Here is a 121,896-nt window from a genome sequence, read left to right as displayed (position 1 = left end):
GGCAGCCAGTTGTTCTTTCACTTCGACTGACTCATGGGTTGATCATTAGCTCACCTGTGTCCAACTGAGGTCTGTTTAACCCATCCCCCTTGAGTGCAGTCAAAGTACGCTGCCAGAGATACAAGATACACCTGGGGGGCTGATTTTCTTGCAGACTCCACGTGCTGTTGCCCACTGGCTGCCAGTGGCAGGCAGACACATCCCAGAGCTGCTCGGCCAGAAATCTGAGCTCGCAGGAACACACCAGTGGCCGTCGCAGTGCTGCAGCCCCGCTGTCACCGTGCTGCACGTTCCTTGCGAGGAGGCTGGTAGGAACAACTGCTGGCTGGTAGTTGGGAGGTAGCGGCAGGAGGCTCATCCTTTGGAGATGCATGGGCTCTCTCCCCACCTGCGGGTAAGAGCAGGTTGCAGAGGCTGGGCTGGCTCCAGGTGGTCCATTAGCACAAATCAGACCTGGTCACAGCCGTTCGGCTCAGCTGATGCTGCACTGGCTCCCTCAGGTTAGAGCTCTGCTCACTTAATGTTTTGGGGTTTTCTTGGTGTGAGGAAACCTTAACCCTTTCCCTTTTCACCATGGAAAGCAGCATAAACCCTGCTCAGCAGGCTAGAAACAGGAGCGATGCTGAAGCTGCAGGATTTTGTTCTGTGCAGCTGGCAGGTGCAGGAAGAGTGCAGTTCTGTGCAGTGGGGCTTGGGGCTGTAGTCAGCCTCCTGTCCCTGGCTCAGCTGCTCTCACTCTGCTGTTCCCTGTGCTTCCCTCCCACGCAGGCTGGGTACAGGGGCAGCTGCTCATCATTATGTATTATTTGGAGGCTTAGAAGCTACCTATAAACCTAAGAAATATTTTGAAATAAGTAGGAGGTGAGAGGATGAAATAGGGACTAGTAAAGCACTGCGGTCTTCAGTGAAAGGCCTGAACTCACTGGGGAAATAGTCTGGTGCAGTCAGAGGGGCTCACGTAGGAGGTAATGGCTTTTTGCTTTAAATAGTCCATTGCGACTGTTATCCATGGGTTAGTCTTGTATCACTACTGACACAGATCTGGCTCTATTTTGGGGGGCAGGAATGAGTCCTTATCCTGAAACAAGAAGATGGAGGGGAAAAGGCCAGAATATACTGTTTACTACATACAGTGAGCAGGAAAGGAATTTGACAGAACAGTTACAAAACCAAAAGCAAACAAACAAAAGAAATCAATGTGTTCCTTCAGTAACTTTTATTTTTGAAGAGCTATTTCCCAGCAAGACAACCATTCTCTGCAGGTGTGCCCTGGCAGGGAAAGGGCAGCTTCCCAGAAGCAGCAGCCTGCAATCAAAACTCCCCTTGTAGTACCTTGCTTGGCAAAGCTCTGTATTGTTTCCCCCAAACTCCTTTTCCTGGATTAGAAAATTGAATTGTTAGTGAATCCTTGTAAGGCCACGAGCTCCAAATAGTTGCTGTCCCTTTGGCATTTCACAGAAAAAAATATCCTTAGGCTCCAATTCCCTGCCACAACTGAGCTGCTCTTGGGACTCTTCTTTCTCCTCGGTGCTGCAAATATTTGGACTTGCTCTTCTCTTCCTACCTGATGTTGAAGGGCCCTAAAAGCTCTCGGGGAGAGGCAGAAAACCCCCAAAATTTTACCGTCGCATTGGTGGGCAACAGGGAAAAGCAAAAAACGCCGGGGGAGCCGGCTGCTCCGGGGTGGAGAGGGAGCCTACAGCAGGCTGCCGGCTTTGCTTCTCACCTTGCGGCCCCAAACAGCTGCCCGCGTCTCCCCAAATGAATGCGCTAAGCAGCCGCTCGCCTTCGACTGAAATTCCGGGTATCGAGGCAAGCCTTCCTCCCGCTTAGCGCCAGGGGCTCGCCCAGGCAGGGCTGGGAGCCCCGAGAGCCCCTCGGCGGGGCCGGGCAGGGCAGGGGGGACCCCAGCCCTCCTCCCCGTGTGCGCCCCGTCCCTCGGCGCGGGCGCCTCCAGCAGCTCCGCGGCAGCTCCCCTGCTGCTCCTCCTTCTCCTCCTCCCCACACACCCACACGCTCTTCCCCGTCCCTCCTTCCCGGCACTCCGCAGCGGAGTGCTTTTGCAGCCTGTGCAGCTCCTGCGAGAGGAGGTGTTTCAGCTTTTTAAAAAGTAATTAGTAGTATTTTCTCCTTTTTTCCCTTCTTCTCTCCATCCCTCCGGAGCGGACCCTCCCGGAGCAGCTGCAGCCGCCGGGCCGAGCAGGGAGGATGGCCGGGGGGCGCCTCCCGGGGCTGCTCTTCATCTTGCGTGAGTACCGCGGCCACGGGTTGCGACACCCCCCGGGACCTCGCTGTCGCGACACGGAGCCCTGTCGCGATGTGGCCGGCACAGAGACAGACCCGGCGCTGCTCGAGCCCCGGGGCTGCTTCACCGCCGCGGGCTGCCCCATCGCTACTGCCCGCCCTGTCGCGACATGGGGTGCCCCGTCGCGACTGGGGGCCTTAGTGCCGGGGCCGGGCTGGGGGGTGCCGAGGGGTGCTGCCGCCGCTCAGCGCCCCTCTGCCCGCAGACGCCGCGGCTCGCCTGGCTGCCGAGCAAGAAGTTGAAAACCTGTCCGGGCTCTCCCCTAACCCCGAAAAGGACATTTTCGTTGTGCGGGAAAACAGGACGACGTGCCTCATGGCGGAATTCGCCGCCAAGTTCCTCGTCCCTTACGACGTGTGGGCCAGCAACTACGTGGATGTGAGTGGGGCCGGGGGACTGGGGGGTGCGCTTTGCCCACGCCGGCCGGGCTGTGGGGGGGCTGAGCAGGCAGTAGGGCGGCTAAGCGGGTTGTAGGGCGGCCGGCCGGGCTCGCCCCGCTCAGCCCCGCTCCCCGTTCATAGCTGATCACGGAGCAAGCCGACATCCCGCTGTCGCGGGGCGCCGAGATGAAGGGCAAGTGCGGCACCAACGAGTCGGAGCTGGAGATCTCCTGGCTGGAGCAAGCGTACACCCTCAAACTCTTCTTCCTGAAGGTACGGGGCTGGGCCCGGGGGCCGAGGTGTGCGGCCGTCCTGCCGGCTCCTGACCGCCGCTGTGTCCCCCCCGCAGGAGGGTCACAACACGTCCCGGGGCCAGGAGGCTTTCTGGAGGCTCGGCCGGATCCAGTTCGCCTACGACACCTCTGAGCGCACCTACTTCAAGGACGCCGTCAGCCGTAAGCGCCCCGGTCGCGATTTGAAAGCACAGCCCCGGGGGGATTCCCGGAGTCGCGATTTTGAAGCGCATCCTCGGGGGATGCCCAGCGTCGGGGCAGCCAAACGCAATTTAACGGGGAAAACCTCAACCCCACACCCGCCCGACAGACTGGGACCGGGTGCCGTTTTTAAACCCTATGTTCATTTTTTTCCTTCCCTTTTTATTCTTTATTCGTGTTTTTAATGACCGTAGCTGCCACGGGAGGGAGCGCCCAAGCTCTGCCCGGTGCTGCGCTGTCCCAGCCCTGCCGGGGGACCCGGGAGGCAGCGGGACGGGCTCTGCCTGCCCTGGGCACTTCTGGCTCCTGTCCTGCGGGACAGCGCTTTAACGGCATCTAAGGTTAATTATTTCCTCAGTCCTGACCGTGGCTGAATAAGTGGAAAAGCAGCGGGCTCCTGTGGAAACCATGAGACAGACATCAATATCCCTATGCGCCTCCACACCCAACAACTCCATTTCTCACTGGGTTTCCTTTCTTTTGGCTTCCATTTTCTTACCTTGTTTTTGGTTAGAAATGAGTTGCCTTGCGTTGAAATTTAAAATACTGTCATTTGCAATTTTTTCGTCAGCGAGATTTTCAAACTCCAGTGAATGGTGCATTACTAGCTTATGGCATAGGGCTCGCTGGATGTGGAGCTGTTTTTCTACCCCTACAGTTTGTGTCCCCAAAACGTGGTGGTGGCTGTGCCTCATCGCCCTCTGCAACCGCAAAACACTGATTGCCTTTCTGTGCTGCCGGATGGGAACAAAGGGCTGCAGATGAGCTGAGGGTGGAAGGCATCCCTCATTCCACCTTGCTGAGCTGCCTTCTGCCTTCATTTACAAAACAACTTGATATAACAAGAAAATATTTTTTTACAACCTATACTTGGGTGAAATGACCATGTTTTATTTCTGAGAAGGGTGCTAAGGCCTATTTCGCTCTGCAGTAAGGTCCCCAAATCGCAGTGCTCCTTCTGCCTCAATTCAGCACCAAAGCGCAGCCACAAGAATTGCTCTTTCCCAAACATAGGGAGTATGAGCACAGTCCGAGGCTGTATAGACAACAATAGACACCATTCCCCTGGCTTTGTGGGCTTCAAGTCCTGTGTCAGGAGTGTAGGTGGAAGCAGCAGAGCCAGCTCTCCCCTTTGTGCTGGCAGGACCGTGCACTGCAGCCATCCATCCCTGATTGCGGGCAGGTGACACCACTGCGGGTGCTGCCCTGGCTATGTGGGGGTGCCATGCAGAGAGCACGATGCCACCCTGGGAGAAACTGCTGCTTTGAGAGCACTGGAGTGTGTAGCCACTGTGCTGCATACCCCATGCCCAATTTATTAGTTCGGTTAATAAAGTCACATCAGTCCCCCTGAGACAGGGCTTGACCTTGGCTGTTTCTGCCCCTTGGCCAGCTGGGAAGCACACAGCCAACTCGCACCGGCTCTCTGCCCTGGTCACCCCAGCTGGGAAGTCCTACGAGTGCCAGGCACAGCAGACCATCTCCCTCATCTCCAGTGACCACCAGAAGTCTGTGCAGCTTTTGCTGTCTGAAGTCCGCATCCAGCCCTTCGACATCACTGCAGATTTTGTCTTCAGTGAAGGTAAGGCACCGGGCGAAGACATGTTCTGCATCCCCAACGTGCTGCCACTGCCGCAGCCTTTGGGGACGTCATTTGCTCAAGGAATTTGGGTCCCACCTTTATCACAGCACCATCTCCTCCCTCCAGTGAGTTGTGAGTGCTCCCTGAAGTCCCTCCAATCCCTTCCCTGTCTCCATGGTTTCCAAAGCCTTTATGAGCTTAGCCCAGCTGTTATTTGGTCGCAATGCATGTTGTCATTGCATGTAGGTTGGCTTCTGTAAGGCCTCATCTGGCTGGGTTGCCAGCAAGCAATGGTGCTGCCTGGTCTCCAGAGAGCCCTGCAGGTAGGAACATCTCCTTAGCATCACCAAAGGTGCTTTTGGGACAGCTCCAGGGGCTTTTTAGGGCCACTGCATGTTGAGGAAGGATTGGTGCTGTAGTGGAAGGAAATATTTGCGATGCACGTTGCTGGCTTCATCTCAATTAATGCTCTTTGCATGGGTGAAAGAAGTGTAAAAGAGATTTCATCAAGCGACCATTAGGTGCTCTTCTCTGTGTTCGTGATTTAGGCAAGACGTTTTGGGGAGGTTGGTAGTTGGGGATATCTGCATGGGGAGCTGCCCACGGCATAGTGAGGAGGAGGGTGGCAGGAACAAGATGAAGGCAGTGGCTCAGCAGCAGAAGGCCATGAAGGTTTAGTCCTTGACAGGATGAGCTGTCTGCCTTGTGGTTTACCTTTAGGTGTTGTGATGGTGTAGGGATGTCCCTGTAGCCAGACTGCAGGTCTGCTGCTGGGTGCAGAGAGGGGATGATTGAAACCCTGACCGTGTCTGAATTCCTGGGGTGCTGCTGTGATCAGCATTATGCTGAGGCTGACCAAGGGAGGAAAACAGCTTTTCTCGGTCAAGTCTGTAAATGTGAGCTGGAACCACAGAGGAAGCCAAGGGTGGAAAGAAAATGACCGGAAGCCTTGTCCGGGGCAGCTGGGTGTGTGGGGCACCTCGTATGCCAAACACGAGGGGCGCTGTCCCTCCTCTCAGGTTTCTTAAATGTTAATTGAGGGTAAAAGAAAAAAGTGAGTTAACACATGCTGTTTGAATCTCAGGGTCTCACTGGAGTCAGTGATATCACCAGGGGACAAATTCCTGCAGGTTCTGCTTTCCTTTGTCCTGAGGAAGGCACGGAGCTCCTCCTGCCCCACTGCCAGCTGCCTTTTCCATCAGGTTGAATGAGGGAGTGTAAGCACGTTCACCTCAGTTAGGGCTTTGACACTAGTTCCCTCTTTATACTGCTGCTTTAGCAAAGTGGTTAACTCCATTATTATAATAAGTTGCAAATAAAATATATAATAGCCAGATCTTTTAATAATCAGCTAGAAGGTGGTGGTGTTATTTTCAAGACCAGCATTAAAAACATGGGGCTTTATTATTTTGCATGTAGGAAATATTTTAGAACACAATAGAAACCCATCACTGACTACAGAGCCGAGCACTTACACTCATGACTCACATTCATCTCACTGGTGTAGTAAATACTTGCTATTGTGTACGCTGGCTCTGGCAGCACCCCGCACAGCTGAATTACTCATGGCGAGGCCAGCGTTGTACGGAGTCGGTTTTATCGTGGGCACAAATAAATCTGTTTTCTATAGAAGTAGTATCACATTTTGCATAGGCTGCAGGGAGAAAAAGGCAAAACTTCATAGTCTCCTACCATTTTTGGTGGCAAATCTTCGTCTTCTCCCTCTTCCTGGGGCTCCAGGCTCCCTGCATTCAGGGAGCCCTTGGAGGACATTTAAAATATGCAAGTCTGGACTCAGGTTTAGCTGCTGTGTCTGTGTGCTACCAGACTTGTGAGGTCTGATAGCTCCCACTTGAAACAACCAGGCTCAGGGTTAATTGCCAGTGGGGACTGCATCCATTTTTCATGATACCCTGTTTTGGCATCAGGCTGTAAATTATTTGTTTTTCTTTGTTGGAGTTTATTATTATTATTATTATTATTATTATTATTTTTAACCCAGGACATAAAGAAACCCTGGTTGGTTTAGCAATCTTTGAACGCGGGGGGGGGATTCCTTCTTCTGAGGAAAGCACGATTTCTGTCTTTGTCAAGCTTTCTGGTTTGTTGCTGTTGCTCTTGTTATTAAATTACTTCTTGTTATTTAATTCTGCTGGAAGTTAAATAGCAAAGAGCACCCACCTGGAGAGGATGGCTAGAAGTGCCTGAGAGTGGTCATTTAAAACAGCAAAGCTTCAAACACGGGCTCTGCTGCTTCTCCCAGTGGCACGTCCCCACCAGCCCCGCAGACCGGCATGTGCTCGGCACATGCATGGCAAAACATGATCCTTTGTGGGGTCTGAGAATCACTGCCAATCTTAAATTACAGTAATTAGCCTTCTCCTTTTTGGTTCATTAATTTCCCATTAGGTAAAATTCCTATTAATTATGAACAAGCTACAGAACATTTTAAAATATTTTAGAATAGAGAAAGAGACCTGCTAGAGCAGAAGAATTGCTGAGACACAGGAGAGTCAGGCTCTTTTGCCACAAAGAAATGGTGGGGAAAGGTTTCGTCATTAGACTTGACGCTGTCCTACCTCGAAAAGATTGAAGAACTTGGGGGGCAGCGATTAGACTGCTTTTGTTTTCTGAATGCTTAAATTCAAGTGTTAGAATATCTTTTCTTGAAGACAACCAACTGGCACACAGGCATATAAATATGCATATTTATTTACCCTTTTCACTACAAAAGCAGCAGAAATTTTTCATTCAGTTTGGGAGTTTTTTTTTTCTTAATGGAAAATGTGTACATTTATCAGTTAAAAGACCACTGAAAAGAGAGACAAATCAAGCAGATGAGAGGAGAATGTTTAAATTGGAGAAGGAATCCACAAAAATTGCCAGTTCTTTTGATTTTCATGAAAATTATACAAAATGCCTATACACGGGGATGCAAAAGCAGAGAATTAGGGGCTGGGATCCCAGGAGCTCTCACCTCCCTCTGAACCACCCCAAACAAGGGCTGCGTTTTCTCAGGGGTTCTCAGCACCAAGCAGCTCCTCTCTGCAAGGTGTGTGGCCACGTTTAAAAAGCAGCCCACCTTTTTATTTTTTCTTTTCTAAACCAATCACTTCTAAAAACCCATCTCAAAAATCCATCCTGTCATGCCAGACACTCCTGGGCTGTTTTTCCATCCATCTAACAGCCCTTGCACCAGTTCTCAGGCTTGCAGTCATGACTGCGGGAAACCACTGTCTCCTTTTTTTTTTTTTTTCCCTCCTTGCTGCTATTTGTTCTGCTGAAGGATGCTGAAACAAGAAAATGGGCCTGTTGGGTGGTTTCGTAGCCTAGTACTGAAATTGGACGAGCACTCACCATAGAAACCGTGGTGGTATGTGAAGCGCGGTGCCTCTTGGTGCCGGAGGAGGCACAGCACAAAGGGAGTGCACCTGAACGCCTCCTTTGTCATCCGCCTGCCGTCTCTGCAGTGGGGTCGTGCTGCGGGGTGGCTCATCCTGACTCTGCAGGGCTTGGGATGCAGTCAAACTGCCAGCCTCACCCCAGTTGCTCATGTAGAGAAAAGTCACCAGGGACCCTTTTCGCTTTGCTGAACCCAGGGTAGGTCCCAGCAGTTTGGGCAGATACTGAGATCTCTGTGATCTGAAGCAAAATCTCTGGGAAAGTTTGCTGGAGAGGGCTGTTTTCCTGCAGAAGCCATCGGTTTCACATATCTGTGTCCGTTCCCAGTGTGACTGTGTTTCATTTGCTGTGCATTGAGCAGCCTGCCTGTGGTTGAGCGGGTTGGATGTCTGAGTGGGGGTCTGTCTTAGACTTCATGTAACCCCCCCTCCCTTCCCACTCCCCCTTTCCGTTTTCCTTCCCTGATAGAGCAGGAATAATGCCCGCTACCTACCTGCCCACGGTGCTGTGGACCTCAGTGCCTACAATGCTTTAAATTCTTGGGATGAGCAATGCTATGTGGATCCTAAAGGATATTGCCATAAATGTGCAAATATTTTTATTTGCTGTGAAGTGAATGTAGCGTTCATACAATGTTAAAATACAAACCACATCCCCTGAGCCAGCAGCATCTGGACTGCCTTAGCTCCCCAACAGATGGGTTTGTGCTGAGCGCTTGCAGGCACCTCCCCACCAGGTCCCCCACAGCCCCAGCCCCGCTCCCCCAGCGCTCCCTGCAGAGCGGGGATGTTGGTGACCAGCTGAAAGCAGCAAAGGGCTGCGGCTGGGCAAGAAGGCGGAGGTTGTAAGGCCAGAGGCAGCTGCTGCTCACGGCTACCTTCGCTGCCAGGGCAGAGCACTTTCTGCCCAGGGAACGCAGCAGTGTCCGGCTGGGAGAGCAGCACGGTTTGGGGTATGCTGCTGGAGACTGCTACCTTAGCTTTGATATTTTTTTCCTATGGGCTTTTTTTTTTTTTTTTCCTTTTAATCCTCTTTAAAAAGTGGCAGAATAAAGAGCTATCTTCTGTGGTTGCTTGCAAGAATTGACACCTTTTTGAGTTGTGACTCAGACACTTAAATACAGCTGTGGCTTTCCATGGATGCTGGAGTTTTGGCCATGTCTTCTGTGTAATCTATTGCTCTGCAGTCTGTTTACTTTGGCAAAAGATGGGAATTCAAATACTGCAAGCAGGCGCTTTAGAGTTGTGTTAGTCCTCTGCATCACAGTGCTGGTGCTTTCAGCTTTGCCTTCTCTGGCTACAGACCTTCGCATGCACCCCATTCCCCTAAAAGTGCTGCATTGCTCATGTTTAAGTAAATGTGCATGGGCAACCCTGCCCTGTTTGAGCGCAGGTGAATGTCCTCAGCTGGATTTACACCAGACTTGTTTCAATACTCCATAGGATTTAAGCTAAGGTGCTTTCAAAGCTGCTGCTTTGTGCCCAGATGTGGTCAGAGGTCGGGGTGCTGGGGCACCCCTGGCCCCGCAGCGCTGCCCCACGCAGCTTTTCCTGCAGCCAGGACCAGGCACACCAGCCTGTGCTGTGCCTCTGCCTCACCGCTGCAACTCTGGTCAGGCCTTAGCATCCTAAACTGAGAAGAATTCCCTAAAGCTCTGGAAATCTGATTTGGGGAGCTAAATAATAATCAGGGTAGCTTTTTTTGTTCGTTTTTCTTGTTAATACAAACAAACAAAACCCCTGCATTGCAGCAACTGCTGAATCGCCTGTAACAGACCTGGTGATTAATCACTCCTCTGGTGAAACAGTGAGCAACTGGAACTGAAAAGGACATTTCTTTGTTAGACTGCGTTTCACTTTGGCTTTTTTGTTTCACTTCATTTGTGGCTGGAAACATTTCCTAACACATGGCTGCCAGCCTGCTGCTGGGAGGGGGGCGGCACAGCTCCCGGCGGTGCAGGCAGCACTGGCGATATGGATACGTCCCTGCTGTCACCTCCTGCCTGGGCGCAGGGGGTCTCGGGGTTTTTCCTGCCTTTTTCCACATTCTGCTAGATTTGCAGTGCGTTTATTTTCACAGCAATTCTGGGTCTCTGTGTTCTGCAGTCAGCTGCCTGGGGAACCCATCTGGATGGTCCTTACTGATGGGAGTAAGTAGTGATGCCCTTTGTTTGTGCTTGTCTAACGTGTTTTTTTTTTTTTTTTTTCTTCTGAAAATTACTGCTGTTTTCCTTGTTTTCAGTAGGATTCTGGCACTGTAAAGAAGACAGTCCAGGGGCCAGAGCACTCTACCTTCTGTACCCATAGGTTTATTTTTGAGTGTTGCCATTCTTCTTTTTGGTCTGCCTGTCCATCAACATGGATAAGCAAGGTTTCTGTGGAGAGAAAAAAAAAAAGTAAATTGAGATCTTGTCTATCACCTGTAAGACTGTGGCAGTGTAAGGGAGCTGAACAGGAATTACCAGGGTAGTGCATTTCCTACCTTTGGTGGCCGCGTATTTGCAAGCTAAATAGAAAAGTGTTTTCCCATTGCAGCTGTGGTTATTTTCTGACAGATTATTGGACTATGGTGAGGATTCACAGGCCAGAGAGAAAGCCACTGGGGACACTCCCAGTGCTTCTGCTCATCCTTTGCTATATTTGACAAACAAGAGGGGGTGCCAGGATGCTGTTTGCCCACAAACACAGGCGTGCTCTGCCAGAGCTGGCACGCTGCCCTTGGGCAGCTCGTAGGGAGGGGGAAATTCCTGTTGGATCTCCGTCAGCCTGCAAACAGAGGGGAAAAGCCCTTTTAATGATGAGGGTTGCTCTGATTAAATACTTACTGATGTTGCTGTTTCATGATATCACATTCATAGTCTCTAAATAAACAGAGCAGCTCTTCAGCCACAGTCAGGAGGCTTGTTCTTTCACTGCCCTGTTCTCAGTGTCAGTGCTATTGGTATGGCACAGAGGACTGAAGACGAACTTCTGGGCCTGAAAGTCTTTTTTTCCACCACGTCAGCTGGCTTGATGGAAGATGTTCACCCTCCCTCCAAGCCCTGCACAGTGACTGTGATTTGACTCTCCTCCAAAGCAATTGATTTTCTCCCCAGGACGCTGACGACTGTTGCTGTCTCTCTTGGTTGCTGCAGCTATTTGTGCTGTGCAGGGACGCTGGTGCACAGCTGACTTGTCTAGGACAGTTTCTCCAAGGATGTTGGTTTGGTGCAGCAGCAGGAGTTAATATTTACAGTGTCTCACTCATTTCTCCATCTCCTTTTCTCTTTTTTTTTTCCACCCAGAACACAAGTGCCCAGTGGACCAGAGGGAGCAGTTAGAAGAAACCCTGCCTCTGATTTTGGGCCTGGTACTGGGGTTGGTTATTGTGATAACCCTCTGCGTTTACCATATCCACCACAAGCTCACAGCCAACCAAGTGCAAATTCCTCGTGACAGATCTCAGTACAAACACATGGGATAGGTGACAGGACCAAGCAGCGCGAATATTTATCAGGTAGAAAAAGCAAAAGCACTTTTTTCTATGGGAGACAAAAGATTATAGGGGGAATGAGATGGTATTCACAACACCTAACCAAAGCTATTTTGGTATTTTGTGGAGACACGTGAGTTAAGATCAGGCTTTATTGCAGTCAGTGCAGACACACAGCTTTCTCCATAAGATGAAGGCACATCTGATACTAGGAGTCTGTCTGTGGCACTAGGTGCTCTGAATACCTTCTTAATCAGCCGGGACAATCACCTGGAAACAAATACTTCACATGTCAAAGTCTAACACAGGGGGCAAAATGAACTGTGGTTTTGTTTTTTTCTTTTTTCTTCCTTTTTCGTTCCTCAAGGGACTCTTACCTCCCTGATGCACTGCTCTTGGCACGTGTTCAGCCTCTGTGTTGGTGTGCCTCCAGCAAGCATGGCTGGGGGTTCAGGGCCATTGCACAGACTTCATTAAGGTCCTCTGAGAAAGGACACAAACCACATTCCTGGTATTTGCACTCATGTTAAGGAAAGCATGAAAGAGGTGTGTTTTGGAAAAAAGTTCAGGCCAGGTCCTCAAGCTGGTATAAACTGGAGTAACTCCAGCAGAGCAGATTGCAGCCAGCTGAGGAACTGACCCCACGCTTGAGGTGGAGTGAAGAAAGTTTGTTTTTGCTTCCTGAGCCACATCTGAGTTAAACTTATTAAAAAAAAAAAAAAAAAAAAGTATTGATATACAAATTATAAAGTGCCATGCTACTGCAAGTCAACTGAGAAATGCTTCTGGCTGGACATCCTGCACGTTTTGTGATTGTTGTTGAGATGTTACATTGCTACCTGCAACTGATATTTTCACAATGAAACAAAAAAAAAAGAAAACAAATGTTCAAGTTACTATGCAGATTATTCAGGTATAATCTAATGTAACACTAAAAATAAAAGGAAACCCTTGAAATTTATCCTTAAATGTAGACCATTTTTAAAATGAATTAAAACATGCACATATATGGTACTTGATCTGCCTTCTTATTTTGAAATGGTGTAACGCTTTTTGCTAACCGTGATATCTGGTGGGGCTGGTGTAACAGTACATAGTCTGAAGGGATGCTTTTAAGTGTAGCTTTTAATTCTAGCAGCATTTTTGATGCAGATGGTTTGGTGAAAATACTCCGTGTCGGCTTGGTATTCTGTGATTTGTTGGCAGTTTCTAATATTGTTCTAATCTCTCAGTCGTGTCTTTCTTCTCTGTTGTGGGCAATGGCCATTTTCACTCGGGTGTCATCCAGTTTCTGCTGAAATCTTTGACTTCCCTTGGCTTTAGTGTTACTGCAGCAAGAGTTAGCCCAGTCCTTGTCTTAGTTGAGGGTATGGAAAATACCTTGTTCTTCTTGAAGTGATTTGAGCCAAGCAGGGATTCATACGGCCTGTCCCCCTTCAGCTTAAAACAGGGTAATAAGCCAAGAAATTAGTGTTTTCGGAGTTTAAGCTGTTACCTGTGCTTATAGATACTTAGAGCAAACGTGTGTGTTTAGGGTTTGTTTTTCATCTACGCAGCAACAGTAAAATTAAAGCAGAATTAAATTACATTGAGGAACTGGCTCTACACTGAAGTGAAAGAGCAATGGTATACCTGTCTGCGCTGGTCTGCACCTGTATGTCAGTAGCAGCAGCCGTACGTGCAGAGATTTGGCTGGTAAGGCAAAAATCAATGTGGGAGTGGAGACTTGTCCTGTGCTCAGCCAGAGCTGTTGGCATTTCGGAGCGTGTGACACCAGGTTGGTAGACTTACGGTTTGACAGGGAAGATGGTTTGAAGGTTTACATGAAAAAAACACCAATACTTAAAATGTTGGAAGAAAAACCCTTCGAATCTTTCAATTCAAACTGTATTTTTGCTAATAGTTAATTGCTGATTTTGAATTTTCCATCAACTTAAGCTCACCAAACTTATATTTTTGAAACATTAATTATGAGGGGTTAAAAAAGCTGTCCAATTTCTCCTCCCACCCATCAAACTACAGCAATATCTGGAGGATGGCAGCACTTTGTGATTTCATTTATATATTTTTTTACAGTTAATTTCATATTTAGCTTTTATTCATAAATGGCTTATGGACTTGGTGTTTAGGGACATGGTTTAGTGGGTTACATTGGTAGTAGGGTGATGGTTGGACCAGATGATCTTGGAGGTCTTTTCCAACCCTAATGATTCTGTGATTCTATGATCATGAGCTAGCTGCAGGCTCGACCACACTTTGCTTTATGGATGTTTATGAACGCACTGGTACAACATGAGTAAATACAAGAAACTTATCAAGCTACTAAGCTCTATAAGGACCTGTAATAATTAAGCACTTACTAAAGCAGCTGTTAATGACTTGCAAAGGACTTATGAATAGAACTTTAATTACAATTTTCTGATGTATTGCTGAGGAAGGGAGTTACATTGCCAATAAATGCCCTGGCCTCTGCTACTGCAATTATGTAAGTATTTGCGAATTGTTTAAGAACTGTTGAACTGAAGAAAAAAACCATCATTTATTAGTGACAACAGGAGCCCAAGGTAAATGGATGCGGTTATGCCCTGATTGTTTGACTGGCTCTGGCTTTATTGGAGGGACTACGGGTGAAATGTCCAAAGTTAAGTACCTTTTTTTTTTTTTTTTTTTGAATGAATGATGCCTAATGTATTTTGAGACATTTACTGATGTCATTAACCAAAAGCATACGGCCTAATACTAAATCTCACTTGTAAGACTTAAAGAGAACAAATAAGAGCACAGATATTCATTAGCTGACTGATGCTGCTACTGAGGAGCATGAGTAGTGCTTTTAATAGGTAAGTGTGCTGAATGATTATGAGCCAAAAATTAAGGCCATGTAAGGAAAAAGGAAAGGATTATTTTAGGGGACAGGGAAAGGAAGGCAGAAATGTTTTGATGGGTATGGTCTTTCTGTAGTACTTCATATACAAAGCTGTGTGGGTGTGCTAATCACTTCTCATAATTTTTGGTACATTTCGGCTGACTGCAATGGGACACCTGGATGTTTCTGCCAGCTGCCAGCATGTGCTGAGCCATGAAAGGGCTTTTTTTGTGGGTGCACCGAAAAGTTGTCCATTTTTCTAAAGACTGTGAATACGCGTGTCTGTATGTGGTTTGGGGATGGGGGGGGCGTGTGCTGAGAGGCTAAATCATGATGCCTTGGGCTGAAAGAGCTTCATCTCTGGTATTTCTCTAACTACATCATTTGCATCAGGCTGACGAGCCACGCTGGCAATTTCTGCCACAGGGAAGGTTTGTTTTGTGTGAGGGGAAGCAGCGAGGCTGCCGTGTGAAATGGCTGCTCCAGGCCTGCTCAGGACTGTCCTCCTCGGGGACAGGAGGGGCTCTGAGGGAAACAAAATCAATCTCCCAGGTCAGGGGTTTTTGCAAAGGCTGCTGAGATGCATTTGCATAATTGACATAATTTTTTCTCTTTTTTTTTTTTTTAATAATTTATCTAGGGTATTTAGCTCATAGAACCGCATGGTTTTGCTGCACCCTGTTGCACTGCACACCCTAAGCCTTTGCACTTTCCTCCCTGAGGCAATTTAAAGATGATTTTTTTTCTTTCAGTCATGCAGAGGCTCTTTTTCAAGCATTATGCCTCTTCCAACTTGCTGTTCCTTGTTTGCTAAGATAAGTAAGTTAAATAAGATACATATATTTTATATACATATTGCACATGTATACAAGGAACCTCTTTTTTCTTGTTACTGTCTTGGCCAAATATTATGTGTTGGAACACAATTTAGAAAACAGAAACAAGGTACAGAGAACAACCACACTGAAAACAAAATTATTTATTCATTTATTTAACTTGCATGTGCATTTGTCTCACCAGTAGCTGGTGTTCACAAAGAAAAAAAGAAAAAACCTTTGAAACTGACAAAACTTTCAGTAAACTTGATGAACACTGTTTGAAGTATCTAATGATAAGAAAGTTGCAGAAAATTCTCCACTTGTACAGTCTAAAATGTGTTGATTATTAAAGAGAAAAACCCACCAACCCTGTTTTTATTCAAAGATGGTTAAAAAAGTTTAATTTTGTGTCTAGTATTACAGTTTCACTTGTATGCCATTGCCTTTACTGGTGCAGCCTTTTTTCCTGAGTTGTCAAGACTACAAAATACAAACACTTTTAAAACTCTGTAGGAGCCCTCGTTCTCTCTGCTGGGTTTCCGCGGGTCTGTACCGGCAGAGCGTGTTTGTGGCAGGGCAGAGGCTCAGCTAAACATGTTTTCTTTAGTAGGGTCTTGAAATGTGCAAACAGGGTTAAGAAGAGAATGCAGTGGGGGGTGAGACGCACACATATAAGAACATTTATTCAATGTTCAAGTTCGTGTTTCTCTCCCCTTCTCTGTTGTGTTTTTTTTTTGTTTTGTTTTGTTTTTTTAATTTACTCTCCCTTCACATGTCACTTTTTAAAGGACAGTACGAAAAGAGCTTCTTTACTATTGGCAAATCTTTTGTCTGGGAGGAAGATCTTTAAGAAACAGCTCTTGCCAGGTTTAGATGTTTGGTTATAATTTGCTACAATAAATAACAATTAATATATTCACTATGAAATTCTGTAATAAGAAATAAGCTGTGTCTTCACAAAACTGGCTTTGTGTTTCTTAATGGTATCATAAAATGAGGTCAGTAAAAAAAAATTGGAAAAACATGGCTTTCATACTATACATAATTAAAAAGAACTAATTAATAAATAAATTTAATTTATCATTGAAATAATTATGAAGCACTTCTAAAAATTTTAAAGGCAAATCTATTTAGGCCTACAGTTAACATGCAAATTCATCCAACAAGTAACACAAAAATGTACCGCAGTAGTCAACTGTTGTATCAACATTCAAAAAGGTCTAGACAGCAGCACAACTTCTATATGGCAAACACCTCATAACGTATTACAAAGGTCTCTTCCAAATCTGGAGAACACCTTTGTCAACTTCCAGAGCATGACATAACTAACAGGTATTTTTGCAATAACAAAACTGACGTTGCAGCAGCATAAAATGAAGGGAGCGCCACGTTTTTAGATGACCCTTGAGCAAAGGTACGTCTGATGCGTTAGTTCCCACCGATGGAGAGATGAGGGACGCCCTGATGACTTGCAGCATGCAGCAGAAGCTCTGAATGCAACCACGTAACCAGAAGAGGGCAAGCACCCAACGCAAGTGCTCTGACAGTATTGGTAGTGTCGGCTCCCGTTGCTCTTCAGGCTGCTGTGACGGTGGGATGAGTGCTGTCATCACCCCAATGGAAAAGCTGCCAAAATTTCTTCCTTCCTAAAGGGCTTTTTTTTTTCCATATTCAAAAGGGTTAAAAAAGTAGGAAACTTTATCTTCTCAAATTCTTGCTAAGTTACACTTATAACTTCAACTAGCACAACAGTTACATGACAAAGTACTGCAAATTATCAAAAGTATTGTACAGAAAATTACAAACTCATTTCAAAATACATTACGCTGCTATGACTGAGATTAAAAAGTGCTTTTTTTTGTCAGAAAAATGTTCGAAATAGAAGTGCCGTAGCCTTTCCTTCTGCTCTGAAATTCTGGTGTTTCACTCTGGTTGTGCTATCCACTATTAATTACCTTTTCCACCTTGTTTGCATTTGGTGCCTTCTGCCTGGATGGCCAAGATGAGAGTGCAGCCATGGTCTGTGGCAGAGCATGGCGATGCAGGTGGTGGCTAGGATCGTCCCCGAGTCCTTTGCAGCCCCAGGAAGCTCCCCCTTGTTTTTTTTAATGCACCACGTTACTGCCACAGGGTGGGTTTTCCTTCACAAGGTTTTGCTCGCCCTTTCCCGTGGCTCCCACGCAACCGCTGGGAATGCTGCACGGCCCTTACCTGGCCTCTGCACCAGCCTCCTCCCAAAATGTCACCAGGTTCAGCGGTGTCTGTGCTGCCGCATGAGGGGCACAATGCAAGAAGGGGGCCCAGCCAGTTTGAGGAACGGGTGTCTCAACAGTTCCTGTGCCGTGGCTCTCTGCGAGGGCTCCCGCACCAGCATCAAGTCCAAGAAGCCCCGGAGGACTGAGGAGACCTAAAACACCATGCTGGCGTTAGGGGCAGACAAAGAGAAGCGGTCCCAGCCTACACTGGGTCTTTGCATGCTATTTTCCTTGGGAAGACAAAGGACAGTGTGAGCTGTCCTATGATAAAGATGCACTGAATGGGAGGACCATGCATCTTTTATGTGCCATTCATGTTGAAAGCACTGGGGGTGCAGAACAGCACACAATACAGAGCTTTATATGCGGCATGTGAAAAGCAGTAACATGCCTGGTATTACTGCTGAGGGTGTGGGTCTGCTTTTACCCAGATCATAGAATCATAGAATATCCCGAGTTGGAAGGGACCCACAAGGATCATCGAGTCAAAGGGGAGATCCCCAAAGGCTTTGGCAGTGGGCACAGATGCACCAGCCCATACAGAGCTGGGCTCATGTGCTGCCTTGCTCTGGTCCTCAGGCAGGGTGGGAAGTGCCTGGATGGCGAAGCTCTGCCCAGACCCCCTGCTCCACCACTCACTGCTGAAGCAAAGTCAAGGTCATGCACAGAAGGGCTGGTGTGCTGCTGGCTTACACCTCCTGACCTCCCCCAGCCAGTCTTATATAGCACCCACTGCTCCATGTGGCACCCAAACACACACTATGCTTTGGGCAGGGCAATGCATGGCTGTGATTTTATTACACTGTTTGTATGTGCAAGACCCTCATCACCAGTGGAATGTCTGACCTTGTGCATGTCCTTCACCCGGGGCGGTAAGTTGTCCCGGATTCGGCGCATGGCTTGCAGCGGTGGCTCGTTGAAATAGGGCGGCTCGCCGTCTATCATCTCGATCACCATGATGCCCAGGGACCAGATGTCCACCTGCAACATGGGTGGTTTAGAAACACCACTGGTAGCACGGGGCGGGGGGGGGTGCGCGACAGGCTCAGCACTGGGGGTGCATGTAAACTTTACAGCACATGCACATGCACACAGGCTGTCTGCATCCATTGTAAGCCAGCAGTCTGGTGAACCATCACCTTTCTTTTTTTAACCAGCTGAAAACAATTTTTGTTTCTGAGTGCTAACATTAAAGAAATAAATTAGAAAGGCTGTTAAAAACTGTCTGCAGCTGGTTTAGGTGATGTCCACTGGAACCATGGCCAAGGCAGGCCTGTTGCAGAGGCTGACTGCACCCTGCGGTGCAGTGTTCCAGCTGCACCCACTGAGTACTTAGCCTGGGTTGGCCCCGCCATGCTACAGAAGTGTGCAGTGCATGGAGGAGCGATGTATAGCAGCTGCTGCACAGTCAGTTACGCTATTTCCCCTGGATCTTACCAACTATAGGAAATCCTGCTTACCCCCAAGGCAGATTCAAGCATTTACTACGCCCAGGCCCACTCCCAGCAGTCGCAGTTAGCACATTATATAATCCCTTTGGAAAATGATTCAGCGTCAGCTTTAAAAAAACAACACTATTTTTTGTCATGGTCTACTGCAGAACTTCTCCAGAACCCCACTCAGCTGATGACTGTAATTTCTGTCACTTGCCAGCCCAAATACAGGCAAGGGCAGTTCATACTTACACACTCATTTGCCAACACTCTCCTTTGGCTTCAATACTTTATTTTTTTCTTTGCCTACTAGTGGGAAACCTAATGCATCTTTAAGTTCAGGCACTTTATAATCCCTCCAGTGTTATTAACAGGATAATAATAGCTGCTGTTAGTGTCCCTGAAATGTCTCCTACAACACCACCGGGTGAATGCCAGTGCCTGCAGGGTGCTCACTCTCAGGTAGGAGGTCTCCCTGCCGGGGCCAGCCCAGGCATTTCTGCACGATGTGAAGGTGCCTCGACTGCTCTCAGGCCACAGCTACACAGCTCCTCTCCGCCTCCTATGTGTGCAGAGAGGGAAAGAGCAAGGGAGAGGGCGCAGGGCTGCTTTCTACAGCGGCTCCACCAGGCAGTATCAAGTAGAAGCTGACCATGCAGAGGAGTCCCTGTCTCTGTGGCGGGACAGCCAGGGGCTGACTGTCCCAGGCTGGCTGCACAAGTGCTGTGACTGGGAGCTTCGTAATGGGTGGGTTACGGCCCTGAAGAGCCACAGGGTCCCCTGGCAGGCCCATTCCACTTTTATCTGTGGAAGTGCAATACATTGTTTAGTGCTCTAACCAGTTGTTCTCTACCCACACATCAGAGAAAAATACATTCAAACAAAGCAGAGTGTAATACTCTGGGGCAAACACAATTGCTGCTCTTCAACACATTTGTGTAAAGGCATTTAAGCTGCTGGTGTCTCTCTGGGCTCGGTGGGTTTGATTAAGGCACCGTGCGGCCACCCTGGGAGCTACGCTGCGCTCACCTCAGTGCCGTAGGGCATACGGGAGATCACCTCCGGCGCCATCCAGTACGGCGTCCCGACCAGAGACTTCCTCCTCGGCACCTCCTTTGACACCTGGGCGCAGAAGCCAAAGTCGGACAATTTGATCTGGAAAGCAAAGAAAAAGAAAGATCCCCTCTTGAATAAGAAGGCACATCTTCGCCCCAGGCACAGGTGTCCCCAAGAGACCACCCCCCATCTCCAGCTGGAGCTGCTGGGGTTGGGAACGAGCTGCAGCGTTTGTGTGGGACAGGGTGGCTGCACAATTTTTGGAAGTGTGGTTGGAGACAACAACACAATCTAGGGAACAGGTGGCTAATTAAATGGGAAGGAAAAGAAGTAGGAGAGGCTGGCAGCGGTGCTCATTACTAAGATCAACTGTCATAGCTCCTTGTCTCTTAGCCAGCAAAAGCTACAGAGGTGATAGATGGCTTATAGTATTTTAAAAATATAACTCAGAAGGAAAGCAAAACATTCCAAACCAGCAGTACTTATAATTAATCTATTATTGCAAATATATAAACACCATGTTTACAGTGCACATATGTATACTAATATTCAATAATACGCATACTGCAAGTGGTACTTATCACTCCTATTATTTATATTGGGTTTATGATCTATGAGTTTGCCAAAAAACAGATTAAACAACTGGCCCCCTTTTTCCACACAGAGCATAATTTAATGCTCAGAGAAAGCCATATCCCAGCCAATGATTTTTCAAGATGAGGCCCTCACACTGCAGGCTATCACTAGAAACTGTCTTCTCCCTTTAGTAAGGGAGCTAATCTGCGGAAGGCAGGGCCAGGCAGAAGAGATGTTTCCAAAATGGCTGCAAGAGATGAGGGGACCTGCACCCAGTGCTGGGAACTCAGGAATTAAAGGCGGCACTGTCCTTGAGAAGCTGTGACAGTGACCTGAAATAGAAATAACGGGATATACGAGCACTCTGGAGAGCAGCTCTTCCTGCATCATGTGCCTGCTTTTACCTATATGCAGATTTTTTTTTTTCCCAATAAAAATGCTGGAAAATTATGACCTTCCCGCTCCCTGTTGCTGTACAACACCAAGGTGAAAACTCCTCCAAGCCTAAACAAAATAAGCTGGGCTGAGTTTCAGTGGCATCATCACCTTCCAGAAACTGCTCGTTTCTTAAGGCTGAATCACTGAATCACAGAATGGTTTGGGTTGGAAGGGACCTCAAAGCCCATCCAGTTCCAACCCCCCCGCCATGGGCAGGGCCCCCTCCCAGCAGCCCAGGCTGCCCCCAGCCCCATCCAGCCTGGCCTTGGGCACTGCCAGGGATGGGGCAGCCACAGCTCCTCTGGGCAGCCTGGGCCAGGGCCTCAACAGCCTCAGAGTGAAGAATTTCTTCCTAATATCTCAGCTAAACCTACCCTCTTTTAGTTTAAACCGTTACCCCTTGTCCTATCACTACACCCCCTGACAAAGAGTCCCTCCCCAGCTTTGCTGCAGCCCCCTTTAGGTACGGGAAGGCTGCTGTAAGGTCTCCCCGGAGCCTTGTCTGCTGTGTTTGTTTGTTTTCCAAGTATTTATTTGGAGGCCTAGAAGCTACCACTGAGGTTTTCTTGGAAGCTGTTCCACATTAAGGTAGCCCCAGAGCTACATCCCACCCAGTGCGATGATGGCCAGTGCCCAAGGTCCATTAGCCGTGTATCCAATTGTGTACTCATTACCTGGGGATGTGATGGGAGCCCAAAGCTCCAGGACAAGTCAAGTGGGAAGTTTCATAAACTGCAGTATTGTGTAGAGCAGCATTTTATTATAAGCACTGATTTGTTTTCTTTCGGATTCAGTACAGACCCTACTTTTTAAAAAACTAACGGTATTATTTTTAACAGAATTGCAAAATGATTGTTGGTATTTCTGAAACAAAGCCAATAATAGCCAAGTTCTCCATGCTAAATGCATTTTTCAGTTTACAGGATGAAGAATGGGAGAAATAATGCATATTTTGGAAGCAGAGCCCAATCTCCTTTGGTAGGAGTACAAGAGTTTTTGCATATCTATTGCTCATTCGAGTACATAAAAGAAGACGATTTTCTAAAAAAAGATAATTACACAACACAGCCATGAAGAAATCTGCAATGCAGATAATAAGTAGTGGAGTAATGAGTATAATGAGGCACTGTATGCGGAGCCTGAAAGCAGATCAGATGCTATTTCAGCAACATGGATCAAAATTGCAACTAAAAAACTCCTACACACGTAGAATTTTCTTCCCCGACAGGATTAACAGGAGCAGCCTGTGACCGCTGCAGGAAATCCCTCTCTTGGTGATATGGGAAGCGAATTATAAAGGTGAGCCTTTGATTAGGGAATCGGAGTGGGGCTGAGAAGCCAAAGGCTTTAGCTTCTGCACCAGAAGATCTAGGTTTGCTTCCAGAGCGCCTGGGTACTCCTGGGCTCAGTCCAACCGCTCCCTAAGCCTTGACTTAGACACGTGCGTAGCTCCACGGAAGCAACCCTGCGAACCCTGCCGACGGGACTCTCTGGCCATGACTGCTTTCGTTTTCACTTGAATTATTCTAGTGTGGCCACAAGGTGAGATATAAACTAGTGCAGAAATTAGGGTCTTACATGTTACGGTGATTTCACTTCCTTTCACACAAGACTTTGGGTGCCCCAGGTTTTAGATGCCTCAGGTTTTACTGCTGTGTGCCCACAAGTGCAATGGCCCAGACCCACCTTGCTGCTTGTAAGGAAACAGGAATTTCTTCGGGACTGAACAGTGATGAGGTATTTTAGCATTTTTTTGCATGCAAACCTTATTTTGCTGATTAAGCAGGTCACGTGCAGTGTTTTCTCTCCCTCCCTCCCCACTCGTTAACACCACAAAGATCAATTCCCTGATAGCAGCAGCCACCCAAGTAAATGAAAACACAGGACAGGTACTGTCATCAATCTCCTACATGAACCTATGGTACAAGCTGCTCTCCCGGGGGGGTGTTTCAGCAGTAATGTGTAACATTTGCTTATGGATTGAAGACAGACTCTTGAAATTAGGGTTACTCTGACAAGCCACACTCGCAGCCGTTTTATGACAGCCCCCATTAACCTGTTCCCCTTGTGTGCCAGCGAGAGACGGCAGGGGAACTGCTGGATGCTCACCCGTCCATCGCTTGTGAGAAGGATGGAGTCGCTTTTGATGTCACGGTGGATGACGCCTTGGTTGTGCAGGTAGGACAGGGCTCTCAGGACAGACAGACAGACGGTCGCAATCTGCTCCTCGTTCATCCTGAAACGCCAAGGTGGAAAAATGCACTGAGCGTTAATGAAGAGAGCAGGGAAGGGGACCTGGAGTGGCGAGGCACCAAGTTCCTGTTCACACCAGTACTGGACAGCCAGCAGCCCTTCTAGGCAACAGCTCTGGAGTGACCCTCCAGTCCCATTTCTGTTGAAGAAGGGAGACAATGGGTAAGGAACAGCTCTGCAACAAGGTCTGGGGAAGTCTCCCTCTAGCATTAAAAAAGCAGAGTATTTTATGTGATAGAGTGTGTTACAGTGAGCCTGTTTTCCTCTGGGAAATAATGGAAATGCCTTATTTACAGTAAACTTACTGCTACCAAGGAAGATAAATCACTACTGGGATTGAATCAGGCACAGAATAAATATGAGAAACAATGCTCTAATTGTGCAGACAAAACATCAGGCCCTGGGTGTAACTTTATGAGCATTTCCTTTGCCATTACAACTATTATAAAAAAATAAGGGTATTTCAGTAGAAAAATATACAGTGAGAGAATTATTGGGTCATTTCTCTGCACAGGTGCAAAGCCCCTTTCTAGAAAAGCCGACTGCTGCAGCATGGCAGCCATGGACAGGACAGGCCGCGCGCCGCAGCCCTGCTGCCCCATTGCTGGCAATTCCCAGCGGCTCTGCTACCCCAGCAGAAGCATTAAAGCATTTCTGCTTTAACTTGGTGATGCTATTTGCAGTATTTCAGCAACATCTTTAAGAGAAGGTCATGCAATGTAAAAAAGAAAAAAAAACAGAAGATTAAGGAATGACTATTTTGAGTCAAAAAATAGATGACAGCTCTTAAGAAGCAGTGTCCTGGGAACAGCTGTTTGCTGTTAAACTCCTGTCAGAAATATCTCAGATAGAGCTTTTAATGTTTTGGGGAGCAGTAGTTAACAACTGACTTGCAATATTGTGATTTTAGTATGTCAGCTAAGGCAACACGTAAAAATAAAATACCTAAATAAAACACAAATCTTTTTTTTTTTTTGGCTAAGAGTAACACTAAACTATGAGGGAAGCCATTTTCACGTCTAATTTAATACTCTTTGCTGCTACTCTTTGCTTTTCTTCTTGCTCGCTTAAATGTTCTCCCACTGGATTGGTGTAGAAATATTTATTTTCTTTATTCCAGAGGAAGAAATTAAACACAGTATTCCTCTTTCCAATCCCATTTTATTCTGCTTATCAGGAAAAAGATGAGTGAAGAGCAGATATAAGGTGGGTTGCAAAATCTAATGGCTCTACTCAGAAGAGGAACTGGAAGAGAGAAGAGGCACTGGTCAGTGCACTACAGCTTTTGGACTGATGAATTGCTTTACAACATTAACTGAAATATGGGGACCAGCTCTACAGTAAGCACAAATGCTGTGATATAAAAATAATTTTCCCATTATGTCTCAGGCTCAGCTTGCAGTTAACATTTCTGACAGTATAGTTATGTGGGTTATGAGTATCAAGAGAAATCACCCCTACAACTGACATAGTTATGACAGCAAAGACAACAATACAGATCACCATAAGGGGAAAAGAAGCGCTTTTTTTTGACATTTGGGGAGCTAACGGATAGAAGTCATCTCTGCTAAATGAACACTGAAAGCTCCAGCAAATCCCTTTCTACCAGCAAGCCGTTCCAGATATTTCTTTCCCTTCTGTTTAAAAAACACCTGTACTGACAGAAATTCATCTGCAGTGGCTTACTTATGCTGGTAAAGTGAGTGTGCTGCAGTGTGTGTGTATAGGTATGTATATATGTACCTGCACACGTGCATGTATAGCTATACATATCTCTCTCTCTATAGCTATACATCTATCTACACACACACATATATAGCCATATAAGCACATACATATATATATTTACATATATATACCTTTTGCATGCATCTGTATTTTATGCACGTTTTGCATGTTTGTATAGATGTGTTATGTATGTGCATCTATACGTACACAGACATATACAACCATAGGTATACAAAACTCCCTATAGGGAGCCGGGGGCACCCCGCTCTCCTCAGCATGAGGCGAGGGCCGGAGGCACGTGTGAGGCAAGCACCAACCCACCTGGTGTGAGTCACTATGTCTGTCAAAGCGCCGCCCTCCAGAAACTCCATCACAACCCACAGCTCATCGCCAACAAGGTAACTGTTGTACATGTCAACCACGTTTTCATGATGGTAATCTCTCATGATTACAACCTGTGAGGAAGAGAAAGATGGTGTGTGAATTGCTACAAGCACTATCTGACACTTGTTTTGACCTTCTTTTTCACTGTACTTTTCTCTCTGTGCTTAGTAAAGGTTCTGCTATGAATCACAGCCTCACTCATCCTTGTGCCAACGCATAAACAAAATCAATCTATTTACATAAAATAACAGTCATCGTAAATGCATTAGGAAAAAGGAAGAATCTTTAGTTGCTAAATTATAAGTGGTAGATAATTGTGTTTTTTGCCATACTGCAGGAACAGGACTGTTTACTTCACTGTCAGTCGCTTTCAGTACAACACAGATGATTTTTTTTGACCCAATCAATTGCTCAGCCCATCAAAGTCTTCTTCATCAGGAAGTAAACTCTACTTTGCACAGAATTTAACAGAATGCTGGTAATATAGGGGCTATTATAAGGCGTTAAAGGGCTCTGAGGCCCCTGGGCTGCTGACCACATCATGGGCAATGAAATGGGGAGAACAACACTGGGGCAGGGGTATCCTGGAGCTGTGGGGTTAGGGAGCAGATTGCTGACATGCAGTATAGCTTGAGCGACTGGAAGGGACCAAGCTTAGCTCTGCTCTGCTCCTGGGTGCTCCCAAACTGTGCCTTAATTCTGCATTTTGCTATTATACATGTAAAATTGAAGTACTATAAGGATATAGAATTTCTCATTCCTTACTTCAGTCTAGCTTGTCTGGAAATGGAATAACATCTTCACTTAAATCCGAACGATTTAGTAGTGTGGAGAAGATGATGGCTAATACGGGACGTGCAGTTATGCTTTCAAAACACTCTGTAGTTATAAATTGTAATGGCAAGTGTTAGAATAATTAATATCTTGAGTCCTGGTGTATAGGTGAATCTGCTACACAGGTGCCAACACAGCTCTGCATGCCTGCTCTCATACCAGCTGGGTGCAGGACCTCCCCCAGCTCAGGCTGAGTCGTGCAATGCCAGATTTCAGCACCTCCAGCCCTTAATTAGTGAAGACGCGGTCATACACAATCCCTTCAAGTCAGCAGGAATTTCTGTACCTGTGAAATCTGCTAGATTTGTTTGCCTCCATGGTCAATTGTACTTTTAATGTATTTACCATTTTGACGCCCAGTGCTTTGAACTACTGAAGTTTTAAAACAAAAAGTTGGAGGAGAGCTGGCAATCTGGGGCAAAGCCTCGTCCAGAGGTGCAGCCATGAGAAGTGCTGCATTCTTGAGCAAAGCACGGGACAAAACTAACAAAACTCAAGGAGAATAAGCTTAATTGAATGATCACAGTTTCATTTTAAAACTAACATGGAACAGATGCTGGGCCAAGTGTATGAATGCTTTACATGAGCTGTGGGCATGACAGGTAAGACCGGAGAACCAGGATGCCCCAGCAGATCCCTGTGAGCCCGAGCACCATGTCTAAAAGTGAACGTGCAGGACTGGGACTACAGGAACAGCAGCTTGGCCGAGGTGGTGACAACAGCCACACGATAGTGAGGGGTGTCAGAAAGAGAAAAGGGATAGAAAAGAACAGCAAGGCAAGGCTTTGATTACCCCTGTGTAGATGGAGGGAGGCATGCTGAAAAGAAATTTTCAGATGACACGAGTGAGCGGAGCGTGTCAGGGAAGCAGCTTGGTCCTGCACAGCATGTACGACCTGCTTCAAGATGTTACCACTCATGAGATGCTCTGTTAGAGCTACACAAAGCAATTCAGTGCAGTCTTCCAGCAGAGGCAAAATAACGCCAAAATACCCAGCACTGTCACGGACTGCAGAAAGGAGAACTGTGTTTTATTAAGCAAGTTTTATTAAAAAGCTTCTATAAAGCAACAATCGGGCCATGGCTTGGATGTCTGGCACCCCGTCCTCCATCAGGGAGCTGGAATATCCCCACTGAAGGGCAGTGTTTGATGCATCAGAGGGTCTGTCTCTGACCACATGGCAGTAGAGGAGGTTTCAGGAGGGACTGGTACAATGAACAATGTACCCAGGAAAACGGTACTCACCTGAAGTCCTAAAGGAAATCGAGCACAAAATGGCTGAGGCGTCACCACTGCGACTAACCTATTGCTTGGAACTTGGCACCCAAAGCGCAGGAAGTGGTAAGTGTCACCCCTGGGCTCAAGGGGGCTCCAGGGAGACCTAAACAACCACAGGTCAACCCAGCGTCTGCGCTCGGCAAGCTCCTGGAACTGGTAACTGCTATCACATGACTGTAATAATCACAGTATGATATAATAGGGAACAACATAGAAAAATTTGCCTCAAAAACCTCTTAGAGCTCTTTTACGGAGTGCAATCCTGATTAAGACCCATCTGCTGGGATTTCAAGGAGGTGCCAGATCTAAAGTCTTTAAAGAAAATCTTTCAGTATTTAAAAAATGTGATTTAAAAAAAAGATTTTAAGGAAACCAGACTTCCATGTGCTGAATGATGAGCCTGTTACAGTTAAAATTCAGGAAACAAGTGATAGGATCAAATGTTTCTCACAAGAGGTTTCCCCGGGGACCTGCAGTGTTTTTGGCATTGATCAGCATATCTGTAAGTAAGTGATCTCGAAAAGAGCGTAGTATACACAGCACTAATGTCTATGGGAGGGTAAGAATTGAAAAGGAGAAACTCTTCACATTGCAGAAGGAACCCACAGCACCAAACAAACTCATGAAAAAACGGCAAAGGAAAATCGGTGCTCTTAAATTTAAAATAATGAACATGGGGAAAACAATTCTACATAAACAGTAGTGGTCTCTGAACTGGCTATAATCTCTCAGGAGATGTGGGACAGTCAGCTCTTTGCTTATTAACCCACAAGAAAGCAAATGGTTAGGAGGGGAAGGAAGGAGTAAATAAGTATGTGTATGTCCGAGTACGGTGCATATGCTTCTTAGATAGTCGGGTTAGTCTGGATCCTCCACCTCAAAGAATAAACTCTACCAGAAAACGGTGTGAAAAAGGCAACTGGGCTATGTCTGTGCAGCTGATATGCTGTATGGATCAGCTGATAGATTTCTTAGTTGTTCTCTGTGACTTTCCACCATATTATAAGTTTAAAGCCAGGAGGAGATGTAGCTCATCTGAAACCGGTCTGGTTATTTTAGACACCACAGACGAGCACAGGACTCAGCACCTATTTTAGAAAGAAATTAGGGCCACAGTGGGCCCTCAGTCCACGTCTCACGCCACACTACCCGAAGCAACGCACCTCATTGAAGAGCAACTCCCTTCTCTGCTGCTTCCTGAGATCCATCTTCTTCACGGCCACTTGCTTGCCCGTGTGCTTCTCGGTGGCGATGCAGACAATCCCCGTGGAGCCCTCCCCGATCTTGATGAAGTTGTCCAGGTACTCCCGGGGGTCACCGGGGCTGACGACCAGCTGCAGGGCGGCTCGGAACTGTTCGTGGGACACCCTGGAGGGCTGCTGGTCCGAGGAGGAGCCCCAGCTGGGCGGAGGGTAAGCACTTGATGTGATACTCGGGGAGCTGGGGTAGGAGGCGGTGGAAATATAGGGAGAGCCGGGCTGGAGGGGTGGCTGGTGATAGTGGGACGCTTTGTGGTAGACCAGAGGGTACTGGTAGCTGCTGCTGGAGTAGCTGACTTTGCTTTGACTTTGAGGTAGCTTTACTGGGCCCCTTGGGTAGGTGTCCGACCCGGAGAGCGGCGGGCTGACTACCAGCTGCGCTCGGTCGTAATCCACCTGCAACACAAAAGCAGATGATGAACGTGGGTGCAGAGATGGGTTTGCAGCCAGCCCTCACCACTCAGCTCGTGCTCAGCACCCCAAACGTGCTCAGTGGGGTGCCAGCAAAGCATGCTCCTGCATGGACCCGTTCTTGTCCACAAACACTGCTGGTACCCATTTTTATGTCCAGGTACCCATTTGTAGATATCCTAATCTTTGTTTAGTGACAGCATAGGCTCCAAAAATGTATTTACTCTGTATTTGCAGTTCCTTGCAGGTTCTCTGGGCCAACTCCTCCAATAATCCATCCCAGTCACAACTAGAAGCCCATTCAAAAGCAAACTGAATAGAAGCAAATTCAAATTCACACCTTTCCTTTCAGATACCAGTTTCCAGGTTTCGACTCTCAGCTTTAGTCCTTCTGCTTTTCTCTGGTGACTCAAGAACAACCCCTTTCCACCCTCTTGTGGAGGCTGCTACTCTGGAATGCCCATCGCCCCTGCCCTGCCCCATTGCTGGCTGCTGGTGGAGCCACCACAGAGCAGATGCAGCCCTTATCCTGTTTCATTTTTTTCTTTCCTCTTTTGAGCCCTGTACAGCTTTAAATAGCAGGGTCTTCCCTGCTATCCCCACACGCAGGAGCCGGGCTGCAGGACACCGCGACCACAGCAATGCAGCAGCATGGGGAGAGCTGCAGACCACAAAGCAAACAGCAAAGCAGCACCAAATTCATGGTACAAGGTAAATCCCAGGGAGTTACCATTAGGCGAGCACGCGACCTGTTTGGGATGAGAGATGAGAGCCACTCGGTGGAGTTTACAGAGGGACTTCCTCTGAGCAAGTCGTGACAAGGAGACTAATTCAATTTACCTTTTCTTAAATCATTTTCCGGAGTGACATACTACTTAACTGCGGTGTCACGAAACTGCTAATTTTCATCTGAAATCAGAGACAATCGCAAGGAGATTATCCCGGTGGGAGGCCCTTGTCATTTGCAGGTTCCTTTCTTTTCTTTTATTCTCCCAAGCTTCTCTAAGCATCTCACACTGCAAGCAGATGAATACTGCACCTTCACAAACAAAACACTTGGTCTCCATCCAAACATAAAAAAGGATGTAAGACAAAAAATGCACCCAAAACAAGAATATGTTTTTCCTTTTCACCAGAAAACAGCATCTCCACATTGATATGTAACACATGTGACTCCTGATGACACGTGGAGCATCGAGGGGCGGGGGGGTGGTCAGACACAGGCTCACAGTGTAGCACAATTACAAATAATTACGGCAATGAATTCATTTAATCAATCAATTTCAGTGGCGGCGCGCAGGGGTGGACAGAGCAGCAGAGCCGACACAGCTCCCGGCTGCTACTACTGCTGCTGGCTGCTGGCCAGGAGCCCCTGATCCATGTTAGTTAAACGCACATTAATCTGAATTTGGCAGTGTAATCAAGGACCCAACTGAACTGTGAAATTGAATTCTGCGGTGGAACATCATTTGACCATTTTATGCTAAGACTGCAAAAAAAAAAAAAAGAAAAAGAAAAAAATCTGCCGCAGCATCCATTTATCACTGCGCCCCGCTGCGAAGCGAGGAGGAGTTTCCAGCCTGGGTGCGGGGAGAGAAGGCTCGGCGTGCAGCGCTGTATCGTGTGGGAGCTGGGCGTGCTCGTCTCTTCCTCGTGCGTGAGGCTTAGTGGGAAGGGGGAGCGCCTCGGCACAGGGGCTGTCCTCAGGGTTCCCTCCTGCTGCAGTGAGCGAGGCGCAGCCACAGCTCCCAGCCACAACGCACCTGCATCCAACGCGTCCCAGGAGTGGGCATCTGCCCCCCAGGAGGCTGTTTTGGTATAAATGGCATGTACAGGTGATTCGGGGCAGTAGCTGTAAACAGAAGGGGGTGAGAGGCATCACGAATTGCACACAGGACATTACAGCTGCCAAGCTGATTAACGCAGAGAAGTGCTCCGATGCTTCGGGGGAGGGAGGGGAGCTCAGTTACCCTGTCCTATAGATCTACGTACGCAGAGCCACGTAAATTAGTGATTAGACTATAAAAAAACTATTTTTTAAATTAAGATGTGAAAAGCCCAGTGTAGAAATTTAAGCTAGATAAATCCGTACCAATGAACTGAGCCCGGGCTTCACCCATGCCTGCTGTTTCTGAGCATGTCCTGCGCTGACATTTTAAAAAGAAAATTCTGGGGTCGAGCAGTCTTTCTCCAAATTATCGAAAGCTTTTCAAAGTTAGCATTTCGCAACCAACTTGCAGCACAATGTAAACCCAGGCACTACCTGAACGCCATGCAATCCTACAAAAACACAGGAGCCCAAGTGACCAAATCAGCCCCATCTCTCCTCCCAGGCTGTATCCACATGCAGTCCTTCACATCATGGCAAAATTGAACACACTTATTCCACTCATAATTCCACTTCTGCTACTGAATGCAATTACCTACTGAAAGGAAAGCCTTTAAATACTACAAAGGAGAGGAAAAAAGCAGCCCTGCTCTCCTACACCATCAGGTCAAGGGGGCAGATGAGGCTGTGACACGCCATCCATCACAGCTCCGCAGTGCCCTGCTGCTCTGCATGGGTCACTTGGCTGCCTCGCAGCACCACCCAGAGCCCTTCAGCAGACAATTTTTGCTGCTAAAGGTGGAAACAACGCCGTGTGCAAACTCACTGTAGTTCCCAGGCTGATGACAGCAGTACCCATCCTGTTGTGCATGTTCTGGGAACACCCCCGTGTTCATACGGGATATCTTGCCCCGTAGCATGGTCTGCTTGGGCAAATATGTTACCCTCGACTGTCACCGGGTGATCTGCAGTCGCCGAAAGCACAAATGCTGGCGAGACGGACTGCGGCGGTGATGGCAACCACAGCCCTCCAGCCAGAGCCGGCACCTTCCTCAGGGGCAGGCAGCCCCTGGTGAGGTGGGGTCGCCTCTCAGGAAATGTAAAATACATTTCAGTTGGATTAGGTTTCAGTTTGCTGAAATAAAAGGTGTGGAAGGGACGGGCTGTAAATAACACGGAGATTGCAAGGGACAAGGTTACTCTCCAGAGCTTTGCCAGTGAAAATCTCAGAAACTCCCTGTTCCATTCATGGCAGTGTCTGTGGAAAGCTCCTGGCACATGAATGGAAAAATAGGGAAAAAAGGAGAGGGCTCCTGATGGTAAAGGCCTGGTTCTGCCTTCACTGGGCTGTAAACTTCCTGCTGGTGCATAGTGCCTGCAAAATACAGCAGGGAAACAGCAGTGCTGAGCTGCGGCCAGGTGAGAGCGAGACCTCTGCCCTGGTGCAGCACTATGGGGCAAAGACGGGGAGAGCAGGAACCACGGCCCCTGGCAGGAAGGACAGGAAAGGGTCACGGGGAACCACTGCAAAAAAGTGATGGCAAAGGAGCTTCAAAATAACAGGCTGCAGTTCAAAAGGGCCTGGGTTGAAGAGGAGGGTAAAGGAAAAACTTGCACTACAGACTGCCCAGAAATAGGAGGAGACCTTCGTGCAGTACGTAGACTTGGTGGGATGGGTTTGGGATTGTGTGGCAGCACTGAGGTGACTCCCTCGAACAAAAAGGGACGGGGTTAACACCAGCACAGGCACCAGCGGCACCCAAATGATACAGGAGCGATTCTGCGGGGACAGGAAAGTGGCGAGGGACAGGGGGGGAGATCAGCGAGGGAAACGAATCTGAGCCTTCAGCTTCGTACGCCTGTGTTCCCACCGCACGGCTGCGCCCAGCCCAGCGCTGCTGAAGCCTCCTGATGAAAGACATCCGAAACCTGAGGGATCAGGGCACTTGTTTGATTTATCCTCCTTCTATCACCTGCACCTAACACTGAACTATGTCTGCTCTTCATTTACACGCCAAAACTTTTGGTAAATGCAATTTGAAGCCATACATTTGTGCCTGCAGACTTTTTCAGAGCTTACATTTTTTCCCCTTTTAAATATTCTTTAAAGCCAATCTCATTTGTACAATATCTGATCCAAGCCCCGATTCTCATTTAGTAAACCCATTTAATGAATCATTATCTTACTAATGCCCCCTTGAAAAGAAGCCTCCTCAACAATCAGCCAAGGCACGGAACTGTTGTTCGCTCCCAGGAGCTGTGGATGCGTTTGGGGACTGGAACTGCTGCATTTAGCAGTGAATCATCGAGTTTCAACGTACCGAGCCCGTAGGAGTGTTTTTGATGCTCTAAGGGGGAAACAGCTCACAATGAATCTTGCATGGAGGCATCTTTTTTTTATAAAAGTTGTTACTGCATTTTAATGGGGTATTTTTCAAGCTGTCTGGAGTGCTCAGAGCCCTGTAAAATATATCTCAGCCTTCAGCCCTCCTGAATGCTGTAGAACTGGCAGCAGCAGGCACAAGAGAATCTTTGAATTATCGGTGGATTTGTCCTTCTTCTTTCTGAACTCTGACAGAATGATTGCTTTAAAGGAAGGAAATGGCAGATAGCCCATCTCAGGCTTTCCTCACAACTTCCAGAACTCGTACTTTAACACCTCACTCCTGCACACAGGTAACTGCACACACGCAGCCCTCTCACCATAGCCCAAGCTCAGAAAAGGCACAGGAGGAGATGTGGTCACTTTTCTGCTCCCCCCATAATTTACCCTCAAACTCAAAAGCCCAAATTTGTGCTTTAATGCAATCCATATTTAAAAAAAAAAAAAAAAAAAAAAAAAAGTGTTGTTTCATTTTACCACAGGGCACTGATGAGAACTCTGCACCTCGGCATTACAAAGTAGACAAAGGCTAAGTGCACGCCTCTGGTATCAGGCTACGGGACGACTTCTGGGGCTGAAGCTGCCCAGGACCAGGTTCTCAGCGCTCACAGCTCGTACGAAAATGTGCTGTTCACATCACCACTGAACAGCAGAAGGGATGGTGGCGCTTGACGACTGCCAACCTCAGCACATCTGGCATGTCCCGGCACACCAGGGCCATTCCAGCCCTGGGAAATGTGCTCTCATCTTGGTGCCTGTTGCTAAGGGAACCCGGTAATGCTCAGCGCAATCTACACTGAAGGAAAACCCCCTCTTGCAGAATATTGGATGTCATCTAATAAGGCATCCGTCATCTAGTAAGGCTTTTCCATCTAATAACCGAGCGGGTCATCATCGGAGCGATGTGCCTGATGGGTGAGCGAGAGCTATTCCCTCAGCTGGACAAACCAGCGAGCTACGGGAAGTATGGCGAGGTGGCCTCATGGATGATATTCCTCGTGTGACTCAGAGGAGGCTGAGCAGGCCACAGCATCTATAGAAGAGCTGCTGGTAGGTATCACATCTGAGCTGCTCTTTTGCATCCTGAGCCTGTTTCTTTTTTAATTGTTGTTAACTACAGCTGTGTTGGGTGAGAGAAGAGACTGTAATTTTATTTCACTGCTTAAAAAATGAAGCAGAGAGGGGTAAGCCCCTGCCCTCATTAGCAGCAGAGTGTTAACAAACCCTGTAATGCACACAGAGCGTTACAGCCTTGTGGCTGTGTGGGCTGGCACTGCTGGGTGAGCTGCAGGCAGCTCCTCTGCCTCACACACATGCTGGGCTTGTGGCTGCGCTTCCCCAACAGAGCAGCAACGCTTTTCTAAGCAGCACAGAGATGTCAGCAGTAACGGTTCAAATGCAAAAAGAATCTGATTCTCAAACCAGACTGTTTTTTCAGCTCCTGCCAAGATCTGCATTGGCACATGAACTCCTGGTGCAACAAGAACTGCCACAGAACTTGGGGCTTTTGGAAATCCCAGGTAAAACCCATGAAAGTTAGGCACTTCTAAACTGCTCTTTGAGTAACTTTGGAAGAGCAGTATCTTAAACCACTGGTCCATGATGTCTGTTTTCAGATACCCAAGAAAAGTGGGTGGGTTTTCACACCCACCACAACCATCTCATGGCTGCATAGCTCCTGGGGATGCCACCAGCCGCATTTGGTACTTTGTGCCCTTAATATTCTGCACATGCCCAATTTTTTGCATTCCTGTTTTGGAATTTCCCTGTCCTGGTAGCACCATCACCAGGGCCCTTAACGTTACCTTGGGGATGCCTGCTGCAGTTTCGGACAAGCGGGGGTAGGTGTAGGAGCTGTAGGAGTGTCCTTGCTGGTGTGCTTTAAACGCGCTTGCCCCATAGGGCATGGCTGGCTCTTGCAGACCAGAGCCCGACCTGGACCTCTGCCTCATCGCTGGCTGAGGGCTCGCCGGGTCCACGTAGGACGACTTTGGTCTCTTGTCGTAGTCGTCCTTGCCTGGGCTGTGTCCCCAGTCGCTGTCGCTGTACTCCAGCCTCTCCTTGGGGCACTCGCTCTGCACTGACGCTCGGGACAGGGCGTAAGGAAAGGGGTCTCTGTAGTCCAGCGAGGATCCACTGGGAATCCTCTGGTACTCCAGCTTTAGGCCTCCATATTCGAGCGGTTTGGGCTTTGCCTCCACTTGTGCCTGGTAATCTGGGAGGAACCTGGAGAGGTCTGACTTCAGGGGCGTCACTTCTGAATAATAGATGTCCCTGGAAGTCACCTTCATCATGTGCCCGTTCTGCTTGGCGGCATAGCCCCCTTTGTAGTACCTGTCAAACTCTTCCCCGTATAGAGTCTTGTCTCTGTACTTTTCCATGCCATAGTCTGTTGTCGTGTCTGACTCGCTGGAGTACTGGGAATACGTGATGTAACCGTTCTCCTCCTGGTGCCTCGGCACATGGTTGGCATTGCCCTGGTGGTGGGTGGGAGGGCTTTCCTTCCGCAGGGAGTTGGATCGTGTCACGGAGATGTTGTCGAACTCTTCCAGCAGGCCGTTGATTGAAGTATCCTTTCGGGGCTTATTTCCTCTAACGATAGTCTGGGAATAAAAAAATTACTTTGATTAAATGACTTTCATTTAGTATCTGACCAACAAAACAACAGAAAATAAGTCTGTGATTCACCCAGAAATACACGTAGTGATGTGTCACATTCTTCAGTCACATACTTCACAATAAACCATTGCCAGAAAATACTTACAACAGGACATGCAGAAATGAAGAAACAAAAGGGTCAAATTCAGTGGCCACCACAAGCTGAGATTCAGCATACAAGCCCAAGACACTACTAAAAAGCTCAATTTAAGAGGTGGGTGTTCAGCACTGAATAGCAGAGACATTTAAAAGCACTACTTGTGTTTTAAAAAGTTGCTGTGACTAAATTTGCTGTTATTCAGTTGTCTGCATCAAGGCAAGCTAGAAGGCAGAGTCTGATTTGCCGAGTATGGATAAGCTAAAAAATCTCATTCAGTGTTAACTTCTACATATTTAGCAAACTGCTGGAGTGGAAAGTTGCATAATGAACAGGTCTTTTTTTTTTTTTTTTTTTTTTTTTAACACAACAGTACGTTCCTGTGTGCCAGAATTACCACCAGGGATTGCTTCTTCATTGACTTCGCATTAGAGACGTGGGGAGGATGGAAAAATAATACTTACCTATTCACAATACACATGGTAAATCCCTGTGCATGAGCATGGCTTTGGGACATCCACATGATGGATGCCATGAGGTGGTAGCCCTGGTTGTGTCCTGATACTGCAAACTGCCCCCTGCCCAGCACTTCTCAACCTGGACTGAAGCAGCTGTTGGGATGGGAAGCAAGCAGTGCTTGGTTACAGCTGTCCCTCAAGAAAGCCCAACTATTTTTAGCTAGTACCATCTGAAGACTGTAACAAGCGATTGCATCCATTTTTCAGCAGCTGACTCCCATTGAGCACTGCGTCATGTTTATAAACACTCTGCAAGAATAAGATGTACAGATTAATGGCCGGGGCCATAAATCAGTGTGGTTCTAGTGAAAACAAATTTGCTTTTCTGATTCGCTTTAGCTAAGTACTGAAGGTTGTACCTTCCTTAACTCGCCTAGTTTTTAAGCAAAGTCCCTGTGGCCGTTCATCCCCAGGAGATGTCCCTCCGTGAGCTGCAGCCTGCCCATGCTGCCCGTGCCATGGTGCCCAGCCTGGCCACTGCCCTTCCTGCACTGCGACACTGGCAGAGACAGCGTTAGCAGAAATACATCCCTGTAAAACCTGACCCAAAGCTGGGGGAGCAGCACCGAAGGGATAAAACAAAGAAACGTCTGTGAAAGAGGGCTGTGCAGGACCGGGGTCTAAAAGGAAATGTTTCCATGCAAAGCAGGCTGATGACATGTGATGACCAGGGACAGGGATGGGAGGCCGTGGGGAAGGGCTCTGCTGTAAAAACCAAGGTGGTAATTGCTTTAATCGGGTCACAGCTCACAGTGAGCTCCTCTGGAGAGGTGGCTGCATTGATGGCGAGAAAGGCAAACACAGTCCGAGTCATACCTTTTAATCACACTGCATTTAGCTTACATGGAAGGCTTTGTGTTTCAGCCAGCTGACTTACCACTACAGCAGTGACTTGTTTTTTAGAGCCCTGACTATCCCCAGCAGAGGCAGGGGAGCATGAATGGTCCTTCAAAAAGGGCATGTGCGGGACTAGCAATACCTCCCTCTTTGAGCAGCATCCTACTCTTCGCTCATTTTCTACCCAGGAGAGGTTCGCAATGCAATCAGAAGATGTGACGGGGCAAATTTTGTCTTTTGTGGTGTCTGCCTTTCTTCCCCACCCCTCTTTAAGCCCTGCTTTGCCATCTCCACGAAATTAACAGCATACATACTTCTACATACATACATACATAACAGCAATATACTTCTGTTGTTCAGAAAAAGACAGCTGAGAAAAGCCAGGCTATGAGCAAAGCAGTGCTGACCTCCCATTGATCCCTCCTCTGATTTATGCCCGTAATTACTTGCCTGGTTTGCTATTTTGAAGCTAGCGATACTGAAACAATAGGACAGAAAAAATCAGGAGCAGCAAATAGATCACTCCTTTCACCTCTGAAGTCATTCAGTGAGACAAGAGGAATTGGTTTTGTCAGGCTACAGCCGCTTTGGCAGGATGAATGTGCGATCATTCATATTTAATTATCACGTAATAAAACAGCACACTCAACAATGAAATGCTTATAATTGAAAACAAGATTGAAATACCCAACTGCCACCTTGCTTCCCCGGTGTAAATCCATGCCAAGGAGTAAAAATGCCAATGTAATGATCTCCATGGGACTAGCCTTCAGAAAGGAGAGCTTTCCCAGAGCAACCTGCATTGTGCCTGCACAAAAGGACCTTGGAGCCAGAGGGAGCCCCTGGGAGCAGAACAGCCCCTGCGGTTATTGGAAAGGGGAGTTTTCCCTCCGCTCCTCCAAACAGATGCTCTGCTGAAGCAGTTTTTAAAAATACAGATGTGTATGGGATGTGGGGGCTGGAAGAATCACAAACAGCTATCTGAGCCCATGTCAGAAGGAATTTTAGAAGAACGAAGTTGAAGGTTTAGGTGTTAGGGAATTCATTGATGACAAAACCCTGCAGTTTAGGGATTTGCTGCAAATGGGAGCCTCCACTTTGGTAAGATACAAAAAAAGAAGTGTTTATTTATTTTTTGTTTGTTTTTTTTTAGTAATAGTGAAATAGTCTTGTAGGAATTTTGGTTTTCCAAAAAGAGCATCTGCCACAAAATCTCCAGTCTATGAAGAAGTCTTTGCTATCGCTGTGACCTCAGTGCTACCTAATCCTGACTGGTGAAGTTAAGGAGATGAAGATTTAAAACCCCTTGTTTTCTCCCAGCGCTTTGAGAACAGCCACTGGAGAACAATGACTTCCCAGAATGACAGCTGAAGTTTCTATTTGCTTCGGGCTCCTCTCTACTAGGAAATTAGAGGTGGTGGGACCAATCCCCATGGCTGACCTGGTTTGCGGGCACTGGCCTGGGTCCGTGATGCTGAACGCTCTCAGTCTCTGAAGCAACATCAGTGGCTTGGGGAAAAGTCTCTGCCTGGTGCTGACTGTGCCCAGGACTGGTTTAGGAGGATGCTACCTGGCCCAGGTGAGGGGCTCAAGCAGCTGAATAGCACAGAGTATTTAATTTCAGTGTCTGATGATAATCCTTGGCACTGCTTCATTGTATAAGCACAGTCCTTCGGTGCAAACAGAGGATAAAACGTACCTGCCCCTGAAGAATGCTGCAAATCTAGATCAAAATGCCTCGGCAGTTCTGCCTGAAATCTGCAACCACCCCAGTGAAGCACAGACACTGCTGGTGTTAAAAACGCACCACTGACGTTATTACTGTAAACTAGGATGTAAAAGTCATTTGTTGAAAAATAAGAAAGGAAGCATGATCTTAAAGTGATGGATGTTTTCTACAGAACAGTCAGTGCTCTATTATTACTATTGCTATTATTATTATTATTATTATTATCTTCACTACATTATTATTATTGTCACCAACATCATCATCTTCAATATGTTTATTTGCTTTAGCTTGTTTTTAAATTTAGCACTTCCCTTATATGAAAGGAAATACATCATGATGAGATTCCCCTATTGCTAAATCAGACAGCCTATTCAAGCTTGATTTTTTTTATTTTTTATTAAGAAAACACCTAACGCTATTGTTATCAAAAGAACTATTGTGTCCATAGAGCAGATAATTACAGACATGTTTCACAGAGACCCTGCGAAGTACTCTATATTGTCCAGTGTTTTTCTGAGTAGAAGTTAGGATGTTTATACACAGATGTGATACACGGTGCCTCCCTGGTGGGCAGAGTTAATTCTTCACAATTTACTAGGCCTAAAAAACAAATTAAAATCCCAAGGCAGGTATTATTCTATAAGAGTAATAAAGGTAATTACTCTGTAAGAAAGCTCACAGAGCATCAAAAATTGGAAATAAAGGCAAAGGAGCTGTTTCTACAGAACGACACTTACACTGGGCCTTGTTAACCCTCCTGAAGTCATTTGCTCCAGAGAAGGTGTTCTGGGGGCTCACAGCACCCTGCAGCTTTCCTCTGAAGAAACAAGCCAGAGATTGACAAACTGCCATAATTATGGCCTAAATTTCCAAACCTGAAAGCCTAATGTTAGCCAGAAGTACCCAGGTTTGAAGGTGTGACTTCAGTGGAAGGACAAGGGACAGCCCAAATTGCTGACATTGCTCCCTTAGGGACTTGGGAGTATCATCACTGCTCTGCCAGGCTCTGTGCTGCACTAGTGAGCAGGGGGAAAAGCTCCTGGGACGGAAACACAACAGCAGAAATTACAGAAGATGTAAAATTCGAGCTCTAGCCTGAAAAGCAAAACAAAAAGCTTGAAAGAAAACCTAACAGAAAAAGCAGGCTCTATCAAAAGGGATGTAAACATAGATTTTCCTGGTATTAATACCTTAGGAACTGGTGACTAGTTTTTGCAATTTTAAAGGCTTTATAAACTGAAAGAGACAGCGCGTGTTTCCACATCAACAGGGAACTCATTTTTCCTCATCTCAATTTAGATAGAAAATGGTTGTTTTGTGTTTTTTTTTTTGTTCTTTTTACCCCTCACTGTTCTTCAGATTTTTAAACTTGGAAAATTTTTGAAGCTGTGGCAGGTAATTAGATGGTTAAAAGCAAGGCATCGTGTGCAAAGGTTGATCCACTGAGATTTATGAGGTCTTTGTTTGTGACTACCGAGATCATGTAATGGAAACCTGTACAGTGCCCAGGCATGCATGACAAACAGAAATCAAATCCTACAGCAGGCGCAGCTTTAGCTGGGTTCCACCCTGGGAAGATGGGATCCGTTACAGTCAATACCCCATGGTCATTAAAAGACATTTTCAAGGCGTTGTGCAATTGGGGTGGATCAATGCTACACCAGACAAAGGAGTGCTGGTGAGTTTTATGCTGCCATTACCGTCACCCACTAAAATCAATGGGACGCAATCTCTGTGAATTAAAGCCGGTACTGTGAGGCTGCAGCTCTCAGTTCTTTTCCAGTGCTCTCCGGACAGGTTTGGCGTTTGCTCTGGGTGCTGGTGACAGCAGACATCCTTCACGGCGTTGCCGTAGCGCTCTGTCCTGCAGTGATAAGCCATAATGGATCTGTCTGCAAGAACCGCTGCCTTGCCTCGTTTCCAAGAGCAGATGAAAAACAGCTTCTGCGCTCAAATACTGTATTAACCTTGACAATAATGAAGTGGGTAATTAACTGTTTTGCCCTAATATGACCTTGCATTTATTGTCTTTAAAACTACTATACTTCACACAGTTGCTAAGAATATATCAGCCTTTGTCCTTCAGGAGCTGTGGTTTCAGAAGTCGACAAGGATTTAAAATCTCTGTAACGCACAGGGTGGGAGAAGGAAAGTTGTTTTAGGAAATGTCACCTTATAAAGAGCCAATCTAAATTCTGGTTTTGCTTCTAGCTAGCTTATCCCCTCATTTTCATTGTATGTAAAATAAAAGCACATCCTATGCATATCTGAAAATCAATTTTTGCTAAAGGAAAGAGGCACATTGCACAGCTGGTAAAAGTAATGTATGTGATGGAAGCGTTGGTAATTTATCTTCTTGTGTTGCAAGAATATAAATTCTTGCAACTTCACAAGCCTTTGAAGTATTTGAAGTTGTGTTCATGATACCACATTTTACTCCTTGGCATAAGCAAATGTGAACAGCACTACCTTGGGGAGAAAACCAATCCCCTCATCATGTCAGACAGAAAACTCCATCTTTCCTGGGAAGTAACAGCTTTATAGCTGCAGCCAAGGGTGCAAGTGTCAAGGGTCTGCCTTTGATCTGCACTTGTGAGAGCTCAGACTGAGCAACAGCCTTGGCAGAGCTCACAACAGCTGGAGACCCTCCTAACTCCTGGAGACAGTTGTGAGCATGCAGCAAAAACCTCCTTTTGCCAGCTGCTGACACGAAGTGGACAGCTAAATTTGGACCCTGAGCTGCCGTCTTGAGGGGTGACAAAAGGACAAGGGTTAGGAAACTGATGTCTTGTCCGCGACGTCCTGGCATGGTGGCCTCAGCTTTGCATGACCTCTCCATGCATCTGGCAGACCCCCCCTCACCAGAGGCTGCCCCAAGGCTCTCCCTTTTGCTGTCAGCTGCTCTCACCACCACTGCAGGAGCCTCCTGTAGCCACAGAACTATGTTGTACTGTGAAGGAGACTATTGGGTATATTTGCTGCTTTGGATCCTGAGACGTGGCTCGGTGCCATAAGCCAACTGCTGGCTGTAGGACCGCCAAACTTCATCCCAAGTCAGAAGCAGTGATGCCACGAGCTGTGCAAGTGAAACACCAGTGCTGCATTTGGGCAGCTGTCTCCTGACCTCGACAGGCAACAAGCAGATACAGCCAGCAGCACCCATGTGCACTAACCGAACACCTCGCTTCCCCATGGTAATGAAACCCACTAAACTAAGAATGAATTTTAGCGTGCCTGTGCTGCACAGCGTTACCCTGGGAAGACGCCTTTTGCCAGCGAAACTCATCAGGTGTGTGGCTAGAAGCAGTGCTGGATGGGAAGAGACGTCGTTCATCACTCTGCACCCTCCAGGACTGTCCTACGGGATCTGTTCCAGTCTTGATCTACAGCCTGTCCATAAAGCAGCTATTACTCAGAGTTCGGCACAAGAATACATAAGAGACAGGGAAGTATGGCAGGATGCTTCTTCCTGAAGCCTGCAATTTAAAGGTTGGTTTACACCCGGAAGCCTCAAAATTTATATAATTTCTGTTATTAATTCCTTCCCAATGCTATATATTCTCACCCTCTGTACAAAAAAGAAAATAATAAGAAAAACAAAACAAAACAAAACACTACTCATTTCTTGTATCCCAATGATTCCTCCCGGGGGAGTTTTGCAGACAACACCTGCACTGGATGCAGAGCAGAAGTGATACAGCTTTCACATGGCTGGGATTTGCTGCCTCTAGTCTAACTTGATCCTCTCTGGTAACTGCAAAACTATAGCTCCAGTGGCTAGAGCTCAGCTCAGGCCTCTGCTCCCTGGCCCATACATGCGATTTACACCACAGAGTCACTTGAGAAAACAGGGAGCATGAGACTGTGTCACTGGCCCCTTGCAGGTCCGTGCCTAAGCACACGAGCCGTGCCCTGACCCTGGAATCGCTCTAACCCTGTTTTGGACCTGCTGATACTGCTTGACGCTGCAGCCCCCTGTGGCAACACACTGCTGAATTTCACTACACACCAGTACAGCACTGCCGTGTCTGCCTGAAGCCCCTTTCCTCCCGACTGTGTACTCCCACTGCAGCAGGATGAGGCGGGTGGTGGTTCACCCTTCACCTTACCCACCGCATTCAGGATTGTGCGAGCCCTGCTCACAGCCCTGCCCTCTCTGCTCTGAAGGGCCCCAGGCTTTTCAGCCACCCCACATCCGCTTGTCCAAGTCCCACAGTGTGGGATCATGGCAGCAAGACAGCTTTAAAACAGTCAGCCTGTAGAGCTGGAGCCCATGGACCTCTCCACACCGTCACAACCTGCTGGTGGTGCCACCTCACCGGCTGGTCTTCCCTCCTGGTGACACGAGACAGGCAACACTTCACTAGCTGTGAGGGCAGGTGCCATGTCCTTGACGTGCTGGTTTCCAGAGCTGACTCAATGCCACCACTATGAAAAAGCAGCCTTTGCTGGTCACCCACCAGCTCAGCAGCGCGTTGTGCGGGAGCTTCCCAACAGGGGCTGGCTTGAACGGGCTGGGACCCCAGCCACGCTGGGACCCACAAGACAATCCCACGGACACCACAGTCATGTTCCTAAGTAAGCACTGGCATCGCCGAAATTTTTTTGCTGCTGCCCAACAAAGACTGCACAGTAGCGAGCTGAGCTTGTTACAACACACTGCGTACATGCAACACCATCACCTCCATTACCCTGCTGCTGCCAACAGCATGGGAGAGGTACGATGCTGGGAAAATGTTGGCACGGCCACACGCTAATTATTGGAAGGGTTGATAACGTAGAAGTGAAATTTATTCAGCCTGGAAAATATACATTACTCAGTGGATCAAAATAAAGGTATAGCTAAAGGTTTGAGACAAGTATAATGATCTCAACAACACCACTCGTGCCAGCTGTTTGAAAATCTTCAAAAGTAAAATGATGGAAAACTATAGAAATGCCTAACCAAAACCACGCTGTGCAATTTGTCAGCCTTCACAGCGGTTTTAAAAGTTAGTTGCCATAACAACAGGAGCAACATTTCATTATAATCACATTCACTGGTAATTCGTTTGACATGTTAAAATATGGCAACTTTAACAAAACATTTAGTTTTAAAATTCCACTGAAATATCTATGTTCTAGTAAGTTTTCCTTTTTTTTTTTTTTTAAAGAATATACAAACACGGTCATTATATGTCATTTGGATTGTTATTAAAGAATACTGAACATCAAAAATAACTACTTGGGTCTACTTATAACACATCAAGTATGTGAGATTTTCTATCTAATACGGGTACAAAGATCCATCAGACATAGAAGAAATGAGAGTGAAACGTGATTTTAAGGTTTTAGTTTGAGTGATAAACTTAGTGTATCTATTACTTGTATATCTCATAAGTGGTTCACAGGGAGAGGAGAAATTTCAGATTCTGAAAATCTCAGAATTTCTATTTCATATGACTTCTTCTGAGGATTCAAAATTTTCTTTTATCCCAACACAGAATGAAAAAACAACACATCCCAGAAGATGAAATTCCTCAGAAACATTAACTGTAGGAATTTCAAGTGCCCTCTTAAGAGCATTGCATTTTCCTAAAGCTGATGGAAATCATTTCAGCCTGATACTGTACGCAGTGGATCTACGAAGCCAAAAAGCCATATCAAAGACTGTAGATTTTTGATCGTGTTTTGGATAAAATCTTTTAATCGGTGTAAAACTTTCCTACTTTGTCAAATCAATGGTTTCTAGCAGGAAAAGAAAAAGACTGCTCACTTGGAAAGCCTCTGGCCAGCCCGACTGATGAGCACCAGCAGGACTTGGTATTTTAGTTCTCCCTCCTTCAAAGCCACGTCATCTGCCAGGGCATCTGTGCCAGTTATTATTATTTTTTTCAGAGGAAGGTGTAAGTCTAATTGAGTAAGATTTCCCAAGCTGTAGTTGTGGTCTGGCATCCCACAGCTTCCCACTCGGGCTGACTTCAGAGGCAGCTAGAGGCTGTGAAACTCAGAGCAAATCTGGGAGCATTATGGCAGGAAAAGGGCGATGTTCTAGGTTAGAGAAACCCTGCCCTCCAAGAAACACAGCTCTACTTTTGTCTTGTTACACTAAGATAGACAAATGCTAGAAGGTCGTGACATGAACCAGGACCAAAGTTTGCCTCACGCAGAGCTGTGCATTCCCTGAATAGGTTTCTGTCCAAGGAGAAATGACACAATTAAGGGCAGTCAATAGAAAGCAATGAAGCTCCAGTGCCTCTAACTAGTACCTCAAAAATCCGGACTTGCAAACTGATTTGTGCCTGGATTACTGAAGAGCTACAGACGAGACATGGGAAGGATGCTCTGTGTGCCACAGCTCCCATGCCTCAGCCAGGCTGCAGGTGCAGGGGGCAGGAGACGAGGTGCGGGGCAGCAATCCTGACCCCTCCTCACTTCTTGCTCTGTTCCGAGTCCGAGCCAACTTCCTTTGGTAGATTCCCATTTTCTTCATTTTTTTTTGGTATCTCGTCAGATGCACACATTAAAGCACAAAGTGAGGATTTTGACAGCCTGACAATTTCTAAGAAGCAATTTTAACTACCTTTCTATTTCTAGTCTACCTACTGGCCACACTGGTGGGGAAGGAGCCACCAAGGCACGGGGCGGGTGTGGGAAATTGCCCTGCACCCGGTGCTGTGCAGCCATCTGTAAAAAGTCTCTGTCCCATGGCTTTAAAAGGGTGAGGAAGTTTCAAAGTACTTCATGGAAATTGGGCATTCCTGGCCCCACACACATAAAGTGTGGTTTTTTAACCTGATTGATGCCTCTGAGTACCATGGCCTCCTTCATCTTCTCCTGAAACCTCACTCTTTGATTTAAGTAGGAATTTGCATTAGCAAAATAAAAACACGTAATAATTTCAAGCACATAGCAAAGTGCAGAGTTTTTATTTCCAAGGAAATACTCGTTTCCCTTCCCAGGGACGGCTATTACTAAATGGGAAGTGTAGCAGTAGGAATGCCCCAAGTGGGACTAGCCCTCATGGCATGACTTTTACCTGGAAACCACAGTTATGCAGCACAGTGTTCTTCTGCACCTGCGTTAGGTCAAATTTACAAAGCAAGTGAGAGGCAAGACTCCAAGAGCTTCCTGAGCTGATGTTTTATTTATTCACTCTTGTTAATGAGAAGTGCAAACCAAACACCTTCTCCACGGAAACAAACCAAGAGATTTCAGCGGATTGTCCGCAGCAGCGGAAGGTGCAGGGACGATGCCCAGGACAACCCCACAGTCTCATTTGCAAGGAGCTGCTGAAACATTGCTCAGGGAATCTTGATTTGATTCTACTTGATGTGCCGGCCTGCGTGCTCTGTCCCCTGCGGCAGATCGGCCCTGCTATGCTCAGTGAGTTCACCTGCTGCTCCCTCCCCGTCCTGCAGCACTCTGGCCGGCAGGAAAAGCCAGGAAGGAGAGCCAGGTGGTGTGCCCCATGTCCCTGCACATAGCTAACACAGTACAACCCACCATACAGCACCGGAAAAGGGCTGCGGGATGGGAGAGAGGCAGCCTCCTGCCCCTAAGCTTCTTCCCAGGATGGTTCGTAGAAGCCGCCGTGTTCTTACCAGGTTTCTGTGCCTATATATCCTGCTACTAAAAAGTGCTACTGCACATGGAGGCATCTTCTCTGGAAGTTTGTACTGTGCTCTGGGAATTATTAAATGCAAATTAGGACACAGATAGCAATTACTGTTTTGTTCAGACTACAAAACTGTAAAATTCACTAAAATTCATAATCTCTTGCTATTCTTTTAACTGTGTGTTCCTGAGAGCTAATTAGAGCCTGCTGGATCTGATCTTTGCAATTAAAAAGTACAAGACCTCACCCTAAATACATCTCTTTTGTTCACTTTTCTCTCCCCAAAGATCTGTATCTGAAATGCTTTACTTTTTCTAGCCTGCAAAGCTCATCCTGTGGCAGTGACACTTGAGCAGAAAAGGTGTGTAAAGGTCTCTGTGGGTAAGTCAGTGTTCCTCTCCCCTAATAACAGAGCTTGTCGGCCGTAACTGGGTCCAGCCTGACGGGGAAGACAAGACAGAAAGAGCAGCAGAGCAGCTTCAAATTCCTAGAGAGCCACAAAGCCCAAATCTAATCACTGCGGAGCAGGAGATAGATAAAAACACATTTACACTTGCAGCTTTGGCTTCACAGGTAAGCGAGCTGCTTGGCAACATTATCTGTCTCCTGATCCTCCTACTCCTGAGGATACTCCTTAGAATATATTTAGTGGGAGTTTGACCAGCATGGTTTCTGCTCTGGACTACGATGAACCAAAATAAATTTATCAATAGATCTAGGAACACAGATGTGCAGAATGTGTAGTTACTGTGTGATTACTGTCATGGCACGCTTACACAGAAACTGAAGTAGCAAACCCTGTGCTAGGGCCGATGTGAACTGCAAGTGGTGCCTGGCAATTTGGTACGGAAATCCCTTCCACAGCCTGTTACAACACAGGACACAACACATGCCTTGAACAAACGCCATCAGATGCCCGAGCAGATTTCTCACTGCTTCTGTCTGAGCTCGCTGACATGAAGGGAGGCCAATTTCCAGAGATTCCTTGCTGCCACCTAGTGTTTCCCACTGATGGACACCAAGAGAAGAGTGACATCTTCGTGTCACCACAACTCTACATCTAAGCCATGTCAGCAGCACCACGAGAGGTTCAGCCAGTCCAAAGAAATCCCATGGGGTATTTACTCCATCAGCTCTCTTGGCTGAGTTGAGCAGGGGCTTGCTGGACTATTTCACTGATGCTTGGTAAAACACATTCATCCTTTCCACGTGTTCACTGGGGAAAACACTGTTTACACGTTACCGTTTATTCTTTTGCACCTTGCTCTGGGGGATCGGTGTGGTACAGCAGCCGGAAGGACCCTGCCAGCACAGCAGCCACCCCAAAGCACCCCTTTACCTGCCTGACCCTTCCTAGGCCTGAGCCCCGCTTCTGTCCCCAGAGATCTTGTGGGTCAGTGCACACAAAGTTTTGGAGGCCAAAAGCGTGGCTGAATGAACTGAAAGAAAACAGCAGCCACGTGAGCAGTGAGTGACGGAGGCAGAGCCCTCCGGCTCCAGGAGGTACGCTGGGAGCACGGCTCCCTTCTCAGGGCAGGCAAGCAAGAGGAGGTACTGGAACAGTCTCCTAAAAGTTGTCTTCAGGGACTAATTTCCACGTTAAAAAATGAATGTGATTACTGTCCTTGCTCAGGATCTAATTCCTGCCTCTTTTCAGGTTACCCAGCGCTACCTGCAGAGCATTCCCAGACTGGTACCCCCAGGGGAGACCAGATTCAATTTCTGAAATGCTAATACTGAGAGTTTGCCACAGGTTACTGTGTTTCTTGAGCACTGAAGCAGGCTCTAAAGCCTCAGCAGATGTAGACTGTGACCTCCAGATTTACTTTCAATCTTCATTTAGCATACTGCAAAGTCCTGCTCACCCAGGTAAACTCTTATCAGTATAACTCAAGCCTGAACACTGTTGCCCTTGCAAGATTTCTCCAACACTAGTATTACTTAAAATCACAATGCTGATGTAAACAGCATTTAAAAATATTATTTTATGAATTTTATTGGAAAAAAAAAACAACTCACTTGTTGAGTTGTTAACTCAAGTTGTTAACTCAAGTTGTTAACTCATTAAGCACAGAATGCTGTAAACCATATTGTTGTCTATCACTGCTATGGGACCAGTAAATCCTTTCTCATGCGAGGAGACCAATTCAAGCTCCTTTGGGGCTGTTGGGGACCTTTCAAACAAGGGATGTGATCAGCAGGTAACTGACCATCACCCCTCCAAGGCAGAGAGGCAAAATCATCCACTTACAGTCTCTGTGCAGTGTTAAATATGTCTACGTGGTCTAATGAGGACCAAAGCATCGCCCCCTACCCTTGCACTGCCTGCATTAGCTACAGGGACCACATCTGAAAACCACATTTCTGCCAGCAAAATCTAGGAGTCATCTGAGCATATTTCAAAGACACAAATAAGAAGATGGAATGTGAAAAAACTATTTTTTGCCACTTAAAATATTTACTCTGAATGGTGGCAGAGTTTTTCATACTAGCAACCTCAGTGTTTCTCTAGGATGGCCAGGTCCTGCTTATGAACCCTGATGCTGGTGTCTACAACTCAGCTGCAAACAGACCCTTCAAACACACGTGGCTGAAACTAGGCATTTGTTATGAGGGACAAGTATCTCGGTCAGAAAAATTATGTGAACAGTTCGTTTTCTGGTTCATTAAAAACTGAGGAACATTTTATGTTTCAGCCAAACTGAAATGATAACGAGTCTGATGGTTTCTTCTCATCCGAAGGAGGTTCTGGAAAAATGCAGTGGTATGAAAACAAACAAGCTGCTGCTGCAAATCTGATTGGGAACTTCACTGTTCAGAAAGCTAGAAACTCAAAACTATGAAGAATAACTGAGAATACATCAGTTGAAAGTGTTGTGGAAAAGAAGAGCCTCCCTAATTCTAGTATGGCTGTGGGTTGCCAGTGTGACTCTGTAGTAAAAAAAGTCTGTGCATTGGCTAGTGTATTTTTGACAGAGATGAAGACATCTTAACGCCACTGAATGCATGTGGGTATGGGGATGGAGAAGACTTAAGGTCTGCTTCAGTCTTTGAAACCACAGTATTCAAATATTTTCACAGAAATAAATGAAAGACAGTTTCTCATCTCTAAGATGTGTCTTCTTCCAGCTGAAACTCTTTACATTGAAACTGCATTTTCCATAAAATGAACGACTCATCTGGAAAAAAAATATTCCTCTTCTTTTATTCAGGCATTCTTTCTCTTGAACTAAACTTTGCATGAAGCAGCAATATTCTTCTAAAGGATTTATGCAAAAACCTACAGTTTTCTGAAATCAAACAATCAGAAATAAAAACAAAAGTTTCTGCTGTACAGTGTAGTACGTATGAAAACATATTAACCTAGTGATATATGTTATAAAAAAAAAGCTGTGAATTTCTCCCATTTATTCATACTGTGGCTGATTTTTATTTGTACAGAGACAGACTTCCTCCAAGATTACACAAAATCAGTGACTTGGCTCTTCTCATACCAAGTCAACATCACAGTAAGACAGGTTCTTGGACACTAGGTGGCATATTTGTATTACATCTGTACAGGGAGGTACAGAAGTAGCATTGTCACTTAGAAATGTGGGAAATCGAACAGCCCTCAAGAGAGGAGCATTATCCTTTTGAAAGAAAGAGCATCTACTTAAATATGCTGCAATAATTTCTTCTGGCACCATGTAGCATCAAAAGCATTCCTGTTTAGTCATCAAAATAGATTGAAAGTGGGACTGCCTTACAGGACAATTGCAAATCTGACCGTAATTACTTGTAGATGAAGATGAGCAAGGAAAGCTGCAAGGGAACTGGCTAGAAAGGCTGGCAGGGACCTCTGCAGGCCATCCAGTCCCACCTTCAGCTCAGAGCACAGACAGCATCGAAGCCTGGTCAGGTGGCTCAAGGCATCGTCCATCAAAGTTTGCCCTCTGCAAGGGTTGAGTCTCTCTGTCCCACAGTGCCTGCTGGCAAAACATTTTCTTTCCACCCCAAATTTCCTGTGCTGCAAGGTGTTAGCTCTTTCCCCGTTTTGGAGATGTCCCCTTCACCTTATCTCCTCCCAGAGGAGCCCACGCCAGGCCCAATATGTGACTGAGAAGTGTGCAATTGGAACCCGGAGTTCTTAAGCACAAATTAGCACGATGCAGTTACAAGGAAGGCCCACGAGATGTCAGCAGCCCTTTGGGTCCTGTGCTGGCAAGAGCAGTGCTGTGGATCTGAGGTTTCCTGGTGGATGGGAGCCAACCATCTTCAAGCAAGAGCTTCAAACTGTCCCATCCACAGGGGTATCATGGGGGGAATAAATAAAAACACATAGCTATGAAGGAGAGAGAAAAATTGTGGCTATTAAAAGAGCCACAGAAAATATCTCATTTTCTGCTTATTTTTTCTCTGTGTAAAACAGAGGCTGACACGTAGTAGTAGAAACTTAAAAAGGTTTTAAAGATTACAGTTAATTCACCAGTATCCAGGTCAATTTTGACAGGCAGCAGTGAGGAAAACTAAAACTACAGACAACACAAACCATGCGGATTACACCACTGAAACATGAGGATGAAGGAGAGGAAAGTCAGTGACCCTGCAGCCTGCCCCATCCAAAATTCTCTGACCTGTGAAGCCCAGCAGCAGGTAAACGAGCTGCCACAGGTGAATGACACAGTTACCATGCATCTCAGGAACAAGTGGCATCTTCTCCTCCAGTAACTCACAGCTTGGCTGTTTGCTGCACTGGGAAAAATGAGGAGGGATTTTAATTTTAACAAGTCCTCAGTGCTGTCCTGCTCCCGCTGATGGCCATGGACGTTCAAGCATTGTAATGGAGCATGTCCATGAAACCAATGCTAGGCTCTTTTGACAAGAAGCCCCCACATAAGGGTCCTGGTAGTTCACGAGGTCTATTTTAAGTACAGGAAGACACAAAGAGTTCACATTTTTCACACAGAGATGTTTTCAGTGAAGAACCAGCCTTTTATCAAACCCCCCTCTCTCCACGCCCCAAATCTATCATGATCGTTGTAGCTTTCTGTTTTGCATGAAATCTTGTGCCGCGTTTTACCGATCCTCGCTAGCATCTCAAACACACAGCGCTTTGCTTGTATCTGGGTCACCCGCGCTGAGGAGGGGAATCCTATTATTGTTTCTGCTTGTACTGGGAATGAATGAATTTGTACAGCCAGCTCAAGGCTGGATTCAAGCTCTGACATTACCACGATAAGCCAGTGCCAGCCATGTGCGACAGGACCACAAGCCTTTATCCCAGCCCACGCAGATCTGTGGAACAAGCCCCTGGGTGGAGGGGGTCTCCCAGGAGATTTGGGAGCCTGGGGTGCTGCCGCTTCTTCAGCGCTGCTGCTTTCAGTATAGGTGGGGCACTGAGAATATTTATCATTTACTTTTACCCGAAGGGATACACTACAGGCCATCACGTCCTATCTGCTTGGCAGATTGAGAAACAAGCAAACAGGGCAAATGGGGAAGACAGCAAAACCCACAGAAGCCAAGAAAAGTCTTTCCCTTCCTCTGCTTTGGCTTTGCGTGAAGCCCAAAGCAAACAAACCCAACTCTGTCTCAAAACCCAGCAAACATTCTCTTCAACTCTACCCCTATAATGTGCGCTGCCACGCAGCTGTGAAGGCATACCTATTAGCAGCAATGCCTCTGCCTCGCTCTGTGTGTGTAGTCAATACAGAAGTAATTGAAAAGAGAAGAAATAAATAAATGCAGAAGAGCAAAGCTACCGAGGTGCCACGTCACCTGCAACCACTGCTCGACCGACTCTGGCCAAGTGCCTCAGCCCGACGTAACCCCAGGACTCAGGACGTGCCCAAGTATCAATCTGCTGCTACACCTCAGTGCATTTACAAGGTGCTAATTAAACTATATCAACTGCTGTATGGACAGAAGAAAACCAGTAAACAATATTATGACCTTGGAGCCTTTGGCTCCCAACTTCCCAAATTGCAAAGGCATTGCAGATCTTCAGTTCTCACCAAAGTCATGAAATCCTTGGTGCCTAAATCACTTTTTAACAGAAATAAAGGTGCTAGTGCATGTTGCACACACACAAAAAAAATCTTCATTAAATGTTCATGCTGAACTACTTTAGCAACATGAAATATGTTCAAAGTTTCTCTCCGTAAGCTACGTCAAAGTAAGGCGTAATTCTTAATATACAGTAACATGATTTCTTTCAGTATTCTTGCATTAAATGAAAAATCCCATCTTCCCTCTGCTACAGCCCCTCCTGTGGGTCCCTCTGCAGATGGGCATGTTTGTGCCCAGCCCCACAGCGAGTGCTGAGACAGAGACTGGGTTACAGACAGCCCGGCCCCAGGAAATGTGCCATGGGAAGGTGTTGTGGGACATGTGGATGCAGGATGGACCCTGGTCACCCAAGGTCCACCTGGCCCAAGGACTCCTGATACACACACATACGTAAAGGCCCCCTGTATATAGACATACGTAGTCCTCTGAAAAACAGACAGAAAAGCAAACCAGACAATTTCTTGGAAACGACTGCCAGTGATTTTCTCCACTTTGAAGTGCTGCAGATACTCATTCAGGGCTTGAACCTTCCCAGCCCGCAGTGTGTATTGCATCACCAGGGCTTTGCGCACAAATAAAACTATGCAGATGTCTGTTTGCAGGCCTAGACCTGGATCCACATTGCCTGTAAGCTGTTGAGGAGCTAATACATTTTAAAACATTTTAAACTTATGGATTTACAGCTCCAGAACTACAGAAAAGAGATGGCACTACTGTAAGATAAGAAATGGATTTGTTCATTTTAAAACATCTTTATGCATTCGTGTCAAAATACCCAGAGATATTTTGGTGTTTAAAAGGACTGTGAAACAAGCTTGCTCCTCTGCCCTAGCTGGCAAAGGTTTGCCTGCTTTTTTTCCCACATTATTCAGGGCCTCTATTATATAGCAAGATATTTTATCACAGCAAAAAATCCAAGACTTTGCTTTTATCCCCCTTGTCCCGTAGCAGCACCCAGAAATCCTGATCAGCAAGTGATGAGTGTCCTTCAGGAGCAGGCAGTAAATGCAAATTTAGCAAAGAGCACTTATGAAATATAAATATAGAGTCTGCGCTCCCAGGATTATCCGATTTTCGCTTGCCGCAGAAAAATCCACACAAAGATGAAATCCTAAATTTATCTTTCAGCTGCGTGACAGTGAAGGGTATATGTTCTGCCACCATACAGGTGTCATCTACTGGGAGGTAGGATGTGCAATTCTCATCAAAACTGCTAAGTGAGGGCACGTTTGCCCATCTGTATCTTGAACCTCTAAGGATGGGGATCCCAGAGCTGCACTGGTGCCTGCCCAGTGCTGCCCTACCCTCTGAACCAAGGCTTCTCCTCACCTGTCCGGGCCGAATCCCATGAGCCACAACCTGGGGCTGTTTCCCCTCATTTTACCACCCAGAAAAAGCTTTGCTCCACCACCTGCATAAACCCACAGGCAGCAGTGGGTGGCGATGAGATCTCTCCCTGAGCTCCTTGCTGGGCTGAACAAGCAATTTCATTTTTTTAACTTACATGTACTTTTCCCTCTCTCCCTTGCTCCAAATCGCCTTTGCCTAAAGCACCTTTCTTAAATTAATTATCAAGGAGCTTTAAGCTGCAGAGGAGCAACATTTGGGGCCTCCACTGGGACTTGGGGCTTTTTCTTCTGCAGCCCAGGAACACAAAGGAATGGCCCAAGTTAGACCCATGATATACACTCTCATGGGACAGTTGTACAAGTTTTATAAATATAATTTTTCCTTGCAGCTCTAGTAATTAAATATTTGGATTTGCAGCTCTCTCTGTACTTGCACACTCCCCGGCCCTGCCGGGACAGCTGCTCGGGGTGATGCAGATAAATACTTTCTGTCTGTTGGTGCTTGGTGGCCAAGCCCGACACGTCACCTCCTTCTCACTTCCTTTCTATTTCTAGCAATGTGGGCAGAGTAAGTATACTTGAGTGGTTAGAGCAGAGTAATCAGATAATCTTTCACTAAGACATAGTTGCATCCAGAAATTGGGATAACAGGCTCCCAACAATAGCCCCCACCCTGCAGCGGGTACCTTCTGAGAGCACACGGAGGCACTTTGGGGCTGAGACCAAGCCCCACTTCAACTTCGAAGCAGTATGGCTTCATTGAGGCTACATGCAATTAAAGACAGGCTAGGAAATACAAAGGAGATGAGAAAAAAAGACTTTGCACAATACCTTCATAGGCGCGAGCTGGATGGGAGTGATGCATGAGGGGTCCACCATAGGCTTGGGCCTGTTGGCCGTGTCCGCCAGCAAGCTGTGCCACTGCTGAGGTAGTCCTGTGAACTTCTGCTCCCGGTGGTCAAAGCCCGTGTGAACCCGATGCTCGAAGTTAGAGGGCCCAGAAATCTCCAGCCTTTTCTTCTTCTTTCCAAACATGGTGGAAAAATCTGGAGAAGTAACAAGGAAACAGGAAAAGGAGAAAAAAAATACATGTTTTGTTGCAGCCTGTAGCCATTCTCTCTCCTGCATGGAGAATTTCAGATGTTATTAGCTAAATACCTGCATAGGTTTTAATTTTACTCCACACTTACCACCTTTGAGGTCTATGCCTGGAAAGCACTTACCTGCCCTCTGCTCACAGGATCTGAGATCGCAGGAAATTACCTCGGTCTCTGACCTGCAGGTGTCTGTAATACCCTGTGAAATAAGGAGCTGCCCCGATCCCCAGCAGAGAAAGCCCCAGGTCTTACTTTCTGCTCCTCTCCCTGCTGCTCTGTTCGAGCTGCAGGGTGCATCCCAGGAGAGCTGGCAGCCCAGAGCTTTACGGCTGCAGCGCTGTACGGCTCTGCTCAGAGGCCAGCACTCAGTGTGAGCAGCAATTTATTCCTACGCCATTGCAGCGCTGCAAATAGATGGAGAGCACAGAGCTAATTCTAACCCTGCATAAGTGCCTTCATCTGCATTTGTAAAGGGTCCCGCTCACCAGTGGTATCGGCTGCTGTGATGCATTCACATCGTGTGAGCTGTCCTTCAGAGGGAGACAAGTCACTGCAAGAGACCCACACCCCCCAAGTACCTGGGTTGGTGCATGGCTGGGTGCAGCTCACTGGCTTGTGGCCAGCACCCTCAGGTGGCACCAATTACAGCGAGGGCCCTACTTATTTAGAGGTGCAGGAGCAGGGGCAGCTCCTTTGATCCCTGTGCACATGGTGCAGGGAGGAGAGAGGGTCCCTCTACCACCAGTGCAATGCCTGTGCAAGGAGCTGGAGGCTGTCAGAAGAAATGTGACCTGCCCTGTTTGTACGTCGTTGGACAGAGCTGGCTGCCCGGTAAAGCTAGGTGTTACAGCATTTACTCAGCAGAAAGAGAGACTTTGTTTAACTCCATTACTTGTTATTCCCTGACGTGAACAGAGACTTGTTAATCTGAAGCCCTCTGTTATTCTCAAGGTGCTGTTAGCATCCTGGGAGGGTTTAACCACACAGATCTCTAATGATGGAAATCCCCCAAAACTTATTTTTTTTTGTGCTGGGATTTCAGATATTTTTTGCAATCTCTGTCACAGCCTCATGTTACTCCTAAAAGGAGGAGTTTGGATGAACTTCAGTGTGTGTTTCAGGGACTGGGACCTCCTTCCTTTGGAGAAAGGAGGAGTACAACTATTTATTTAGCATCCCTGTTCCTGATCAGAGGTACTCAGCTTGAATTCTTTTGCTTGAAACTATTTGTTCAGAAAAGCTTACAAGTAGGTGTCAGCTTGTTCCAAGCTTGATTCTGATTTTGTGACTATTTTGGATATTTTTCCACTGTTTTCTGGTGTGGTTTCACTTTTTTTGCCCTTTGATGTGTGGGTTTGCTGTCCTCCTGAGGCAGCTGGGGAAGGCAGTAGGAGAGGCTGCAGGGGAACATGGGTAGGTTGCTGGGGCAAGAAAGGTTTTGGGGAGAAACAGAAAAAGGAATTAACTGCAAGTCAAAACGAAAGAAGGTATTTGCTCACTGTGTCAGAATAGGAAACAGCCAAAACAGTCAACATTTGGATTAGTCCTTGGATTTGGTCGGTCCTACCTTAAACAAAGCAGAGCTCAATGGTAATACTGAGGCAAGTTCAGAACTGGCTTTTACAAGGGACTACAGAAAACTGCTGCCTAAGGGACAAAGAAATCCCTGGCTCCAGGGAACTGAAACATGGTCGTGTTGCTTTTCAGTGAAATACTGTCCTGTAAAAATTCTTTGCTTGCTCTTTATTGTCTTAAGAATAACCCTCCACCTTGATCTCATGGCCATTTCAAGCAGGGCTCAGTAAGCCCTCAAGCCGCGGGAACAGAAGCACCTGCCTCAAATAGAAGAGCTGCCTGGTGAGGAGGCCACCAGCTTTCTAAAACCTCTCCCATCACAGGAGAGACTCAGCTGTGAAGCTGCTGCCCCAGTTTTATGATTCAGGCAGAGCAGCTGTCTGAGAGAAGTTCAGGGAAGAAAATACAGTTGCATTACTGCTACTAAAAAAGATGGGATGATAAATCAAGTATGTATTCTGTCCTCATTCCCTCTTACTATTTCACTAAAAGATCAGGCCCATTGTTTAAAAATTGACTGCCGGGTGCTCTACACATCCCCTCTGTGCATGTGCAGGTGATGTCTCCCTTGGGTGTACTTTATTTAGATGGAGCAGACTTGCTCGCCTTCCTTGGTCTTTCCCTGAAGGTCTCATCTTCCACACCTCCCTCTGGCTTTTGTTCCCCTTTTTTGAACTCCCTCTGAATCTTCTGCCCTGTTTGACAGTCTCTTTCTCCACATCTGTTAACTTCAGTATCTTCCTCTCCTTTGCCTCCTGAAACCTGTTATAATCACTTGGAACATCACGAACCTTTTATTTTTCTTGTTGATGGCATGCCTGACACCTTGTGGTACTTGCAGAAATGTTTCCAGCATAGCCCGAAGTCTTAATGATTGGTCTCTGCTCAATGTTATTTACTTTTGAGGCTTAAACAGAAGTACCAGCAGCTCAGGTAGGAGCTTGTACTCACTGATCATTTCCAGGGCTCCACAAGCTGCAGCTGGTGTCAGATCAATGGATCTGGATTGATTTCATTCATGCTCTGGGATTTGAATCTATAAGGCCTATTGGAGGCACATTTTAAACCTTTAAAGCTCTAGAAATGTGCTTCTTCATCTAATCAGTGCCAGTACTTGCATGGCTTCTATGCTGGACTTGCTCCCTAATGCAACTGCTGGATGCTTCAAGTCCTCCAGACACCTGTGGGTAAAAGGCCATCAGCTGGCAATGGTGCACATTGCCTTTTTAAAGAAGTAATTCATTACTTCTTTAATTCAATACATTATTCTTGTTTTTTAAATTGCTTTTTGTTACACTGCTCTCTTCCATGTTTTAAGTACTATTACAGCTGGATGTAAATGTGAAACTTGGCCCAGCTGCACCTCTGCTTTCTCAGGAGAGTATTTAAGTCTTACGTCTGATGCCAAGGCCATGCTTTCACATAGGGGCAGCATTTGAAGCCTGGGCAATGGGACTCGCTCTCCCGACTGCACCTCATGCTTACATCAGCTTAAATTGACCGTGAAGCTACAGCAGGAGAGACAGGGATACCAGCACCTCGTACAAGAAGAGACAGATTCAGCCATGCGGGCAAAAGCACAAATGCTATGTGTCTCTGTGGCTGGAGAGCATCTCCCGGGGGGCTGTGCCCATGACAGGCGGCCAGGAAACCTGGCTGACAGCAGCTCTGACCCCACAGGAGGGGGGCAGGAGTCCCCCAGGTGATGCAGCCTCTCCCCTGGCTCTGCAAACAGAAATGTGGTGCTACCAAGGGAGCAGAGAGCCCCAACTGACTCCTAATGGCATCAGTAATAGATGCTGAGTGCTGCCTTTTTGCTTCATTAGCCTGCAAGGTCTCCCTGTCTCATTGCAAAGTAAAGCCAACCTCTCCTTACTGTGGTCGCTCTGAATAACTGGAATTAATACATGCAGTAATCCACAGAAACTTCATCTCCTCTGATTTCTCCCCCAAGAATACAGCCCTTTGTGTAATTGCAGGCATGGACACAACCTTATATACACCACACATACGTATCTGTATTGTGGAGAGGAAATGTTTTGGTGGATTTGCACTAACTTCAAATGGCACTTGTGAACAGGAGGCTATGTGGCAGCTGTAGGTCAGGCTGCAGCTGCCTGGGCTGTGTACCCAAACTGACCCCCATTCACCCTGCTTTCTCAAAATGATGACTTCAATTATTCCCTCCTTTTTCAGGCCATCACACTGAAATGCTGCTGCATGTGAATGATGTTACTTGTTTTCCTTGACTGTCTGAGGACACAGGTTTGGGGCAGCTGAGCCAGTGAAAACTCCTGCTCCTGGCTCATAAGAACCCTGGTTTGGTCTCCAGCATGTCCCAAACAAGGTGCCTCGTCCTCAGATCTCAAAAAGAGAAGACTTAATCTTTTAGTCATAGCTTTATTGATCTGATACAAAAAATAAAGCATTTAATCATGGGGAGAAGTAGAAAACAGCCTGGACAAGTGAATAAATGAAAATGCTCTCCAAGACTTACCAAATTGTTTTGGGAATAAGACGTGCCTAGGTGCTCTAAGAGAAATGATTGACCTCTCCAATTTCCCAGGATGCTGGATGGCAGGTGTGCAACAGAAATGCTATGAAACTTCTATTGAGAGCAGAGAAGGCATCCTATTAAAGAAAAAGTTCATTCAGGCACCTACCTGTTCTCTGTCATGGAGAACAGCAACTGTCTCACAGTTGTTAGGAAACCCTAATTTCCTAATGGAATTAGTTAAGAAAAATCCCCCTGGCAATGGGGCAGTAGCCTGCATTTAGTGGAAGCAGAGGGAGGGAGGGGGCTGCCTTCAGGGCATCCTCACCCATTCCTCCCCATGCCAGAGCACCCATCCTTAAATTAATCCCTTCTGACAGCCTCCAAGGTACTCCTGACCATGCCAGGTCTCTTGGCAAATGCCATCCCTCTGGTCCAGCTCCTCCCACGCTCACCCCCTACTGACCATGAGGAAATGAGAGCTGTCACACTCCTAAGTTGTTGCTATTTTTGTGAGGATGAGCACCACCAGGATGCCTGTGCGTGCTTTGCTAACAGTCTGGCTGCTTACAGCGTGGTGCAGGGCGATGCTCAGCGCAAGGCAGGGGCTGTCTCAACAGCTACTGCTGATGGCAGTGGTCTTGAGCTAGCCCTTGTGGGGGAAAGGAAAAACAAGACTCATTAAGTGGCTTCAGCAGGGTACTTCTACAGAAAGGCTTCACCAATCTTTATGCAGTAATGTAGTTGTGAGTAGCACATGTGTTTTGTGTTTGTAAATGGGAGTTTTGAAGAAGGCTACCATGAGCAAATAATAAGTCTGATAGTTTAAGAACAAAACTAAGCCTGTTCTCCTTAGGAAAAGAAGTCTGTGGTCAGTTTAGGGCTGCTGTGCTGAGGGGCTCCTCCAGCCCCTGGTCCCCCATGGCACAAGATACAGATGAGGGACTTGGTTTCTTTACCAAAGGCATGCTGGAAAGAACACGGACATGATGTCTGCTGGAGCTGGATGCTGGCAGGGACAATTAGACAATGGCACTGCTTCCCCTTCCAACGATGGGTGAGTTACCTGCAGCGGTGCTGGCCCCAGCTGTGCTGATGGGGAGAGGGGAAGGAGCAGGGAACAGCAGTGTGTGAGGGGTACTGTTCAGACACAGCCGCCCAAACCCATTTGTAAGGTGGCAGTTTAAAAAAAAAAAATCCAATAAGATCACCACCTTTGTTATGTGTATCTCCTCTCAGGAAGGGAGTACTGCCCGCTCTGCTGGTGCGTGCCGAATGGTGGTAACAAAGCTCCATCCTGCTGCCGCAGGAACACAGCAATCCTGACAATGTGCTACAGGAGCAATCACGGCACTGTTCCCTTAATGCTGTTTACTGCAGTGCCTAACAAATCGAATTAGATGCAATCAGCACAGCCTGCCTGTTAGATCTAAGCCAGACCTGGAACAAAGTTCCAAGGGGCTCCTCTTTATCTTACTCCTTTCCGTGCACAGAAATACTTCACTGAGCACCACAGTGCCATGAACTCCTGCACTGGCCCAAATGTCACGCATGACCTCCAATGGTGGATTGGGTCCTGACATACACAAAAAATTCCCTCTGGCTGAGATACCTGCCCGTGCGAGGTACAGACCAGTAGAGTAAATCCCCTCCATCAGCTACTGTCCCACCACTGTGCTGCTTCCCGGTCACAGGTCAAGGTATCTTCCTGGTAAGTAGCGTGCTACAGCCCTGCCCTGGGGCACGAGGTTAGCAGTATTATTCTGGGTGCCATGGGAGCCCATTCAGGTCCTTGCAGGGGGGTGTCCGAGCTCAGGACACCTCTGGGGATTCACAGCAATAGCCTCCCTAAGAAAAGTTAAAGCCTTGCCCAGCTTGTGTCCCTGAGTTTCTCCTGATGATTCCCATTCAGAGATGACAGGTCGCTGTTTATTCACTCTCATACACCTGGGCTCCATCCTAACGTTTTGGCAGGTTGCCTCTTCCCGTACTTGAGATCAGGGTATACTCAGACAAGCTGATGAACTGAAAAGCTGAAAGTCCAGATCTATGTAAATAACCCCAGAGAGCAGAGTTTTCCACTTACAGCACGTAAAACCTGAGGCAGTTGGAATAAAATGAAAAAAGGACACCTTAAGTTCAAAGGTTAACAGTGTTCTGTATCTTTTATCCTAAATATGTGCAATCCGATCAAACCACTAAATGAGCAAACAGAAGTCTGCTCAGTTCTGACTTACATAGTGACCGAAGGCCAGTGAAAAAGTGACAGATGCTTTTTCTTCCCCCCTCAGTAAGTAGCTCTTCTTTTAGATTGAAAACTATGGAGGTAGGAAAAGTTTGTTTTGTCCTGTACCTTGAAAAGTTCCAAGGCGTCCCAAGTACATCTGCAAAGCAACACCAACTGCACTTGCCATCCCAGGTGATCCCACAGACTGAAGGTGTGTAATTTTGTCATAATTAAAAGCTTACAATAGCCTTACAATTAATATAAATAATAAAGCGAGATGGGTATTTTTACTTAAAAATGGAGCTTTCAACAATTGTGTACCATAGCTACCCAAGTTTCTTTTGCTCATGACAGCCTTCCAGCAGCCAGGTGCTGTGTTCCACCAAACCAAGGGCATCTTCTGTGCTCAGCAGCAGCACCTGCTCATAACCCTGGGAAGCTGCCCTGGGGAAGAAGCATTTCTTACCCAAACCTTTCACTGGTTCAGCTCAGCATGTGACTGGGTTGCAAATACTCCCTCAGGAGGAGCTTGTTTTTCATCGTCCGCCTCAGCCCAGCAACACGTTTGCTTTTTAACAGCCAGCAGTTAGTTCATTCTCAATGAGGAAGCGCACGCTGCAGTCAGTCCAGCAGTCTGTAGTTCTTATGCAGGGGCTCCTGCCGGTTCCCCTGCTGTGCAGCCTTGCTACTTGGGGCCGGGCAGGCTATTAGGGTTTGGAAATCGGCTTCGCATGCACTGAATGCTCATCTGCTGCAAGCCCTACTGCCCCCAGCCCTGCAAAAAAAGGCACATTTTCCCCCAAGGCAGTCATGTGGCCAAAACGACTGGTTACAGTCAAAAGTGTTAATAAATTGCTTCATTTTCAAGAACTTTTAGAAAGAAATACAGATTGTAAAATGGGAGATGGGTGCGAGTTGTTGTTCTTTAATAATTTTTAGTTACTAATAATAGTTTTATGCACATCCCCCAGTTGTTCTCCTACAAAGCAAACGAAATGTAATAATACATCATTAGCTTTGCCAGCCTCCACACCCACTTTCTGATTAATTGTAACCTTTTCCGATACATGATCATAAATGAACAGAGTATGAACTGCGAAGCACAAACTAAATTAACGTGTCAAGCCAGCGCTCGAGATAAATGTGAGCGGGCTGGTGTTCATCCCGAGGAGCTCGCTCCTGTCTGCCTGCTGACTGATGGCAGAGCTTCCTCTGGTTTTCCTGCGGCTGACATGGGCGCAACTGCTGCTGAGACACATGGGGGAGACCGAGCCAGGCCAGGAATAAAGGCACAAACCCCAGAAAATTCAAAACTCAAGAATAGCTGGGAATTCAAAGCACTTGCTGTGCTTTCAAGCTAGGGGGTTTACAACGGCTGTTCGGTGCGACTCTGGAGTTGGGTTGGCTCCTGTTAAACCTAACCTCAAACTTAAACTCACTGTCCAGCAGCCCTTGCTGAGCTCCTTAATGATTTCTTCACTCTTTTCTGTCATTCTTTCCTTTCAAGGACTGAAAAAGTCTATGGGTCATCATACAGATGGGGGAAACCTACAGAAAACACTGATTCGGGTCCACATACAGTATTCTGCCTCGCTGCGAGGTTTTGCATACAGCAGCAGACATATCTGTGCATATATATAGCTACAAAAACAAGGAAAATGTTTATTTAAAAAAAAAATAAGGAATAGCAGCAACAATAGTTTTGTATTTCTTCTTTGTTTGCTTTAAGGGTGGTTCTAAGCTGCTTGGCGGGGCTCTTTGCTGGCTGCAATCACAGCATGAATTACCTCTGCAAAAAAGTGTGCCTCAGACGTATACTTTTTAAAAATAAGTCACCTCCACTGTGTTATTTTTAAACTGAAAACACAAAGAATACTATTGTATTTGTCAGGAGATGAAATAAAAAGCAATACCTGGAAAAGCAGAGAGGGTTGAATGAGAAGCCAACACAGCTACTGGAAAGGCTCTTAAAAACTTCACGGGTTTGACCAGGCTTGATGCATCACTGGGACAGAGGAGAAATCCCAACTGGCTTCCCTGATGAGATAATCCTAAATACTTCCCTAACAACGACAGGATAGTTCTGGATGTACAGGCTATCTTTTGTTTGGTCACTGATCTTATCTAGAGGGAGATCTCATTACCTCTACATACACAGCAGTTTCAGCCCATGAAAGGAATAACACCCAATGCAGGAGAGAACCAAGTTGGTTCATCCGTTTAATTGGAGACCCAATGTCCCCATGATCCCGGCTTAATCCTTTGCTCTTCTTGATCATGACTTTAGTGTTTCAATTTAGAAACAATAAAAGAAACCTTTAGAAAATGTTCCGGTGCACCTTACCAACGAATCGCAATGACCATTTTAACTGTGCCTCTCCGGAGGCAACAGAGAGGCCCTACAAACCCTGAGCAGACCAAGCCAGCCAGCGCTGCCCCACCTCAAGAGTCCTCTGCCCACACTGCAGACTAAGCTCTTCTGCATGTAGATAGTGTCGCTGATGAAAATTGAATCACTTGTGACCATAAAATTTTCCCAGCCTTACTTTTACCTATTTTGGTTCAAAAAAGCATGGAAATACCATTTTCAAAGCACAACCACATGAATTTAGGCACAAAAAAGCTTAACGGTCAATGGGATTCAACTTACTTGTGTAAATCCCATGGATTTTCAAGGTATGTGATATTTTTTTGAGATGGGACAGATTCCTAAGCCATTTAAACACTGAAAATACATGTTTTAATCATAGCAAAATAAATCCTGACTGACGTCTAGATCACACCAAACTAGCAGTAAAGTGCCATCCTTTCTAAAAACGCTCCTTTACCCTACAGCATTGTGCTCATTTCAACCTGAGGTCAAACTGGCCAATTTTTCAGAGTTATTGTGTCACTGCACAATATAATAAGTATACATTTAAACAATTACAAGCTGTCCAGCACTTGTCATTGTCCATGTTTCTTTTAAACCCCACAATACCTTGTTTGTGGTTGAAAATTCGTCACACCACAGCCCAGCAGGGTGTCTCTTGATAGCTGGCCCACCAGACATATCTAATAGAAATGCACAATGGAACAAAATACAGGAAAAAATAATAACAAAAGGCAATGCATGCTTCTAGAAAAATAGTAAAAGCTGCTACGGAGTGGCCAAACCAGGATTTATGTCCTCTAGGGAACAATACTCATTCTTCTTATTGAAAGCTGCTCTTGTACGAGGGCTCATTTCCACACACTGACTGACATGTGCTTTCCTAATTTAGAAGTCGTGTGACTCCCAGTGGATTTTAATGCTCAGTAATTTTCAGCTGAGCAGCTTAAATGCACATATTGTAGTCAGTCACTCCCTATTACCTTACACACATGCGCACACAGCAACGTGCAGACGGAGTTCCCTGCAGTGAATTGGTCTGCAGCAGCTCAGGGCACATTAAAAAGGGGAAAAAATAAACAAAAACAAACGCCACTAACCCCTGGAGGTAACTAAAACCATTTCTAGCACTAACAAATGAAAAGATTCCAGATTTTCAGAAGCAATTAGTTCTTTGGGTGCTCAGCCTGAGATAACTAATGGTATTCATTTTGCTGGAAATGTTGGACACCCACAGGGAGAGGGTATTAAATAAGGCACCCATTAAGTGAGACACCCCAAATCTCAAGCTACTTCTGAAACTTAAAAGCAGATGAAATATTTTCCTGAGGTTTTGTTATGATGACTATATTATTACATTTAATATTTTTAAAATATAATCTAATTATGAAGAATGTAGCTAACGATCCAGAAACAGCTACTCTCTTTTAATGTTTTGAACGAGCAAAAAAATATTCAGGAAAAGGAAATGCTGCCAAGAACCAACGCAATGATCTATCAGGAAAGCAGGGAGAGCAGGAAACCCTGCAGAAAATACCAAAACCAGAGTGGTGAAACAATATGACTTAATTCTGAACATCAGCGTTTCTATGGGGAGGGCTGACTGTACAGTAAGAACTGCAGGGAAAGGACTCAGAAAGTGGCTAGAAAATGCTCAGAAACTTGCTCTGATCGATCACGCCCCAGGTTATACCACCTCTGCCTTTTGGGCTACATCCTCAGTGGGTCAACCAGCAAAGCCTCAGCAAAATAAATGGATTGCCACCAACTTGCAACACACTGAATGGCACACTTAGGCATTCAAATCATCTTTTTTTTTTCATATAAAACTTTAGTTTTAACCTTCTGAAACTGAGTTTCTTCCCCTACACCCGATGCTGGTCATAAAGCCAGCATCACAGATGCAACAAATGGGCTGCTGGGAGCCTGCAGCAGCACAGGTCGTTTTCCAGCAGACAGCCAGTGACAAGCATGAGTGGGACTCGAGGGGGACGTACACCTGTGGCAGCAGTTCTTCCCATTCACATTTTCATTTGTAATACAGATTGCTTTGCAATAAATGATAAACAGAAATGAATGCTACCTCATGCATTATTAACGGAGAGTCTGATAATAAGAATGTACTTTAGGATGAAACACATCTGACCTGAAAGTGTTTGCCAATAAGTGGATCAAACTCGGATTACTTGATCTGTCAAAATGTCTTTACAATGCAAACAAACGTGTCTGCCAATTATCATACCCACAGAAAGTGCCTGGAAGAATAAAATCATGCTTCTTGTTATTAGTGTGTTTCCTACCTTCGTAATAAGTTTTTTTCTATATCACTCTAACATGAAGGAAAAATATTTCCACGATCCACAATAAACTGCAAATGCACAGATTCTGCTTTAACTTTTTATTTCTTACATTATTTTCTTTTTTCTCACTGCATAGTGTGGAAAAACTAGTAGAAAGTCAATTCTTATCCTGTTATCTACTGGATTGCTGTCGTGCAATACTCAGTTTTTGAATTAAAAATGAGAATTGATCTCTTCAAGGGTTTGCTAGAGCTTACTGTTTATTATCTCTTTCAGAAAGTTTATTCTAAGTTTTTTATACCAAACATCAAATGTTTATACAGCGGTGGATCACCCACCACAATCAACAAGGGCATTTGAACAATTCCTCAACACTGAGTGTTTCAGAGCTGAGGGACCTTGCCGTGTAGACTTTGTGTTTTCTTATCTCTGAACATCAATTAGGAAGTGATGGGTTTCACCCATTCTCAATTCAACTGGAAGATAAAGGGTTCAGGGAGGAATGGAAACCCTTTATGCTGTATCTGTGAAACCGATGTGGAAGTTCTGAGACCAGCCCCATAAAAGCAAACAAAAACCATAATATAAAACTTAGATACAACTGAAAAAAAATATTAAATACTTACCTCTGGGTAAGCAATGCAAATCCAGAAACATGAATGCTAGTGTGAGTTTTTTATTGTTTTCCAGCTTTTAAAAGAGTAAAATAGAAATGATTTCTGACTGCATGTAGCTTTTGAACAACTGGGGAGGCTGCTACATCCTGGTCACCACTGCCACCTCCTACCCAAGGAAACTGTGGTGGTGGCTGCCAGGCCCTGAGCCTTCTTTTTATATTGCTGGAAAACACAAATTTAGTGTATATACATCTGGGATTAAAGATTCTTCTTAAAGTCTAAGCAGCAAAAATACACACCCAATTAAGGGTGTGAAAAAAAAAAAAAAAAAGGAAATCCCTGCATGCTGACTGTGGTTGTGCTCACCGCTGTTTCCAGGGGCAGGGAGGCTCATTAGCTTATTCATTCCCAACTTCATTACGGAATGACTCCTACAAAGCTGCTGATACAACTGGGAAATCACAGGACAAGCAGGGAAAGTGGCTGCAAAAAGCCGCACTAAGGAAACACAGTTTCCTGCAGTTACCTGGGAGGTGGGGGCCGGGGTTAACGTGCAGTGACAAAAGGGACTGCAAAGTTTTCTGGCTGAGATAAGAAATAAGTGTGCAGAAGGAGTTCAGATCCAAATGGCAATAATATTTTTACTGGAACAGACTTACTGTTCAGGGTCAAGTGAAATATTTTGTCTTACCAAGACTTTTATTTCATTTTCACTGTTTTCCTTTTGTTCTTAAATGAAGAGAAACATCAAACTCAAACACTAATAATAATAAAAAAAAGAAAAATCCAAAAATCTCAGCATAGTTTTTTCCTCAAGTTTTTGAACATATGATTCAATAAATTGCCTGATTATTTTTTATTTTATCTTATCTGAAAATTGTCTGTGCTCTACATGGGCATCAGAGAAGATGACTTACTGTGTGCTTCATGGGGCAATATAAAGGTTTTAGAAAGATGATTTTAAGATGGTCACGATACTCAAATTATTCAAGACGTTGTAAATGAGTAACAATAAAATCTTTACACTATACACCTGTTAAGTCTCTGCACTCGATGCATACTACTGAAAACTTATTTTATTCTTTTTACCACATTTCAGAACTCCTTCCTGCAGCAATTTGTCATAACTATCCTCCCAGAAATCCAAATGATTAAATTATCACATCCGCTGAAAAGTGCTAAGTAGATGCCTCCAAAGAACTGGTAACAATTTTTTCCACCCCAAACCTGCCGTGCTTTAGGGAACAGGATTACACAGACTGTGAAAGAAAATAAGCCAAGAGTCTCCCATGTCCATTAACATCAAGTACATCTTCAGTTCCTCTGGGTTGCAAATACTGTGTCCTGTGAACCCATGTCTCAAATAACAGGGTCAAAATAGGGTATGGACTTCAGAGAGCTGCTCCTTAAAGATGAGTATGACGTGGGATGTGTACGAGGAAAACAATTCAGACCCCTCGGTCAACGTACATGGAGGCTGTTCAATTCTCAATAGTTACACTGTTCACAAACCAAAGCTGAATTTGTGAGGAACTGAAAACTTTATTTTGTATCAGGGAAAAACCAGGATTTTCCCTGTGCAACCAACACAGGCTGCAACCCGCGATGACATTTCATAGATCACCACAGCAGGAGGCCCTGCCTTGAGCTAGGCCGCTGCTGGCGCAGGCCACTAGCGGGTGGCCACACGATCTTGTTCAGATTATTACCTAACGGTGGAAAGAAGAGGCTGTCCTTTCATGAGATGCTTTCCACCTGTTTGCTGTACCTGATTGCCAAGTTCATTTTCCATCCCTGTGACCGAGGACCCCTAGAATCCCTAAAAATATGCAGTAATGCGACAATTACACCATCTGCCAAGTGCTAGCAAACTGAATGACAAAACTGGTGCAAGAGCAGCCATTTCTTCTGCTACAACAAACTCCTAGGTATTATATAAACTCTTGCAAAATATTACAGCATACCTTATACTCTATTCAGCTGGCTTCCTGAGAGAAAAGCTGTAGAAGAATCAACTCCCAAGGCCTTTCACTGCTTAGCAAAAAGCTTCAAGCTCCACAACTAGTAAATTAACAGTATATCAGTGAATACACTCAGAAGTTACAAATAATCAATACAATTTCCATTTCCTGCAGGAACCGAAAACCTTCGGTCTGCTCCCGTAAAGCCAAGGCTACAGAAGGATGTGGGATTATATGCGAGGGGAAGGACTGCAAATGGGTTTTGTGAAGATCAGGCTCTGCACATCACTTTTGCACATAAAGTCATGGCACGTGGAAAGCCTTCATAGAAGTTCAGCTCCAAAATCATCATTATCAGCCCTCTTAAAAACCAGCGTGGATATTCTCATGTTACTTTAAACCTGAGCACAACACTCAGAAAGGACACAACAGCTCCTGCCAAACCAGTGAGCGCGCTGCCAGCTGCAGGAACACATCCACGCACTTTGCTGGCTGACAGCCTCTGAGCAATGTCTGTGGCCAAAACTTAAGATACGTACTTCTGTGTGTCAGAATATTACAGAAAATAAAAAGACTGAAGGCTACTTACGTACATGCATTTACACACACAAGCACAAAAAGCTCACAAGACCCAAGCACCTCCTCCCAGTTAGGTTTAACTGGAAGGAAGTTTTTTCTCCTCTTGTTACAGCAGACCAGGAGAGGGGCAGAGTACTGCACAGCAGCAGCCGCTGTCGTTACTGGCACTAAGAGCCCTAAGGAGAGCTGAGAGGGACCTTCAGAGCTTTGTTCCTGCTCCACGGCAGGCTTATTCCCAGCAGCTGCATGTTTGCCTGGTATCACAAAGCAGACCTCTCCCTATGGAAGAGGTCGAGGCATGCCTCTGCCACACTCCTAAAACATTATTAAAAAAAACAAAGCCTGACAACAAACTGGAGCCTGCACTGGGGAAGGCAGCCCCTCTCTGTGCCCCTGGGTGGCCGGCACAGAAGGGTGGCAGAGGACTTTTCCTGATGGCACCACCACGCACCACAGACACAGCACAGCCCTGCCGCTGGCTCTGCTACGTGTCTGTTGCTCTGAGCTTGTCAGCTTCCATCCATGTACAACATCGCAGTACAAGGGGGCCCAACACAGCCTTCAGTTGCTCTCAGTGCGCCCACCCTGACTTGTGTAATCACCGGCAGCACACAGCCTTGAGTTCAATGCCACTGACAGCGCCTTTTTCTAAATTATTCCCAGCTTCTTCAGGATAAATGCAGGAGGAAGTCGTGGACGGCTTTTAAAATGATTATGTAAAACATAGTGGGCTGTACAATACCTCTTCCAGTAGCTCCCCCGTAGTACTCTGAAGGTTCATTACCTTCAGAGTACAGGTAATGAATCTGTTATTATAACCACTATTTCTCCTTATTATGTATAGGCTGGATGGTTTAAATGGAAATAAGATAATCTCATCTCCCCGTGTTCCTTACTTGTGGCATGTCCTTGAAAGTAACCAATGCTCAGGACGCCAAAAGCTGAAGGCTCAGCTCGCCCACGTATGAGATGTGATATGAATAAATCAGTGCAAAGTCCATGTGAGCTTCTCCTCTCTTGCTTGTGGGGGCTCAGCTCAGGCTGCAAAAGCTGTATCTGCAGCGGAGCTGCCAAGCAGACCTACACTACCCTTGGTGCCATTTAAAAATCAGTTGATTCAGTATATTGATTCTTTTTTTTTTTTTTTCAAATGCCAAATATGCAGCAAAGTATTTTATGGAGAAATGAAAAAAAAAAGTGTATTTATGATGGATGTTACCCGATGAGAGCAGAGCTGGGTACCTGCTGCTGTGTGTTTTGTACCTCCCTGAAAGTCATCTTCGCATCCCATTATCTGTGCCTCGGTGCAGAGCTGTCTCGTTGCAGCCTTTTGCTTCCTGGCTCATCACTTGGGTCCCAATCCAATCACTGGTGGCTTCAACAGGAGAGGGCCCTGACCCTAGAAAGAGTCACCTTCTTCTCTATTTCCCTCCATTGATAGCAGGATGTGAAAAATAACCCTAAATAGTGACAGCAATGCAAAGGCTGGGGTGAGAGGGCAGGTGGTTGACTTTGTTTCAGAAACAAAGTTCCCTTTCTTTGTAACACAAGCTAGAAGAGATCTTGCACAGAAACCCAAAGTGACTACTCTTTTTAAAGAATAAAGGCTAAATGAAAAGAAGAAAGATTAAGATAGTGATACACTGCTTTCTGTAACACTGCAGCTTTGCACCCAACCCTTTAAACAGAAGCTCTCCGTGTTGTTTTTCAGTGATAACGATGTGCAACTTGAACATTAATCATCCGTTTGCCAACCAACTTGCCCAACGCCCTTCTCCTTGCATCGGATCTGTTCTGGAGCCAGCTCCACCGCGCTATCACACTGTGCTTCAGCAGATGCTGAGTCCTCACTCACATTGAAATTTGTTGGAGAAGTGAGCTGGAAATAAACAGTGGTAAAAACAGCCCCAGCCATTCAGCACACCAGTCCCTGCTTCCCTCCCATTTGTGGCTGCTCTCTCCCACATCTCAATGGAAACGAAAGCCTCAGAAACTTAAACCCTGTTCCTTCATCAAGATCTTGTGAACCCGCTGTGTTGTAAAGAAGCACAAAGGCAGGGCTGCACATTATCTGCTCTGAATCCAGCAGAGCTCATGTTCATCAGAAAGGGAAGAGAATGATGGAAATTTCTGACTTGGAAATCTCTGACTTGGAAATCTCAGAGCCAATATTAGTAAATAAAGTCTGATTTAATTACCAACATGTGCATTTTTTTCTGCTTTCTAGCACTGAAGGAGTACACTCCCGTGGGGATGGATCAATGCCACTAACATGCAAAGCCACAACTCACCTTTCAGCCTAATAATAGATAGCTTTCTAATTCAGAGGAAAAGGCAAGTTACAGGCAGAGCAGAACAGCAATAATCTGAAAGCGAGCATCTGAAATGCTCCACTGAACTCTGCTCCAGGAAACAAAGAGATTTTTTTCTCCTTTTCCCCCCAATGACAGCTTTCCAGTGCTGCTGGCATCCATCACATGTGCAGAGGCAAATGCTTCCACACTTGGTAATAATCAGAGCAAGGAAGTTACAGATGGGGGGAGGAGGAACTAGACTTTTTATTTTTATTTTTTTCTCTTGGCTAAAAGCATACTTAAAATCTGAAGAGTGTGTAAGGAGAACTTTATAGCATCTACCTGCTCCATTTTCACTTTATGGGCAGAGCTAGGCATCCCTGCAGCTCTTCCACACTGCCTGTTTTCCAGGGCTCTCAGTTTTGCAGTGCCTCTGCTCCCTGAGCCCATGTTGCACTGGGGCTGGTTCCCAAAGGGCCACTTCCATCAGCTTCTACCTATCTTCCCTGCACTGCTCCTCGCCTACCTATTTCTGCAAAACAACCTTCCATACGCTCTCCGAACTTCATCTCAAACCCACCTACACCTCCAACCCTGTCACCTCCGCTTACCAACAGCTAAGTTACCCCCCTCCACATTTTTGACCCCTGATGTTTGCTGCAAAATAACAAAAGTTCACGGAACTGACCCCAGGAGAAGAGCTTTTCATGGTAACATAGAAAGGATTTTACTAGATGTCACCATATGCTTAAAGGAATAAATATAGAACAAAGCAATACAGATCCAAAGAGGCACTGCAGGGGATGGGTAGGAAACGTACACAAATTATGTTATGAGAACACAGAATAAAAACAAAAACAAGTGTAAAAGAAACCACTAGATGTCTAAAATCAGGACTAAATATTAATAAATTATTAACCTGTCAGGTTTCAGGACAGGTGCTGTACCTTTTCTACCTAGGGAATCAGCTTTCTGAAGTCTAAGACATTGACGCTTTATCAATCAGTGTATTTTGATGGGATCTCATCTGTAAAACGATCAATTAAATTGCAGAAATAAAAGGGGGGGTTAATTCAAGCTTCTCCAGGGAAGAGTTTTTGTTTTGTTTTGTTTTTGTTTTGTTTTGTTTTTTTGAAAGATGTCAGTACAGCCTTCCCTTCCAGCTAATCCCTTCTGTTTAAAAAAATCTTCAATGAGAGAAAAATAACGATGGGGCAGCACAGATAAAATTTTCCTACGGATGCAATAAAGAAAAAACTTGCAGGTCAGCTTCCTTTCAGCTGGGAGAAACACAGACAAAAATTGCAATCAGTCTGCAATTCATATGGATGAATCACATGGCAATGATTCAGATGGAATTATTGACTGAATTAGCTTAACAAAAAACCCTGCTTGGAGGAAGGCAGCAGTCCTTGACTTGTTTTTAGCAGAAGGCAAAATATAAACTTACAAGTCTGGTTTGCCAAGGGTCTCTGTGGTCAGAGCAGAAGGTGGAGTCTCAGAGAAACTATTTCCATTGTTTTGCGTTTTGCTCCAAAAGCCAGTAGCTTCCCATTTCCTCCTTCACAGCCCCATTTTGTCCACGCACCTTCATGCTGTTAACGCCCAGTTGTGACTTGAACACTGCCTTTAAGCTTCTGAGTCACCAATGGTCATTTAGGTCAATACATTTGTTTCTTCTGCTCTTCTGAATATTTATGGGTTTCAGTGTTTTTCCTCTTCCTTTGGTCCCACTGTAGCTCCTTTCTGAGCTTCCTATTGCAAGACAACAAATGCCAGGCAAACCACACACTGTGCTGCCCATCTGCTTCCCGCTGACGCCTTTCCTCTTCGCCCCGTGCTTCAGCTGCTCACTGCTTTACGTGATCTCCGTGGCAAGGTTTTCTCATTATTAAGTCCACCTATCCTGCTGAACCAGAAAATAGGAAGAGCAGCACCATCCACTAGCAGAGCCATCGATACATAGCTTTCTCCAGTGCTAATCAGCACCAAGCTTTTTCACCCCGACACATAGCACTGGAGAAAACTGCAGGAAAGCTCCAGTGTGTAAGCGCAGGTGGGGAACTGCCACGGCGCTGTGACACCACACAACCAGCAGAGTCACCGAGTCACCTTTATTTGCTGTGACGTCAAGTACATTAAAGGAAGCTCCCAGTATTTAACAAAATGCCCTGATGTAAGAGCCTGCAGCAAGAATGCAAGGAAGAGAAAATACCTGTAGGGAAACCATGAACAGATTCTCAGGGAGCGATGAGGGCAGAGCGATAGGCACAAATGCAGAAATTGTGCTGGGTTTGCAGGAAGAAAAGACAACAGGAGCAGCACAGAGATACCGGTGTGAGTGGAGGTGGAGGCTGAGGGGACAGGTGTGTAACAGAAAATTGGGTAAGGGAGGACAGGCCAGAAGAGAAGGTGCTAAATTGATCAAGTAGCTTTGACTCGATCCAGTACTGAAGTGGAAAGCCAAGGGAGCAGCTCTTACCAGGCAAGGAGGAGGATTTGTCCAGCCCCATTTTACAGGGGATGAAGCGAAAGTAACGGAATTAACTCCACATCACGTGGTGGCTGCTGCAGGTCTGCTTTGCTGGATCTGCCCTGAGTATTTCTCCCAGCACCCTGATCGCTCAGAATTGAATTTATTAGAGACAGGCAAAGCCTCAGCAGCTCCCTTCCCCCAGCGGGAGGGCTTCATAAATCCATAAAACCCCTTCAAGCTTAGCGTTTCCTCCCATCTCTCTCTCGTTGCTGGAAGTAAGGCTTGCTGAGATCAGTAAGGCCCCATATCTATCTGCGACCCCGGGATGCCAGAAGCCACCCACACCACATGGGTGATCCGGGTCTCTACAAAAATGAGCCTGCAATTGGCTTCTAAGAAACCCATTGATAGAAGTGAAGCCAAAGGGGGCTCACTTTCTGCCAGGGTTTGGTGAAGAACTTCCACCTGTTTGGAGTGCCTGTGCTCTGTCCCGTGCTTTTCCTCTCTTTGAAGGAAAAATCTGCTTTCACAGCTGCCTCCATGGAAACAGCAACTGCGTGGTGTTGGCAATGCTCCAGACTCGACGTGCTTGGTTCAGATATGGGAATCTGCATTTCTTAACCACAGAGCACTGAAAACTTGAGCTGGGATTGGAGAGCCTGGCCTGGTATCTTCGGGTTTGTTTGTCACCACCAGCAAAGACCCTGTGGCTCAACTCTTACCCCTGCAACACCTGTGCAAGCTGACTGTTGACGAATGGGCCACTTTGGGCCTCAGATACGCTTGAGAAAGTGGAGGGACTAGACAAAACTTTTAATTTGCACACTTCATTAACTTGGGCAGCATTAATGCAGTTCCTGGACTATCAAAGTGGTTAATGGAGGTGAAACCAAGTGCTCAGTTTCTTTCCTGAAATGAGCTTCGAGACCAAACATTCAGTAAATTTAAATGAAATTAAAGAAATTTTCTCCAGTTTTCATTCTAAAGAGGAAAAAAAACACTTTTGCCATTACTCTGCTTCAGCTGTTTTGTGTGATTAACCCATTATTTCCCCAGCTGAACTGCAGGTACACTTCCCCTCCAGGGAAGCTGGGTGACAACAGACCCAAAGGCTCAGTTCTGAGAGGTATCTTCCTTTCATGGCACTGACGCTAATTCACATTACACCGTACTGAGTCCACTCAGATTTAAGAGAGACAATAAAAAACTATTTTAACAAGACAACCACTATATTCTAATGTTAGAGAACTGTTCTGCTCATGGGTGCCCTGAATTTTTTTATTTTATGTGAAATATGGGATCAAACTTGCTTCACATGCCCTGTTGGATTTGGTCCCAGTACCCTGCTTCATCCTCCACGCAGCCAGTGGGAAAATGCAGCAACACTTACACCGCTCCTGAGCTCAACTTCCAGAAGAGGGTAAGTGACTCCTTAGGCCCCTTGAAACATCTGTGCCTTTCAGACTACTGAAGAGGATGCAGGGCAGCTGCACAAAGTGAGCACAGGTAAAGAAGCAGGGATTTGCCCTCTGGCTTGGGAAAATTGGTCAAGTGTAATGAAGTGCATAGCTTTCCTACAATCATTTGTTCAGCTCCATAAATTGCAGGGCGTAAATCAGGCTGTCAGGGAGAGCAGCTGTGTAGGGATCTCCACAGGAGCAGAAAAGACACTGCGACCACCTAGAGCATCACAGCGCTCTGCTGGGAGCTGCGCCAGGTGCCAGACCTAACGCTCCTCTGGTTTTTACATCGCTTTCCTGCCACTGATTTAAAAGGAGTCGCCCAGTCATAATGCTGTAAGTATCAGCAGAATGAGGCTCTGTGGCAGCTTGTGGTGAATATTAGGAAAACATAAAAGTGAACCCTCTCTAATTGTCCTTCACTCAACAGTACCTATTTAAATTACTGTTATTATGGCGAAGATTTTGAAATTGCTGCCAGAAACACAACCAGGGATTGCAGATGCTGCAGCTTTCCACCAGTAAATGTTTTACTGGCTGACAAATACTTCCCTTCTGAAAACAGAAACACCACCTACGGTGGTACGCAGCCGGCAGCCAGGGGCTGCTCTGGATTTGCAGGAGCGTGCGCTGCGAGCAAGGACAGAGCTGGCAAGCAAGGAGAAATACATGACGAACGCCCCAGGGAGTTCACGGAGGACAGGCTGAGCATGGACCCACCTTGAGGCTGAGCTGACCGGGAGGTCTCATCCCACAGCGCTGAGAATCACAGGACCAGTGTGTTGGAGCTCACAGCGACTGCGGGCTGAAGAATCGTCTCCTGCGAGGGCAACCGCTCAGCCCAGCTGGAAAGCACTCGTCCTGTTGGGAACAATTAAAAACAGTTACGGAAATGAAGTCAGGAGAGACCAACAGAAAGATCAGCCATGTGTCTAATGAAAACTGAAATAGAGGTTTTCTGTTTCTTCCTTTTTTTTTTTTTTTCCAAATGGGCATAGCATATTTGTCAAAATACAGTTGGAGGATCTGAAGGTACTTATGGACTTTGGCTGCTTCCCTAGAAATGAAGGTGTTATTCATGAAATCACCGAGGAGGGGGAAAGGGTGATGACTGCTCCCATGGCAAGAGGCTGCATGGCTTAGCTGCGGTGGGAGAAGCAGGTCCAGATCTCTTCAAGGTCTTACTCAAAGCAGGGATTTTAACAGAGGATCTCCAGAAGGAGTCTCCTTACAGGGAATACAAAGGTACTGGTGTGTCTGTCTCCTCCAAACACCAAAAAGTTCAGAGACTGAGGCTGGGACCGGGTCAGCCACCTGTCAGCAGCACAACTCAAGCCTTTCTTCCCACCTCCGCCAAGAAAGAGGTCCGTCCCTTGCAGCGTTGCTGCTCAGGATCCCAGGAGCAGCAAAGCACGCTTCACACCAGCCAAAGCCAACAGAAGGGGCAGGTGTCTCTGGCAGGACCAAACCCTATGGGCCCTACACCGTTGGCCATGCCGAGCTTTAAGACTCAACCTCCAGCACCAAACCGCTGCCGTGTGCTGGGAGCCCTACAGGATGAGGCCCCGCTGCTCCCACCTCAGCCCCCCAGCAGCTGCCAGCAGAGTTACACAGATGATTCCATCACTGAGCAGCAACAATCTCCTCAACGAGCTGTGGTATTTCTACACACAGGGAAAAACTCTAAACACTTGGTAAAAACACCGCCTGTGGAGCCAGGGAAAAGATCTCAAGTAGACATGAGGCTCTGCACATCACTGTTCAAGTAACTGCAAAATCTGGCCTAGAATACCTTTTATTTGGTTGCAAGATAGCATCCCAGGATTCTTTTTTAATACATTTATAAACGAGACCTCTTGCACCACCGCCCCCCACTCCAACACGGAATTATGCTGAACCAGCTCTTCCGAGGGGCTCTGTCTGAACGCAGTTTCATTGATACACAAGAGCCGAGCTCAGCCCTGTTATTGCCAACTCTGCTCAGGTAACGCCACCAGGCGAGAGCTGCACCTGCTGCACACATGATGCAGTCCCTGCCCTGGGGGCGCCGACAAAGCAGTGGGGAAAAAAAGAGCAGGGCCAATGGCGTTTGATGGCACGGTGAGGTGACTTGTCCCAGTCACCCTCGGAGCCGGGATTTGACTTCAGAGCTTTGAGTCCACCTCTTCTCATATGAGTGTTGCTCTGTGAAGTCACCAATTCAGAGGTACAGAGCAGGCTGAGGGGATTTACACCCTGATCCTACACATATGTGTGCATACACAAAACTTTATTCCTGCTGTCCAGTCTTACAAGGGTTAATGGGACTTACCCTACACTTAAAGTAAGGCAGCTATCAAAGCTCACAGGACCAAGGTCTGACTTTCTCCAAGGCAAGAAGTGGCTTAATTTGCCAACAGCTTTCATAGGAAGGTAACTTCTCTGGGAAGCAGCTCTTTGCCATAGGTTCTGACTATTTAAAATAATTTCAGAATGCCACTGCCACAGTCACTTTAACAAGCACCAATCAAATTAATATTAAAAATGACTTCGTGCATAATTCATGTCCTCTAGAAACCATCTCTTACTCAACAGGCAAGCCAACCAGCCATGCATTTTACATCGCCTTCTCATTTTTTGAGAAGCACGTGCTACTTCAGGAGAGATTTCCACGTATTTGTGTTTCACTTCTAACTTGGACAATGCACAGCTCTCTGCCAGGGTCCCCGTGCCAATATAAGTCCAGGAGGATCATCTGGGATGGGAAGCAGCAGATTGCCAGCTCGCACAGGAGGGAGTTAGGCCAGGTTTATAACCAGGTGGAAGCAGATCAAGGCAGGATCTCTGTAATATATGCATGAGTATAAAATGCTCTACTTAATTTTTGTACGAGTCTCCTTTGGATGCTTTAGCCCAGGAATTTATGGCAGCAATGTTTGGAAAGCAGTCAATTTTATGCATGTATTAGAGAAAGTACTTGGGAAATATCTACCCCAATAAACATCAGAACTGGTACTGGAGACACAGCTGGGAAAGCTTGTGGCACCTGCAGCTGTGGAGGAACCTGCCTCAAAGCACCCTAGAAATGCACAGCCCCACAGCGCTCAGCTCCTTCCCCGGGTAACCTGTATTTTCCAGCACCGGGAGGATGGGCAGTGTGAGAGCCCCACCAGAGCCACCTTCAAAACCTTCCTTCAGCCCCCTCGTACCCGAGCTGAGGACCCTGATCCCCCAGAGGCCTGTAGCTGTATTCACAGGTTCATTTTTCCTTTCATCAAGGCAGAGCAATAGTCCCATGCTCCACCTGGTAAAGGCGGACGTTCGCTTCAAGTACTTAAATTACATCACTGAAGAGTTGCAGTATCTCATCAGGACAATGTGCCACGCAGGAAGGTACAGGAATTAACAAAAACCATGAAAATCTGGGTATCGTACCACTGAATTCTTTAAAAATAAATCCAGGACTGCGGTATTTTTTACACTTAATTAAATGTCTGAGTTGATGTTTATTAACAGTCAGCTCTGAGGCCCCTGGATAAAATAAGATGGACTGTAAATTAAAAACATTGGTTTAGACAGCCTGTACTACCTAGTCTGAAAGTCACGCCACGCTCAAGGAAAAGGTCCCACATACTTGATGTGAGATGATTTGAGTGAGATAACAAGCAGACCCTAAAATTCATAATTGGGAAGGCTGTTTTTCAAGAGCAGAAATACATAAATAAAACCCTATTTGCAGGCTTTTATCATGGCAAAGCACTGCCCGGTGGTTAGAATGGGGCAGGGCTGCCCATGCACTCAGCCATGCGTCCAACTCAGGAGGTGTCAGAGCAGACAGAATACCTGCAGCGATCCTCCTGTGACACTTCCACCACGTCAAACCCCGCCGTCAGGCCTTAATAACCTTCATTTCAGGAAAGCAATGAGACATCCCTCTCTTCTTTGGTTTTAAAAGGTTAGCCGACACTCTAAATGTAGGTTATATCAGGAAGGGAATACTGTAATACTTTCTCAAGTGGTTTGAGGAATGGAGACCCAGAGTGGCTTAATTAAGGTTAAACAATCAAGTTCAACTTCGCATAATTAAAATTAACACCCGTCAGAATTAATAGGCCAAAAATAATAAACTGCATGAGAAAAATAAGAATGCCAGTCCGGAAAGTTCTACAGGCAGGAACTCAGTTATTCAAGTACCAAAGCCTGGCACACACGCTAGCAGGAAAATGGACTCTTGGAAGACTCATATCCAGAAGCACAAGGCACCAGGAAAACAGCAGGAAAATGAAGGCAGTGGAAATTGAAGCTTCAAAGATTTTCCAAGCAGAAAAACATCCAGCTTCAGAAGTCTTTTTGTTGTAGTTATTTAAATTAGTTTCATGAAGATTGAAGAGTAAAGGCTGAAAATAAGATTGATGCAGCAAGGAGGAAAATATTTAGGAATCAAAGGATACAATACAGTGTTCACATGTGGAAAAAAAAAATAAAGACTTTGCTGGAGAATCTTTTCAGAGGCCTTCATCCTAAGTGGTATTTGGACAAGTCATGCAACATGTCCCTGACGACTATTGCACAGACAGGTCATCACAGACAAATCAATCAAAATACACTGGAGAACTGCACAGAAGCAACAGCAACTCCTACCTCAAAGATCCCAAAAGGTACAAGAGACTGAAAAAGAGGAGAATGTTAAGAAGAGTTGAGGCATCTGATAGTTTTGCTCGCTGCCTTTTTGATGATGTTATATGCCTTTTCTTTTAGGATATTTTAATTCTTCTTGAGAAAACAGTGGTTTTAATTGCTAGAAAACACTGCATGTCCAGTGGGCTCAGAGCTGTGTCCTAGAAATTAGGAACAAAAACTTTTAGCTCTATCTATATAAACACTAATTGGCATTCTTTTCTGCTGTATCTTGAAAATTACTGTGACCAAGAGACGACCTGTTATTGTTACAAACCCCTGCAGAGAAGCAGCTACATCTCTTGTGCAAAAAGCAACCCAAATCTGCTGGCTTAGTTCGCAAGATATTCTGTAAGTAGATCTGTTTAACCACCAGCGGAAGGTGATTGCCTTCATGTAACCATACAGATGATGCCAAGATGAACAGTCTTATTGATCAAGGTATTTCAAGAGTTAGCATGTGCAAGGCAGAAATGCAACCACTTGGGTTCAGGGCAGCGAGACCATTTCTGATTGCGTGAGCAGGAAAATAGTGCCAGAATCTGCCAAACCAGTGGTGCTGGGGCTGCTAACGGCATCCAAACGTTCACAGCGAATCTTACCTCCAGTGCCTCAGGAGGTATGTGATCAGATATCCTCAAATATACCGATCCCTCTGCGTTTCCCTTGAACAAGTTTGTATCAGGGTGCACCTTTCACCTGCCGTCCTCCCCACCTGCACTGGTCCTGATGCACAGGCACAGAAGCGTCCCAAGCGCTCCCCAGCAAAATTCACTGAGCTCAAAGAATAATCACAGGTAAGCAGAATTTTTCAAAATCTATGCTACTGTGCCACTGGCTAAGACTGTGCATGTGCTTGGCAGGCATGGAATAACTGCTTGCCATCCTCTGCCTGTATCCCAAATCCAAGCTGCAAAACTCAGCCGGGCATCTCAGAAGGCTCTTTGAGGTCTGAGTGCTGAAGTCAGAAGCAGTTGTTTTTTCCTCCCCCTTTAACACAATGACAAACCCCCTCAATTTAACCAGAGGAGAGCCTGCACCAGGCACCCAGAGACATCACCGCTTAATCCCTTTTTCCTTCTCATCCATGCACATCTGGGGCAACTGCACTGAAGTCAACAGGCTCGCAACAGCTGCTGTGACTGACCGCACCCCTAAAGTCTCCCATTTCTTCCTCATTAATGTGAAATAGCCAAACGAGAGCTGCTTCTTGCTGCGGCCGTGATGGGGAGGTGCATCGCCTCCTCTAAACAAGAGGGAGAGCTTCTGCAGATACAATAGTGCCATCTCCATGAGCTCCTCAAGGAGCTGCCGACCCACCAGGAGATGAGGAGGCACCAGCACGGGCAAGAAGGGCACACAAGATGGAAAGAAAGCTCCTTGGCAGCCTCTGGTCCCGCTGCATTTCCCACACCTCGATGCAAAGCAGCAGCGAGCAGGGCCACCAGCACGGCCAGCCCCGATTCCCCTAGGGATTTAATCCCCCACCCATCTGGTCCCCTTCCCTCTGCACAGCAGCCTTGCTTTTCTCAGCGGGCGGCTGACTGCCAGATGCACAGCGGGGGACGTCGGGCCTCTTCACACGATTATCGCTTTCTCCCCGGGAAGGATTTAGTTTATTGAGGTTGTTGCTGAGAGACTTCAGTTTACACAAGCGAAGTGCTTTGCTCGTGAGATACAACCCCGGGGCTGTGGTTTTGGTTTTCTCGGGTCAGGCGAGACCGCGGGGAATCCCTTCTGTGCTCATGGGAAAAAGGCACAGAGCCTGGACAGGCTCACAGGTTCAGGATCTCCGTGTCTCAGCAAGGTGTAGGGTACCCCAAAGGTACCTGCCCAGGTTTTCTCCTATCACTGTGCTCTCAAGCTAAAGGATAAAAATAATGAGTCTCCCCTGCCTGAACCTGTGGGTTCAGCTTCATTCAACATTTTCTCTAGCGTCAAATGTGCCAGAAAGTTTTTGTAAAAACCAGAACTTAGAGATTCTCCATCCCTCTTCCCCAAGACGTGGAGCTTTGGATTACAATACTGGCTACTGCCACCCTCCCAATCTCCCTGTGTGCTTTGGACACACGCCACGCAGAAATTCAGAATGCACATTTTGTTCTGTTTCTTCCAAATTTTGCCAGTTTCCATAACATTGCAGAAAGCTTTTCCATTTGCTTCTGCGACGTCCCCTCTGCTACAGCTTGCTGTTCGCAGCCGAGCTGCCTCCTGCATGACTGAGGAAAGCAGCACCTGGAGAACCCTGCAGCCTCTGCGGCAGGACCTGCATGTCGAAGGTCCACAAAAAAAAGAAAAAAGCAACTCCCACCGCTGGTTTGTGTCTGGGTGTATACAAACCTCTCCTGCAAAGTTCCTGTCTGATCACCCATGAGCTGACACAGATACACGTTCCTTCAGTGTCACCACCAGGAGAAACTGCCTTACCTAGCTCCAACAAACCCTGCAGCCTTCCTACCATCAACACCTTCTGCTGATAAATTTGGCTGATCTCGGCCTGTGGGTTCAAAAGTTCTCCAAGGGAGGGATGAAGATATAAACAGAGCCTGATCACATAAGCCTCCTTAGGAAGTCGGGCTAAAAAGAGATTTGACTTTCTACAGTGCCATGATACGGTACGTTAAGCTGGTTACAGGCGCACACAGGGCGGTACGGGAATCGCTGCCTCTGCCTGGGCAACAGCAAGTGAACTCGTTGGGGTACGTGCCCTGTGGGCAGCTTTCACGGGAACACAGAGATGTGCAGTGGGGAAAGGTGTCAGCCTGGGTGGGGAATCTTGAAAACCAACCCCAAAGGTACTCCGGGCAAACAAGAAGTCTTAAAAACGCGCTGGAGATGCTGAGGTGCCCATTTCCTGCAGGGAAGGCAGGCGCTCCGTTGCCTGCTAGCCCTGTGCATCCCTATGGCAGGTACAGGTACTGATCTCGTAACTCCTGCCGGCCACCAAACCGGAGACCAAAGGCCCCCCCTGCCCTGAAACACAGCAGCACTGATAAAGCAATTAGCTCCCCCAGATGTCTGCCGGGAGGACAGGGATCTCCGCACTCGACGACACCAGCTCCCCTGGGTGCAAACCAACCCACACCATACCCACCACGAGCCGCGGCAGCCGTCCAGACCAGCCCTGGGACCCAGCAGTGTCAACACCCCTCCAGCCCCCTCCGCTCCCACTTTGTCTATAAAATCAAGTTTGTGCTCCCTGCTGCTATTTTTATACCCTGCTATTTTCTGGCTCCTTCCCAGCCAGTTATTCACATAATTGCAGCCACCACAAGATTACACTAATGGCTTAAGTGCCACGTTCAGCCCCAGAGCTAACAAACCCTCCCTGCGAGCCGCATGCTGAGCGTTGTCTGTTGTCCTCAAATCAGGGAACGACTCTCTGCAATTACGACGTCACTATCCCTTCTGTAATTAATGCGGTGCAGTCAGAGCCAATTAATAAGAATGGTGCTAAAAAGGTCTAATTTGTCTGAACAGGGCAGTCTACCAGCGAACAAGTGATATATTGCCCCCGGGACACGACAACGTGACCCCGCATAACAGAGAAGGTGACTGTAAGCACCAGCTGGAGACTTCAACCCAACCACATCCAGCACTGGTCCCCCAAGGAGATGGGGGATGGGCTTCGATGCCCACAAACAACATCCCACCCTTGCTCAGCCTTAGATCTCAGCTGCTGCCCAGAAGCAGAGGGCTTCAGAAAGCCAGCATTTTCACCAGTTTCCACTCCAGGGGAAAGCTGGACTCAAAGCAGGCCCCTCTTCCTTCGGGGTACACACTTGAAGCAGGGATAAGGCTTCCAGCACCTCTCCTGCAGGAGAGCACAGGACCGTCTTGCTGGAATTGATTTTTTATTTGCCAAGTCAGTAGAGTGATAATTATTATAGGCCCCCGGGGCTGACAGCTACCAGCCCTTTACAGGGCAGCAGGGAGATAAATACAGCATTTACACGTACATATAATCATTTTATTTCTGCATTAAATATTCATTTCCAAAGGGTTTCCCAGCACGCAGGGGATTTCCAGAAGCACTGTGCAGAAGCCAGCTTTGCTGCTCTCTCGGGTGTCCCCCTTGCTGCATTTTTGCCCAACAGGCTGCCTGCTAACTTTTTTTTGCTAAGAGGCTGCTTTGGCTCCAGCCAGCTTCATGTGGTTGAGGCAGGACCAGCCTGGCACGTGGGGGAGCTGCGGGCAGCACAGAAATTTCTAGGGCTGCCCCACTACACCAAGTTTCATCTCTTCCCATCTGCTCTTTATGCCGAATTTCGGGCAGCAGCATGTGAAAGGGCTGCGAGTGCTGCCAGAGGAGCTACTGCAGCATGTGGCAGCCCACAAGCTGTCTCCACCTGCTGCTGCCTTGCTTAACTTTCAAAGTAATTTGTATTATCCTCTTGGTTTTATCCTTCTACCTGCACAGCGAACCTTTGGTGCCACTGGTCTCAATTTCTCGGTCCCAAACATCAAAGTTTTCAAGTGATGCTGTTGCACAGCTTGTAGCACCTTTGTCGCCATCTTTTTTTTTTGGCTGTTGCCTTTCTGAGATCTCTCAGGACCAGTGCCAGATGCCCAAAGTTTGGAGAACTGCTGTTCACTTTGGTGCACACACCTGTGCTTTATGGGGAACCCAGGGCAGGCACTGCTTCTGTACCAGCAGGGACATCTAATTCCTCAAATGCCAATGGATGTCACCAGATGTCCTACACTAAGATATCAGCTTGGAAACCATGTTTCACCCCCAAATTGCTCTGATCATTTTTTCCTTCTTCAGAGGAACCAAACCGGACTTGCAGCTGCACCTGACACAATTCCCTTGGCCTAAATCAAACCTCAAGAACAAGTACCAGTTTGGAGAACGCCGCTGAGCCAACCAGAGGGGCGTTACTCTCGTAATAACGAGCCTCTCCGAAGCACAGGAGTCCAAGCAACCCTCGCCCCAGCGTTTTGCAGCAGCTGCTTTTGCAGGGATAAATATGGCCTCGTGGGCAGTTCCATCTGCTGGCCCACCAGAAACGGTAACATTGGGGAAAAAAAACAACTGAACAAAAAAACGCCAACACGAAAACTCCCCATATCTATGTTTTGCTCCAGTGATGACACATTCATCCTCCCAGTTGCCTTCTCAGTCACTCAGAGCCTCCAAGAGTTTTGTGAAATGGTACTGAAAAATACTTTTTATCATTAGGAGAGGGAAGAGGGATGACATAGCAGGGAAAGAAAGAGCGTCTGGTCTGAGACTCTCGCAAAGTGCCAAGTTTACTGCAAAGGGCACGAAAGAAACCTAACAATGTCATCTATCGGAAAATCCCGACGCCTTGAGAACAGTATTTTACCAGCAAGTCTCCTCGTGCAAGGGCCATGGGATTAGAGCACCCCACCATCTAATTGCACTTGCTGCAAAACCACCGAGAGCCTGAAAACACTCACCAGACCCTGGAACAGCTCACGTTGTTGGGTCTTCTGCAGCCACTGCCCTTTCCCAATGAAACTATAAACTCTCCCTTAATTGAATTTGACAATTGAAAAGTAAAGAGATTTAAAATAACAAATGGTCCCCCAGCTTCCCCTGCAGCAAGGTCAGAGACACTTACTGAACTTCAGCTTAGCTGCCAAACCAGAATACCAGCAAGTAAGGAAAAGTGTTAGGAATACCTGAGCTAAGTTAACAACCAATCTTTCTCCAGGAACAGCTCTGCACTGTCAAACTTCTGCCTTTTTTTTTAATCGCTGAAAAAGCAGTGAAAAGAGAAAACTATCATGCACCACAAGGACTGCAGGGGTACCTACAGAACCTGCCACAGCAGCTGCTAACAAAACGCCCCGTGGGAATATTCGGGAGACCAGAGCACAACTGCTCTACGTTATGGGGGATGTTCTGCCTAAACCACGTCCTGTAAATGGAAATGCAACATGCACAAGCTGGGAGACAACTTCACCCCCATGTGTCACAGTTCTTGAAGTGGATCCCGGAACAGCACAAATGCCTTTGTGGTCAGCCTTCACAAAAGGATGCTGATAAAACGAGAAGGATACAGGAGAAGGCTGTAAAAATGACTGGATGGAAAGAAAATGTCTTAGGATGAGAAATCTGAAGCTCAATCTGTTCAGCTTGGTTAATGCAAGACTGAGAGGTAACGTGATTACTGCATAAAACCCCCTTCACAAAGAAAATATCATGTAAAAATGGCTTTGTTATCGCTAATAAGGAATAAAAGGAAGCACTGGCTGACAGCTGAAGGTAAGGAAGAGCCGATAAAGCAAGCATTTCCATACAACGAACCACTGATTTCCAGACAAGGCTCTCAAAGCAAGCAGCGGATGCTGCAGAAGAAAGCGCAGTCGGATGCAGTGTGCCCTGTGCCAGGGCAAGCAGGAGGAAACAGCAGCCCGAGAAATGCTGGAGAAAGGACAAAGCGATTCCGGGGGCTCTTCGGGACTGACCTTCTGAATCTAGGCAAAAGTGATCAGTTCGGACACCTTGCGTGGACAGGGAGCAGCATTACATGTACCCGAACGTGCTTAGCCATACAAAACTTGAATAGCTCTGCCTTGCAAAAGTCAGGTTCTAAGAAAGTCTGCAAATACAAGTGCCATCGTTACGCTCTGATTTCATTCAGGGATTTCAATGTATTTGAAAACGTGATAGGTAATTGAGGAACAAAAAGCCCTGCTCTTAATTGCCATTTCCTTTCTTTGCTTTCCCACTCACTAAGTAATTATGAGGGATATTAAACACACGAGGTAAAAACACTTGCTGCTACCTTTCCTCTCCTCCAAGAATCATTCAATGTTTGCCCACACAGCATCAAAAAGAGCATCTCTTATGCTACTTATTAAAGTTTAACCATGTTTATTTCACATGGTAGCGGTGCTCTTTGATAAGTAATGATCCAGGTAACACAAAAATAGCTAACAAAGAAGAGCAACCAAACAAGCTTGGCTTTGTGTCACAGCCTTCGCAGTAGCCCAACAGTTAGAGGGGGCATATCCATGCCAGAAAAAAATGGTGAAGAGCAAGAAGGAACAGTTTTGAGCCAGCAGCATAATGTTGGAGAAGTATTTCAGCATCCTCTTGTACTGGGGTCTGCTTCAGTTTCTAAGTCTAGGGAACGCTCTACCCTGCAGAGGCAATGGGTTTTGTGGGAACTCCAGCAACACAGACAGCACGAACTGCTGCTGGCAGCTGGTAGGGAGGCAAAAAAAAATAATAATTAAGGTGGAGGTTTCTAGGAAGTCTTACGGGAGCCAGACCAACCCCTTGGTCTTCTCCCCTGGCTAAACAGGGAACCCATGTCCTAAATAGCCCCTCTGACACATGTTTAAGCTCAGTACCTGAAGCAGGCAGTGTTAGCCCTACCCATCTACTGCAGAGGTGTCTGCTTTGCATAAGGCTCATGTAAAACCCATCAAAGTCCTCAAACGAGGCTCGAAATGCTGCCGCAGTGCATAGGATTAATGCTGGTCCTTCTACAGAGGGGTGAATGTCATTTACAGAACTGTGTTAATTCCTGATTTGAATTTAGATGATGTTTTTAAATAAGAAACAAGCTCAGAACATCCGCTGGGAATCTGTGACTTGGATAAGCCTTAATAAGTCACTAAATACAAGGGAGAAGTGCACTCAGACCGCAGTGTTGTACAAAAATAATAACAACAAAAAGGAAGATCACTTCTAGAGAATAGAGAATAATGGCTTCAGATTGCATATTATCGACACAGCTGATGTGTTTAGAATGATGTGACAGCATTAATGAGCTCAAAATCAGTGAGCTCAAACTATAAAATATGCTCTTGTGAAGAAAGGAGTAGGACAAGTAGGAGGTTCTGCCTAGGGTTTTCCTACAAAAGGCACTTTTCTCAAAGGAAGGCAGCCAGAACTGGGAGAAAGAAGGCTCTGGAGCAGACCAGATCAAGATGAAGGGGATGAGGATGCAACAAAGCCTCACCTTTATTCCAGCCAGGCTCTCCAAGTGCTGGCAGTTGATGCTCCATGCCCTCAGGAATCCCTCCTGGGGTGGATGGGTGATAACAAAGCTCAGGTACCACTGGACTCCCCAGAAGTTCATCATACCTAATGTACCAGCATCTTCAGTTTTTTATTTTTTTGCAGGATGATTTGCCAGCTCAAAGCAAGCAGCATTTGCAGGAGCAGTAAGTACAAGTACCCACCAGGGACGTGCAGCCAACAGAAGCATCCCAGCACCGCTCCTGGCTGCCCCATCCCCAGCCCAGTGCCATAAGTCTTCTTCACACATACCAGTTTGTTTTGGCTTAATTAGAAATGCTGGTGCTACTATGCTACCCAACAGCTCTCCCCAGACTGGTAGCGTGTTGAAAGAAAAGACAGTCGTACACTTATCTAGGAGGTGGTGGTGGGGAAACTTCCCATGGGTGGAAAGGCAGCTTGGCACCTCCAGCTGGATTAGCATGCAGCCCACATCTTTACATCGCTCCTCGGCACGGGGAAGGCTTTCTGCGGAGAGACGTGGAAGAGGCAGCTGCACTGAAGAATTAAATTTAAAATGCATTTACTTCCAAAGTGGGTGAAAAAATGTCTCTTAACTCCTAATCTTTCGTATCGTGGACTCAAGTAAAACGGATGTTCTTTTCTTTTAAAGTCATGCAATTTAATGTGATGCTTCCCAGCAGGCTGCATTTGCTTTAAATGTTTGCGTTCAAAATGTGGAACCACTCCCTCCTCCCCCTAATATTATCTATAATTATGAATACTTCATTTGCCTAAATATAATCAGAACAGATGAGCCTCAGAAAACCACAGCCTCAGTCTGGGACAATCTTCTGCACCCTTCAGGACACAGCACACTTGGGAAATGCTGCAGAGGGACTCGGTAGCTGCTGTCCATCAGGAGGGAGAGGAGCCTGCAGGCAGAACTCGGGGCTGATGTACAACATCCCCTAAAAGGCTCAGAACACCAGTGAACTGTTATGGAAGAGGCTGCGAATGATGAGGACTCGAGCTGACGCTGGGAGCAGGTCCAGCCCTGGGGAGGAAAGGCAGCATGCCCTCAACAAACCAGGGCAAGGGCCTGGCTTGGAAAAGTCAGGAAAGAAATCTTGGAACCTTTACGAATAGTTCCTATAAGCATCAACCTAATGCTCAGCAATAATTGAGCTGAAAATAGATAGACAAGAATTCTTAAGAGATGGAGAGAGGAAACAACGCCAGCAAATACCCTGATGAGACAGCACATGTTGAGGCACTGGCTTTGCCGAGAGCTAGGCTCTGCCTGTGCCTGCCTGGGGCTTTGCTGCAGCTTATTTAGCTGTACCAGCAATTCTTCTATTGACCAGGTGGCTTATCTCTGTACATAACCATAATGCTTGTTCCAAGAGTACTAACAGGAGGATATTTTGTGGGGAATGAAACAGCGATGATCCGGTGCGAGCAGGCAGCGCAGAGGAACAGCGTGGCACCACGTGGCTGGGCACTCCCAGGCAGGGGCACAGGATGCCATGCAGCGGGGTGCAGGCATGAGAAGATAAGAAAGGGGGCATGGGACAATGCTGGACCCCCCCATGGGCAACAAAGCAAAAGCCCCACAAATATCTCACTATGAAGTGCAGAAATCCAGACCTTGGCAAAATCAATTTTAGGTGCAGCAGAGAGAATAAGGAACAAGCATCTGACATGTTTAAGGTGCTCTACAAGCATTAAACACAGATACAAGAGGGACATGCAGACCTGAGGAAAGAAGATGGTGCTAAAGCATGCTGGAAAACAAACACAGCCCCAAGCAGATCCCAGAGCCAAGAGGAAGAAAACCATCAACCTCAACCTCCTGTTTCTCCCAGCAGGGAAGAATAAATGCCACCGGCAGCAAGATGTCCCTCCCGGAGGCAGCGCAGGACGCCGATGACTCACTGCATTTTTAATATTAGGAGCAATCAGGACTAGCAGCAGAAATGCCTGGCTGCAGGAGAGGCTTCTGACCTTACAAGACGGTTACGAAGGCTCAGTGGGTAAAAGCCCCCAGCAAGCGCTACTAGAGAGTAATTTCCACCTGCAAAATCAGCCTCTCTGCCTGCATTTCAGCTGAGCCTCTGGGAAAGTCTCTGCATCTGCTGGTTGCACCCCCATTTGGGGGCAGGCTTTGATGGACTGTACAGAATGCCAGGCACACCTGCAGGGGAGCCAAGAAGGAAGAAAAAACATCCAAAAACCAACCCTTACCCTGACCCCAACCCCCCTTTTCCCAGGAGGGTAGTGGAGAGGTGAGCAAAGAAAGGCACTGATAATAGGTAGAAGCATACAGCAACTTTTAAGTTATTACTGAGTCTGCTTCTGTAGCAGCATTTTTTATTTCCTTTTCCTATAATAACTTGATCTGGACTAAAAATAACCATCATTTCACTAGAGGGGTGCTGTTTCACAATTCACTAGCCGTAAGTTCTCAGCTTTGCCATAAGGCACGTTTCCTTTTGTTCCCAACAAGATCTCAAGTGCAGCACTGCACTAGTTACACCAAGTTACCAAACTTAAAATGAAAAATTAAAAGCTGAGAATTTTTATGTATTTATTTACTTAGAAAGAGCCTATATTTTGGTACATTTCCTCCCCCTTTTCTCAGTTTTTGAACCAGGATATATCACCAAACACCTCCATGCCAATATATCAAGATACCTGCAAATGAACCTCCCTCTCTAGCAACACCACCCACCGATTGTTATTGTCCTGCAAAAATCTCAAACTTGATTGCCTTGGGGGCAATGGTCAGGGTAGCAAAAGAGCCTGAAGATTTCCTTAGCTTTCTAAGCTGGACACAAATCCCATTCCCTGCACTCCTCTTTCATCATTCCGATGAAACAGAGAACAGAAAAATCGTTAAATGCCGGAAGAACCAGAGAAACAAAAGACAAACTAATTTCTGAACCCCCAAACCATCACTGTGACAATGCAGAGAACAACCAGGGACGAGAAGCAGACCGCCACTGCACCGAGAGTAAAGTTATCTTTCAGGAGAACATTTGCAATAGCACTCGGGGACTCAAACAGGGACATTAGTTAGCTATTTTATGCAAGAAAGATTGCTTGAATAATCAGTTTTTCTGATGTTGCCATGTCTTTTCATTTGTTAGCATGGAGCGTAATTGCTCCTTGAAAAGCTGAATGATTTTAAATTAGATGGAAAGATGGTCACTGCAAGCGAAGATAATTTTGAACGTTCCCATCCAAAGTTGAAGGTTTATAAATATGAGTTGAAAAGAGACGGAATAATTAATCTGGCAGCATTCACTTAATTTGTCCCCTTTCTTTTGTTTCTTCCTTACTATCCAAGTACGCACAACCCTGGGTAATGAAGAGCAGGAAAATAAATCAATTTACCTAGACCAACTCCCTTGCCAGACCTGGAAGCCATCAGTACAGTCAGCAGCATTGATTAAGCCCAGATTACCTTAAAACAAATTTGCCATGTCACTCATAAGACTTCCATTTGGCATTGGCCCGAGTATTTTTGTTAGTCTTTATCTTCTCTCCAAACACCGACCAGTGCCACGGACTCACCCTGGCCGAGGGACCCTGTTCGCAGCAGGACCAGGGCAGGATGCTTGGGGCTTGGTCTGCCTGCGGCTTGAAAACCCCCAAGGATAGAGATGGGATCAGTTGATCCCTCATCTGCAAGCTTTCTGCTTGCGGGAGCTACTTCCAGGCACTGAAAATCATAACTCAATTGCTCCAGCAACCGAACTGACTCCTTCTCACCAGCTGATTCAGCTGAGCTCTGCCATCGTGCCTTGTTTTGGTTTGCTTTACGTATCCTTCCCAAATTCCTCGCTCTCTTATTTCTTCTCCCCCCCATCAAAGCACCATATTCCTGAAGGCAGCTGTCACCCTTACCAGAGGATTTTGCAGTTGCTATTTGTATATGGGTGAACTCCACGGTGCCTTTTCTCTGCAAATGCAAAGCTGCTCTTGCTCCACCGCGGGGTGAGCCCAGCCAGCGAGGAGCAGGGAAGGCGCTGCCGGAGGAAGGAAGGAGAAGCAGAGGGCAGCAGAGCCTCCACGTGCTGCCCTGGAGAGGCTCGCAACTTGCAGCCACTTGAAAACTTAAGGGAGATTCGGGGTCATTTCTTCTCCCGCGAGCGTGCTCTGCCTTCAGTCCGCGGGTGATGGGAGCTCTGCTGCTGAAGATGACGCATCGGGGAGAGGAGATTTTAGTAACTGGGGCAGAGGAGGAGAGGCAGCGAGTGGTGAGAGGAGGAGGGAAAAGAGCCTACATAAAGCAGCAAAACTCAGAAAGAGGCAAGGCTTTCTTAGAGAAATGTAAGAGGGAAAGAGCAAAGTCTGGGGAGTTTTGGTGCAGAGGGGCGCATTTTCTAAGTGAGCTCCCATCCAGCCACATCTCCCAACACTTGGAACAGCTGGCTTCATCCCGCGGCTCCAACTCAACACCGAGTGACATCCATCCTGCCACCTTGTGCAAACACACGAGGAGATTTTCAGGCCGACTCTATGCCACCACAAAAAGCAGGAGTCCAGAGGCCTGCTGAGGTCTGAAATTCAAGGAAAGTGTTTGCAGAATTACTGCTCTGAAACCAAAGCTTCACTGGGCCTCTGCACTGGGGCCATAAAGCTGGGTAATGCACATCCCCGTGTGCCTGTACAGCAAAGTGACAAGCCCTAATACTACCAAATAAATTAAAGCATCCCCAGCCCTTCCAGCAGAGCCTCCTGAAACCCGACATGGAGGAGAGGCTGAACTGGAGGAGCAGAGGGACCAGGGAGCCCAGCTGGCTGCATATCTCAGCCCACGACCGCAGCACTGTGGGAGGGGATGCTGTGCTGTGCTCATGGCCTCGCTCAGCCAAGGCACCAGAGGAGTTTCCAGCAGTGGGTACCAAAAAACAGTCAAGTCATCTGCAGCTTTTTTTTATTCCTGAGTTTTTAAATGTAACTAACCACAGGTTCCCAATGTCCATCTTTAAGAGGCAGGGGAGTGAAGGAAATTTCGCCTTGATTCATTACGGTGCTTATGTACACATCTCACTTTAAGTGCCTAAGTCCAATTTAATTCGATTTGACTATGCTAAAATTGCTCAAGGAACAGATGACCCAGTTAGTCCTTGGACTGAAATCTGGGACCATGCAGATTCTACTGACAGTTTCAATTTACGTACTTGCTCTTCCTGCTTCAAAGCATAGAGGCGCAATTGTTTCTTTTCAAAATCATGAAAATTTAAGATGGGTAAATATCCTCCCCTCGCCAGTCCTTCCAGGAAACAAACATTTTACAGAAACTTTAATCCAGCATGGTCAACCTAAGGCAGAAGTTGGCAAATTTTGCCACCAAATAATTGAAATTCAGGAATTTGAGGAGCCGTTGGTAGGGCTGCAAAGCGCGAAGTACCTGGCACACTTCAGCTACCCATGGTCTCCATACAACGTGGCCAAGGACACAACCACCGTAACAAAACTCAGCAGCTGCTGATCTGAGCAACATGCTTCAATGTTCTGCTTTGCAAACAGAAAGGTGAAGTTGCATTTGCTCCCCACACGCTCATCCTTCCTGCACAAGGCCTCGTGCTCTCCCGGTGCCTGCAAGCAACTCGGATATCCTGGGTCCAGGCACAGCAACTGCCTTTGTACCTCAGGTACTGAGAGCCCCCTTCTCTGGAGCAGCATAGTCTGTACGCCAAAGGGTAATCAATGCTCCGTGATGCTCTTAAAGAAAAAACAGCTAATCTGGGCTGTCAATTAACCCCAAAGACCCAAATCCCCTCCTCCCCAGCTGCCTGTCTGGCAGATGGAGCTGCCTCCTGATCCATTCCCTGCGCACACCCCAGACCTGCTGCCCTCCTGCAAAAGCAGAGCCTGGCACCTCACCCCCAGGGCAAGTACTGTCCCAAAGGGACATCAGTCCCCGAGGGCTTTCCTCTGCCCAAACACCCATTAATTTTTACAGGACTCTGACCTGAACCGAAGTCTCACCAGTTTTAAAGCAGACGCGATTCCAAGTGCCAGTAAGCAGCTAATTCACACTTCACACAGAAAAAATGGGGGGGAAAAAGGCACGGCCTTTACACAGCCCCACTAGGGATGGCAGCAAAGATTTACTAGCAAAGGGCGGCAGCAAAGCCTCCTACTTCTAAAATTTTATTACTTTTACATAATAGGCTATCATGCACTTCCTAGCATGCTGTGAAGTGCTGCCATAAATATTTAAGCGGCAGTGACAAAGTGACCGTGTTGCAGCCCGTTTCTGTACTGTGCTGCCTGCTCTCTTGGGCCCACGGCAAAGAGAGCGGTGCCGTGCAGAGGGCTAAAGCACCATGCACAAACCAGGCTGTGCACACCTGCCCTCAAGTAAAGCCAAAGGAACTCAGCCGGTTATTAAAGGTCTCTCCAAACCAGGGTCTCTTGCAGTCATTATCGGCAAGTTTGTCACCAGCGAGGCTCCGCTCCCCGACACTTGCTCGAGTGCCTTCGTTATTACATCTGATGGCTTTATAGCATTATTTGAAGCTTGCTATTTACCTAGTTACACAAGACCCAGCAGCTTAGAGCCTGCTCTCTGCCTGGGCTGCAAATCTCTGCAACTACCTCCAAAATAGCCCAGATTTTATGACCCGTTAAGCTTAATGATAAACCCTCGGATTTATGTTCCAGGCTAGTGAACAGTGGGAGATCAAGGGCTAAGCTTTGATTTATCTGCAGGCCAAGGGAGCTTGTTATTTACTTCTTTATTCTTATTTTCCTCGGCATTTGCCACGATGACCGCAATGCTTTGCTATGACATCATGGCACTCTGGAGTGTTATTTATGTCACAGCCAGTGCTGCACGTGGACCTTTTGTGGCGCTGGTATGACCTCTCCCAGCAGGAGGGGAGCGCTGCCGGAGAGCTCTTCCAGCTTCTGCCCAGCCTGAGCCGAGGATCCTGCTACAGAGACGTTAACGCCAGACCTCCTTGGTGGTGGGTAACACGATGGTTTTCACCTGCAAAGACTGCTGGAGGTGGGGGGACGGCCTGGGAAGGAACACTGTACTGCTCTGCACTGGTTTTGTTCATTTGTAGTGCTTTTTGCGTGATGCCACCGGTGCCTGAGTTGAGATAAGCTCTGCTTCGTGATGCTTTAAACCCAGAATCATGAAAAGTGTGGTGCATTATCCAAGCTTTGCCTTGACTGACAACTTGACACCCTTTCACACACTTAAAAAAGCAGGCACTGCGGAGAGATGCTACTCAGTGTGGTCCAGTACTCTGCTTTTATTATAAATCTTACTGTTTTAAGGGTTTCTCTGAAAAACCTATGTCTCTGGAATCAGGGGATTGCAAGAAAATCTTCCATCTGCTCTCAAAATTTACTTTAAAAAGAAATAAAGAGAAAATTAAATGCCCTATGTGGTAGGAAAAAGCCTTGAGAAGCTGTTCGTAAGGACTGCAAATGTTCACACAAGTCAGAGTATCACACTTGTGCGGCTTTAAAGGCTCATCACAACGCCAGACCCTCCTAGTCTAGTCTCCAGGTGTTTGTGTAAGCCCGCTGCCAACACAGCTGGTTATTAGCTTTAACAAGGGCAGGTGGCTGCATCGCCAAGTGCCAGGGCAAAAGACTGTGAAAGTGTTGATGAATACAGCATTACAAAGCTGATCGCAACTTGAGTTATTTTCTTCCATGATTATTACATCCGTTGCACTGCGCTGCACAGGTATATCAGACTGCTTAAGTAGTAAGGAGAGAGGATGGGAAAAATAAACATTAAAGGGCAAATTTGGAGAAGCTGAAGCTTGCAGAACGAAGAGGATGTGCAATATAATAAGAGGCACCTGTCAGGGGAGCTGTGCATTATCCAGTCTTTCTCGTGATTGACAACTTGACAGCTTTTCACACATTAAAAACCCCTTCAAAAAGCATTAGTTAGCAATTATCACCAATTTTCCCATTAAGTCCATGAAACAATAGCTGCAGCTTAATTTCTAGCTACATCAGGACAGTTGACTATTTTTCTTCTGTTTGCACAAGATTGGAAATTGATGAAAAATTGCAAGATGCCATTACAGCAATAAGAGAAAGACGCCCAAGAGCAAAGTAAATAGCAAGAGACGTGTTTCTCTTCCTAAGAGAAATTCTAATTTATTAGAATAAAAATTGCAAAAGCAATGCAGGGGGAACAAACAGAAACCTTTTAGCCCTCAGTTAAAGATCTCTCACGCAGCAGCATCAGGATGTCACTCAGACAAGCCAACAAGCTGAGATTATGGGCCAAGTCCTACCAGATGCTGAGGAAAAAGTCAAAATAAATCTTCAAGCACAAAGTGATAATAAACGTGAGCCTGTGAAGTAGCCACACAGCTACCAGGTTTCTCACTCGGTACACAATCCCCGGGGCTTGCTGCATCGGTGAGGTCCAAAGTCAGGCTGGATTGCCCCAAAAGAAAGCAGTGCTGGTCTTAGCTTGACTTCATTGCAGCAAACCTTTCCCTTGGAAGGAAGCAGCCCTGCTGATGAGTGGCATGGCCCATACTCCTCTCCCCCAGAAGAGGAAAAACCCACACTTGCTGTTAGCCCTTTAAGAGACTGTAAGCCACTTTTCAGCTAGCAATGCTCTGCATCAATCAGTAAATTATTTATCTCAGCCCTTGTACTTCGTAAGTACTTGAACATGCAGCACGTACTCTCCCTGTGAATCCTGAGAGCGCAACGAGCTGGTCCCCAGTGAGACGGGGACGGAAAGCAGAGACCGGGACGGAGAGCTAACAAGACCTGCAGACCGAAAGAGGCGCTTTCAGTATCGTATCTCTAGTGTACCATACTGTGAGGGACACGCTTGTGTCCCTCATAAAAGCTGCGCCCCAACAAGCAATTCTCTTGGTTTCCCAGACCAGGACTCCACTGCCAGAATGGCACCTCTGAGTGAAGGCTTCTCATTCTCCACCCTGCTCCTAGGAACAAGCCCTCTGTGGCATGCACGGCATGTGGCTTCGCTCGTGCTTCCCCAGAGTGGTCTTCAGGGTATGTATGACACCATCTGCCTTATGCTGAGCCCCATCACCAATGCTTACTTTTGGCATAAGGGCTCCTGGCACTAACAACTTTAATTCCCTGCCAACCCCGCCCTGACTCCCAGCAAGACGGGGTTCTTTCCATAGAGCCACACGACTGCAGTCCCAGACAGCCATACGTGGGATGTTTCTAACTTGTTTTCTTTTCCACTTCTCCTCCTTCATTTACTGTCCTAAAAATGTCAGAACGGAGATCAACAACTTGAAAGGCAATCACCACCTGCAACTGCTGTAGCGACACTGAACTATTTTGGCAGCCAGGCCTCTCGCAACACCGCTGCCGGGGCACACACCTGCGATGGGCAGACACAGCGTGTTCCTGGGCTTCGGGCTGCATTGCTTTAAGCTTCTGCATGAAACATGGAGGTACCCAGTGATTTCCTGAGATTACATTCATTACCTTGGCACTGGAACGCTTTCCAGTAGCGCAGTAAACTTTATGTTTCCAACATAAAACCCCCTAGTTATGTTCCTTCCCCAAATCCTGCTGGCACGCTCCGCAGCCAAGACATCTCCCAGCCTGCTGCCCCACAAACAAGAACTTCCTCAGCCGGTTTTCCCTGACCTTCAATTTTTTTTAGGTGACGCAAAACACAAATAGGAAGACATTTTGCTACCTGAAAAAGGGGGGGGGGGGGGTCAGTGTGCAACATTTCTTTTGAGCATGCTTCAAAAATCTGGCACAGCTAGGGGAACATTCTCTTTGCACTCACCTTGCTCTCATGAAAACCTTCCTGCTTCTTCAGCCTACAATATCACCCCTCTCTATAATGCATTAAACCAAACATCCTCCAAAATCTAAGCAAAATGCAGCAAATCTGTTGCCTTTGGGGCCTTTACAATCAAGGTAGAAACAAATCTAATAGATGTAAAACCAGGCTCCCGGGGAGAAGGTGGGATTTGGTCCAACACATAAACCATTTAAGTGTTCTGACGTTTTATTTATATTTCATAAAGAGTTAAGGAACAACCCTTTTGAACCGTACCTCATTTATGCATCCCTCAGTTATATCTGAGCACCCTTCTGTGAGAATCCCATAGAGGATTCACGAAAAGCCTTTTAAATGCATTTATTTACATGGCCCAAACAGCCCAACGAGGCATTAAGCATTGTTTTTGTAATCCTGCAAAGTACCAAGAGCCTCCTGGGACAAACTGAGTCGCTTCAGCTCAGGACCAGATAGTTCCGCACCTGCCTAAAAAAGGAAACTAAACACCTGAAAGTACAAAAAAAGCCTTCCAAAAGCAATTATCATAATCCCTCCGGTTACACAGAGGTTAAATAACTTCTCCGAGGTGGCTCAGCCACAGCACAGCCTGGATTAGAGCCGCGGTGCCTCCTGACTTCCAGCTCCGTGCTCAACTCAGCGCCTTAAATAGCTTGAGTGTAAGGAATTAGCTCTGTGCATACCTCCAACTCAGGGAACGGGAGAGCTGGAGTACAACTGAATGGTAACAAAGTCTGTGGAGAGTCCTGGGAGAGAAACGTAAAGTTTTAAATTGGTACTACCACCTGAACAACCTGTATGAAGGCATACGGCTACAGTTTGTTGCCACCAGTTTTGAAAGAGTGAATTATCCACACGTAGCAGAGCATGCTGCAATAAAATGTTTATAGCTATCAGCAGGATTGTTCTTGAGGCATTTATTTGTTCCAGGTTTTCTTTGTTGGCGTTTCTTTTGTCCTCTCCTTTGTCAACAGGGGTCTCTTCGTGCTCCTCTTTCTGGGGTACCTTCATGGCTATGAAGATAATGAAGTTTTTTGCTATGGGAGGAATTTCGTGACACTGCACATTTTTATTTGCGTTGTCATTTTGCATTATTGTGTTACTACAGTCATTTCTGGCCCGCGTGGCTTACCTCTCGGAGGTGACTGCACACACGTGCTTTCACTACTCCACTGCCTGTAGCTGCAGCATGCTCTTTTACTTGTCAGCTGCCTCCAGCAGAGGACAATAAATCTCAAACAGTCCGAAAAAAAAGGAAAATCTCTACTGCTATTTTTGGCATCCGAGATCTTTGGCTTAACCTATTTTTGGCAGAACATCTTTGTTCAACAAGATCAGAGCTCCCACCCCTGTGTGACACCAGAGGATGTCCCGCTGCTGCTGGCGCTGCTCGCCAGCAGCAAGCTCTAACAGCAGAGCTGGCGCACGGAGCAAACCCAGGAGTCCAGAAAGAAAAGCACGAGAGCCAGGAGATCACGAAAGCCCTTTGCCTCCACCTGCCAGGTGCTGTGCAACCCTGAGCGAGGTGTGCCGCTCCTCTGTCTTCACCCCAGCACATTGCACACACACAAACAGCCAGTGCACCTCATGCAGAAAGCCCACCAGGGTAAAACATGTCTCACCCTGTGTCAGCAGCACCCCAGTCGGGGTGGTTCATGGTATGTAAACAGAAAAACGTGTGTGTATCTCTGGTGTTTTAGTACAAGCTTTGCATAGGGGATAAGAATGGTCAGAAATAGGAAAGGGCAGCCTGGCCTGTAAAAGAACTGAACTTAATTCATAGATTTTTGTTTTGTTGATTTGATTTAAGGAAATATTCAGTATTTTCAGAGCTCTGTCTGCTCTGAAATGTAGTTACCTTTGTACTACAGGAGCATCTTCAGTAAGTGGTAGCACTCTGACTCGCCCCAGGAAAGCAAACAGTTGGAAATGATGCAAAATAGTGACTTTGCATGTCCTGGCTCACTCTGCGACAGGAGTACATGCTTCCTGTGTCACTGCAGGACAGGCACTGCTCAGAAAGGGATAGGCCTTGGCCATTTAAGGCACAAGGCTGGGCGCAAATTCTGTGTTTGGTGCCAGAGCTGCAAGACGGCTGCTTTCAACAACGTAGCTGAGCCTTGCAAGAGCCAAATGCTGTGGCAGGTTGTAGCCCCGAAGGCCCTGTGACACTCCTTTTTCCCCAGGGGAAAAATAAAAAACAAAGTAAGAGAGCTAGATGTTCATTTTGATAGAAAATATTCCGCCTTCCTGGCAGGAGAGAGCCCTCCAAACACGACACCGAGCTCTGCAGCCCTGCTGAGCCTGGCGACAGGCGCGCTGAAACGCGGCACAGACTGCAGCTCCCTGGTGAATTGGCGTGGTCTAATGGATTAACGGCTTAATCAGAGTTACCTGAACATTAAATATCATTAGAGAGCCCTGAAATCTGTCTATTTTTTCCCCTTTTAAACGGCCTCGTAACTGACTGGTTTTTAGTGCTCTGCTGTTGATGTTTTTGAAACTTTCCAGTTTTCAGCTGTTTTCCCCTGGAGAACAAAACCAATGCAGGTGTGCTCTCTCCATCAGGCAGGGCTCCTCGCATCCCTCATCACCAGCTGAAGCTGGCCATAATAGAGGGCAGCTGCCTCAAATCAAGTTCTGTACCAGGAGATTTGGGAGATACTTTCTGCAGCTGCCACCAAGCAAGAGCGATAAGCCTGTATCGGGCACCTGGAAAGCCACAAGGAAGGAAGCCATAGGAATCAAGGCTCTGGTGGCTCTGCCACCAAGACTTTGACCAAGAAGTCATATAAAATGCCTTTCACGCTTCAAATGGCTACTAATATGACATTGAAAATTTTTAACAAATTATAAAACAAACGGAGATAAATTAATAGACTATAGTACAAGGTGATGAAATTATATGTCCTCCAGGTGTGAGGGGCATCAGCCCCATGACATTTCCATTGTTGTGTTTCTGATTTTACCTGGCTGCAACCACTGAGCATCCCACACGGATGCCTGAGGGTTCATGCAGCTTCCACCAAAATCTAGGGAAAATCAGCCAAATCCTGCAGCAGACCAAACTCCCCTGAGCTGAGCAAGGAGCAAAGCAGAGCTGGCCCAAGAAACGCCATCAGGATGGACAAACAGCACCATGAGCCAAAACGCAACACTAAGAGTGGGACATCCCAAGGTATTTTAACAGGAGGGCTTTGTTCAGGGCCTATGCACACTCCAGAAACCCTTCACATGTACTGCAGTACCCACAGACACCTGTTAACAGCTTTAGCGGTTGGTACACAGCAGACTGCTGGTTTTAGATTTTGCAAAATAAGGCAGTAAACACGGAGAGGATTTATGAATTTGAACAGGTTCGTGGAAGACACTTGAGGTTCTTAATTGGAGCAACTTCAAAGCAGTAATTGAAGTGTCAAGTCTGAGTGGGATCTGAGCAGAAGAACAGGGTTGCAGGTGCTTCCCCCCCCTTCCTTTTTCCCCATTCCTCCCTGAAACCACAGGGTACCCGTGGCAGATCTGTGCCAGCACCACCTCATGGGCAACGCCCAAGCCACAGGAGCTGGAGTTCTCCTTGAACACAACTTACACCCAAGTTATGTCCCCAGCTGATGCCAAAAAGCACAGTCTTCTCATAACATCTACCCTGTTTCTGTACTGAACGAGCGGTCGGAGGCGAGACCGATGAGATAAAGCAAAACTCAGCTCCTGTTAACTAGCACCACAAGAAGTTTGTTCTTAGCCAACTGACGTCAGAAATTTATGCTTCTGAGCAAGTTTCTTGCAAAGCATTTTATTTCCCAAACTCACAGCACCCTGGTGACATATTTTCATTGTAGGATTAGCCATCAGGAACTGAGATTTCACCGAAAGCCAAATACTCACCTACTGTATTTGGGACTGATGAAGGTAGCCAGGAACAGCGAACAGGGATGCCAAAGAGCCAAAGTCATTACACAAGCAACAGGATTTACTATACACACACACACACACACACACACACACACAATGACTGGTTCACTCTCCTTTCTTTACAGTAAGGTTAAAAAATGCAAAAATGAGTAACGCCACTCTCAGCTGCTGCATGAAGGCGAGGCAGGACCACGACAGACTGGGCTGAAGTCATCTGAGGAAAATTAATCTCTTCTTGAAAGCGCAGTTTCACCTCGATCAAAAGCATTTGTAAAAGGTGTTTGAAGCAAGGAGAAAATAAGGGAGTTTTGCGTCAGCACTTTCAAAACAAGTGACACTGCCTTTTCCTCAACCCAAGCCGTGTTTTTACTTAGTCTGTCTCAAATTAATTAGTTTGCTAGAGCAAAACCTTAATTCCGGATTGAACAAAGGCTTTCCATCAACCTCAAAGGAGCTAAGACACAACAAAGCCCAAAAGCAGCCTGCCCTAAAGGAGCAGCCCAGCAGCACCCAAGGACCAGCCCCGGCAGCTCTAACCCAGCAGCAGCAGCTCGGACTCAGCGCCCAGCCCCGTGTCCCTGCCATAAGGAGGGCAGCGGGTCAGCGGCCCAGAAGCAGCAGTACAGTGGTGGTTCGGCAGGAGGAAACAATGCAAAGGGCCATTTTGTGAGCCTCAGCTTTTCAGGTAATGGAAATGTTTCTCCGCTAAACCTTGCTCGTGGGTGTGCGGACAGCCACGAGTCCTGCGTGCCCACTAAATCCACATTGGGATCACCCTTGGGAGATGCCCAGAGCCTCCAGGAGCACCTCCAGGCAACAACGGGTCCATCCCAACGGCAGCAGCGATGCTCACATGGGGACGGGGAGCCTGGCTCTCTGCTTTGGTCCTGCCCGGTGTCAGTGGAAGTTTCACAGTGCAATTAGGGCAATAAATAGATGAGGAGCGACTACGGCTCCCTGGCAGCCGGTGCTTACAGACAACAGGGACGCATCCTACCGCAGGTACCGGCTTTCTGCCCTCCTCTTGCAAACAGCAGAGCACAAAACCCACAATAAACGCAAGGAACAGAGCATCAAAACGACAACAGCTGTGAAATTAACGGCTGCCAGACGGGTGGTGACGGTGACCCTCCCGAGAAGGCAGGCACGGTGCCCCTAGCAGGGTGGCAGCCCCTCGGCTGGAGGCGGAATATCTGGGGCCAGCCCCGTGTTTCCGGGCGCAGTGCCGGCGCGTAACAAAGGCAGGGCGGGCAGGCAGCCCGCGGACGGCTCGCTGCGGGACCCGCGGGCTGCGACGGGCACCGGGCAGCGAAAGGCGCCGTCCTGCGGCCTCGCCCCGGGCTGCCGGCCCCGTGCTGGCTGCCGGCCCCCAGCCCAGCCCAGCCCGTCCCGTCCCGTCCCCAGCCCTACCTCTGCCGCCGCGCCCCCAGCGCCATCTTCTCGCGCCCGCTGCATCCGGGCGGCGCCCGCCGGGCTCGGCTCGGTTCGGGCGGGCTCGGCTCGGCTCGGAGCCGCACGGCCCGCAGGTGCCGCCGCCGGGCCCCGCCCCGAGGTGGGCGGGGTCTGCAGAGAGGCCACGCCCCCTGCCGCGGCCACGCCCCCTCGGGGGAAAGCGCGCGCCGGGCGGTGCCGCGTTGGGTTGGGTTGGGTTGGGTTGGGTTGGGGTTGGATTTAGGCTGTCCGGAAACCCAGGAGTGCTTTAATTCAACCCCCGAAATGGGAAATTGGCAGCCAGGCCGGTTAGGGCCAACGCAGCGCACGCTGCCCTCGGTGGGTGCCAGTGGTGAAGCCGCCCCCTTGCTCCTGCTCTCCGGGGGTTTCCGGAGGTTTTGCAGTAGGCATTGAAGGATGTTCAGGCTTCTGAGAAACTAAGAACAAAAGTAATAACGATAAAATCAGGCCCAACCATAACAGAAGTATTACAGTAATAATAAAAAATCCCGTGCTTAGACTTCACCACGAAGCCGAGTACTGCCCTGGTGCCCCCGAGCAGAGCTAACGCCGGACGAGGCAGAGGTTTCCTCGCTCCGAGGCAGCAGGAATGACGTGTCTGCAATACAAGGTGCTGTACTCCTTGTGTATATGTACTCCTGGCGCTGTACATATGGCTTCTGGCAGGGGAAAAAGAAATCGAGCCTCTGCTATTTTATCTTCAGTCTCAAGCAGGGTTTGAGGAAATTGTCCGAGTGAATTGTCACAGCGGGCTGACGACTGCTAAATTACAGCACGGGGAGAGGGGCCCGGTGCTGCTCCAAGAGCGCAGAGGGAGGAGGTGGCAGGAGCCCTCCCCCATCCTGCTGGTGCTGGGAGAAGTGGGGGCAACTGGCTACAAGTCCCCCAAGAGGAGGCAGGCATGGCTGTCCGTGATGGCAAACCCTGGGCTGCGCACCCCAGGAGCTCTGGATCTGATGGGCAAAGCCGACAAACAGCCCGGTACCTAACTTGGTAACTAGCCTCAGCTGAACTACCTGAACGATGAACTTGACTCTGTAACTTCTTCGATTGGAAAAACAGATATATGTGCGTACACAGGCCCCAAAGCCTTCCCAAAGAGGTTCACTCTGCTTTCGGCTTTTTCTTACACGGTGGCATGAATCAGAGATACGGCTCCTCGACTCACCGTAGGTGCCCTGAGGTAGCACTGATGCAAAACCAGGAGGATGAAAATGCAGTAAGTCCTTTTCCCAAAAAAATGAGAGCATAGGATTTTAGATATTAAATATATATAATAAACGTATTTACACTTTTTAAAATTCAATGATTTAAATTAAAATTGAATTGATGGCACTGAATATTATGGCCTAGCCCGCACTGCAATAATATCGTAGATAGAAATAAGCCCCTACTAATTTTTCAAGAAGTCAAGCTACTGAAGTGGCTGAAGTATTTGCCAAGCCAATTACAGAGATGTTTCTCCTCCACATGCCCAGAAAGACTTCCCTTCCTTCAGTTCACTAAACATGGAGAAAACAATCAGGGATCGAAACCAAAGAGATAACAGGCTATTTTATTTTTCCCAACATGAGCCCTTGTAAGGGTTTGGTGATTGGAAAGGCAGTCTGGTCTGCAAGAATATTCCATGTTCAGAACGTCCTCCAAATGCAGAATAAGTTTTTGTAATTGCACTCTTCTCCCTACACCGTATATCCATCATATTTAAGATTTTATTGTGAATTAAATTAGAAGACACTAACTAATGTACGTTTCTTACTTGGCTTGCACACCTTGACACAGATTAGCATTAAAATTAGTCACGTAGTAGAGGTGTCAGTCATCAATTTAGAACATAAAATGAAAGTGTTAAGTAACTTCAGACTTACCATGCAGATTCTTAAATAAATATGATAATAGCATATCCTGAGCATAAGTGAAAGAGAGCACTAGGCACCAGTGAATCACTACCATTTGTTCCTTAGGAAAATAATTAAAAAGTACAAATGAAGAACAAGATTAATTTAAATAATCAATTTTGTGTTTCCTGCTAGCTGATTTAAGTCATGATGGAAATTGTTGATTAAAGTCCCTCATTTAAATCAAAGCCCCTTAACAAGCGTGCAAGCCTATGCACGTGTGCCCATAAGAGTAATAAAAGACCCTTCAGGGAAGAAACAGCTTTCACTAGAATACTTCCAGGGCTGAAAGACCATCGTCCATCCCTTGCAAAAAGAAAAATAAATCTTACTAAGCTAAGCAATTTTTCTCCCTTAAGCTCTTAACACTGTAGAAATAGTAGGAATAGGACAATAAGTCACAGGCCGTTCCCAGCCATATTATGTAAGTACGACTGAACTTGCGATGCATTTCACTAACTGCTGGAAAGGAAGATGAAGTATGGATGGAATAATTTAAAAGACGGCTTTGAGTTCCCTAAACATTGCAGATGAATGTCCTGGCCAGCTATTTATCTTGGAAGCACTCAGCCTTTCAAGAGCTGCGAGCAGTTGCCCAGAGATGACGGCCGAAGGATGCTGGGTGGAGCGGGAGCGTGCTACCTGATTGTTAAGTATCAAGAGATGGACAAAGATCTAGAACTAGGGGTATTTCTTGTAGATTTTTTTCAGCGTCATCCTTACACCTCTAATTCCCCCCTTAAAATTGTATTTCCAAGGCCAGCAATGAGGCCGTAGCCTGCAACTCAGAGCATGAGATGCTGCACGTGAAGCATCCTCCCAGGACACCGGGTGCGGCCATCACTTCTCCAACAGAGGGGACAACCCCGGGACGTGCGGGGGCCTCCAGCCCTGCAGTGTGCTGAGTGTGGCCCTGTCCTGGCCACAAGCACAGCAGTGCCGGGGCTGCATCAGGCCCTGATCCCTGTTACGCCCACTGGGGTGCAGAGCCCTGGCACCTGCACGCAGGAGCTGCGCTGGGTTGTAGCAGTGGGTTCTGAGCAGATACTGTCTCAGAGACTTTGTGGTCTTTATGGTAAAGCTATGGTGATCCGAGAGCACAATTATTTGTTGCTTTTCTTCCTCCAGCATTTTGCAAAAGCAGTATCATACCTTTATGTCACGCTGCCCTGCAAATCTGCTTCCAAAAGGCTGCCTTCTTTCTTCAAAGAGCGTTTCCAGTGCTTAGCAAGATCTCTCAGAGCCCTTGACTTTGCAGCTGGCAAAGTTTACAACATGTTTACAATACCCTGCATAATTTGGCTATGAGATAATGTATAGTATAGTCCTTCAGTGGTGCACAGTGGGAGAAGAACAAGTGAAAAAAAAAAAAAGAGGGTGATGGAAAGCCAAGAAAAACAGATGGTAGCAAGCTCTCCAAGGGGCGAGAATGAATAAATAACTGCAGATTTTTTTTTCCAAGGAAAAATATACTGTCAAATAAATAGTACAGATTTTAGGAAATGCAAACTCTATCGAATGTGCATTTTTTCAGTATTAAACAATGGCACTTCATCAGGACTTCATGGTCTGTGCTGCACGTGTTTGCCTAAATGAAACAAAGAGAAGCAAAACTAGCACTTCTCAGAAAAGTTCTTGTTTGACCCAAGGGCTAAAATTCATGCTTCCTGGAAAGTTATAGTACAGATAACAGGCCAGATCTCTAGCAGGTATAAGTCAGCGTGGCCTAGACTTACCATGCCATTTAGCAGCATTATAACTTTGCCAGTCTATGTTAGGTCAGCCATTCTTAGGGAGCAAAACTTCCCAAATTTTATGGGAACTTTCCTGTGCCTGCTATCAGAGCCACAGGAAACTGTATCTACTTAATTCATTGTGCACACACCTAAGATGATTAATTGATGCCTTTTTGCTGTTTTTTGACCATATCGTGTCAAGCTAGAAGGGGAAAAAGAGTTGCTTAAACAATCCCCAGGTATACAAATAATCTTACTTTCTTACAGCAAAAGATTTTTTTCCCCCTCTTTTAAAGTCACCCAGAAGAAGCCAACAACATATGGGACGCATGAAAGTTGCTCTCTGCAAATCTGTCAATCCATTTCAGCGATGCCGTGCATCAACCCCAGCTCTGTTATTAACACAGACTTCCCCGCGCAGGGCTGCCAACTGGCCCGCACTCAGCTATTCGCCACGAGACAAACCATCTCCTGCTACACTGATCTATGAGCCCGAGGAGGAAAAGCTGCAAGGCATCAAATCTCACATGGGTCTGCTCTGAAGCCATGGTGCAGTCTCTGATGCTTGCTTGGTCACCTGCTGGCAGCAGGAGAAGACAAATGAGCAGGCATCTAGCACAGCTTTTCCCAGTGGCCAGGCTCAGTGATGGGTTAGAGGTCAGACAGCAGAGGCTGGAAGGAGCTGCAGCCTCTGCTAATGGGCAATAACCTCTCGACACAACAGCTGAGGATGAGGACTGTGTCCTCAAGCCTGCACAGTCGGGTCCTCTGGGCTATGCCAGGAATGGTGGGTTTGGGAACAAAGCAGACCGAACCCAGCGGTTGTGCAAACCTCCTGGTGAAGGTCCCTGAGGAATAACACCCGCTCTGTCCCTTTGCACAGCGGCAGCTACAGCCTCAAGCAGGGGATGAGCAAGCATCAGTTCCGAAGTCCTGGAGCACCGTCACACATTGGCGCTTCGAAATTATCGCTCCTTCCCTGCATGCGTGAAATGGGAAGGCTCCCTTTTTGTTTCAGTTTCAGAAGATCTGGGCTCAGAGGGTTGGCAGACTATATAACTTGCATTTCTTTTACCAGCACTTCAGTAAATCACAATGTTCAGGTTACTTCTTGGAAGCCAGAAACCAGCATAGGCAATGGGAATGAAGGGTCACCTCTTCATGTTACTGCTTTTCCAGAGGCAGCCAATGCTCAGTTATCAGGCCCACAACACTGATAATGATATTTCATCCAAGCCCCATTTTCTATTCTGCCCATACAACCTCAAACAGCAAAGTCACTGCTATTACTATAGTTTTTAACTCTTTCTGCTGAGAGCAGAACCTGAGCCCCTCCTCAAAACCATGTGCTCCCATTTTCTGGCACCACTTGTTTTTGCTAAGTAAAGAGAATCCTCTCTAAAAATTCACGTCTTTCTCACAAAGCAACGAGCCCGCAGGCGAGCTGCCTGGCTGCCAGGAGCCCTGGCTCCCCACCCGGCAGGTACCAAGCTCTCCTCCTTCTAACAGCAACTCCAGAAGAAAAGCAGACCCCAGGGATTTCCAGGGTGGCCAGGACCCAGAACTTGCAGCGGCACGGTAGGGTTCATACATCTGTGCACACCGCTGCAGAGTCAGCAGGGTCAGATGCTGCTCCTTTCGAAGCTGGACAGGTTTCAAAGGGACGCGAGCTGTCAGCAGAGGCAGTCACTGGGAACGCCTCCAGCTCCCACCCCAAACCGCAAACCAAAGTACTTCCTTTTGTTTCAGCATATGGCCAGACCCTGAGTCCTACACACGTTGTAATGCCAAGAGTGACTATTAGTTTGGCATCCTGCACGGCAAAGGAGCCAGCAGGAGTTCTGCACAAATGAGAAGAGGGGCAAACGCAGGCAGTCCAGCCCACTGCCGTTTCAGCGTGCTCTGCATCTCCCCAGGTGCCATTTTACAGATGTGCCACCTGGCCCCGATCCTGCCTGGCCACCACCCCATCCCTGCATTAGTCCAGCTCCTGCCGTTCTTTGCTCTCACCAGTCACTTCATCCACGTGCACTTGTACTTCACCCTTATACTGCAGTGTACAAAGGACTGCATTAAGAGTATTTGGCAACCCAAAGCATTTCTCTATTACAAGTTTTTTGCAGAAAATCCTAGGTAGGCTAATATTGTAGAATAGCATAATTGCAATGACCTGGTAGAATATTTTCTATAGTTCCTTTACCAGTATCAAAGTACCCTGAATATATTCTCTCTCTCTTACTTAAGCCTTCAGAATTATACTGATCAGAGCAAATTTATATACTGACGTGCTCCTGCATTCAAGAGATTTGCCAAGTGCTGGGTATAGGGTTTCTCACTACAGCCAAAATCAAATTCAAATTCCAGCTGCCTCTGCTAATACACAGCAAAGGTTTAGCAGTACAAAGCCATTGTTGTAAAGCAGACACCGAAGATGATTATATTAAACTGAAAGGGGAATTGGTACAAGCCTGAAATTAGTTTGCTGAAGATACCAGCGCTCATTTCCTTCCTCTGACACCAGAAGCCACCTCGTGTCCTTTAGCAGTCAGAGCAAATGGGCCAGTGGCTTTGCCAAGACATCCCTCCCCTCCTTCCCCAGCCGCGTGCTGACTTAAAAATCAGCTCCAGCCTTTCCTGCGCTAACCTTGGCGGGTTAGTGACAGGACGCTCAAACCAGCACTGCAGTTTCAGAGAGATTTCCCATGCGGGTTTTGATCCATCTCCTGCCTCTCGGCAGGATGCCCTCTGGCAGACAGGCAACCTGAAGAAGTAAAACTCTTCGGCTGCCTTCGTGGTCTATTTTCAAAGTAAATGAGTGTCCCATCTCAGGGAAGAGACACTGATTGGATCAAGGTGGAAAAAACAGGAAGGAGCCCACATTGGGCAGGGTGCTTTGAAGAGATGTGGAGTGCACGCAGGAGCAGGAAGGTGTCCGAGGGACGAGCAGGTGGTTACTTCCTTGGCACTGCTAGCCTGGCTCTTTTAAAGTTGTACTAAAATTCCCAAGGTAAAGAAGTTCCTGTCTACAACTGTAGCAAGAGAGACGATGGGTTTTTAAAGCATATGGCAGCAATAAAAATCCTTCATCTGTCTACCACTCCTCCCTATTAGCTGTTATTCTTGGGTAGCATTATCTCCTCTGAGCACCCTGCACGCTATACAATTACGCTGATGGCCACACACGAGAGATGGAAAACAACCTGCTGCAAACGGATTTCTCTGGGCTACTGCAGAAACGTGCGCAGGTTTGCCAAGACACCTTGTTCTCTCCCTGCAGCCCTTCTGCTGGTACCGTTCTGGGTCTCCTGTGAGCACAGCTGGAGGCAGCACCAGGCTGCCTGCTCTGCTTGCCTTGCTAACATCGGCCGACCTGGTTTAGAAAGCAGACCGAGACCTCCGATCCCATTTGGCACACACAACAAACCAGTCCTGGTCCTCAGAGGCTTACACACTTACAGCCACATTCAGGCACTTCTCAAGCGGAGTCCCCTGGAAGCAGGCACTGGTGGCATGCACACAGAACTCAGTCTGCAGCAGCGTGGCTGAACACGTGCAAAGGAGGGAAAGGGAAAAACACTGTCCCTCAATCCAGCAACAAATGGCAGAGATTGGGGATCAGATCTTTGGAGGTATTTACTGAATTCCTTTCGATATCAGGCAATTAATGCTTTAAAGAGGATCTTGGCTGAAACAGTCTGTCCTGCGCAAAATTCACCCTGGAAATATTAGTGGATCAGAACAGCCCCCTGCCCTGCTGCAGTCTGTTCCTGTGATTTAAGCAAAGGGCACCAGGCTCTTGGCAGCTCTGTTATTACATTGCTTTCCTTTCTGCTGTGCTGATATATTTACTTCATCAGTGATGTCGCTTTCAGAGGGTGGGTTCATACAGAAGAAGGAGAGGGCTTTAAGCTCACCCCCAGACAGAAGAGCATCAGAGGGGCGACAAAAGCCTGCAGGAAGGGGTCCAGAGGATCTGAAAAGCAAAGGCATGTGCAAAGAAGACTGTTGGAACATAATAAATGGATCAAAAGCCAAGGTGATGAGCCCCCCCCTGCAAGGCTGGGGCAGTGTGCCGAGGGGCCTTCAGTATTGCCCAAAGGGAATAATGGTGATAATAAGTGGCAATAACCAGGGCCAGTTCCAAAAGCCAATACAGTCCATTTCTGCTGCAGGATCTCCCAGCAGGAACATGCCTTGGCTGGCATAAAGGCTTTACTTATACTATAGCTGTACAAAAATTCCACATTATAGGGATTGGGCTTCAAAGAAATGAACAAGAGAAGTTGCACCTTGCCAAAGAAGCTGGGTTTGGCATAGTCAGCACAAACCACAGAAGTTACAGTCCCAATCCTGGGGAACTGTCACCAAGGCAATACCTACAGGTGTCCTTGCATGGCTGCAGGCCAGCTTACCTCTGGGGAGCACAGGGATGGCCCTAACCAGGTTGTGTCTGTCACCAGGCACCTCCTCTGGCTAAAGGCTTGGTTGGTCTGTTACAGCAGAAGCACTGTGAGAGCACCAAAAGGACAGCTGCAAGCAAACCCTCCCCATTTGTCACCTGCCCAAGCCATGTTTTACACAGCTCTCACCTGGAGGAAACCCCCCATGGCTTGAATATGGAAACACTTTTGTAATGTCTTCTTTTCAGTGGGATTTGTATCTTCAGCTGCCTGAGTACATCTAAGACACGGGGCAGGAAAAAGGAGCTGCAAACACAGGTGAAGACCAAGCTCAGGGCTGGCGGTGCCACACTGCCCTCTCCCACCGTGCTCCCCAGCAGACACTAATCTAGCTGTGATTACTCTCTCTAGGATCTTTAAATCCTTCGGGGATTAAGGAGTCCCCCCTTCCCAAATGAGGGATTCCTCCCTTAATCCACTCCAGCTGGCACAGCAATGCCAGGGAAAAGCAGCATTTTCTGGGGAGCGTGGTCCTGGCTCTTTCTGGGAATGCTGCATCCAACTGACCATGGCTCGAGAGCCCTTCATCACTCTTGAGTCAGTCTGGCCACAGATCGCACCTCGTAGCCATGCCCCTGTTGCATCCTCTGCCAGGTGCTGTTGTGGGGTTACCTTGGGTCTTCCATCGCAGGGTATAAGCCCTGCTGAGCCTCGCTGCTCTGGAGACATCCCCTCTACACAGGATGGAGCCTTTGGGGTTTATCATCACTGCTCAGCATCCAGCGGCTGAAGCAAGTAGAAACAAAAACTGAAGAAAAGTGCCAGCACAACAGAAATACAGTCTTATTTGTCCTTATCCTGTATTCACTTCTTAGAGGTTTTCACCAGCTTTAGCCTGTATTTCAATGGCAGCCAAATACAAGGGCTATAAAATAGCAAGGGCGAGGATTTTTGACTTGATTTTCTCTCGATAGGGCTGGCTGAAAGGGTCCCCACCTGCTGGTACAGGTCCCCCAGTCTGTGGGACAGCTGATGAGGGAAAAGGACATCAACAGTGCAAGGCTGTGTCACCTAAACCTGGAAGTTCAGTCCTCCCAGCGCCCAGGGTCATACGGCTCTAAGAAAGTCAGATTCCCTATGTAAAAAGTTATATGCATAAGAGATTTACATAAGAGTGTCTAAAATATACACCAGGCCTATCTACACAGGAGAAAAATACCTTGACTCTTCAGGATCTAACGCCTGAAAAGAAACAACCTGTCTTCCAGCATCTGCTATCAAGAGCATCCTGAAATATACCTGCTTTTACGGTCTTGGGGTGTAACTTGGGAGGGCCGGAGCATGCTGCAGTGCTTTTCCTGTCTCAGGAGCTCCCCCCAGCGTGGCAAGAGGCAGCTCCAGCTTTTCCTGCACTCCTGGGCTCACACCCACAGCAGGTTTGTGCATGCCCTTCCAGGCCCATTGCTGTTAGAGGTGCAGAAGGCAGAGGAGGGCACAGTGGATACCCCAGGACCCCCAACCATACTGCTTTGAGCCCCCCATTAGCAGCAGCAGTCTGCAGCCCTGGAGCAGAGCACCCTCCATCTCACTGCTGTATACCCATCTGCAGCGGCAGGGATGAGTTTTCTTTTTAATCCATTTTCACTCTGGCATGTTCCAGCTTAGTGCATGTGCTTTGCTGGGGGAAGGGAGGCTTCATTTGATTTGTGCCAGAGCTGGGAACGAAGACGCAGAAAGCAATCGCTTCCCCCATTGCTCGGAGCCCAAGTCGGGAAGGGAGCACAGCACCAGCTGGCTTTTTTTCCTTTTTCCCCTCATTTTCCTAAGGCTTTGCCCAGCTATGTTTGCACATGGCACTAGCAGGCACTCAGAGGCAGCAGCATCGCTTTAAGCTTTGAACTGCCGTTTGCAGAAAGAAATGTTCATCCTGACAGGCTGATTGTCATGGCAACAAGAGATCCCCCTCTTCTGTGGGTACCGCTGCCGGAGAGGCGCTGCTGGGGTGGCGCGTCCCGGGGGATTCAGCCTGCGGGTGGCAGGCATGCGGGCACCCGACTCCCCGGGGAGCATTGCTGGGGCACGACGTGTCTGTTGTGCCACAGACCCAAAGAGAAGATGGGGATGGCTGAGTTCTGCTAGCTTTGCCATCAGGAGGTACCAAGGGGGAGGATGCCTTTGGATAATCCTAGGTAATGCCTGCGGACTTGACGAGTTGCTTGGATTTAGGTGCAGGCACGGTGACACTGCAGTCACTTGCACAGTGTTGAGGGCTAGGAGATCTGTGGCTCCAGAAAACCAGCACGCTTCCTCTTCCAGTCAACAGTGAAGAACCAAAGCAGGGTGGATCTGGTTACTCAGCTTACATTCTCTGGGAGCCCAGATACCCCTTATTTCCAGTTTGGCACCTTGTCACTAAAGTTCCCTTCCTTTATCTGACCCTTTTCATTTAAAAATAAAATACACTAAAGAAACATATACACCTCTTACTGCAATAGCAAGCTGTGATATTACAATGAGGATCACAATACTCATTACTATAATTGCATAAGTGATGACAGTTGTGCTATTACTGATTATCACTCTGCTTTGCGTGAGCCTCCTGTTTTCTGCGCTTTCCTGTTGCATGCACACAGAGCCATATGCCAGTTTTGATCTGCAAATGTAGGATTTATAAGGTAAAATTTTGGAGATCTCGATCTATTAAGACTATGGGGCTACTAGCTGGGACAGATTTTTTTCTCACTTGCTGTAATGTCAATAAGGAAGCAAATGTGAATATCACCATCTATAGTAAGTGCTTCTCTCCTCAGCTACAAGCCAAAGTGTTCATCCAGCAACCCGGACCTCAGTAGTCAGGAGGTGAGAGGGTGAGAAGCATTACTGAACAGCTTGAGCACAGTGCCTCCCCCTGAGAAATGCTACCTGCTGCCCCCAAGCAAGAGAAGCCCAGAGTGCATATATTAGGGACACTGGTAGCATTGCTTTTAGTGTTTCGGTACCTGGATGATTCTTGAGAGAACAAGGTGCTAAGGATACGGCTCTGCTGTTTGACAGTGGCACGCAGGTATCCTTCAGAAGCTCACACAGATGGAAGCCGTCGTAGTAGGCACAGTGCAGATGATGATGCACAGAGAGTACTCATCGCTCTTGGGAACTTCCATCTCGAAATCTGGGTCATTTCCACAAGGAAGCCAGACAAGGACCTGGAAGCAAGTTGAGAGCAAATGATACAGCAATGTTCTGCCAGGAAAATGTCATTAATACTGGAAAATACACAAGTACCCTGGCAATACAAAACATGAAATTAAATCAGTCACTATTTAAAGTCTGCCATGGCTGTCTCTAAATAAACCCTATGGCACTGACTTCCCCCATCTAGCCGTCCTGGCAACGATGGCTACTGGCCACCAGCATTCAGCTGGAGTAGAGCAGTGGAGGATCCCCCATCCCCAGAGCTGCTCAAACCCGTCAGTCAGCAGCTAACAGCCAAGATGACAAATTCTGGACAAGTTAAAGAGCACAAGCATCATTTACCACAGATGCTACATTGATCACAGATGACAGAAGCTCACCTGACCCAATATAGACCCCAAAAGTCATTTTCTTTTGAAAAAATGCTCAAAATAACATGCCACTTCTCCAGAGGACAGGCTGCTGTCATCTGTTCTTCTTTGCTGGGATCTTTGCAATGTCACTTACGGGCAAATAGTGGGAAAGAAGAGTTACGTGTTCTGCTCTTGTTTTCTATCACAACTTGTATCATCACACAAGAGCTGAAATGCTGCCCATTTCACATAGGATTATTGGCTACAGTAAGATTTCAGTAATTGCAAATAAGAGCAGGATTTGGCCCACACAGTACATGTAATGGCTGGTCCCTACAATTGAAAATTAAGTGCATATCCACTGGCTTACTCACAGTAGTACAAAATAAATAGTCTAGCACAACATTCTTTGGTCTCTGTGAATTTAATATCCCAGAAATCATTTAAAGTATTTCTGGTTTTACCTACTTCGTGTTTCTCCCGAGATTCCGTGCTAATGCAATTTAGTAAAATCCAGAGAGGTATTCACTGCATGCTACAGTGCAATCTTTTTTGTTTCCCAGGTGAACAGTTTTCAGTTTTAGACTGGTTCTTTTTCTGTACGGCTCCTCAGATTTACTTTCCCTGAGAATTTTTATTCATCTTTTGAAGAGCCATTAAGATGCTGTAAGCAAGAGGGAAAGCTTTCAGGAAGACCAAAGATAAAAACTTCTCAAGAACATTTAAAGCACACAGAAAGTAAACATGAATTTCCTTGGTCTCCACTCCAAGGCTAATAAATATAGTGTCACTGTGAATGGTTAACCTTTACTGAATATATGTGATTTCTTTCTGCCTTTATAAGGCCAGCATTTAAGACTCCTGCTGCAGAGAGGAAAAAATAAAGGGGCCTCTGATATGCTGCTAGCACTGTGGTTTGCTAAGTACAAGGAACTTGCAGCAGATATAGCATCTTCTCACCTTGCTGCTTTAGCTTTGAAAGATCTGGAGTTGGAAAAGCAGGATGCTTATTACCAGTAAATAAAATGAGACAAGGCTGTGAGCTGCTGGTTAGAAAAATCAGAAGAACATGGAGACCATAAATTGGTTCAATTTGCTGATTTCAAGTGATACTACCTTTTTGCTCGATAAACCAGCGTTGAATGCAAAATATCTGATAAGCTTTTTTTTTTCCTCTCTGTCTTTCTTTCTGAATCTAGTACGGTTAATATTATTTCATTCAACTGAATGTCACTTCTCTGCATGTTTAATTGCGTTCTTATTTCTACCCCAGAGCTACTTGACACAAGTTGCCGGGAAAACAAAACACAACCAAAATACCCAGCCCAAGTAAATCTTATAGTTAAAGCATCAGACAATGAGGAGTCAACATGAATAAATACACACATTTAAGCAATTACAGCCGAGTATGGGGTATGTCCTAATACTTAGTGAAGATGCTATATTTAATTATAAATGGACATATTTAAAAGATTAATAAATGTGAATGAGCTTTTTCATTAGGTGAATGGCAAACTCAGACAAAGAATCTTGGTTTAATTTCACCTGCAATCAGAATAAAGACCACTTGCGTACAAGCCCGTTGATGAAACCAAGCCTCCCGCATCTTGGCCACTTTGAGAAATTCACCAAGGCTGCTGGAGAGCTGTGCTCACCAGCCAAGGAATTCTTACGCAGAGGTACATGGCCACTAGTTACATCCTGGGCAAAGGGCTGAAAAACCTGGTAAATTGATTTTGCCTGATTTTCAGGCAACAAAATATTATCAAGAAATTGTTCCCTAAACAATCTTTAGGGAAGACGAAAAATGCTGGAAGAAGAGCCAAGACAGCCTAATTGTTTCCTTGGCTCTGCTCACGCTTTGTACGCAGCACTAAGACCAGCCTTAACAAGCATCCACTTAGTTAATGGTGGCTCTGAGTGACTTTAATTACCTACTGCCACTGATGCTCAGCTCAGTACTAGCAGGGGCAAACAGGAAAGGCACAAACTAACAGCTGGCTACGTATTGAAACAAGGACTTGGAGTTGCCCCTCCAGAAAGTTGACCAAGAATTAACTGAGGACAGAGTCTGAATTCAGTTTCTCTTTCAACACTGTAGGCATCCAGATCCTAGCGAATGTCAGCCATAAAGCACAATACACTAATTTAACGTAAATATGTCCTTTTCTTTGCTGGGATGCAGCAGGAGCTATTTCTGGTTACAAAAAACAGCTATCAGTGAAAATAACCCGCACCCCAAAGCAATGATGAGACGTGGAATTTATTCCACTGCATGGACCTGTTGATTAAGACCATCATTCATATCACTGAAAAATGAACTGCCATAGAGACAAACTACCCTGGAGCTTGCTCTTTCATTCTGTTGTAATCATTCCACACAACGTAATTATCTTGAAAAGTTGCTGATGACAAGGCTAAAATACAAAAAAATTCAAGAGCATCTCCACGAGCAGTTTATTGATGTGGTTGCTAAGTTTTCATGCACACATAGGCTGGGAGAGGTCTTTGTCTGCTCGTCTACATTAACAATTGCTGTGCATAAGAAAATATGGGCTTGATTGTGTTAATTGCAGCTCTTTCATCTTTCAGCTTCAAGCTGCATTATAACTGACCTAGCTTAAATAAGTAATGCTAAAGAGATCCAGAAACAGAGGGAGATCGATGCCACAATCCTATCCACTACCTTACATGGTGTCCCAAGAGATCCCTCCCCCGGGGCACCAAGGAAGAAGATAATCATACAGTCTACATTGGACACCAAGATAGGAACCCAGTCTCTACCGAAAGCCCTTGGAGAAAGGTGGATTTTCCAGCAGTGAAGAAGTACTTGCTCTGAACTGACTTCTGCTGGACATGGTCTTTCTCGGATGGTAGGAAGTCAGGTGACCAGGTTTGGAAGAGTGCCCTGCAGCCTTATGAAAGCTGAGCCTTATCAGCTGGGCCGTTTACTCGGACTGTGTAAACAGAAGCCACCAGTACTCCAGGCTGCTGCTCCTGCTGTCCCACACATTCGACTGGTGAAGGTGGAAGGTCTCTCACCATGCTGAAAAAAATCCCAGTTTCCTACCCCTGGCCTCCTTGCTAGGTCGCAGCATGTTTCATTCCCTTCCTGCTCACCTTGCTCAGTACCCTAACGTGGGAGCAGATCTCAGTACAAAAAAGGTGCCTTTATTCTTCCACAGCCTGGCTCAGGCAGGGCATGTCATCGCAGGAGTGCAAGACAGGTAGCATGTCAATGCCTGAAAACCCTCCCTTTAAAAAAAAAAAAGAGTTGGGTTAACTCTAGTAACCTGGAAAGAAGAGAGACACAAGGACATATTTTAGTATCATTTGCCTGTCTCCTGCAAACAGCACGCCTTCACATGAAATTCAGGGATTTGGGTTCAGGGAGGCAGCCTGGCTAAGCCCTTCTGGAGGTGCCAAACGCTGCTCGGGAGCTGGACCAGAAAACAGCACTCAGGAAAACACCACTGGCAGAGCACAACTCACCCATACTGGAGCACACAGTATTTTCCAGGTGAGGTGACTGAGTTGAGGCTGGAATAGATGGCAAATGCACAGTGCTCTGGTGCCTTCTGGAGGAGAAGGGTGTCCACAGGCTGGAGCAAGGCCAGCAGAGGGCCGCTGGGATGGCTGTGGACACTGCCCTGCTACACTGGAGCAGGAGCCCAGAGAGGTGAGGGATACCACAAGGAAGATACTCACAAAGAGGATTTAAGCTACAGCCAAGCCCCTGAAAACGCCATCGCCACCAACCCCTGATCTGGCTCTGCCAGACTGGTCTCCAAAAATGACACCTTTGGTGCTGCTCAGTAACTTGCCCAGAGAGGAGGAGAGACAGGAAACAAAATCAGGTAAAATACTGGATCATCACAGGTGAAAAACCCACCTAACACACACACACATGCACTTGGCTGTTGCTGTTGAAGAGGAATTTTGTCTGGAAGACTCATCCACCATGGCTTATTAGAAGCAGAGTGCTTACTGTACCTGCTCTCTTCACTGCAGGCAGCTTCCTTTGTTTTCCTGCACAAACAAGCCTCTGTGGCAGAAGCCACTGAATATACACTATATACTGGCACACATAACTAGAGGATGTGTCAACAGGCAAGGCAGTTTAATTTCAGTCACGTACCATTTTTAAACCCCTAGCACCTGACCTTCAAGAAAGAGCTCAGCTACGGTGAATGCAGAAGCACATCTGTCGTCGTGCTAGGGAGAAAAGTGGGAAGCCCAGAACTAGAGCACAGCCATTTGAAAAGTTAGCTGTTTGTATTTTTTGCTCTGCATTTAATAAGCTTCTGACTAAAGAAGATTTTCAGGGGTTCCTAAATATGGTTTCTGCTCCAGCTTATGTCAATGTGGTGTCTGAGCGCTCAAGAAAAGCCCATGTGTTTTAAGTTGGAAAATCTGCATTAAAAATAAAGTTGAACTGGGAAAGGAATTTGGGAGTTGGACTCTTGCAGTTTTAAGAAAAGTATTTAAAGGTGTGTTTATCCAAAGAGATAGAGTTGTCATCATCCAGCACTTCCAAAGGACAAAAAGATGTGATACTACTGGCATTTTCCAGCGTAGGAAGGATGCAGCAAACGGCAGGACCCAACTGATTATCCTGGGGTGCCTCCACCCTAATTGTCACTCCCACACCAAGCTCTCTGGTGGCCTCCAGCAAGTCACTTCTCCTTTCTGACCCAGTTTCCTGAGCTGCAGAAATGGGATAATACCAACTCATTCAGGAGTTGTGATGGGAAAAGGGGTTGTTTTATCTTGTAAAACATCACTTTGCCATGCTAACGATGCAGTTAAAGCAGAGAAAAGCAGGATGTCTTGCATTAGGAGCCTGCAGTTCAAGCAGATGGAGCAGACCGAGCGAGGGAAAGCAGCACTTGCCTTTCTAGGTGGTGAGGAATTGTTCTGATGAATTATTTTATTCTTTTATCTATATATTTATTTTTCTATTCATCGCGCTTAGAGCCAATTGAATATTTCATGAATATGTTAAACGAACAATTCCTATGACTAATTCTGTACTTTTTCCTTACAAGTCTATCCGTTTCGGTCCACTCTAAACTGACGGTTGATGACAGAACCTCAGGGAACGGCGGAGGCTGGAAAGGACCTGCTCAGATTATCTGGTCTAACTCCTCTGCTCAAGCAGGCTCAACCAGGCCAGGCTGTCCAGAGGGTTTCTGAATGGCTCCACAGTGGGAGAATTTCTGGGAGCCACAGCACTGCCAGCTGTAGCAGTCTCATTGCAAATCTCCTGATAACTGGACCTGCTCTGAGCAGGAGATTGGACTAGGCGCTCACCTGAGGTTCCTTCCAACCCAAATTATTTTACAAGTCCACGACAGCCACGATCATAATTATGATGTCTTCTGTTGTAAACAAGCCTTCACAGCAGCAAGGACTCACTTAAATTCTGGCTCACTGGCCCTGAGTCAGCCTAGGGCTGAAGTTCAGAGAAAGGGAAAATGCAGATCTACAAGTCACTGGGCTGCTGCAGGGGATGCTCTGGAAAATGCTGGGCATTCATGTTAGGGGACAGCTCAGGGCTGGGAGGGTAAGCCCAGAGCTACAGCCTGGTTGGGGGAATGCCAGGAATCGACAATTTCTGCAAGCAACACTGCCTCAGGAACAGCTCACCTCTTAAGAGGTTGGGGATCCAAGTCAGAGAAGCATTTAAGGAAAAGCAGCAACGTGCATGGTGATCTCTGCAATATCTACTGTAAAACATTACTACTACAAGTCCCCAGTGGCTAGGAAACCCTCTGGCAAAATCTAAGAGAAGACACAAGTTTTCTATTTCTGCTGACCTATTACCCGACTTAATTAACACAGAACTTTGTTTATAACTTTAGGACCCCAAACCGACTGATAATCTTTGTGAAGGTTTCAAAGACTTCTGTAGTATACTTTACAAAAAATAAGAAATTATGTGCATTTAACTCAAACAAATATTCTAACTGAAAAGGTCAGTGTTTACGAATAAACAAATGAATGAATGAATGCCATCAGTGGAATATGTTTGACCTCGCGATGTGTGTGCCCCATCATGCAGCCTTTAATTATGTGCCCACAGCGTGTTTTTCAGACAGACATCGAGGGCTGTGCGTCTTTAAGTTACTCTTAGTGGAGCCACGCGCGTCACCAACACACCCTGTCCATACATTACAGCTTGCTACTGTACTGCTCTTTATTAATTGCCTTGTTCGTTTTCTCCTCTGCTCCCACTCAGCTCAATTAATGGGCTACAAGTGAGCAATATCGAACAGTGAGTGAGAAGCCTCAAGTAAAAGAAATGAAATTTGCCTTCAGGAAAAAAAAAGGCAAATGGAAGAGGAGCAGAGCATCTAACAAGGTATATAAATCAAGAGGCCAGCTATTTCTCGAGTTGCAGTGGAACACCTGGGATGTTCATATCTGCCCAAGCTGACAGCTTTTTTCTTTAGATTCACGTCCAGAACAGCAAAGTGTGTCAAACAGCAAAGGACATTCATATACCTCTGTTAATATGCAGCTTGGACCCTTCTGGGGAGTCAGAAAAGACTGAGTGGCCAGATAAGAAGCGAAGGAATTGTTTTATTACCATCAACTATTGCCACTGGTACCAAAATGGAAAAGAGAATGCATTAGGAGCTCACTATTTTTACTTCCCTTTAAGAAGTCTGAAGTAAAAATCATATCAGAGCACTGCGAGATATAAATACTTGAGAATAGGCTCGTTTCTTAGCATACAATTTCTCTGGACTAACCGAACTGGGATCAAAAACATATTTTATTTTCTAGCAGGAAAAAAAAAAAAAAACGGAAAGAAACATC

At 46.7% G+C, this 121,896-nt stretch overlaps 2 protein-coding genes across 7 annotated transcripts; one reads left to right on the top strand and one right to left on the bottom strand.

Moving 5' to 3' along the window:
• Nucleotides 1-2,044: 2,044 nt before the first annotated feature.
• Nucleotides 2,045-12,647, top strand: LAMP5 (lysosomal associated membrane protein family member 5). The gene is made up of 6 exons (XM_035552933.2): nt 2,045-2,248; nt 2,511-2,683; nt 2,827-2,958; nt 3,035-3,140; nt 4,573-4,761; nt 11,447-12,647. Exons 1-6 carry the CDS (start codon nt 2,209-2,211, stop codon nt 11,623-11,625), a joined length of 819 nt encoding a protein of 272 aa, XP_035408826.1. The 5' UTR covers nt 2,045-2,208; the 3' UTR covers nt 11,626-12,647.
• Nucleotides 12,648-15,465: 2,818 nt separating this feature from the next.
• PAK5 (p21 (RAC1) activated kinase 5) lies at nt 15,466-103,577 on the bottom strand. Of its 6 annotated transcripts, XM_035553062.2 has the most exons (12): nt 103,451-103,517; nt 88,732-88,851; nt 76,443-76,583; nt 73,237-73,692; nt 55,103-55,317; nt 35,241-36,038; nt 28,718-29,209; nt 25,379-25,512; nt 23,186-23,312; nt 20,036-20,161; nt 18,420-18,554; nt 15,675-17,725 (listed from the first exon to the last, which is right to left on the bottom strand). In XM_035553062.2, the coding sequence occupies exons 5-12, from the start codon at nt 55,304-55,306 to the stop codon at nt 17,570-17,572; spliced, it is 2,172 nt and encodes a 723-aa protein (XP_035408955.1). In that variant the 5' UTR covers nt 55,307-55,317; nt 73,237-73,692; nt 76,443-76,583; nt 88,732-88,851; nt 103,451-103,517; the 3' UTR covers nt 15,675-17,569. The 6 variants fall into 6 exon arrangements, with proteins under 6 accessions (XP_050565938.1, XP_035408954.1, XP_035408955.1 ...); XM_050709981.1 differs by lacking the exon at nt 73,237-73,692 and having other exon boundaries at nt 15,466-17,725; nt 103,451-103,577; XM_050709980.1 differs by lacking the exon at nt 88,732-88,851 and having other exon boundaries at nt 73,237-73,695; nt 103,451-103,574.
• Nucleotides 103,578-121,896: the final 18,319 nt, after the last annotated feature.

The sequence above is a fragment of the Cygnus atratus genome, chromosome 3 (assembly GCF_013377495.2).
Source record: "Cygnus atratus isolate AKBS03 ecotype Queensland, Australia chromosome 3, CAtr_DNAZoo_HiC_assembly, whole genome shotgun sequence".
NCBI classification, from domain to species: domain Eukaryota; kingdom Metazoa; phylum Chordata; class Aves; order Anseriformes; family Anatidae; genus Cygnus; species Cygnus atratus.
Note: the sequence above shows the minus strand (reverse complement) of the source record. Positions and strands in the feature narration are given on the sequence as shown.

Excerpts from the sequence above, each read along its gene's own strand:
- LAMP5 (XM_035552933.2), top strand. The coding sequence starts at position 2,209 with ATGGCCGGGGGGCGCCTCCCGGGGCTGCTCTTCATCTTGC. Across the intron at positions 3,141-4,572 it reads CTTCAAGGACGCCGTCAGCC|CTGGGAAGCACACAGCCAAC; the intron begins GTAAGCGCCCCG and ends CCCCTTGGCCAG. Across the intron at positions 4,762-11,446 it reads AGATTTTGTCTTCAGTGAAG|AACACAAGTGCCCAGTGGAC; the intron begins GTAAGGCACCGG and ends TTTTCCACCCAG.
- PAK5 (XM_050709981.1), bottom strand. The coding sequence starts at position 55,306 with ATGTTTGGAAAGAAGAAGAAAAGGCTGGAGATTTCTGGGCCCTCTAAC. Across the intron at positions 36,039-55,102 it reads TCCAGCTCGCGCCTATGAAG|ACTATCGTTAGAGGAAATAA; the intron begins GTATTGTGCAAA and ends TTTTATTCCCAG. Across the intron at positions 18,555-20,035 it reads GTATGCCCTACGGCACTGAG|GTGGACATCTGGTCCCTGGG; the intron begins GTGAGCGCAGCG and ends CCCATGTTGCAG.